Source organism: Lycium barbarum, chromosome 6, assembly GCF_019175385.1.
Source record: "Lycium barbarum isolate Lr01 chromosome 6, ASM1917538v2, whole genome shotgun sequence".
NCBI lineage: Eukaryota > Viridiplantae > Streptophyta > Magnoliopsida > Solanales > Solanaceae > Lycium > Lycium barbarum.
This window is the reverse complement of record NC_083342.1, coordinates 31,152,632-31,296,810: the sequence shown is the minus strand read 5'-3', so window position 1 is coordinate 31,296,810 and position 144,179 is coordinate 31,152,632. Positions and strand designations below refer to the sequence as shown.

Sequence of the window (144,179 nt, the reverse complement as noted above, 5' to 3'; positions counted from 1 at the left end):
TGACTCTGTGCGAGAATATGCCAGGATATCGTCGATAAACACTATCACAAAAAGATCCAAGAACGGCCTGAACACATTATTCATTAAATTCATGAACACCGCCGGGGCGTTTGTCAACCCAAACGACATCACTCGGAACTCGTAATGGCCGTACCTCGTTCTGAAGGTTGTCTTGGGAATGTCTTCTTCTCTGATCCTCACTTGATGATAACCCGATCTAAGGTCTATCTTAGAAAACCACTTAGCACCTTGTAATTGGTCGAACAAGTCGTCGATTCTTGGAAGGGGATATCTGTTCTTCACAGTCACCCTGTTCAACTGTCTATAATCGATACACATTCGTAGCGACCCATCTTTCTTTCGCACTAACAAGACCGGTGCTCCCCATGGTGATGAACTGGGTCTAATAAAACCCTTCTCGAGTAAGTCTTTCAGCTGTGCCGTTAGCTCTTTCAACTCTGCTGGAGCCATTCGATAGGGAGGAATAGAAATAGGCTCGGTGTTGGGTACTACATCAATAGCAAAATCGATTTCCCTTTCTGGAGGAAGGCCTGGTAACTCGTCGGGAAACACATCTGGGAATTCATTCACTACCGGGATAGACTGGAAAGTTGGCACTTCCGTTTCCGTGTCATGAACCCGAACTAGATGACAAATATAACCCTTGGGTATCATCTTTCTCGCCTTAAGGTAGGAAATAAACCTACCCTTTGGGGAAACTGTATTACCCTTCCACTCGAGTATGGGCTCTCCCGGAAAATTGAATCGAACTACCTTTGTCCGGCAACAAACATTAGCATAGCATGACGCCAACCAGTCCATACCCATAATTACATCAAAATCTATCATCTCAAGTTCAATCAAATCAGCCTTTGTCTGACGATCACGTATAATGACTACACAGTTCTTATATACTTGCCTCGCTATTACAGGATCACCAACCGGAGTGAATACTTCGAAAGGTTTAATTGGCTCGTGTCTCACCCCAACACAATCAGCGATATACGGAGTAACATATGAGAAGGTAGAACCTGGATCAATCAGAGCATATACATCACGGGAAAATATAGTCAGGGTACCTGTGACAACATCTGGGGAAGACTCGAGATCCTGTCGCCCAGCTAAAGCATACACACGGGGCTGAACAGCACCTGAAGTAGATGCCCCCCCTCTACCTCTGCCTCTACCTGCTGTAGTCTGAGGAGTCTGTGTTGTCGGGCGTGCTGAAGAAGAACCCGCTGCTGAACCTGTAGGCTGAGTCCCAGCTCTATCTCTCGCTGAGGGGCAATCTCTCATCATGTGACCAACTTGCCCGCAAGCATAACAAGCATTCGAACCCTGACGACACCGTCCGGAATGTAATTTGCCACACTGGCTACACCGCGGTACTGGAGGTGTCCTCTGACTAAAATCTCCCTGATACTGAGAACTTGGGGCCCTCGAACTCTGACCCTGCCCTGACTGAAAAGAGCGATCGAACCTCCTGTCTGAGAATTTGGGAGGCGCACTAGTCGCGGACTGACCTGAGGGCCTGGGATGTGTCTGTCTCGGTCCCTCTCTATACTCACTGCTATCTCCCATAGATCTAGCCCTCTTACCTTATTTTCTGTCACCATCACAATCACTTTTTTGCTGTCGTTGTCGTTCCTCGAGATTCTGAGCATGGGCCTGTATCCGGGAAATATCCATCACGTCTTGCAAGGAGGCCGTCAAACAATCTCTGTACAAATGTGGCTCCAGACCACTCACAAATCTATAGATTCTGTCTACCATATCGGCCACCATAGTCGGAGCATATCGGGCCAATGAGTTGAATTGCATGCTATACTCTCGGGCACTCATACCCCTTTGCTTTAAATTCAGGAACTTGTCCACTCTAGCTCGGCGGACTTTGGATGGCAAGTAGTGATGAATAAAGGCATCTACAAACTCTTGCCACACGGGAGGTGGAACATTTTCTCCTTTTGTTATCACCCTATTCTTATACCATAACACCGCCACATCGCGGAGTCTATAAGAAGCCAACAGCACGGATTCGGTCTCGGAAGCATGGATAATCTCTAAAGTCCTCAACATCTCATCAATAAAATTTTGCGGATCTTCATCTGGTTTTGACCCAAAGAATTCCGGAGGATTTAAGGCCATAGAGTCACGGGCTCTCGTACTAGCTGAACAATCCCTTGGACCCGCATCCTGTCGCTGTACCTGAGCGGCAACCAATTGTGTCAATAAATGGATGGCCTCGGACACTTGTTGACCCGAAGCACCCGGTGGAGGAATCAGAGTTGAGGCTCCTCCCTGCTCTTCTACATTGGGCGCGGCCTCACTTTGCGATTCGCTTTCCTCTACATTTGCCGGAGGCTCTCTTTCCGCCTGCCTCTTTGTCGTAGCTTTGCCCTTCTGGGCAGCTGTAGCTTTTCCTTTTGGCGGCATTTTCTGAAACCATAACGCACTTTTAGGAATAACATAATCCTAAGCATGGCTCTATCTCACGATTTCATGAGAAGAAGGATGGTCATTTTCCTAAATGCCCTGTAGCCTCTTGTTTATTAGTGTGGCGCGCAACACACCATAAACAAGACTCTACTAGACACGGCTCGTAGACACTTCCTAGGACGAACTTCTTTGATACCACTTCTGTCACGACCCAGCTAGGGGCCGCGACGGGTACCCGGAGCTAGTTACCGAGCACCGCTCACTCTACTACTTATCTTGCTCATTTAATATTTTTTTATCAATTTACATACCAGTTGTAGGAAAATCATAATTAAACAAGCATAAATACTTTATATACAATTGCCTTTCGGCCATCAAAATAATATACACGCATATGAAAACGTCTTGTGAGACCATCTAACCCACACTGCGTATCTACGAGCCTCTACTAACATACTGTATATACATGGACGAAACAAGACTCCGTCGTGCCCAAAATATGCATATATATATATATACCAAAAGGATAATCATAAGCACCTCCGGACGATGGAGTGCTTTCAACCAGCTGACTCCTACTGAGGATCTGGGCCAAGCTCTCCTCTCTGTCTACCTGTGGGCATGAACACAGCGTCTGAAGAAAGGACGTCAGTACGAATGTTGTACTGAGTATGAGAAGCATAAACAATGAAAGAAAACATCAGCAATATAGTGATAACATCAACATGAAATGTTATAGCCCGTATATTGAACGTTTGGAAATTCCAAAGCCGTCGTGGAAAGTTAGGGGCGAAATCATTTTCAAAAAAATTATTTCAATATACGAGTGGTTGAAAATATTATTTATGATTATTATTAGTATGGAAATGATGAGAAAGGTTAAGGGCAAAAGGAGAAATTCGTGAAATGATCAATGGGAATAATGTGAAAGCTTAAGGGCAAAATGGTAATTTTGAAGAAAGTCGAGGGGCGAAATGGGAATTTTATACAAGTCTTGAAAATTCCCTAAAAATGGCCAAGTGGCCGAAAAAAAAGGAGAAAAGAAAAGAAAAAGAATAAAATAAAAGGATGACAAAATAAGTCATCTTAATTCAAGAAAATTCTAGAAAAATAAAAGGGAAAAAGGAAAGAAAAATCTAGAGAGGGGAGGCATGTGCCCCTCACATGATTGTATATATATATATATATATATATATATATATATATATATATATATAGGAAGGGTGGTGAATTATTCATCACCACAAATAAAGAGAGCAAGAAAGAGAAAAAAAAATGAGAGAGAGGGGGGTTCGGCCAAGGGGCTGGCCGAAACCTGCCCTTAAAAATTGATCATGGAGAATTATTTTTCTTCTAGTTTTCTACTCTTTGGAAGGCCCTCGTTAACGTGGAGTAGTTGTTGGAACAAGAAGATCGTTCGTTGTTGCCATATGTACTTCTAGCCGAGAAGATGAAGTGGAGAAAAAGGGTAAGGTCCAATCTTCTTTGTATATATATTATGGATGTTTTGAGCATGTTGACATGTGAAGAAATGAATGAAATACATGAAATTACCTATGTTGAAGTGTAGCCGTGTGTGTGTTATGTAGCCGTATATGTTGTAACATTTGAAAAGATTATGTCAATTTTATGTAGCATGTGGATGGTTATAATGCATGGAAAAGAATGGAAATTCATGGAATTGTGCATGTAGTGTGTGGGTATGGTGTTGGCCGTATGGCCCCTGGTGTAGTTGAGAATGAATAAATCGTCGTTAGTATTTTGGTTGTCGTCGTTGTAAGTTCTATGATGGAAAATAAAGTTTTAATAACTCAAGTTAAGATTATAATTGTGTGGGCTGATTTGGAGGCTAATATGACTGTAATGTAGTCTTGATGTGGTTTCTTGAATTTATGAAATGAAGTTGTAAATGAATGTATTGTGACATAATGTGTGAACTTGGAAGGAGAGAATGTGTGGTGTTGTTCTCGGGTTTGGAGGTGAATTCGGGTATATTGGAGTGTTGGTTGGGTTGTTTGAAATATTGTGTGAATTGTCTAAAGGGTTTTGAATATTGTTTTGAATGGTTTCGGATTGGTGATTGGATGTATGAACGTTGATGTTGGTTTGAATGTAAGTAGTTGACTTGAATATGAGCTATGTTGTTAAATTGTGTAGGAACGCTTAATGATAGAATGTTTGTTGTCGTTGCTATTGACATTGTGGCCGGGTTAAATTCCCGGATTGTTATTGTTGTTGATTTGGAGCCGAGCCGTATTCTCGGGGTTGGTATATTTACAGGGGAGATGCTGCCGAAATTTCGGCAGAATATAAATGAATGCATTAAAAGGTCGAGGCAAGTACTTGACGAAGGAACTAACGAATGGATGAACTCTCTTGCATGTAGGCAAACAAGTTGGATGCACAAGCGTAACTAGTTGGTCGCGACACAGGTATGTAAGGCTTACCCTTTCTTTTTTTGGCATGTCCTAGAGCCAAGTAAGGTATAATGTGATATGCTGCCTTGGGGTAACTCTGTTCTGTGATGCTGAGTCTGATTATGATTCTAATTCACTTCGTGACCTGAGTTTGTGATCCTAGTTCATCCCTTGATATAAGTATTTGATATAAGTATTTTGATATAAGTATTTTAGTACAAGTATTCTGATATACGTATTTTGATATAGGTATTCTGATATAAGTATTTTGATATAAGTGTCTTGATATAAGCATTTTGATATCAGTCTTCTGATATAAGTGTGTCGATATGAGTATTTTGATATAAGTATTCTGATGTAAGTATGCTGATATAAGTATTCCGATATAAGTATCCTGATATGAGAATTCCGAAATCAGTATCCTGATAAGAGCATTCTGATATGTTTATTCTGGTTCAAGAACTTCTGTAAGATTTAATGTCCCTAACTTCCGTATACGATCTCGGATTGCTCTGAAACGTTCGAAGAGGTTTCTGTATCAAGACGTCTATAATTTTCTTATACGTAAGTATGGTTCCAAAATCTCTATTTGATCTGATTCGTAAGGACATCTGAAGGTGTCTGATATGACTATGATTCTGATTCCCCGAAAAAGGCTTCTGAAACGCTTATAAAGCGTTCTGTACTTCGAACGCTCGTAACTTTCTCATACTACGCCGGATTGACCTGAAATCTGTTACGAGCCTCCAGGTATCGGTAAGTACACTGGTCTATCGAGTCTTGATTTCTATGCATGTGGTTTCTCACTATTCTACTCGTGCATATGTTATGATTTCCTTCACCGAGTCCCGGGCCGGTATGTATCGTGCGGATGGTTCGCCGAGTCCTCTGTTGAGGGCCGGGTTCCATATATGAATTCTGAATTATGATGTGTCCGGTTCCGGGGTACTGTGTTATATGTCCGTCCCCGGTTACCGAGGATATATTATGAAATATGATGTGTCCGGGCTCGGGGAGCCGTGTTATCTGTCCGCTCCCGGGTACCTTGGTTATGTTATGATGTGTGACTGAGATCGGAGCAAATTTTCTGAAATATGATGTGCTGTGGCGCCAAAGGTAGGAGTGGCGACCACGTTCCTATGTTATCGTGCGCATCCCTTGGCATTGTTCACCGGTTCCTCGGCGTGTTACTTGTCCCCGAGGTTACCGTATGTATGATATGGTAATTGTCCCGGCATGGTATATGTCCCCGGGGTTACCGCGTATGTGATATGATATCCGATCCCGATATGCATGACTCGTGTTGGAGAGTAAGTATTCTGACCTTCCGTATATTCTGTATTCCGTTTGCTATATGACATCATCTGAGCAATCGGTACGTTCTGTACTCCGTCTGACGTATGACATTATCTGTGCGTTCTGTACGTGCCACACTCCTTGTGATATCTGATAACGGTATGTACGATCTGTGCCTGGAAAGTGAGTATGTCAGCATTCCATACGCTCTGTATGATCTGTATTGGTCTGTACGATCTGTGTCGACCTGTATGATCTGTATTGGTCTTTATGATCTGTGTCTGAGAAGTAAGTAATTCGGCAATCTGGATAATATGCTTACCCTTTGTACTATTTGTTTCGATTATGGTTCTGCTTTCTGTATTTCATGCCTTACATACTCAGTACATATTCCGTACTGACCCCGTGTTCTTCGGGGGCTGCGTTTCATGCCGCGCAGGTACTCCCAGATGAGTTGAAGACATTATAGAAGATGTTCCAGCGAAGATGGCAAACTCCATTTGCTCCTGGAGTGCTGCCGAGTCAGAGTATGTGTGCTGTGATGTCTGATATATGTTAGAGACTTTGCAGACAGTGTCGAGGGTATAGTATGCCAGTCTGTAAGCGGCTCCGCCGGCCGATAAGTCGGTCTGTGTTATGTATTGAATTTTGTATGACTATAGATTTGTTCGTTTGGAAGCTTCGAGAAAGAATATTTCTGAAAGAAAGAAAGAAAAATTTACTATATATTTTATCTGATCTGATTTAAAAGTTTGACGTAATTTTATGTGCGGCAAGAGTCTGAGGGTTCGCTCGGCCCTAATTAAGGGTCGGGTGCCCATCACACCCTAGTAAGGTCGGGGTGTGACAAAGTGGTATCATAGCAGGTCGGTCTAAGGGTTGTCTGCAAAGTCGTGCCCGGTAGAGTCTTGTTTATGGGTGTGTAGCGCGCCACACTTATAAACAGGAGGCTACGGGGTATCTAGGAATTGTTGACCTTCTTTGTGCCATAGATCGTGCGATAGAGCCCAGACATAGGGAAACGAGACCCCAAATGTAAGCCTTACATACGTTGGGGAAAAGGTGAATAATGATACGGAAGGCCGCGGAGGTAAGTTTTGACATGTTCTGTTACACCCCGCGTTTTTAGAGCAGGAGTATGACATTTACCTCACCGTAGTAAGGGAGTGTCGGAGACGTCCCATAATGTTTTGAAAAGCACAAGCCATGGAAAGTACGTAACAACGAAGAAAGAGGGTGAATTATGATCTCGTAAGTCGTAATCGGGAAAGAGTATTTTGAAACACGAGAACATGATCATTATTAGTATTATAAGTGATAAATATCATGTATGGAGAGTTTCGGAATATTTTGAGATCGAGCAAATTGAAGAAAATAAGTTCGATGAAAATTTGAGAAATGCTGGAAAGATTTTTAGTCAAATTTGGAGGGGTATATCTCCATGTATATTTGGAGTTTTAAGGCGTTTCAAAAGCCTAAAATGAAGTTCGTCGAGTCTAGTTTGTAATGCAACAAACCGCTCGTCGATAGGGCGTCGGAGTAGAGAATTATAGACGTTACAAACTGAACTGTCGTGCAGGAACAGAGCTGCTACAGCACTGCTACAGTACCGCTACAGTACTGCAGCAGTACTGTAGCTACAGTACCCCCATTTTGATCACAAACAAAATGCTACAAAGTTCCAGAAAATTCAGCCATTAAAAGGCTCTTAATCTCACATAAAAGTGAAGATTTTGGGCGAAATTTCAAGCTACGAAGTACTAATCGAAGTCCGGGCAACGCATAGTCACAAATATGATTTCATTTTGGAGTTGGAGTGGCTTGGAAACAAGTAAATGTTGAAGATTTGGCTACCTTCATGAAAAAACAAGGTATGAATTTGTTGAATCTCTTTCTCTATCAATATGAATTAAGAAATAATGGCAAGAACAAGGTGATAGTTTGTTGTATTGATGTTGTTAATTTGTGGGTTGAGATTTGAAGAGAAATTGGATGAAATATACATATATCTATCTTGTAGGATGTTGGGGATGTTATTATTGATGTTGTTAGTACTAATTTCAACTTCTTTACGGAAATAAAGTTATTAAATAGTTGTATCACAAGTGGGTTGGTTGAGAAATTTGGAAAATAGTGTGTGGGTTGTTTTATGGCATATGTTGGTGTTGGAAATGATATTACGACTATTGGTATTGTTGAAGAATAATGAGCAAGTTATATTTAGTGTTTTAGTTGTTGTGTTGTAGATTGCATATAGCAAGTAAAGACTTGATAAGTGTGGTAAAGTATTGGCAATTGGAAGTTTATGTAAATTGAAAATAATGTTTTTGTATGGAAGACATGTAATGGTATTACTATGATGTTGTTGGAATATATGTATTATAAGGTTATTGTTGTTTCATTGGAATTGGAGAGTATTGAAGGAGGTAGAATGTTAATTGAAGTGTTGGAATGCACCTTGAATGGAATATGTGAATTTTTAGTGTGATTGTTGAAGTATGTTAATAGTTTGGCCGGGTTTGAATTCCCGGATTGTGATTGATGAGAATTTGGATATGTTGAATGTTGAGGATGGTATATTTACAGAGGAAGTGCTGCCGAAATTTCGGCAGCCAAGTGGTTCCTTAAGATTCTAACTCTAAGTACCCTAATGAAAGTTTGGGTAAATGTGACCAATTTGCAGATTTTGACGAGATTGCAACGTGAATTCGGAATAGCAAAAGAAGCGGAAAGAGGTATGTAAGGCTTCACCCTTCTTTCTATGGCATGTCTTAGTTGAAATAAGTTGGGTACGAGCCTCGGGGACAACTCGGTTCCCCGGGATCCGCACCTAAAGTTTTCTCCTTTTTGTTCAATAGAATTGAATTAGAAAGTGTGCCAATTGTGGGAAAAAAACCTCCTACACCCTTAGAACTTGTATAAATGGGACCCGATTACCCTAAGACCCTCACAAGTAACGCTATGACACGTAACATACGTAAATCGTATACGCTACCTCATCCGGCCCGAGGTGGGCCCGCTACTCTCGGATTTTTCCTTACAGTCTGTATGATCTGTATTGGTCTGTACGATCTGTGTCGACCTATATGATCTGTATTGGTCTTTATGATCTGTGTCTGAGAAGTAAGTAATTCGGCAATCTGGATAATATGCTTACCCTTTGTACTATTTGTTTCGATTATGGTTCTGCTTTCTGTATTTCATGCCTTACATACTCAGTACATATTCCGTACTGACCCCCTGTTCTTCGGGGGCTGCGTTTCATGTCCCGCAGGTACTCCCAGATGAGTTGAAGACATTATAGAAGATGTTCCAGCGAAGATGGCAAACTCCATTTGCTCCTGGAGTGCTGCCGAGTCAGAGTATGTGTGCTGTGATGTCTGATATATGTTAGAGACTTTGCAGACAGTGTCGTGGGTATAGTATGTCAGTCTGTAAGCGGCTCCGTCGGCCGATATGTCGGTCTGTGTTATGTATTGAATTTTGTATGACTATAGATTTGTTCGTTTGGAAGCTTCGAGAAAGAACATTTCTGAAAGAAAGAAAGAAAAATTTACTATATATTTTATCTGATCTGATTTAAAAGTTTGACGTAATTTTATGTGCGGCAAGAGTCTGAGGGTTCGCTCGGCCCTAATTAAGGGTCGGGTGCCCATCACACCCTAGTAAGGTCGGGGTGTGACAAAGTATCTGGATCTGTCTGATAATCATAAAGGAAATCATGCGTGCCATCTTACTCATACTCATCCTAATAACATATATGCATCATATGCAAGCTGCCCGTCCATGTCGGAACGGTGTGATAATCAATAATATTAGCCCGCGTCCGGGGTACCATCTCATGCCGCCCACTAGTGGTGTCTGCCCATGCCCGAAGTTCATGCTGTATCCGTATAGCTGCCCGCCTTGGCGGTGACTGCCCGGCCAACTAGGCACGGTGTGAAATGCTCATGTCATGCTTATCATAAAATGCTCATAATAATAATATACTCATCATAAAATACTTATCTCATTGTAATACATGCATAAGGCTCAAGATCAACTTTACTCTATCGGGGTGACGTAAGGTCGTGATCCCCCGATTCCATTATGGAACAACTATTGATACTCTGCCTCACCTTGAAGGAACTAGTACATAAGGTGAGTGTAAGCGATAATTAACATCATCATTATACTAGCATCATCATATCGTATTCCTCATCTTATATAGACATTAAGGAGTTAGACTCTTAGCCTTTCGGACTATAAGAACTCATGAAGAGAATAGGAATTTCGTGCTACAAGATTCATGCCATTAGAAGACGGGACTAGCCTCACATACCTTGGTCGTTTAGCTAAGATATCGCTCACTCGTTCTCCTTCAATATCGCGTCGTTACCTTCATAAAGAATTCATATCAACATTAGCATACTAACTACAAGAACGCGTCGCTAATTCTAAGAGAAGTCGGACAGCGCTTCTCTTGTTTATACTATTTTCCCCATGTTTTATATTAACTCCCAACATTCATAGCATTACTCACAATATAGAAATCAACAATCGTCATTTACGTACATTTAGCAAAATCCACCATTTTCCTCCAATTTCCCTCATAATTAGCCTTATGACTCGTCCTTGCATTTTCATGCGTTTAACGCTTGTTTCATGATATAAACATCATTTATAACGTATTTGTACTCACAACACTCCAATATTCGTAGTTCAATTCCACTATCATTCGTTCATGTCACTATTCACTTAATAATGACTCATTTCTATGTTCTTCTACATTTCAAGTGTCTAAGCCTTTCAATGCCTTGAACAACGTGAATATATCATGGAACTTACCTTGGATGTTGGTTGAACAAGTCTTGAGTTGCAATACTTCACTTTGGACAAAACCCTAGTTTCACCTTCATGGGAATTACTTGACTTATATGATCCCTTGATGTGTTCTTGCTCTTGATTTCATAGGTTTTGTGTTGTTGATCTTTAGCTTTCCCTTGATTCTCTTGGATTCTTGTGGAGGAAGTATTTGGAGAGTTCTAGAGTGTTCTTGAGTTGTATTAATGAAGAATGAAATAAAATGAGGCCTAAGTTCCTTTTAATAACTCAAAAGCTGATGTTTAATGAATTTTTGTCGGGATGAACAGTGGTCGTAAACTGCAGTTTACGGACCGTATTTTGATTTACGGGTCGTCCACTGTGGTCGTATTTAAGCATTCCAAAAACAGAGAGTTTGGCTGGTGGACATGGCAGTTTACGACCTGGTTTACGGTCCGTAAACTAGTTTACGGGCCGTATTCTGGGTCGTTTTTAACCATTTCAACACTTAACAGAAACTTGAGATTTTTGACGCAATGAAAGACGATTGCACTATACGGTCCGTAAATCACTTTACGGGCCGTATAGTGCCATATACGACCACTGGGTGAAAAAATTTTCTGCAACTTTATTATTTCCAAAAATGCAAAATTAGCCATTCCCGACCCAGTAAAACACCATACACTCAAGTCCTTCATTGTTCTACTCATCTCACAAGTACGGAAAAATTTCTGAGGTGTAACCGCTCTAACTCCTCATAATACTCTTCCACACTCTTGCCTTCTTGTTCAAGATTTTAAAGCTTCTTAAGTGTATCTTGTTAATAATTTTGGCCCACAAACCTTTCTCTCATACGTCTTTTCATATCACCCAACTTGTGACAAAATTTCTATTCATCAAAGCATCTCTTTCAATTTTGTCCCACCATGTAGAAGAAAAACCCTCAAGGTTACTTATCGCATAATTCATTTATTTTAACATCACTCATATTGTTGAGAGTATATTTCCTCTCAAGCTTCACTATCCAATCAAGGTATTCATTCAGGTCACTACTTCCTTTGAAGAATGAAAGTGTAACCTTGATGTTGTTGAATCCTCGATCTTCATCATTATTTCTTCTATTGTATTTCCTACCATCAACCGGTTGCCAACCTCCGTTTCCTCCTCTTCTTCCTATTCCACCAAACCTCTCTTGTTGAGCTAAATCTTCTACCCCATAGTCATAATTATCACCATCAAAAGAATCATGTTCTTCAAGGTTTTGTTGTTGATGTTGGGCTCTCACTTGAGGTCTAGTGGAATGTTGTGGAAGATTTGCTTGTGGACCTCCTCCTTATAAAAGTGTAGCTCGATTGCGAACTCGCGTTAGTAAAGTAACATTAGGGGAGAGGGTATCTTGCACAACCAAGTGTGATGGAATTGCATCAAGAAGAGTCTTACTCGATCGCTCGTCATTTTGTCCAATGGGATTGAAGATCTCAAGTGGTTGCTTTGCTATTTATTGATTTCTCACCCTTTTATCCACATCTTTCAATTTTCCCTTCATATCTTTCATTTCTTCCAATAATTTTGAAGCATCACTTCCGTTTTGCTAGAGGGTTCTCCCTCCGATTGAGTCATTGTACCTACAAAACAAACAAAGAGTTAGTAGAAAAAGTCTTCACCACTCACTCAGTTAATGTATCTCTAACTTTGTCACTCACACTCGAGTATCACTCCAAGGCCAAGGCTTTTGAGGCCACTGTCGAATGAATTCACTTCACTCTTGCCTTTTACCACTCTTGGATGACCCAAGGTTAAAAATCAACACCGCCCAAATAATTCACAAGTGGTACTACTTCTTTGGGATGGAGTGGAGTTTATGTAATTCAAAAACGACAATTAAAACGAAGGACAAGGAAAAATAAATAAACAACAATGAAACAAAAGAAAAAAAAACACGAAATAATTACGAACTAGTTTGACATTACCGTTTGGCCATAAGAATTATTCACTTTTTTCCGGATGTTTTTTCACTTTTTTCAAAAATTAGTGTTTGGTCATGAAAATTTCAAATTGGAATTTGAAAAACAACCAAAACTTGTTTTTCACTTTTTTCACAACCAAAACCTTATTGAAAAAGTACATTTGAACAACAAAATACTATTTGCAAAAACTATGGCCAAACACAACTCTAACTCCAACTCCAACTCCAAATCCAAAATTCCAAAAAAAGTGAAAAAGTTTTTGATTTCTATGGCCAATCGCCTACGTATGAACTAATACTAAAAGTAAACTAGCTAGACATAACAAGAAGAGATGAGGAAGTAAAGTTAAAAAGGCTATAATTTAAATGGGCAGAAAATGGTTACTCAAGAAAAGTGTAGATTTGACTATTTTTACAAATGTGATTGAAAATAGGCTGGCAATTCGCAGAATTGCCCTTCTTTTGGGGTGGTCTTTAACTTTTGTCCCTCAAATTGGTGATCTTTAATTTTTGCCCTTTGCCTAAAACTCATGGGTTTCGGGTTCGAATCCCCGCTCAGTCAAAAAATTTTAAAAAAATCGCAAGGCGAAGTTTGAATTTCGCTCTGCCCCCTCCAGCATACCTTTAGTTATGCTTAACTAAAAGTCTGCCGGAGGGGGCACACTTTGTCTTAAGGCATATATTTTATTTTTTTAATTTTTCAAAGTAAACTTTTAGTTATGTCTTAAGGAAAAGTTCCACCTTATGGGACATACTTTTAGTTATACCTTAACTAAAAGTGTGCCCCATAAGACATAACGAAAGGTATGCCCCATAAGGCGAAACTTTTCCTTAAGGCATAACTAAAAGCTTGTCTTATAAGGCAAAGTCCATGCCTTAAAGAAAAGTTCTGCCTTATGGGGCATATTTTTTGTTATGCCTTTACAAAAAGTCTACCCCATAAGGCATAACTAAAATATGCCTTAAGGAAAGGTTCTGTCTTATGGGGCAGACTTTTAGTTATGCCGGATTCGGCATAACATTAGTTTTTCCTTAAGGCGTGTATGTCGGATCCAGCATACAAGCCCCCCAGCCCTGCCTTGCGAAATTATTTTTTATTTTATGTCTGAGCGGGGGTTCAAACCCAGGACCTCTGTATTTCATGCTTTATATACTCAGTACATATTCCGTACTGACCCCCTTTCTTCGGGGGGCTGCGTTTCATGCCCGCAGGTACAGACGCTAGATTCGGTGATCCCCAGCTTAGGATTTCCAGTCAGCTGTCTTGGAGAGCTCCATTGTTCAGGAGCCTAGACTTTTGGTACAGATCTTCTGATGTATATATATATATATATATATATATATATATATATATATATATATATATATATATATATATATATATATATGTTTGTCCAGGGGTACGACGGGGCCCTGTCCCGTCATATTTCACTGTTAGTACTCTTAGAGGTCTGTAGACATATGTGTGGGTTGTGTATAAGTTTTGTTCAGCGGTGTCTATACGATGTGCTATAGGTATGTTCGTATGTAGTGGCAGCCTTGTCGGCTTGCGTATCATTTTATGATTTGATTAGTTGAGACTCCTCAGGAGACAGTTTATCTAGATATATACATATGATGACGTTATGAACCTTCAGAGTTCTTTTGCAAGTTTCCATATTGTTCATGGATTCAGTTTGACTATATCTAGTAGATATGTATATGAGTGTCCAGCTCGAGCACTAGTCATGGCCCATGGGGTTGGGTCGTGACAAAAGTGGTATCAGAGCAGTTCATCCTCGGAGTGTCTACAGACTGTGTCTATTAGAGTCTTGTTTATCAGTGTGTTGTGCACCACATCTATAAACAGGATGCTACAGGACATTTAGGATGTTACCTTTCTTTCATATCTAAGATCGTGCGATATAGCCCAGCCATAGGAAATGAAATTCCTTATACTGACCCTTGATTTTAGCTGAAGAACGGCATCGACAGAAGAAAGTGACTGATGATATTGGAAGTTACAAAGTACACAGGTAAGCAACAGTGCGAAAGATGCATGTCGGATAAGGTAAGAATATTGAAGTATGATTGAAATGTAAAGTTGAAGAATGAAAGGGAAGGTAGATAGGAAGGTATAACAGGACAGATCGTTAACGGATCAGGTACGTCTCGAGGTGTGATATGTGAGGTAAGTTTCGACATCTTTATACTTTTACTTGAAATTGGGAGCCCTGTGTGGCTATGATATGATATGATATGATATATACGTATATATGTTGGCCCTGTGAGGCATTGTTGGTATTTACTGCGTGCAGGGTTTTGGGATAGTAAGAAGTACAGAGGAAACTCTGCCAAAATTTTCCCAGAAATAGAAAAAAAAGAATGAGATATAAGTTCATAATATGTCTTGAAAGTCGATATCGATAGGGTGAATTTATTATGTTGGATTAAAGCTTTAAGAGATACCCTCCATGTCATCCGTAAGAGGCATCATTTTTATTTGGGAAATTTTATTTCGAAGAAGCATATATGAGTAGCAAAGTTTGGAATTCATTTGAATGGACCAGAATACTTTCCAGCCACATTTTACCGTAGAAGAGGCTCATGTTGAATAGCAAAAACGTCCAAAATTAAGTTTCACTTTTATTTGAAGAGTACAAAGCATACAGCAAGTAGTTTATGAACTAAATAACTCGTTCATGACCCAAGAACAAATCTGAAGGTAAACTATGTGAATCAAGCATGAGAAGTCCCATGGTGCTTGTCGGATTCTAGTTCTTCTTCTTGTGGTGGTTTTGGAGGATACTTCAGGTAACGTAATCTGGGAGTTGGAGCGTTCTTGTGTTCTTGAGGTAACATTTCATCATATCTTTATGTCCTTGAGTTCATTAGTTCTTAATCAACTAATTGGAGATGGAATTTGTAGAAGGAAAACTCAAACTTGTGGGCTGTCGTAGATCATGTGTTTCATGTGTTGTTGATGAGATGCTAGGATAATTTGGAAAGTGCTTGTGACACTAAGGGATGATTTAGGAAAAGGTGGAAAATCTTAATAGAACGTTTTATTGAGGTATCGAGTGAACTGATAAGTAGGGATAAATTACGATGAGTTTACGGCTAAAAGGAGTAATAGTATGATTGAGATAAAAATACGGAGGAGGAAGAATTATGACAAATACGAATGTATTGATAAGACAGCTTGTGAGATATTAAAGATAAGATTGACCAAAGGTTAAGTACGCCTACTCCACAGAGTGTAATTAAACCATAGTAAGAATCGTGAATAAGGTTAAGAAGTGTTACACTATAGGATTGATTACGAACAGGATATTACGTGAATATATTAAGGATTGTTATAAAAATGAGTAAAGCCTAGCGAGGAAGTGACTAAAAGATATGATGTGATCAGTGTGAAACGAAAAAGCAAATATAGAACGAATAAGAAAGACTTACAAGGTCCTATAGGGAAAGTTCAGAATAGAGATCAAGTGGAAAGTTCAGAATAGAGATCAAGTGGTAACGAAAGTGAAAGCGAGCACAGGAAGAGAAGGAGTTAAGTGAAAGAAGAAAATAAGAAGAAAACGAGTGGGATTATAGTGTAGCGATGTGTTATGACATGTATAGCTAAGAAAACGGGTAATATAAGCGACAGAATTGTGAAAGACCAAACTAAAGAAAGATGAGCAACGAGACAAAATAAGTGCCAAGAAATGACTGGTACGATAAGAACAAACAAGGATGAACAGAATATGTTTTGAAAATGAGAAAGGGGTTATGTAGAAGTAATGTTTTCCGAAGGATACAGGAGTAGCATGAGATTCCCCGTGCACAAAATAAAAGATGGACATAGACTGGAGAAATGAAAGGAATACTAAAGGAAGCACCCAAGACAGACGTAATTAATTGAGTATGAGTATAGGATAAAAGGGAAATATATAGCTACGAACTTAAGGTGTAGTACAACGAGAAGGTGATAAGACAAGACCACTATTAAGACGAATTTGATATGATTTTGAGTAAGTTAGGAGTTTGCGTTGGGTATACAACAAGGGTGAAAGAGCATGAGGCATAAAGGAGTACTGCGTGTATGTGACTTCGCCTCGGAAATAGTGAAATCCTTAAAGGACAAGGATTGTGGATTTGTGAAACAACTGATGTATTGTGAATTTATTAGAAGAAACAAATGATATCCGTTGGGATAAAGATAGTGTTATAAGAAAGCTTGGGACACTTATCATCAGAATATAAGTGTTATCTAATTGAGAATTTGAAACGACTATAAGCACTAGCTAATTACTGACCGGAATAAATGGAATGTGGCTTTGGATAAATTGCTACAATAATTACATTACTCGAGTACCAACCATCAGATAAGATTTTGTATTATATATCGAGAGTTCTCATCGCTTTGTGATTTGGTCGAGGTTTCGTATGTGGGGAATCAAAGTTATAAATGATAAAGAAAAGGCATGGATATGGTATAAGTACAACCCCAAAGGGGGGAAGCAGGTGAAAGCAAAGTAAGTACAAATGGAAACAATTGACACTATAATATATCCAATATGGATACTCAAACCTCAAGTGAGATCCCATGCGGAAACAAGTTGGTAAGATCTGAAAGCCAGCGATAAACTAATAGTAGTCAGGATGGTATTTGAGACAAGACTGAGGATCATTTGTAAAGATTTTGTATTATATGACATTAGAAAGTGGATGCCTATAAAAAGGAAGAATACGATAAGAAAATGGTAATGAGTAACTTAAGAGATATTATAAAGGATAGCAATGCTATACTGGATTGGAGGTTAAGACGTTGGCAACGGGGTTGATTGCTAATGATATTATGACTTATAAGTAGCAAAGAAGAAGAGATAGGGAATCTCCTATAGTAGAATATGAGAAAATTGAATGGTAAGTAAAGGAAGGGAAAGGAGTACGACAAGATAGACAGCAAGTGAGTTTTAGTACAAATAAGATATGTAAAGCAGAATAAACCAGGAGAAGGAAAGACTATGAATATGATTAGATGTACTTTGTACAAGCTATACAAGAATGGTTATGCAATATACGCATATTTGTATGTTAAGAATGAGACCAAGTAAGTACTTGATAAGAAGAGTAAGGATTTAGTAACAACAATGTGGGTGTGACATTCTGGACACATTACGGAAAGGTGAAAAATGGTTTTAGCCAAATTACCGGGACCGAATTAGTACTGAGGACAGATAGGACATAGCCATAGTTGAGCCTTGATATCAATAAAAAGATATAAGAAGAATATAGGGTCTGCATAAAGACTAGTGAGGCGACGCTAAGGTATTTCCCGGGCTGATTTGAGCACCTACACATACTCTTGTAAAGATTGCAATATGATGTGTGATAGGAGAACTAAGAGCAAATTTAAGTAAAGGGGCAATAAAAGAGTTTGAAGTAAAGATAAAGAAACGACCCGAGATAAGGGGAGTTACAAGTTGGATTAAGGGAAGTTATGAAATGGTTTAACCGAGACAATCAGAACAAGCGGGTCACTGGTTACTGGATGACAGTGAAGTTATAATATGAGGGAACCCTAGCGCTATTTGATCAACCCTAAGGATCGAGATCAAGAACTAAAAGCAAAGTGACAATTAAAAACCTTTAAAAAAAGAAAGTCAAAAAGTGACACATGATGCTGAAGCTTCCTTACGGGCTGTAATAACAGGACAAAGCAAGGTTATCGGAGTAAAATAATATTATACCCTGGGAAAGGTCATTTTAGCCGCAGAGTCTGTGAAGGGTCTATAAGCACCGGAGGTATGAAATACTCCAAAAATTGTAAAGTCTAATAAATTGATGAGGGATGTCTGCACGTTTACAAGATCTTATTTAAAGATTAGAAGGTAAAGTGAAGTGAACGATGTATCATCTTAAGGGAGTAACTATAGAAAAGGAAAGAGTCGAGTTATAACTAAGTGCACCATGAATACAAGTCTGAATCAATCAGTGACAGTATGCAGACAAGAGAAAGAGTAACACTTCAGCAGAAGAGCTCGCAATAAAACTGACAACCAACTGCGAAATAGAGAGGAAAGTAAAGAGAACGACGTGAAATAATTACCTTCAGAAGCAACAGAAGGAGGAAATATTACGGGAATGACTATGTAGAGACCTGGAACGCGTTATAGTGAATTATAGCGAATCGACCAATGAAAGAGGCATGTGAGGGGCATAATTAAATAAGAGAACATTTGGGCAAGTATTGGGAGTTCAGGACCAGTTTAACATTCGAGGACGAATGTTCTAAATGGGGGAAGGATGTTATACCCCGTATTTTTGCAAGTCGGATTATTTGAAAGCCAGTCGACGTAAGTTTAAGGACGAGATTATTCTTGGGATATGAGACAAGGGCTTTTAAATCCCCGATTTTTAATGAGTGCGCGATTGCTTGTAAATTTAATTGGTGTAGAAATATTATTGGAGATTAGGGACTAATTAATTATGATTAGATTATTAAGTAGGTATTAGTGATTATTAAAATTGATTAGGTTAATTACATCTTGTGGGACCCACCCATTTTTAATAAAAAAATATAATAATAAAAATAATATAATGGATGATTCATTAGGTGGGCACGTGTAAGGCCAAGGGGATTCATATAAAAATCACAAATATGACTCATTGATCATAATTTCCAAATTCCAATTGAACTAAAAGAGAGAGATGGAGATGAGAGAGGAGGAGCTCTCGGCCATGGCTACCTTGGCCGAGACTAAGCTCTAGTGAAGGGAGCTTGGATTTCTAAGGAGTTCTAAGTGTTCAAGGGGAATTGCAACGTGAATTGAATCGTTGGGGGAGGAAACGTTAAGGAACCAATATTTTTAAGGTAAGATTTAATCCCTTTTTACATGTTTTGGAGGTGGTTTAGACTTGTATAATTTGGTAGATGTGTATGGGATATAAGGAATTATGTATGTTGATGTTGAGGTGTTAATTGAGCCGTGTAGAGGGGCTGTTTTAATTAGGAATGGTGAATTAATTTTAAGTAGCATTGTGATTGTTGTTGTCATGGATTATATGGTGAGAATGAAGGAATTAAATGGTTAAAGTTGAAGTTGTATTTGTTTTGTGGACATGTTGTTATCCTTGTTGAATTGAAAGGATTAAAGGTATGATTATGTTCATATGTTGTTGTTGATATTGTTGTAATGACAGGAGATTAATTGGAAGTTCGGGTTAGGCGAGTATATAGGGGAAATGCTGCCTGATTTGCGTTAAATTCTTAACTAATGAAAACTCTAATCAAAGAAGGTATGAATTAAAGAATGAGTCCTATAAGTGATTGGTTACAAATTTATAAGCTAGGAAGTACAGTTTACTAATGATAGCATTACTTTCATATTAAATAGGCTAAAGAGGTGACGAAGCGAACTTGATTACGATTAACCTTTAGCAGGTATGTAAAGCTAATCCTTCTTTCTTTTTGGCATGATCTTTATGAAACAAACAGATGACCTATATATATGACTCCAAAGAAGCTCCTATTCTTAGAGCCACTAGGATGGATAATTTTCTTGACTTCCATAAGCTATTTCATTATGTCTTGAAACGTATCTATGATTTCTGAAGTTTTATTTTAGTATAATCCGTAGTGACATTCGAAGGATACTTGATATGAATATTGTCTTGATTTTCAAATGATGGTTCATTTTGATTATTCTATTGAGTCTCAGATATGATTTAATTTGCATATGGTTGCTCACTACTCTACTCGTGCATGCCTCAATATATCTTTCACTCTGTCCCGGGCCAGGATACGTTCTCGTGCACAGTTTCTTTGCATTGTTCACCGAGTCCCTCACTAGAGGGCCAGGATACGTTATATATATATATATATATATATATATGATGTGATGATGTGATGGTGTGATGATGTGATGATGTGATGGCGTGATGATGTGATTATGGCGCCAAGGATGGTATGTGGCGACCTTATTCACCGAGTCCCATAATGGGCCGGATATGATATACGATATTGATATGCATGATTTTCATTTCATAAGGCAAGTGTATGATATTTTAGAAGTCATTCTTGTTTCTGGTAATCTCTATTTCAGTTTTGATCCTCTTTATTCATGCTTTATATACTCAGTACATATTCCGTACTAACCCCTTTCTTCGGGGGGCTGCATTTCATGCCCGCAGGTATAGACGCTCGATTCAGTGATCCCCCAGCTTAGGATTTCCAGTCAGCTGTCTTGGAGAGCTCCGTTGTTCCGGAGCCTAGACTTTTGGTACAGATCTTCTGATGTATATATATATATATATATATATATATATATATATATATATATATATATATATATATATATATATATATATATATATATATATATATATATATATGTTTGTCCAGGGGTACGACGGGGCCCTGTCCCATCATATTTCACTGTTAGTACTCTTAGAGGTCTATAGACATATGTGTGGGTTGTGTATAAGTTTTGTTCAGCGGTGTCTATACGATGTGCTATGGGTATGTTCCTATGTAGTGGCAGCCTTGTCGGCTTGCGTATCAATTTATGATTTTATTAGTTGAGACTCCTCAGGAGACAGTTTATCTGGATATATACATATGATGACGTTATGAACCTTCAGAGTTCTTTTGCAAGTTTCCATATTGTTCATAGATTCAGTTTGACTATATCTAGTAGATATGTATATGAGTGTCCAGCTCGGGCACTAGTCATGGCCCATGGGGTTGGGTCATGACAGGTATTGTCATGCTTGTAACGTATCTCTTTTCTTTATCTAGTATGAAGCTCTTTATACTCGTAGACTCATAATTTCCTATATGTAGGAAAATCATGGAAAGATAGGAGGACTCATGCCATAAGAGTCATGCCTTAGAAAGAAAAGGTCTAGCCTTACATATCTCTTTCGTTTAACAATTCCATCACTTGATTGTTCTCCTTCAATGCCCACGTTTCTACCTTCAAGAGAATTCGCATTCACATTAGCTAATCGATTATATGAACGTGCTTACTAAAGCTAGAGAAAATTGGGCAGTATTTCCTTTGTTTATACAACCTTCCCCATATTGTACATCAACTCCCAAACATTTATAATAATGTTCACAATATCATAACCAACAATCTCCATTCATCTACATTACCCTCATTTCACAATTCCACTTCAATTCATCCATAATCATGGTCATAGTATACTAGTACGTTTTCTCACATATAATGCTTATCCCATGTCCTTAATATCATTTATAGTATAACCATATCACAACACATTAAGAATCATGACTCAATTCAAGCTATTATTCAAAATGACACTATTCCCACATTCATGACCCATTTTTCTATATTCTTCTACAATCCAAGTGTTTCAACTTTCAAATACCTTAAACAATATGGAAATACCATAAAACTTACCTTAGATAGTGTAGGAGCAAGTTTTGATGAGAATCTTTCACTTGAAGAAAAACCTAGCTTCAATCCAAAGAGTTTTCTTGACTCCAAGCAATCCTAGAGAGCTTCTTGCATTTGATTTCCTTGGTTTGATCAAGTTTTATCACAAACCTCTCTTGAGTTCTTGGGGATGAAGAGTGGAGAGATCTCTAGAATGTTCTTGAAGTGTGGAGAGGAGAAAATGAAATGAAATAATGAGATTGAGGTCCTTTATATCAACTTAAAAATCTGCCCGACTCGGTTATACGGACCAACATACGGTCCGTATAAATTATATGGACCGTATGTCTGGCCGTATATTTGGTCCAGTGGAACTGCCATTCTGGGCAGGATATACGGCCATACTTACGGCCCATATCTTTTGTACGGTCCGTATAGTGGACCGTACAATCCACAGTTTTCCGACACTCGTTCTCGTCGACTCATTTAATCTCAAATCCTTATGGAACCTTCTTAACACTTGTTTAACACCTCATCAACAATCTAAGGGACGTGATAACTCTTCTCCAAAGCATCACTAAATCATCATTAACTCGTTACTCATAAATCCTTTCTGATACATCTCGTATGCCTTGCCTCCTCTTGGCAAACTTTCTTCTCTTACTTCGAATGTCTTTGAAATCTCATTTAGAATCATCAAATGTTATTTCTTACTTTATCAAAACATCGTATACGTCGCGCCCTTCGTCATTCTATTCACTGTGCATGAACGGAAAAATTTTCGAAGTGTAACATTCTTCCCCCCTTGGGAACATTCCTCCTCGAATGTTAAACTATCCGGGATTCTACGAAATTTCACCATATATTTTCCTTCAACTGACCCCGAGTATCATGACCACACTATTCTTTTTTACCTCTTACTCCCCTTTTTAAGCACCCACTTGGTTTCATTGGCGACGCATAAATACTTGCAAGTTACATAATCGTTCTTGCGTGATTCGTGTACATACACATCTATACATATACATGTATCCATATCCGTATACACATTCGTGTCCATATTCATATCCGTACTCATTTACATTTCGTATCCATTGTCGTATTCATATCATATACATAGCATACCCGACCACGAAGGTTCAGTGTTTCGCGTACCCGACCATGGCTAGGCTTGGTGACTATATATACCAAAACTCTTTTGTCTATCTATAGTAACTTACCTCGTCATGCTCTCTTCCTTCCTTTATTTTTCCCTTGATTATCATATCTTATGTTCTACTTTAGAAAATCTTAGGTCCCTTCTTAATTGTCGCTTATAAGTCGCAATACCATTAACAACGACTTTACCGTTACTGCCTTTGCCTCCATTCTAGCATAGCATCGCTATCTTTTACAATATCCCTTGAGTTATTTTCTCTCAATGTCATGAGGTTCAAGGCCTTCGCGAATGATTTCCAGTACAATCTCAAATGCCTGTTCAATTTATGTTCGTTTATTTACTAGTCAGTAGACTCATTTCTGCGCAACTCTCACTCTTTGTTTTAGAGTCTATATCTGTCACATCTTAGGATCCATTGTTTCAAATCTCTACACTTTTATTCCCTTTACTCGCTTCCCCCCTTTAAGGGTTTTACTTGTACCATTCTTAAATTCGTTGCCTCTCCTTCAAATTTTGAATTCATATATTCCTTACTATACTACATCTCATTCATGTCGTTTCCCATAATTTATAGCTACGATAATTCATGTGTGAAGTCTTAACATACTTATCTTGCAGTTTTGTAATCAAGTAATACAACTGACATAGCAATCCGAACAAGGATGTATTTTACTTAGCTCATCTAATAGTTCTGAGTCAATGTCTAAATTTGCTCCAATTAACAACTTTTTTCCCCATAGGGATGCTCACAATATTAGTATGCCTAGTTATCCATACCATCCATGTAATGTCATTTGCTCTCTTCTTCGGTGCTCAAAATTTCACTTGTAATGTCATCTTTATTTTCCAGGGCCTAAGTCTCATGCACGACTATTACCCCTTATGCCTCATACTCTGTTACTCTTGTGTTACATTCAACATTGATTTCAAAACCCATCATAATCATATTGTATGGGTCGTTGATGATAGCTTTGCTCTATCGCTTTATCGTCATACGGTAAACTCATAACTCATGGCCACCTTTTTCCTTTCAACTCATTACTTCATATACTTTACTCGTTCTAACTTGGTATAGAATATTCGTAGGAGATGCATCTTCCTTTAATCATAACACGACTACTTCTTAAATGTGCGTACTTTGCGGCGCATGTCCTTCTCTTTCTATTCCCATTCTTATTCCGTTACATTCCTTCCTCCTCAATTTATCTTATTTCCTCCCGTTTTATAATCAATCCTTTATTCCTCGCACAAGGAATCCTATTCATAACTTAGTACCGCTTTGTCTTTTATAATATACTACCTTTGTTCAATCCATTCTTCGCATCAAAACTTATTCTGTTCATTCTGATCATTCCCTCTCATCCTTATTGTGTTGATCCTTTTCTTAACAATCGTCCTATTTCGTTATTCATCTTTCTGTAGTCTTGGTCCTAAAGATATCACTCATGCTCTCGATTATACAAATCACAAACTACTACTACTTTTCGATATCACATTTCTCTGATTCCTTTTTCAGCTTACTTGCAATCATTTCTGTCATTACGAAACCTCTATGCTGGATTTTTCTAACAAGGTCTTATAAGCTTTCTCATCTACTGCCCCATGGCTCGCTTGTTGGTTTCACACTTGCACTCACTCTTTACTCATATAGAACATGTCACATCTTTGGTCGTTTCCTCGCTATACTTTGTATTACAATTCTTGTTACGTTCTCATTATACCATGATCATAATCAACTCTATAGAGTTACACTTCTTGATCTCATTTGCAATCCCACTTATGAAATAGAATAAACCTCATGAAGTAAGAATACTTAACCTGTTACTCTTTCTGATCAGCCCTATTACACTTACCACGTAAGTTATATTATCAAGGTATCTTCATTCGTTATACCCCTTTGTACTTCACACCCCTGTCTCAATCATGTTGTTACTCTATATTGCCAATAAACATGTCATATTTTACTTGTACTTATCCATCCAAACAATACATCAGTATCACACTCTATTGGAGTTACCCTTTCTCTTCTATGTCATATTTTAGTACTACCAAGCATTTCTCTTTACCGTATCAATGTCGATCTTATAACTACTGTTACTGTCAATTCAATAGTATTTAACTTATCACTTGTAGTTGCCAACGATACTCCTAACTTTATCTCGTCCTGTCATTTCTTTTTGCACAACATCTTTTCCTGTTGAGACATATTACAAGCTTATATCTTATCTCCTTTAGATTCTAGGAAAATTTCGGCAGAGTTTCCTCTATATTTCTTACTATCCCAAAACCTGCACGCAGCAAATACCAGCAATGCCTCACAGGGCCAATATATATTTACAACATATCTCAGCCAAGCAGGGCTCCCACTTTCAAGTAAAAGCACAAAGATGTCGAAACTTACCTCATATATCACGCTTCGAGATGTACCTGATCCTTTAGCGATCTGCCCTGCTATCTCTTCCTATTTACTTTCTCTTTCGTCCTTCAGCTTTACACTTCAATCGTATCTCAATATTCTTACTTTATTCGACGCACATCTTTCGTACCATCGCTTACCTTTGTTCTGATTCATTCAATTTGCTTAGTTTTCAACTTATAACCTGATAACGTGGTCTCAACGAAGTGACTTAGCTCTGTAACTTCAATATCATCAATCCCTTTTTTCTGTCAATACCGTTCTTGTTACACCTCGGGAAATTTTTCGTTCATGGACAGTGAATAGACTGACGAAGGGCACGAGGTATACGACGTTTCGATAAGTAAGAAGTAGTATTTGATGCTCCTAATCGAGATTTCAAAGACATTCGAAGTAAGAAAAGAAAGTTTGCCAAGAGGAGGCAAGGCATATGAGATGCATCGGAAAGGATTTACGAGTAACGAGTTAATGATGATTTAATGATGCTTTGGAGAAGAGTTATAATTTCCCTTAGATTGTTAATGAGGTGATAAACAAGTGCTAAGGAGGTTCCATGAGGATTGGAGATCAAACGAGTTGACGAGAACGAACTTCGAAAAAACTGGCCATTATACGGCCAAACATACTGGCCGTACAAAACATACGGGTCGTATGTTCAACCGTATAGTCAGCCCAGATTAGCATGCCTCTCTGGACCAAATCTACGGCCAGACATACGGTCAGTATAATTTATACGGACCGTATGATGGTCCGTAGAAACTGGTCGGGTCAGATTTTGTGTATTAATAAGGGATCCAAGTTCATTTCATTTCATTTCCCCTTCTCTCTAAAACATCTCTCTACACTTCTCCCACAATAATTCAAGGGATATTAGTGATCAACTTCATCAAACCAAGTGAATCAAGTGTAAGAAACCCATTAAAGTTCATCCAAGGCAAGGAATCCAAGTGAAGGTGAAACTAGGGTTTTGCTCAAGTGAGGAGTTTCCACCCAATGTTCATTCCTACACCATATAAGGTAATATTTATGGTATTTTCCATGTTGTTTAAGGTATTTGAAAGTTGAAACACTTGGATTGTAAAAGAATATAGAAAAATGGGTCACGAAAGTGAGAATAGTGTCATTTTGAGTGATAGCTTGAATGGAGTCATGATTCTTGATGTGTTGTGATATGGTTATGTTATAAATAATATTAAGGACATGGCGTAAGCATTATATGTGAGAAAACGTACTAGTATACTATGACCATGATTATGGATGAATTGAATTGGAATTGTGAAATGAGGGTAATGTAGATGAATGACGATTGTTGGTTATGATATTGTGAACGTTATTATAAATGTTTGGAAGTTTATATACAATATGGGGAAGGTTGTATAAACAAAGGAAAGTTTGCCCAATTTTCTCTAGCTTTAGTAAGCACGTTCATATAATCGATTAGCTAATGTGAATGCCAATTCTCTTGAAGGTAGAAACGTGAGCATTGAAGGAGAACAATCAAGCGATGGAAATTGTTAAATGAATGAGGTATGTAAGGCTAGTCTTTTATTTCTAAGGCATGACTCTTATGGTATGAATCTTCCTATCTCTCCATGCTTTTCCTACATATCGGGAATTATGAATCTACGAGTATAAAGAGCTTCATACGAAATAAATAAAAGAGATATGTTACGAGCATGACAATACCGATGATGAAACTAAGTCTAGAAATCCTAAAGCTCATGATACGATATTCCTACGAAGCTAATGACCCTTATATGATTCCTATGATATTATTTCCCTACCTCTCCATGACTATCTTACATTCCGGGAACTATGAGACAATATTGATAAAGAGCTTCTTATGAGATAAAGATGAGAAATATTTCATGAATACGATAATAATGATGGTAAGTTTAAGCCTAGAGATTCTAAAGAAAGGTATGTCTATGAAGTTAAAGATCCTACATACAATCCCTCGATGTTGTTCATGGTGTACACTCACCTTAAAATGTTAGTTCCTTCAAGGTGAGATATAATGAATGTGATTACTCGATAATGTAATCGGGGGTTCTCGACCATACGTCACCCCGACATCGTTATAGATTGCCTATAAGCTCTTATGCATGACCTTTGACTAATGTTCCGAAAAGTCGCGAATCTATGTTCATAGGGGGTTCCATATGGGATAAAGTTAAGAGATATGCCATAGATAGGATGATGGTAATGATGAGCCTATGTTTAGAGATTATAAAGTCTATCATGCGATATTTTTACGAAGTTCATGCTACGAATGTGATATGATTTTCATAGATTGTCTTTAAATTCAAATGCATTCCTTATGAAAGGTTATGATAAGCTTATGAGATATATGTGATGATAACGATGACGATGTTGATAGTAATGATGATAATGATGATGATGATGATAATAGTAATGACGCTAAAGATGTTCATGGGCTTTTATGTATATGTGCCTATGTGTGGCTATTATGAAACCTAGAGCTTATATGGCCGGGTAGAATATATATATATATATATATATATATATATATATATATATATATATATATATATGATGCGCGCGCACCACTGTAGTTGGGTACGGATACCACTGATCCTTGGTAGGGCCGGGTACGGATATCACTAAGCCTTGGTAGGGCCAGGCACGGACAACACTGAGCCTTGGTAGGGCCAGGCACGTATAACACCAAGCATTATTATAGCTGGGTACGTAAGACACCGATCCTATATAGTCGGGTACGATATTACTATGTATTCAAATGTATAAAAAGCCCGAAAGACATGTATGTGATATTGTCGAGCCACTACGTGGCCGAATACGGATATTGTCGAGCCATTACGTGGCTGAATACGGATAATGTTTAATGTGTATGAGCAGATACGGTACTATGATATATATATGTATATGATATGATGAGGTATGCGCTATGATGATACATGTACTATGATTATATGTGATATAGGCATGAAAGGTATCCACCCTTAAGAGTTACGCAGGTTATATCTTCACCTTATGTATTACGATTTCTCTATTATGTTCATTTCATTCATTCCTTACATACTCAGTACAACATTCGTACTAACGTCCGTTTTCTTTGGACGTTGTGTTCATGCCCACAGGTAGACAGGGAGGTGACCCAGATTTATAGAGGCCGATAAGCAAACGTTTGAGAGCACTCCATTATTCCGGAGGTGCTATTGATTTGTTGTTTAGTGTGCATATATGTTTTGGGCACGACGGGGTCCTGTCCCATCCATATGTCTAGCATTCTAGTAGAGGCTCAGAGATAAGCATGTGTGGGTAGTATGGTCTCACGGTTTCTCCTCGTGTGTATATATATTATTTTGATAGCCGGAGGGCTTACGTATATAAGGTAAGTATGATTTCAAATGAAAAATGGTTTTCCTATGATTTGAGTATTATATTAATGAATGTTCCCTTAATGAGTATGATAAGCAATAGAATGAGTGGTGCTCGGTGGTTAGCCCCGGGTACCCGTCATGGCCCCTAGACAGGTCGTGACAGTTCTTCTGCTGCAATCAAGGGTTAGTATAAGGAATCTCATTTCCTATGGCTTAGCTCTATCGCACGATCTTTGAGATGAAAGAAGAGCAACCATCCTAAATGCCCTGTAGCCTCCTATTTATAGGTGTGCCACGCAACACACCATAAATAAGACTCCAGTAGACATGGATCGTAGACACTTCCTAGGACTGAACTGCTCTGATACCACTTTTGTCACGACCCGTCTAGGGGCCATGACGAGTACCCGGGGCTAACCACCGAGCACCACTCATTCCATTACTCATCATACTCAATCATAGGAAAATCATTTTTCATTTGGAAACATAATTACTTTTATATACATAAGCCCTTTAGCTATCCACATAATACATATATACACATGGAAATTCGTGAGATCATACTACCCACACATGCATATCTACGAGCCTCTACTGGAGTACTAGACATATGGACGGGCCAGGACCCCGTCGTGCCCAAAACATATATATACATAACATAGTAAATCGATGGCACCTCCGGAATAATGGAGTGCTCTCAAAAGTCTGCTTATCGGCTTCTATAAATCTGAGTCGCCTCCCTGTCTTCCTGTGGTCATGAACACAGCATCCAAAGAAAACGAACATCAGTACGAATATGGTACTGAGTATGTATGGCATGAATGAAATGAACATACTAGAAAAGTCATAAGATGTAGATATAACCTGCGTAACTTTTATGGGTGGATACCTTTCATGCCTATATCATATATAATCATCGTACATGTATCATCATAGCGCATACATCATCGTATCATATCTATATATCATAGCACCGTATTTGCTCATACATATTAAACATTATCCGTATTCGGCCACGTAGTGGCTCGACAATATCGCACACATGTCTTTCGGGCTTTTCATACATTTGAATACATAGTAATATTATGCCCGACCATATAGGTTCGGTGTTTTTTGTACCCAGCTAAAATAAAGCTTGGTGTTATGCGTACCTGGCCCTACCAAGGCTCAGTATTGTCCGTACCTGGACCTACCAAGGCTCAGTGATATCTGTACCTGGCTCTACCAAGGCTCAGTGGTATCCGTACCTGGCCCTACCAAGGCTCAGTGGTATCCGTACCTGGCCCTACCAAGGCTCACTGGTATCCGCACCCAACTGCAGTGGTGCGCGCGCATTATATATATATATATATATATATATATATATTCTACCCGGCCATATAAGCTCGAGGTTTCATAGTAGCCATACACAGGCACATATACATAAAAGCCCATAAACATTTTAGCGTCATCACCATTATCATCGTCATCATTATCATTATCACTATTAACATCATCATCGTTATCACTATCACTGTTATCATCGTCGTCATTATCATCACATACATCTCATAAGCTTATCATAACTCTTCATAAAGTATGCATTTGAATTTAAAGACAATCTATGAAAATCATATCATATCCGTAGCATGTACTTCGTAAAAATATCGTATGATAGACTTTATAATCTCTAACTTAGGCTCATCATTACCATCATCGTATCTATGGCATATCTCTTACCTTTATCTCATATGAAATCCTCTATGAATGTAGACTCGTAATTTTCGGGACTCTGGTCATAGGACATGCATTAGAGCTTATAGACAATCTACAACAATATCGGGGTGACATAAGGTCGAGAACCCCCGATTTCATTATGGAGTATTCATAAGCATTATGCCTCACCTTGAAGGAATTAGCACATAAGGTGAGTGTATTCAATGAACAACATCAATGGATCATAATAAGGATCATTTACTTCATAGACATCATATCTTGCTTTAAAAATTTCCAGGCTTAAACTTATCATCATTATTATCATATTCATGACCTATTTCTCATCTTTATCTCATTAGAAGCTCTTTATCAATATTGACTCATAGTTCCCGGAATGTAAGAAAGTCATGGAGAGGTAGGGAAGTAATATCATAGGAATCATATAAGGATCATTAGCTTCGTAGGAATATCATATCATGAGCTTTAGGACTTCTAGACTTAGATTCATCATCGGTATTGTCATGCTCGTAATGTATCTCTTTTCTTTATCTAGTATGAAGCTCTTTATACTCGTAGACTCATAATTTCCGATATGTAGGAAAATCATGGAAAGATAGGAGGACTCATGCCTTAGAAATAAAGGGATAGACTTACATACCTCTTTCGTTTAACAATTCCATCACTTGATTGTTCTCCTTCAATGCTCACGTTTCTACCTTCAAGAGAATTCGCATTCACATTAGCTAATCGATTATATGAACGTGCTTACTAAAGCCATAGAAAATTGGGCAGCATTTCCTTTGTTTATACAACCTTTCCCATAATTTATATCAACTCCCAAACATTTATAATAACGTTCACAATATCATAACCAATAATCTTCATTCATCTACATTACCCTCATTTCACAATTCCACTTCAATTCATCCATAATCATGGTCATAGTATACTAGTATATATTTTCACATATAATGCTTATCCCATGTCCTTAATATCATTTATAGTATAACCATATCACAACACATCAAGAATCATGACTCAATTCAAGCTATTACTCAAAATGACACTATTCCCACATTCATGACCCATTTTTCTATATTCTTCTACAATCCAAGTGTTTCAACTTTCAAATACCTTAAACAACATGGAAATACCATAAAACCTACCTTAGATAGTGTAGGAGCAAGTTTTGATGATAATCTTTCACTTGAAGAAAAACCCTAGTTTTCTTGACTCCAAGCAATCCTAGAGAGCTTCTTGCATTTGATTTCCTTGGTTTGATCAAGTTTGATCACAAATTTCTCTTGAGTTCTTGTGGATGAAGAGTGGAGAGCTCTCTAGAATGTTCTTGAAGTGTGGAAAGGAGAAAATGAAATGAAATAATGAGATTGAGGTCCCTTATATCAACATAAAAATCTGCCCGACTCGGTTATACGGACCAACATACGGTCCGTACAAATTATATGGACCGTATGTCGGGTCGTATATTTGGTCCAGTGGAACTGCCATTCTAGGCAGGATATATGGCCATACTTACGGCCCGTATCTTTTGTACGGTCCGTATAGTGGACCGTACAATCCACAGTTTTCCGACACTCGTTCTCGTCGACTCGTTTGATCTCAAATCCTTATGGAACCTTCTTAACACTTGTTTAACACCTCATTAACAATCTAAGGGAAGTTATAACTCTTCTCCAAAGCATCACTAAATCATCATTAACTCGTTACTCGTAAATCCTTTCCGATACATCCTGTATGCCTTGCTTCCTCTTGGCAAACTTTCTTCTCTTACTTCGAATGTCTTCGAAATCTCGTTTAGAATCATCAAATGTTATTTCTTACTTAATCAAAACATCATATACGTCGCGCCCTTCGTCAGTCTATTCACTATGCATGAACGGAAAATTTTTCGAAGTGTTACATCCTTCCTTCTTTTGGCATGATCCAAGTAAATGAGACGTTAACGAAATGTTATTCTATAAATTGGATCTACTCTTGAAAGCTAAACATGTCCATGCTATTCATTCCTTTGAAATGTATTTCAAAGCATGTCTAAATATGTTCCTGAGTCCCTATTGAGGCATATGATAAAGATGTTAATGTTCATAACGTAATCGTAGGGTGAACGACTATAGGTCACTCCGAAAGATGCTCTAATGATCCTAAAAGGCTCTTCATGCATTTTATGCATATATGTAAATGAGTAATGGCGTTATATACGCATATACAGTATCTATAAGGGCATGGCTATGGCATTACTACTTTACCACTGAGCCAAGGCTGGTTGGGCAGTTATATATATTCATATTTACCACCGAGTTGCGGCTGATAGGGCAGTTATGTATTTACCACCGAGCTGCGGCCGTTCGGGCAATTATTTATTTACCACCGATCTCGGCTGGTCGGGCAGTTACCATCGAGCTATAGTTGGCCGAGCAGTTATGTATTTACCACCAAGCTATGGCCAGTCGGGCAGTTAAGTATTTACCACCGAGTTACGGCCGGTCGGGCAGTTATGTATTTACCATCGAGCTACGGTCGGTCGTACGGTTATGTATTTACCACCGAGCTATGGCCAGTTGGGCAGTTATGTATTACCACCGAGCTACGGTTGATCGGGCAGTTATGTATTTACTACCGAGCTACAGCCGGTCGGGCATTTACCACTGATCAGTTGGGAAGTTGAGTAGTTAGAGTTACAACATGGATATAGTCTCATAGAGTGACATTATAGATAAGTATGATCATTATGCATATCATGGCCCTCAGTGGAACTTCAGAGGTTCAGGTTGGCTCGTATCTCTCTCCTTTATGATTTCTTACTATTACATTTCATTTTCACTTTACATACTTGGTACATTATCTGTACTGACGTCCCTTTGCCTGGCGACGCTGTGTTTAATGCCACGCATGTTCAGACAGACTAGTAGAAAACCCTCCACGGTGGCCTGCCTCCAAATTTCAGTTTTTGATAGTGAGTGTCACGACCCAACCCTGTAGCCCGTGACTAGTGTCCGAATTGGACACTCATATCACCTGTTAACTATATTCTTTTATAACCAGCATATTATGAACTTATTTGTATAAAAAAAACAGGACGTTATTATAAAGCTGTCACAATTCTGTATGTCGTAGGCACCTGTCTCCTGAGGAGTTACGATCTTTAACAACAACATATATATATATTTACGCAAGCCGACAAGGCTGCCACTACACGCAACATCCCAAACATATATATATATATATATGCAAGCCGACAAGGCTGCCATTACGAATGGGTACGCCCCAAACATAAGTCATATTCATACAACGCAACAACAACGATATACAGTCCCACACATGTGTCCACAGACCTCTAAGAGTAATGACAGTATCATATGACGGGACAGGGCCACGCCGTACCCCAAATAACCATATACATATACAACAAAAGGGATTTATACCACAAGTTAGGCTCTGGAACAAAGGAGCACTCCAAAGTAGCTGAATAGATATCCTAGGCTGGCGGATCTCCGAAACGAGCGTCTGTACCTGCGGGCATGAACGCAGCCCCCCGAAGAAAAGGGGGTCAGTACGGAATATGTACTGAGCATGTAAAGCATGAAATATAGTAATAGACTCATACTGAGACAAGGTGTGTAGGACCCAATGCAACAAACAGAATTTCATAAAACTTGCCTTTGAACATATTTCATCTGTATCGTTCTCATATCAATATTAATATAGAGTTCTGTAACCAAGGCTGAATAATCATTCTGTATATAACATATATAACGTGTCCCGGCCCTTTAGTGAGGGACTCGGTAATTATAATCATAGCATCATAACATAAACAAAACGTGTCCCGGCCCTCTAGTGAGGGACTCGGTAATAAGGAATATATGCCCTCCTGGCCGCCATCTCCATATCATCATGTCATCATATCATCATATCATCATCATATCATCATATCATCATATATATATATAACGTGTCCCGGCCCTCTAGCGAGGGGCTCGGTGAGTAATATAGTAAATATGCGCACGAAAACGTGTCCTGGCCCGGGACTCAGTGAAGGATATAGCGGTAAGCACGAGCAGAATAATAAGCAACCACATATATGCAATTCATCTTTTGAGACTCAATGGATAAGTAACTAACCAGCTCTAAAGTGTCAGGATAATAATCATATTCAGTTCTTTTTAAATCTCATTACAAGTTATAGCAAGGAACGTTTCATATTTCATGTACATGTATCAATTTGACAAGGTGTAACTTTTGATAGTCAAGTATGCCTTTAATTATGCAATTCTTTAAAAGTAGGAACTTCTATACATCATTCATTAGTCAATCATATAGTAGGCTCGTGACCATAACATTATGGAATGAATAGAATCATAAGTCAAGCTTGGAACTAGAGAGTAGAATTTACCCCAAGGTTCATATCATTTCTTACTTACGTCTAGGACATGCCAAAAGAAAGAAGGAATAGGCTTTACATACCTTTAGCGTTTAGTCGTATTATAACTTGTACTTGCTGCCCAATAGCACTTATCCTATATCAAGATATCAAGAGCTACAATTAGTCTACGAGGGAATTCAATACGTATTTTAACGTTAATAATCCTTTTATAACATTTAGACGACGTTTCGTTCGCATTCAAACCAACTAGTGCTACAAGCTGATATTGTTAGTCATTCTTTCATGTATCAATCCGAACTTATTTAAACATGACTTAAGGGAACTTTGGACAGCTTGTACATCATTCAAAACTGTCCCATACTCACGGTCAAACAGCACACACCACACTACCATTTCTATTTCGCAGTTTTCCAACTTCAACTACAACGACAACAACACGTTTACAACATTACTTATACGATTATTGGAATTGTTTTAGCATCATATTACTCTTACAACAGCCCACAAACCGTTTCAATTTCAACTTGAATCATTAAACTTCACTTTCACTATGCGTTCATAACAATAATCAACATTCAACATACACTAATTCACTTCTAACATTAAAACAGTCCACGGTTTGGACTGTTTTCCCCCTTCAACATGATTCATTTCTTTAACACCTCAATTCACATATTCATAATGCATATAATACACCACAATGTCCATAACAACAACAATCAAAACATGACACAAAACAGTCCATAAATTCCTCTAAAGCAGTCCCCTACACGGCTTCAACACAACTACAACAACTTCATGATTTTCATCCAATTATCCATACTACAACACGTTCAATTCATTCCCGATACATGTACAAGGAGATTAAGCATCATTTCACCTAAGTCTACATCACACGGCCCACTTCAACTTCAAGAAAATTAGTCCAATGCCAACATGCAACATCATAAACATTCAATTCACCACTAGACATATGAAAAGGGATCAACTTCTTACCTTATCACCCAATGCTTCAATCGGCTAAGCCTTCAAATCCATTTCTTGAAATTTAACACTTGTTCTTGCTATACCAATGAATGCTACACGTTATTATACCTCTATAACGGAGTTAAATTGCTTGAAAAACTTATTTTTGGATCAACTTTGGGGCACCTCTCTCTCGGCCAGCTCTAGCCGAGAGACCCTCTCTCTCTACCTCTATATTTCTTGCTTTTTGAATGTTGAAATGAGTTGCTTAGTGATGTATGAATCAGAATTTTGCCTTATATATTCCTTCCATGAATTGGACATGTGTCCCACTCAAATTTTTGGGTCCAAAACCATTGACCACATCACTAACCTACACGGCCAACTATGGCTTATAATAATGGACTGATTTTTTGTTTCCCAATCCCACTTAATAATCCAATCATGGTTAATTAAATCCCAATTTTCCATTAATGCTTCTATACCAAACGAAATTTGTAGGTAACTTGTGACTTGAAGCGAAACCGGAAGTTAAAGTCTCTACTTCGTATCTTAAAATAGTCTTGTCTTTAACTTGTCGCGTTTAGTTTAAAACGTCCCAATGTATGAAAATATAGGGTATAACAGTGAGCTCCATTTTCTCCCGAAGTATTACTGAGTAAGGGTTATGTACATGTTATTTTGTTGCCTTTCCCGACTTATGTATGACGACTATGTTTCCTTAGAGGCTTTGCAGACTGTGTCCTATGTGTAGTTACGGTTATGTCGGTCTTGTAGGCCTTATGACGTGTCGGTCTATTATGACAACCTTTTTGACCCGCATGTATGTATATATATATATACTTTTTGGATTGTCTTTCATAAGTTAAGCTTCCATTACCTTTTTTCGGAGGCATACTAATGTAACCTGAACAGCATATGACAAGTATAATGATAAATGGATAGTAAATTATGATGGCGCTCGGTTGAGTAAGGCACTGGGTGCCGGTTGTGACCTTCCGGTTTGGGTCACGACACGTTTAACCTCTAATTCTTACGACACTACCCTGACATCATCTTAACTCACCAATATGCTTATCAATTACCTTGACGTAAAGGTACTTGGTGTTACATCTTTCGAGAGTTGGAAATCTTTTAGCATCGTTGCAAGGATTAATCATTCTTTCTCTTACTTCACATTCCTTGTCGTGGTCACTATCCTTTTTGCCCCACTTATCGAATTAGGTCCTCGAACCCCACCATTCCTCTTTTGTTCCATACTACCACACTTTATCCCTTTCACATGATTACCTTCGAATTTTTACCCAAATAGTCTCGTTCTTTGCCCATCGTCTCTCTTAGAGGCTCCACTCACTCATATTTCTTACTTTTGACATTTTGATCTCCTAACCTTCCATATATTCACTTTCTCTCCTTTCCAGATGTCGTCGCATTAGAACTTTCCAAGCCTAACCTGTAGTGAAAGGTGAAATTAAGAAAACCAGGCATAAGATCTGTCCCTCATAGATGGTTGGAAATGTTGAAGATTCTGGAGAATTATGTACCAAAGCTTCAAATTACAAAAGTCATGTGGACTTTACCTGCTGTAGGAATTTGGAAGTGCAATACTAATGGGGCTACTCGAGGGAATCCTGGCAGGAGTGCCTATGCATTTTGTATAAGAAACTCTGATGGTGACTTGGTTTATGCAAGTGCCAAGGAAATGGAGGAAACCACTAACACAGTATCTGAAGCAATGGCTTTGCTTGGTGCTGCAAGATTTTGTTTGACAAAGCATGTGTATTCCTTTATTCTTGAAACTGATTCTTTACCGATGAAAAAGATTCTGGATAGAGAATGGAAGCCTCCATGGAATATTATTCATCCAGTAAAGGAGATCTGGGATATAATGCACAATGCTGATGTTCAAGTACTTCACATAATGAGGGAAGAAAACCAATTAGCAGATCATTTATCTAATTATGCACTGGATCATGGAGAAGTGAATGTAGCATCTTTTGTAGAACTTGACTCAATAGGAAGGAAGATTCTCAATAGTGACAAACTGCAATGTCCCTATCTGAGGATCAGAACTGTCAAATGGATGAGGAGATTGAAGATCTGAGTTGGTGCTGTTGCTATGCAGATAATTTACACTCATCATGTTCAAGGACTTCTGGAGGAGAACATGATGAGGCTTTATACACTAACACTATTTTCTATTTTGCTGGCACACATTATGCATGGAGACAGGAAGATTACAAGCTTTCTGGAATTTCTACTGAGCATTGTATCATGGATCCTATTAAATTAGGAAAGGATATAATGCATGCTGGGTGGAATTCCAACTCTCCCCAAGTTATTCAAATACTTGGTACCATTGATCCTACTCACAGAGGAGATGACATGGTCCGTCTGCTAGATTACACACACCAGAAGATCAACTTGCTGAGGGTAACTTGGAATTCTGAGCATAAATTTCAAGTTCTAGACAAAGCTGATCACATGTTTTGTCCTATTGATCCTACTCACATAGGACATGATATGGGAATCTCAGGACTTGATTGGATGGTAGTACTGGACTCATACAACAAAGGTACAACAAGAAGTAAGATGGTCATGAAGTTGTACAATCATTTGAGGATGACAATTTTTCAGGAATTTCTACAACTGCTGTCATGGGACTTAAGGCAAATCCTTACAGTTGCAATCAGTTCTTATATGATGACAAATCTTTATCAAGTGGTATTAGCACTTTGTGCTCAACCTGCAAAGGAGATGTCATTATATGGAGACTGGTTTGGCTGCTTTAAGGAACATATGTGCATCAGACATACTACCTTTAAATTACAGAATGCTTCAAGCATAAGAGGAACAACTTCAGTATTAAGGTCACCCAGATTTTCATGCACCAAGATAGGATCATGCATGCAATATCTCAGGCAGATAGTGTACAGTAGTATATCATATGTATATTGCAGTATACTACCTGAGTTTTGGAGGATAACGCTTCTGTTACTGGTAGACAAAGGACATACAGGTGCATTCATGAGGTATTACAGGATTGTAGGCACTGCTATGCACAAGTACATTGCTGATATACACAGATATACAGCTGATATACATGGAGTGTTGGCCAACTTGTGCATCAAGGGATCAAACTTGGGACATATCTTGGCTGACAAGAGGAAGAACAACGTTCACAAATGCATAATAAATGGGATTAGCAGTTCATTTACACAAGTTTTAATCTTTTACCACTTTCTTATTTTAGCAATTTGTAGTGCCATTTTAAGTCATCATATAAGACTTAGGTTGGTCCTTAGTTTAATTCTTGCATTTTTAATAGCCATTTTGGCAATCTCTGTAAAGACTTATTAATTGTTGTTTTGAGAAAATTTATAAAATCAGCCCTAGGCTTACAAGCCTAGTGGAATTTATAAAAAAAAAAAAAAGTAACATCATCTTATCTGGTAACGTTCTTCCGTTACTTGCACTTTATTACCCTGTTCGATCAATGCCTTCAATATACCACAACGTCGGTTGCTGGGATACACCTACCCATTGATACAGCCGTTTACGGGATATCATACGCATTCATATATATATTTTTTCTAACGTCTCACTTACAAGGTATTTCCAAATGCTACTTAACCTCATCCTAGTTCTAGAGCTGTGATGCACCTTCTTTCTCTTCACCGGTCTAGTCTGCCTCGTCGTACGCGACCTCTTAAGGTTTCTAACCACTTCGCACACTCTAATTTCCCTTAGGTTACTATAGCTTCTCATTCGTCTCTTATGTTTGAATTTATAGGACTTTTAGTACACTTCCCAGGGGATCACCCATCCTATTATTTCTCTCACCCCAGCACACTTAACCTTGAAATTCTGATGAAATCTGGGGCGTTAATGCTGGTATGATCGCATCCACCTCACCGCATGACCTTCATCACATAATCTGGAGCAAGTTGAAATCTTAACAGATTCCAAAACATTCTCGTAACACATCTCCCTCCGAATTAGAAAGGGTCTTTTACTCTTCTGACTATACAATTACTATTTTAGCCTTTTCAATCCTCAATATTCACCTTTCACCTATGTGTATGACTACCTTTCATCCTAGATTTCTAGATTCCCATTGGTGACGAAAACACCTGGATCGCCATTACTTATAAATACTTAGTTATCGGCCCTTGGATTTCCGCTCGCCGCTATTAAGTAATAATCTTACACCAAATACACATACATAGAAAATTCAAATAAAGGCTCATATACCTATAGCCGATCGGTCTCTAGTCAGATCTGGCGGACTATAAGGTGAAGTGTGTTCCTCATCATCATCTACCCACCATCTACTCGTCTGGCCTTCGTCATCTCTCTCATCTGACTCTGCGGGATATACATAACCGGGTAAATCTTGGTTTACCGACGGCCAAGATAGGGGCTGGAGTAATCCGTAACACTCACCGGGGAGGCTGGTCTGATGTAGTGCTCTACCATAGCAGCAGCTGGTACGGACTCGGGAATCTCCTCCTCCGGTGTCCTGGACGAATACTCGGACAGATCTGTGTCATAACTGCCCTTAGGGGTGTCCTCTTCCCTGGAAATCAAAAACTCTGGAGGAATCGTCGCTGGGTCCCCTGAAGGATCAGTCTCAATAGAATAACTGAGACTCCTCCTGCTCGGTCCTGGAGCCTGGGGTCCTGGAGATACTCTAGGGGCCTTCTTAGCACCCCCACTATCTGAAGCTGATCTCTTCATCTCTCGTCAGTCTGTTCTTACCTGCAGGAAAAAGGATCAGAAGCGATCTTTCCTAGATTCTGGCTCTATCGCACAATCTAAGATAGAAGGAAAGGTCAAGGATTCCTAAATGCCACGCAGCCTCCGGTTTATAAGTATGGCCGTTTTCACACCCATAAACAGGACTCTACCGGACACGGTCTGTACATAATCCCTAGGATGAACTACTCTGATACCACTTTTGTCATGACCCTAACCGATGATCCGTGACAAGTACCTGACCACTACTGGCCAAATACTCCTATGCTTGCATTTACTTCTCACTGACTATCCTGGGCCCATACACAATCTGTAACTGAGCTGAACTGTCTCCCGAACAATCAACATAAGAGACACCGTATCGGAAATTCACGGCCACTATATACACATAAACACAAATGCTGAGAGTAACGGCGCAAGCCGATTTGGCCGTTACATATCTACCGTACAACAAAATAAGTGCCGACGAGGCTGCATAACAACACGACTACGTATCACTGTCTATAGACCTCTATAGAATACAAACTGTAGAAAGGACAGGACAAAGCCCTGCCGTACCCATATATGTACGTAACAAGATGGCATACCAAATGGATTGAAGCTCCGGATCAATGGAGCGTACCGACTGCCGCTGAGGGGAGGTCCTACTGCTGTAAATCATCCGACTGGCTACCTGATCCTGCGGGCATGAATGCAGTGTCCACAAGAAGGGACGTCAGTATGAGTAATGTACCGAGTATGTAAGGCATGAACGATAATATAATAAGGGATACAAGTATGGATAATAACAGAATGAAAATATAGAGCATATCGTAAGATAAAAGAGTAACCTGTAAATATGAGTGCCTCTTAGGGCGGATGCCATGCATGCATAAATTTCTTTGAAAAACATTTCTTGTTCATGTATACATAAAATAGAACATATCATGTTGCCGAGGCATCGGCTCCGATCCAATTAGCCATATATGTCCCGCGTCCGGGCATCCCGCGTCCGGGATGATATCATGTCATATAATACCAACTGATCAGGTGGATACGCGTCTATAGCGCTCTGGCCCTCTTTCCCATATTCATATACATGTATCATGTTCATGTATCATGTAAATATATCATGTTCATGTATCATATACATATATCATATAAGCAGCATGCAGGAGAGCCCAAGGAAAGTTATGCCTCTATCAGAGTGATGTAAGGTCGGTAACCTCCGATTATCTTATGGAATAATCATCATCGCTTTGTCTCACCTTGAAGGAAAAATTATTATAAGGTGAGACTATCAATGAAGAATAACATCAAGAGAAAACATAGAATAAGATCATAAATCTCATAAGGCATCAATTCATATACTTTGGAATCTTTAAAAAAATGGAGTCATTCAATGAATAAAATCAAGGGTCAAGAAATGGTTCATCATTCTCATATTCACATAGAAACCAAGGGCTTGGAACACTTAAACATCAAATCATCGTTATCAGTGTATTCATAAAATCATCATCATCATAACATGATAGAAAATGGTCCCATCTTTGATATCACCATCATCGTTATGAAAACATGTTCATCGTTGTTATCGTAAGAGCTCACATAATCATAGACCTTTGGTTTGGAAAATACGGGCAGTTTGGAAAGACATTTATGGACCACCAGGAAAGGAGTCATGTCTTTGGAATCAGAAGCTTTTAACTTTAGAATACAAGATGTTATGGAAGCATTTAAGGAAATGTAACACAGGATTCATGCCTTTGAAAGAAAGGGGCAAGCCTTAACATACCTATTCAACCTCTTATTGGCTACGCTTATGCGTCCGAGCTCGTAAGTATACATTTAACAGGATTTACACTAACGTTAGCCTCTTTATCGCACACTTATTCCAAGTTTCAAATCAAACTATTATATATTCTACCGAAAATCGGGCAGCATCTCTCCTGTTTATATGCCTAGCCCGAATTCTCAATTCAAAAACCAACAACAATCACAACAATACCAACATTAACCATAATATTTCCAACTCCAGAATACTTCATAAACATCCCATATGGTGGTTGTCCCATATTTCCGTCACAGAATCATTTTATAAGAATTTTACAGCTCCTTCTTTGTAAATATACCAAGATTAACGTTAATAGCAAGAGATTCATACCTTTCTTTCGATAAGAATGCTATATCTTCACTCCCCTACCTTTATCTTAAGCCACAACACGCTAATACACAATTTTGTAGTTGCAACTATACGCCGTCTGGACCGGGATTTGGGAATTATACCTGGTTTCAGGCTAAAAGGTTGATGATAGAAAGTTGGGGAATATTCTGGAAGATTAGAGATAGTTCGGGGTGGGTTGGGACGAAAATGAGGGGGTCTCCCCCTTTAAATAACGGTCCAGGTTCTGCCTGAACCGACTTAATTTTCCTTCAGCGCGTTCGCGCCCCCTTTGGGCGCGTTCGCGCAGCCTTAGTTTTTCTGCCTGCTCCTTCCTCCAGTAAAACGGTCATAACTCTTGATCTCGATATCGTGTGAGGGCCCATGATGTATGGTTGGATAGATGTTTCAATTATCTAAAACTTTCATTCTTGGTATGTTTCCAAATTCCTAACTTATAATATAAGTTTGTCCCCTCCAAGTCAGATCATCCGAAAATGTTTCCTTAAATCGTCCTTTTGGTGGGCTTATGCCCATTTTTGGCTTAAGGGTACTTCTTAGGACTTGCTCAACTTTCCATGTACTACTCATAAATTTCTTCATATGTCCTTTATAAAACTCGAGCGTGTGGACCCCACTTAGCTTACAGCAACGAGGCTTTTCGTCAGGTGACATATGAACCAATTCACACCATATGGTCTCCAAATGTCATATATATATTATTATTACACTCTTGTAATATAACCTTCGTCCCTAACTGGGGCCTCAAAATTGCTCAGCGCGTTCGCGCTGTATTGTCCCTCGGCCTTCTGTGCGTTCACACCACTCCCTGGCGCGTTCGCGCAGACCATTTTCCTGATCTACCAGCCCGACTTGTAACGTCCATATCTCCTTATCCCGATGTTCTATTGAGGAGCGGTTTGTTGCGTTGGAAACTAGACTTCCCAAACTTCACTTTAGACTTTTGTTTCACTTCAAAACTCTTAATATACTAAAGCATATTCTTTCTTCCAGTTAGACCAAAATTTCCGTACCAAACCTTGCCCAACTTTCCTTCAAAGCCTCGGAAGCTTAATCTCCTTAGTTCACTGGTTTTCCAATCCTCCTATAACCTGTTACGCGAACTCGGACTCTTATAATCTTAAAACTAGCACCTATGATCTTGCATCTTCTCGACAATAACTCCGTTGTCTGCAATTGAATAGCTAATACCTAACGAATCTCAACGTACAGAAACTACGAGGTGTAACAATTACCATTATCGTTTTTGTTACGTCTATCCTTGGAGGGTCAGCTATCATACAAAGGATGCAATGGAAATCATTGAAGTATCGTGGATCGTGAGCTTTAGTAGTTTTAGGGATAGAATCATTTGGAGGACATTATAGAACTCATGAAAGGATATATATATATATATATAGCTAACGAACCATGCCTTATTGAAAGAAGGGTTAGCCTTACATACCTCTTTGCCTTCTCAACTATCTAACGTTCACCATTGAAGCTTGAATAATCTACATTTTGAAGGATTCACGCCATGGTTAAGCCTTAACGATACTTTCAAATTCAAACTAGAATAATTCATAGTCCAATGAAAATTGGGCAGCATTTCCCCTATTTCGTCAACTTCCACCATATCACAAAACAACTCCCAGCAACCACAATAACATCCATAATACACTCATAATATCCAATTCAAGTAATCCCATTACACTAAGCCTTCAATATTCACCCCCATGTTCAACTCATGCTAGCAACTTCATACCCATTTTAGCACATTTTCATATAACGATTATTCATCACCATTATTACCTTCCATAACATGGTTATATCCATATCATACTAATAATCATGACTCCATATATATTACTACTCATAAACATCATAAAAGCTACATTTAGACTTCATTTTCTACTTTCTTCTTCTACCCAAGTCTTTCAACCTCTCCCTAGTCTAAATAACATGAAATGATCATAAAACTTACATTTGATTGAGTATGAATAACCTTTGGATGGGAGTACTTCACTTGAAGAAAAACCCTAGCGTCAATCCATAAAGTTTTCTTAACTCTAGCATCCCCTAAAAGCTCATTTATACTTGATTCCCTTGGATTAATGATATGAGCCTTTGATTTCCCTTGGATTCTTGTATATGAAATGTATGGAATGTTCTAGAGCCTTGGAGAGAAGTGGAGAAGTGTGTAAAATGGAAATAATGAAGTGAGATCACATTTATATACTTGAAAAATAACTCAACCCGTCGGGTGTTATACGGACACTTATACGGTCCGTATAACATTATGCGGTCTGTATAAGTGACTGTGGTTTACCATCATGGAAAACATCTTCCTGTTGGGTGTTCTACGGACCGTATAATGTTATACGGACCATATAATCGGTCGTATAACCCCACCTCACGAAAATTGTTTCCATCGTTCGTTCGATCTCCAATCCTTATGGATCCTTCTTGACACTTGTTTAACACTTCATTACAAATCTAAGGAGAGTTACAACTCTCCTTTAAGACATCATTAAGTCAACATTAGCTCGGTACTTTACGGAATTTGTTTCCAAAACACAACATATACTTTGCCCTTCTTAAGGAACTTTCTCCTCTTACTTCCAACATCTTTGAAACTTTAACTAGGATCGTTAAATAACCTTTCTTACTTATAGAAACATCGTACTCGTCTCACCCTGCATTAGGATATCTATCATATGACGACATGAAATTTTTCCGAGGTGTAACATTCTTCCCCCCTTAAGAACATTCGCCCTCGAATGTTAGGTTCTCGGGGATTCTATAAAAATTTCGCCAGAGTTTTCCCTATAATATGGCACTACCATCCTGCACAGCAACCCAAAATACACCACCCCACAGGGCTACAACAACAACGACAAATACCATGGCCACACACGACCAAGAACATCAAGAAAAGCATTACATACCTAAGGATAATGGCGTCTCTACCTAAGTCTCCTCTAAGGGTGAAAATAAATGTGGGTACCGGAATTTCATGTCTTCTTCGGCTTCCCAAGTCATTTCCTCTCTATTATTATTCTTCCATAAAACTTTAACTGAAGCTACCTCTTTGGTTCTGAGCTTTTGTACTTGCCTATCTAAAATGGAAATGGGGACTTTCTCATAAGACAATTGTTTGGTGACTTGGACATCATCTATTGGCACAATTCTAGAAGGATCTTCGATGCACTTACGAAGCATCGATACATGAAAAACTGGGTGAACTGACTCCAAATCAGGAGGTAGATCTAATTTGTAAGCCACTTTTCCTACCTTGCGTATAATCTAATAAGGTCCAATGTACCGGGGATTAAGCCTCCCCTTTTTGCCAAATCTCATTACGTCCTTCATCGGCGACACCTTTAAGAATACCCAATCTTTCACTTGGAACTCTAGGTCCCTTCGACGATTATCCGCATAGGACTTTTGATGACTCTGAGCTGTTAATAATCGATCCTGTATGAGCTTAACTTTCTCTATAGCTTGCTGGACCAGGTCTGGCCCTATCAATTTAGTCTCTCCCACCTCAAACCACCCAATTGGGGATCTGCACTTTCGCCCATATAAAGCCTCATATGGTGACATTTGGATGCTAGAATGATAACTATTATTATAAGAAAATTCAATAAGTGGTACGTTCGGCTTGTCTATCCGTCTGCCGGTGAAAAGCCGTGCTAAGACTCACCTGAGTCCCCAAACCTTCTTGGAAAGATTTCCAAAAATTAGCTGTAAACTGAGTCCCTCTATGGGAGATAATAGATACTGGAACACCGTGAAGCCGCACTATCTCCTTGACATAAAGCTTTGCATAATCTTCTGCTACATATGTAGTTCTGACTGGTAAGAAATGAGCTGACTTCGTAAGTCTATCCACAATCACCCATATAGAATCATACTTACGTCGGGAACAAGGTAAGCCTGTAATGAAGTCCATATTAATTACATCCCATTTCCAAGTTGGAATTTCTATAGCTTGCAACAATCCGCCCAGCTTTTGGTGCTCGATTTTCACTTGCTGATAGTTGGGACATTAAGCTACAAATTCCGTTATATCTTTCTTCATCCCATTCCACCAATATATAGATTTAAGATCATGATACATTTTCATTGCTCTGGGGTGGACAGAATAACGGGAACAATGGGCTTCTTCCAATATTTGGCAGCGTAGTCCTGTAACATCGGGAACACACAACCTGCCTCGGCATCGGAGAACTCCATCTCAAGAAATCTCAAATGATGACTTCTCCTTCTGAGGGAGTGCATTTTTGTAATGAATTAGCATCGGATCTTCGTATTGTCGCTCTTTCACTTCCACTACTAACGACGAAACCGGTGAATTTTGAATGACAGCTCCCATACTACCTGAGTCCACTACTCGAACTCCTAGGCTAGCTAGCTGCTAGAGTTTACGAGCGATCTCTCTTTTCTCTAGCTGCACATCACATAAACTTCCCATGGATCTACGGTTAAGAGCATCACCACAATATCTGCTTTTCCGGGATGACACAGGATGTCAACATCATAGTCTTTCAATAATTCCAACCACCGCCGCTGTCGAAATTCAATTCTTTCTACTTGAAGATATACTGAAGGCTTAAATATGCACTTGGACACCATACAAATAATGTCTCCACATCTTTAATGCATGAATCACTGCAGCCAATTCAAGATCATGGGCTGGATAATTCTTCGCATGTTTCCGTAACTGTCTTGAAGCATACGTAATCACCTTACCATGTTACATCAACACACAGCCTAGCCCAACGCCTGAAGCATCACAATAAACAACATTACCTTCCAATCCCTCGGGAAGTTTCAGGACTGGGGAAGAAATTAATCTATCCTTTAGTTCTTGGAAACTACGTTTACAAGCATCTGTCCATTGAAATTTGCGGGATTTCTGGGTTAACTTCGTGAGTGGTGCAGAAATAAAAGAAAAGCCTTCTACGAATCTCCTATAATAACCTGCTAAGCCCAAAACACTACGAACCTCCGTAGGAGTTATGGGCCTTGGCCAAGTCTTCACGGCCTCAATCTTCTGGGTATCTACCCGAACACCATCGACCGAAATGATATTCCCCAGAAAGGTCACCGAGTTCAACCAAAACTCACACTTAGAAAATTTTGCAAATAATTCTCGAGTTTGAAGAACTCTAAGAACAGTACGCAAATGATCTGTATGCTCTACCTCGGACCTAAAATACACCAAGATATTGTCGATGAATACAATCACAAATAAATCTAGGAACGGCCCGAACACATTGTTCATTAAATCCATAAATACTGCCGGCGCATTAGTGTCACGACCCAACTCCGTAGGCCGCAACTAGTGTCCGTGCTGGACACTCAAACGTACCCAATAACCCAAATTAGCAAACGACAGAATATTTTCAAATATAGAAGTCGCTTGGCGTTAATAAAAACCATAAATGAACCGACACCGTACATGGAAGCCGATGAGGCTGTCACAGATCATATCATACCCAAACATATACAGAACTCACACAAGTATGTCTACAGACCTCTATAGATCATAACAAAATCATAAGACGGGACAGGGCCCCGTCATACCCCTGAATCGCATACATATATATAATATAGCGGCAGATTGTACCAATATACAGGCTCTGAACAAAAGAGCGCTCCCAATATAGCAGAATAGATGTCCTAGGCAGGCGATCAGCAAATCTGTCTTCTATACCTGCGCGGCATGAAAACGCAGCCCCCGAAGAAAGGGGGTCACTACGAAATATGTACTGAGTATGTAAAGCACGGAACGTAGTAAACAAAGTCATAATCAAAGTAGAAGGTACAGAAAATGGACAAAATGTACAGATTAGCAAAATGCTGATCATAAAGTATAAATAGTATTTGTTGAAAACATATGTCGTACCTGGTCCCAATACAGAACAAGATCATAACCGAAACAGAACTTACAGAGAAGTGAGTGTGACATCCGAAGTATCAAATGCATATTTTCAAAACATGAGGAGTGTGTTCAGAAACATATACCATATCATGTCCGGCCCCTGCCAAGGGCTCGGCGAAACAGAACGTGGCCACCCCCCGACGCTGGTGCCACCATACATAAGGAACAGAGTAGGGGATAACCCCGTAACATAACATATCATATCATATCAGATGGCCATATCAGATCATATCATATCAGAATGTGTGTACATGGCACAGCATACTCCAAAACCCATGTACATATATACCTGCCCCCTCACATCGAGGCACGGCGAACAATGCATTGGAATACGCTTGACAACATATCCTGGCCCGGGCTCAGTGTGGGAAACATTGGGGCATCCACGAATGGAGTAGTGAGAGACTAAATGCAACAAAAAAAATATCACAGATTTCCAGAGACTCAATGAGGCATATCGAAATGACAAATCAAATCAATGAAGTCGGACAGAATCATAGTAGGTGTATGTCGTATGTCATAATGAGTTACGGAAGAATAATCCTTCTGGGGTGATTCTCATATTCCAAAATAGTTTACCAGACTCGAGGGAATCATTAAAACAATTTTCCTTAGTAGTTAAAAGGATAGTTAAAACGTTTCATTTTATATTGTTCGAAAATAAGGCAATAGTACAATAAGAGAGCAAAGCGGGAATAGTGGAACTAAATGCAATACAAAATATCGTACCTTTACAGAGACTCAATATAGTACCCCGAATAAGCATCATTAGTAGTTGGAAAAGTAGATAAGACGTTTCCTTAAAAATTTCTTGACATCAAGTTACAAAGGACCATAAGGGTAAAATCGGAAATAACGGGCCCACCTCGGGACAACCAAAGCGGCGGGCTCAAATTACGTGTATTAAGCTTATGGGGTCACCTACAGAGGTCCTAGGGCATTCCATAACTTCCTAAGTGATTTGGAGAAATTTTGCATAATTTTTCATTAAAGCATACTAAAAGGGTTCAATTCTATTGAACGAAAATGTGACAATTTCAGACACGGATTCCGATGAGCAGAATATGCTCCGAGGCGTGAATCCGATCCTAGTACATCTAGGACATGCCAAAAGAAGAATCGGGGTGGCTTTACATACCTTTTATGCACTTTACGCCTTTACAAGTTCACTTCCCGTTTCGTCCAAAATCTGCAAATGGTCACATTTACCAAATGTTAACCATAAGGCTTTAGGCTTAAATCTAAAGTTAACACTTTTCTACAAAAATTTGGGCAGCATCTCCCCTATACATATAACATCCCCGAGAATTCAACTCGGCCAAAACAATCAACAACAACCCAACAACACCACCACCAACAACAACAATCACTATAAAACACTCAATATGGCACAACTAGTTCCCTTTCCAACATAGTGCAATATCTTCCATTTCAACTTCAAATTTCCAAACCAAGCTCGATGGTTTCACATTCATCATTAATCTAGATCATCACAATATAATTTGGAAGCATTTCATATCATTTCCACAAAATATTCACAAGATATACAAAATATACAAACTCTCCACCAAAGTCATAATTCATCCAAAACTTCTAATCTTTAACATACTTATTCATAACATGTTTCCATCTTCCTATTACATCAACAATCATCATTATTTGCACTTTAACAACTTCATTTCCATAATGTCATAAAATCATACTAAAATGACACAAACTTCTACATTCCATTACAATGCAAACTTATATCATTTTACCTTCATTTACATTGCAAGGATCACCACAACACAACTAACATATTAAACAAAATTAATTCATTCCCATTCCAATTTCAATATACCACTCGGCCAATACATATAATTCCAACTTCAACCAAATTCAATCAACTTTCATTTCCAATATGAATTTCACCATAACCACAACTAGAATACAACATAAAATTAACTCATCTTTGACTACACAACCACACATGTACACGGCTACATTCATACATATATATATTCATGCAACTTCCATATTTTCATGAATTTTAACCCTTTCTACTTCCCACAACATAAACCAAACCTTCATAACACATAAAAAGGAATTAAATCTTACCCTTTCTCTTCAACTTCCTCACTTGGCCAAAGTGCGGAAACAATGAAACGGATGACTTATCTTCCGAAACAATTATACTATGTTGTAGAGGACCCTTGAATTAGTGGAAATACTACAAGAAAATAATTTTTGGAACAAAATTTAAAGCACCTAATTTCCATGGTCTTGGCCGAAATGGCCCCTTTCTCTTGCTCTTCATCTTTTGTCTTCTCCTTATCTAATTTTTCTTGAAGCTTCAAAAGGATAAAGACCCCTTTTTAATATAATTGTCACATGACTAATCACATGACAATTTCATATTGTGGGTTTGGGCCAAGGCTTGGCCGGCCTCCCTTCAAACTTGGGCCTAAATTTTTTTTCTTTTCATTTTTTTGGGCCAATTCGGTTGGACCCGAGTTGGGCCTAGCCCACTGACCTTCGACCTTAAAACGTCCATATCTCCTTGTACCAACGTCACCTAGTAACTCACGGCCTATGGTTGGAAAGCTAATTCAATTATCTATAACTTCTATCTCTTGGTATTTTTCCAAATTCCAAACTTATAATACCGTTTTTCCCCTCCAAGGCAGGTCACCCGGAAACGTTTTCTTAAAAATATTCGTTTGGAGGGCTTCCACTTTGATTTGGCCCAAGGGTCCTTCATGAGTTGTGTTTAACTTTACATATGTGATTCATATAGCTTGTCACATGTTCCAAAAAAAAAATCTTGATGTGTGGGCCCCATCTCAGCTTACAAATAATCCGACGTTCAAAAATACGGGATATAACATCCTCTCTCCCTTTAGAACATTCGTCCTCGAATGTTAGATTAGTCTTATAGGGTCTGTAAGTACTTCGGGGGAGTTTCTTTTTATGGTCGGCTCATATGATACACATTCATTATTGAATATAACCAAGTAAGGATATTTCTTCTTCATTTCCTCTTCAGTTTCCCAGGTCATCTCTTCCCTGTTATCGTTTTGCCACAGCACCTTAACGGAAGCTACATCTTTATTCCGCAATCTCCTTACCTGGCAATCCAGAATGGCTACAGGCTGCTCTTCGTACGATAGTTCCTCCGTCACCCGAATATTATTTGATGGAAATAATCTAGGAGGACTACCGACACATTGGCGGAGCATAGATACATGAAATGCCGGATGTACCGCTTCCAAATCAGATGGTAAATCTAACTCGTAGGCGACATTCCCAATCTTTCAAATAATCTGATAGGGTCCGATATATTGCGGACTGAGCTTACTCTTTTTGCCGAATCGCATTACGCCTCTCATAGGCGATACTTTCAAAAATACCCAATCCCCGACCTGGAACTCTAAGGGTCGACGTCGTTTGTCAGCATACGATCTCTGTCGACTCTGGGCTGCTAATTGTCTTTCTCGGATGAGTTTCACCTTATCAACGGCCTGCTGGATCATATCGGGACCGATTAACTCTGTTTCGCCAATATCGAACCAGCCGATCGGTGACCTGCATTTTCTGCCATACAAAGCCTCGTATTAAGCTAGAATCGTAGCTGTCATTATAAGAAAACTTGATCAACGGCAGATGATCGTCCCGGCTACCTCTGAATTCAATAATACAGGCCCGTAACATATCTTCTAGTGTCTGTATAGTGTACTCGGCCTGTCCGTCGCTCTGAAGATGGAATACTGTGCTCAGACTTACCTGATCCCCTAATCCTTCCTGAAAACAAATCTCCAGAATTTACTCATAAACTGAGTACCTCTGTCAGTGACAATAGATATAGGAACTCCGTGGAGTCTCGCTATTCCTTTAATACATATAGTCTGGCATAATCCTCAGCTAAATAAGTGTTTCTGACGGGAAGAAAGTGGACTGATTTTTGTTAGCCTTTCCACAATAATCCATATGGAATCATACTTCCGTGGAGTGCGAGACAATCCTGTAATGGAATCCATATTAATTATCTCCCACTTCCAAATCAGAATTTCCATTCCCTGGAATAGTCCATCAGGCTTCTGGTGTTCAATTTTTAATCTGCTGGCAATTCGGGCACTGGGCAACGGCCTTGCGATGTCGGGCACACATAATCTGCCTCGGTATAACAATACTCATCCGGTACAACTTCGAGCTGAATCTCTTCCTTATCAAAGGCCGTCTCCCTACCATACCAGAATAGACTCCTCAAACTGATGCTGTTTTACCTCTTCCATAATCGATGATTCTACAGCTTCTCGGACAAAAATTTCAATATCTTCAGAACCGACCAAACGGACTCCAAGACTAGCTGACTGATGAGTTTTACAGACCAATTCTTTGTTTCTGACTGTACGCCGGTCAAGCCGTCCATAGATTCACGACTAAGTGCGTCTGCCACAACGTTAGCTTTTCTAGGGTGGCACAAAATATTAACATCATAATCTTTCAATAATTCGAACCATCTTCTCTGCCGCGAATTCAACTCCTATGGCTTAGAATATACTGGAGGCTCTTATGGTCCGTATAAATATAAACGTGGACCCCATGTAAGTGATGCCGCCATATCTTTAAAACATGAATCTCTGTGGCTAATTCCAGATCATGAGCGAAATAATTTCCCTCGTGCGGTTTGAGCTGCCGGGGAAACATAGGCTATAATCCGACCATTCTCAGAGAACTACGTATTTCAGTCGATGTCGAAGACCTAGGTCAATTCTTTATCGCTTCAATCTTCTATGTGCCAATTGTTTCTACTTATACTTACTTTACTTTACTTTCATTCACTCCCCCTCTTTGGGGTTATACTTATACCATATCCATATCTTTTCTTTCTAACCTACAACTTGATTTTCTCTGTACGAGACCTTAACAGAATCACAATCATATAGTACACAATCTTATCCGATAGCTGGCACTCAAGTAATTTAATTAACGCAGCAGTTTATCCTTTAGTAACCACGTTCTTCCTCCATACCCATTCCTTATCTGTCGTTCTATTTTCTCGATAATCGAATTATTCGATATGCACATGATTCATCATTTCATGCCTTAAGTTTTCCTTCGCCCTGTACTATTCCATTTTTGTTTGCTTTCACAATTGACGTCGTACTTTGCCCGTCGACTCTTTCAGAGGCTCTGCTTAATTACGTTTCTTACGGTTCATTTTTTTTTTTGACATTTTGATCTCCTTACCTTCCACTCAATTATTCTCTTTTCTTTCCAAACATCTTTGTATTAGAATCTTCCAATCTCAACCAGTAGCAAAATCAATATCAGTCTACTTCGTAACATCTATACCATACCTTTCCCCTTTTCTCGTAAATTCTGTCCAGTCAATGTTTTCCCTATATTACAACACTGGCTATTAGGGTTCGCCAATCAATCGACATAGTCATAAATGGGGGCCGTACACATACGTATATATATATCACTGCCATTTCCTTTTACAATACATCTTCAATCACTTGTTCAAATTTACTCTAGTTCCTGAGCTACGCTGCTTTTTCTTCCTTTTTGGCAATCTAATCCGTCTCAACTCGTGTGACCCCTATAAAGTTTCTAACCATTCCACATATCCTAATTCCCTTTAGGTTACCCCGAATTTTCTATTCGTCTCTTATACCTATGTTTGCAAAAACTTTTGCACATTTCCCAGGGGGTCACCCATCCCAGAATTGCTCTGGCCCTGGCACGCTTAACCTTACAACTTTAATGAATTTAGACACGTTAAGGCCGGTATAATTACACCAATTGCCCCGCACGTCTTTTGTCACGTAATTTAAGACAAGTCGGGGTCTTGACAGCTTTTCAGAACGTTCTCGTAGCGGGTCCCACCCCGACCTCGCGAGAATTCTTTTATTTTTCTGACTATATCGTCTTCAATACTTACCTCCATGTATATATATTATATATATATATGAGTCGTGAGCGAACCACTCAATTCCCGACTGCTTGTCATACGTTTTGTATTCTTCCAATTATAGGAAACTTGCTCGTCGGACATTTTTGCCCTTCCGCATATTTTGCCCTTCACATGGGCTATGCTAAAACAAAATGGGGTTAGAACATATTTCTGGTCCCTCCAAATAAATTGTGAATTCGCTACTCGTATATGCTTTCTCGAGATAAAATTTTCCATATGAGGATAACGCTTCTTACGAATGACATGGAGGGTATCTCTTAAACTTTTAACCCAACATAAGAGATTTACCCTATCGGTATCGACTTTCAAGGCATATTAAGAATTTATATCTTATTTTCCTGTTTATATTTCTGGAAAAATTTGGGCAGAGGTTCCTCTCTATTTCTTACTATCCCAAAACCTGTACACAGGAAATACCAACCATGCCTCACAGGGCCAACACATATACGTATATACATATCATATCATATCGCATCATAGCCACACGGGGCTAACAATTTCAATTAAAAGTATCAGAATTCCGAGGCTTACCTCACATGCCCAACTCGAACTGCACCTGCTACACTTTCCATGTTTGTTTCTCTTTTTAATGTTCGACTTTATGTTTTAATCGTACTTAAGGATACCTTACCCAGCATACATCTCTCATACCATTTCTTACCGGAGTACTGTGTAGCTTCCAATATCAGCAGGCGCTGTCTTACGTCGATACCGTTCACCAGCTGCAATTAAGGGTTAGTAAAGAAAGGAATTCATTTCCTACAGCTGGCTCTATCGCACGATCTAAGAATCAAAGAAAGGTAACACCTAAATGCCCTGTAGCCTCCTGTTTATAGATGTGGTGCACAACACACCGATAAACAGGACTCTACTAGACACGGTCTGTAGACACTCCGAGGACGAACCACTCTGATACCACTTTTGTCACGACCCAACTCCGTAGGCCGCAACTAGTGTCCGTGCTGGACACTCAAACGTACCCAATAACCCAAATTAGCAAACGACAGAATATTTTCAAATATAGAAGTCGCTTGGCGTTAATAAAAACCATAAATGAACCGACACCGTACATGGAAGCCGATGAGGCTGTCACAGATCATATCATACCCAAACATATACAGAACCCACACAAGTATGTCTACAGACCTCTATAGATCATAACAAAATCATAAGACGGGACAGGGCCCCGTCATACCCTTGAATCGCATACATATATATAATATAGCGGCAGACTGTACCAATATACAGGCTCTGAACAAAAGAGCGCTCCCAATATAGCAGAATAGATGTCCTAGGCAGGCGATCAGCAAATCTGTCTTCTATACCTGCGCGGCATGAAAACGCAGCCCCCGAAGAAAGGGGGTCAGTACGAAATATGTACTGAGTATGTAAAGCACGGAACGTAGTAAACAAAGTCATAATCAAAGTAGAAGGTACAGAAAATGGACAAAATGTACAGATTAGCAAAATGCTGATCATAAAGTATAAATAGTATTTGTTGAAAACATATGTCGTACCTGGTCCCAATACAGAACAAGATCATAACCGAAACAGAACTTACAGAGAAGTGAGTGTGACATCCGAAGTATCAAATGCATATTTTCAAAACATGAGGAGTGTGTTCAGAAACATATACCATATCATGTCCGGCCCCTGCCAAGGGCTCGGCGAAACAGAACGTGGCCACCCCCCGACGCTGGTGCCACCATACATAAGGAACAGAGTAGGGCATAACCCCGTAACATAACATATCATATCATATCAGATGGCCATATCAGATCATATCATATCAGAATGTGTGTACATGGCACAGCATACTCCAAAACCCATGTACATATATACCTGTCCCCTCACATCGAGGCACGGCGAACAATGCATTGGAATACGCTTGACAACATATCCTGGCCCGGGCTCAGTGTGGGAAACATTGGGGCATCCACGAATGGAGTAGTGAGAGACTAAATGCAACAAAAAAAATATCACAGATTTCCAGAGACTCAATGAGGCATATCGAAATGACAAATCAAATCAATGAAGTCGGACAGAATCATAGTAGGTGTATGTCGTATGTCATAATGAGTTACGGAAGAATAATCCTTCTGGAGTGATTCTCATATTCCAAAATAGTTTACCAGACTCGAGGGAATCATTAAAACAATTTTCCTTAGTAGTTAAAAGGATAGTTAAAACGTTTCATTTTATATTGTTCGAAAATAAGGCAATAGTACAATAAGAGAGCAAAGCGGGAATAGTGGAACTAAATGCAATACAAAATATCGTACCTTTACAGAGACTCAATATAGTACCCCGAATAAGCATCATTAGTAGTTGGAAAAGTAGATAAGACGTTTCCTTAAAAATTTCTTGACATCAAGTTACAAAGGACCATAAGGGTAAAATCGGAAATAGCGGGCCCACCTCGGGACAACCAAAGCGGCGGGCTCAAATTACGTGTATTAAGCTTATGGGGTCACCTACAGAGGTCCTAGGGCATTCCATAACTTCCTAAGTGATTTGGAGAAATTTTGCATAATTTTTCATTAAAGCATACTAAAAGGGTTCAATTCTATTGAACGAAAATGTGACAATTTCAGACGCGGATTCCGATGAGCAGAATATGCTCCGAGGCGTGAATCCGATCCTAGTACATCTAGGACATGCCAAAAGAAGAATCGGGGTGGCTTTACATACCTTTTATGCACTTTACGCCTTTCCAAGTTCACTTCCCGTTTCGTCCAAAATCTGCAAATGGTCACATTTACCAAATGTTAACCATAAGGCTTTAGGCTTAAATCTAAAGTTAACACTTTTCTACAAAATTTGGGCAGCATCTCCCCTATACATATAGCATCCCCGAGAATTCAACTCGGCCAAAACAATCAACAACAACCCAACAACACCACCACCAACAACAACAATCACTATAAAACACTCAATATGGCACAACTAGTTCCCTTTCCAACATAGTGCAATATCTTCCATTTCAACTTCAAATTTCTAAACCAAGCTCGATGGTTTCACATTCATCATTAATCTAGATCATCACAATATAATTTGGAAGCATTTCATATCATTTCCACAAAATATTCACAAGATATACAAAATATACAAACTCTCCACCAAAGTCATTATTCATCCAAAACTTCTAATCTTTAACATACTTATTCATAACATGTTTCCATCTTCCTATTACATCAACAATCATCATTATTTGCACTTTAACAACTTCATTTCCATAATGTCATAAAATCATACTAAAATGACACAAACTTCTACATTCCATTACAATGCAAACTTATATCATTTTACCTTCATTTACATTGCAAGGATCACCACAACACAACTAACATATTAAACAAAATTTATTCATTCCCATTCCAATTTCAATATACCACTCGGCCAATACATATAATTCCAACTTCAACCAAATTCAATCAACTTTCATTTCCAATATGAATTTCACCATAACCACAACTAGAATACAACATAAAATTAACTCATCTTTGACTACACAACCACACATGTACACGGCTACATTCATACATATATATATTCATGCAACTTCCATATTTTCATGAATTTTAACCCTTTCTACTTCCCACAACATAAACCAAACCTTCATAACACATAAAAAGGAATTAAATCTTACCCTTTCTCTTCAACTTCCTCACTTGGCCAAATTTAAAGCACCTAATTTCCATGGTCTTGGCCGAAATGGCCCCTTTCTCTTGCTCTTCATCTTTTGTCTTCTCCTTATCTAATTTTTCTTGACGCTTCAAAAGGATAAAGACCCCTTTTTAATATAATTGTCACATGACTAATCACATGACAATTTCATATTGTGGGTTTGGGCCAAGGCTTGGCCGGCCTCCCTTCAAACTTGGGCCTAAATTTTTTTTCTTTTCATTTTTTTGGGCCAATTCGGTTGGGCCCGAGTTGGGCCTAGCCCACTGACCTTCGACCTTAAAACGTCCATATCTCCTTGTACCAACGTCACCTAGTAACCCACGACCTATGGTTGGAAAGCTAATTCAATTATCTATAACTTCTATCTCTTGGTATTTTTCCAAATTCCAAACTTATAATACCGTCTTTTCCCCTCCAAGTCAGGTCACCCGGAAACGTTTTCTTAAAAATATTCGTTTGGAGGGCTTCCACTTTGATTTGGCCCAAGGGTCCTTCATGAGTTGTGTTTAACTTTACATATGTGATTCATATAGCTTGTCACATGTTCCAAAAAAAATATCTTGATGTGTGGGCCCCACCTCAGCTTACAAATAATCCGACGTTCAAAAATACGGGATATAACAATTAGTTAGCCCAAACGACATTACGCGAAATTTAAATTGGTCGTATTTTGTTCTGAAGTCTGTCTTAGGAATATCTTTCTCCCTAACTCGCACCTGATGATACCCGGATCTCAAATCTATCTTTGAAAACCATGTGGCGCCTTGTAATTGATCAAATAAATCATCAATCCTCAGAAGAGGATATTTGTTCTTGATCGTCACCTTATTCAGTTGCTGATAGTCAATACACATTCGCAAGGAGCCATCTTTCTTTCGCACAAACAACACGGGTGCTCCCCACGGGGATGAACTAGGCCTAATATAGCCTTTCTCGAGCAAGTCCTTCAATTTCTCCTTCAACTCTTTCAACTCTGCAGGAGCTATTCTGTAAGGAGGGATAGATATGGGTCTAGTATCCGGCAGCACATCTATAGCAAAATCAATCTCCCGCTCTGGAGGGAGGCCTGGAAGCTCTTCCAGGAACACATCCGGGAACTCATTCACTATGGGGACAGACTGAAGAGTTTGCGGTTCAGCTTCTACATCTTGAACCTGAACTAGATGGTAAATACAACCTTTTGTGATCATTTTCCTTGCCTTAAGATAGGAAATAAACCTACCTTTTGGTTACGCAGTATTTCCTTTCCATTCTAAAACTGGTTCTCCCAGAAATTGGAAGTGAACCATTTTCATTCTACAATCAACATTAGCATAGCAAGAAGCCAGCCAATCCATGCCCATGATAACATCAAAATCCACCATTTTTAGCTCATGTAGGTCGACCATAGTACGATGGTCACAAATCACAACTACACAATTTATATATACTCGACTAGCTATTATCGGCTCACCAACGGGTGTAGATACCTCAAAGGGTTTGATCGACTCCGGTTTGATCCCAAACCGACCCGTAATGTATGGAGTAACATATGACAATGTGGAGCCCAGATCTATCAAAGCATATACATCATGAGAAATTACCGATAATATACTTGTGACAACATCAGGAGAAGACTCAAGATCTTGGGGTCCAGCTGAAGCATAAATACGGTGCTGAGGACCGCTAGAACTGGGAACTCTCCCTCTGCCTCTACCATGACTGACTGTCGCATGTGAACCTGGCCCCATAGGGCGTATGGATAATGAAGACCCGACTATCGATCCTGAAGGCTGGGTCCTACCCCTACCACCAACCGAGGGGCAATCGCGCATAATATGGCCTGGCCGACATCAAGCATAGCAAACCTCTGAACCTAGTTGACATTGGTCCCAATGTAACTTCCCACAATGGGAACATTATGACACGAGTGGCCCTGCCTGACCCGAATCACCCCTGAACTGATAACCTGAAGCCCTGAAACTCTAACTCGGCTCGGAATAAGTAGATCTATCAAATCTCTGGCCTGTAAACCGTGGAGGCGCACTAGTCATCGCATGGCCTGAATGCCTAGAAAACTGTTGTCTCGACCCGCCTCTATACTCACTCGTCAGACCTAAAGATCTAGCCCTCTTGTTATACCCTCTATCATGCTCACGCTCACTTCTTTGCTATTGTTGGCTTTCATCCAAATTCTGGGCATGGGCTTGAATGCGTGAAATATCCATATTGTCCTGAAGGGACGCAGTCAAGCACCTATCCATCAAATGTGGCCCTAGGCCTCTCACAAATCGGTGCACTCGGTCACACATATCTGCTACCATGGCCGAAGCATACCTAGCCAAAGAATTGAAGCGGAGACTATACTCTAAAGCACTCATACTCCCTTGCCTAAGATTCAGGAATTTATCGGCTCTAGCTCGCCGAACCTCTGGAGGCAAGTAATGTCAGAGGAAGGCATCCACAAATTCTTGTCATACCGGGGGAGGTGCATTGGCTCCCCGTGAAGCCATCAAAACTGTATACCAATGAACCGTGGCATCCCTCAATCTATAGGATGCTAACTCCACCGATTCAACAACTGAAGCATACATCAACTGAAGTGTCCTCAACATCCGATCAATAAAATTCTGAGGGTCCTCTTCCGACTTTGACCCAAAAAGTTTCGGAGGGTTCAAGCTAATAAAATCACGGGCCCTTGCACTAAACGCCCTGTCACCTTGCCCCGTACCTTGCCGCTGAGTCTAGGTGGCAACCAACTGAGTAAGTAAATGAATAGCCTCTTTCACATCTTGGCCCGAAGCATCCGGTGGAGAAGCTGGAGGTTTTAGAGCTGGGGCTGAGGCTCCCTCATGCTCCTAATAAATAGGCATCTAATGGGAGGACTGAGATTGAGCCGCATTCTGGGACTCACCCTCCTCAATATCCGATGGCGGTGCTCTTTCAGCCCGCTTTTCTGTCATTGTCTTGCCCTTTTGGGCTGCCGTAGCCTTTCTCTTTACAGGAATTTCTGAAATACATAACACACGGTTAAGGAAAGAGAAGTCCTTATATCATAGCTCTATCGCACGATGTTTTGAAGAAAGAAGGTCATTCATTCCTAATGTTACACTTCAGAAAATTTCGCGTTACTAAGGCTGCAGACGGCTTAATGTGAGCTCAAGGAGGAGCAAATATTACAAGTATAAAAGATGAAATTCTACTGTATTAGAATGAGGATAGCATGAGTATGATATTTGAAATTCGTACAATATGATTGGAATGATACGTTAAAAGATATATAGCCCTCGTAACCGTAAGCTAAGGTGAGGCCCGCATGATGGGTTTTTATAAAGGACCTATGACAAGATATATGGATAATATACGTGAAGTTAAACACAACTCAAGAAGGACCCTTGAGCCAAATCCAAGTGTAGGCCTTCCAAAAAGATGTTTTTAAGCTACGTTTTCGGGTGATCTGACTTCGGGAGGCCATAACCCCAGCATTATTTGGGAATTTGGGAAAACTCCGAAAATGCAAGTTGTATATAATTGAAATACCTTTCCAACCATAGGTTGTGGGCCTTCATGCGACATAGTTATAAAAATTTATGGACGTTTTAAAGCGGAAAGGTCAAACTGGGCAGTGGGCTCGGCCCAACCCGACTCCAAGTCGGGTCAGGCCCACTTCCTTTGCTATTTAAGGAAAATTTTCACCCTTATCTGCCTCATTTTCATACCAAAAGATCCAAAATATTTTAGAGAGAGGGAAGAGAGCCCTTAGAGAGAGAAACCAAGTTTTGATCAAGTTCGAGGTCCCGAATTCCGAGGCTCGTGAAGAGTAAAGTGTAGTACAAGTTGTTGCCATCATTTTAAGCTAAAATTTGAACTTGGGGATGTTGTTTTCGTGGTGGCTGCTCATATAAGGTATTTTTAAAATTTTAATAATGTTCTTACCATGATCATTGATAAATTTGACGGATTGCAATAGAGAAAATGACGTTGAAAGTTCGGTTATCATTTTTGGATATCAAATAAATTGGGGGCTGTTTTGGTATGATTAAATGGATAGAATTAGTTGGATATTGATATAAAATGATTGTTGATATTGTTGTTGATGTTGTTGATAAGTTGATGTTCTTGAATTTGGGAGAATAAAGTGTATGAAGATATCGTATACAAAGCGTATATCGGGCTGTTTTTGTTTATATCTTTGGAAGTTGATGCTTTGAGTTTAAAGAGTATTATATGAGATGGTTCTTGTTGTTGTTGGTTGCTGATTGTGTTGTTAAATTGAATTGGAATTAGAGGGAAGCAAAGATTACAGGGAAAATGCTGCCCAAATTAACGGAAGTTAATTACGAGCTTAGAGAAGTATATGAACCTCTTTCAAGTTGTCTATGGTTTCCTTTACCTTGATTGTAGATTGGCCAGTGTTTGGAAGCATAAGTTAAGCTAATCACATAAGCGACAAGGTATGTAAGGCAAACCTTTCTTCCTTTGGCATGATTCTTGTTGTTATTCATCTTATATGTACTCCCTATGATTCCATTCTTAGACGAGTAAGGTCTAATTGTTTCTTGTGATGGCTTATAGATATTGTACTTCTATTCTGTTCTGAATAAAACACCCATAAGGTGCCAAGTTGAGTTGTGTATATGGTTTTAATAGTGATTTCGAGGAAATGAGTTTTATGCTAAAGGAAACATAAAGTTTGATTTTTCAAAACCACTCTGAAGGGGGTGCGAGATTTTACTACTTCATTTCATTTACGATTTATGTTTACATTCCATAATATCATCCCTTTGTATTGATATGATCATTTATTCTTTGGGTAGGGCAATAAGATGAAATTGAGTAGAATATAAGTAGTACGAATTTCATAACAATTCTACCCTCAAACCTGAAAGTATGTTCTGCTAAGTCTAGTGAGATACAAATTTGATAACTTCTTATGAAAGACTAAGGCTAATAACTGGATTGTGATGTATTGATTAGTGACTTATGATATGAATTGAAATTGATATTTGTGGATTGAGTTAGTGTTGATATGATGGTGATATTAAGCCGGAAGCGGCTGCCCGAAGGGGCCATCATTATTATGCTGGAAGCGGCCGTCCGAAGGGACTATTGTGATACCAGCCGGAAGCGGCTGTCCGAAGGGACCATTCTGTTAACATGTCGGAAGTGGCAAGTGTGTTGGATTGCATTATTTACTTAAAGATTGTTTTGAGACTGCGTGTGCACATTTATATTTCTTCCAGCGAAGGCTGCAGGTATTGAGTTAAATTGTGATTTCTCCGCTCCTGAGTCAAATTATGATTATGATTTGTTACCACCTTACATACTCAGTACATTGTCCGTACTGACGTCCTTTTGCCTGGAGACGTTGCGTTCATGCCCGCAGCCCTGGATTGTTTGGCAGGTTAAGTGTATAGCTAGGATGCGTGGACGTCAGCTGAGATTGGCAAGTTTCACCTCATTCTGGAGCTGTGTTGAGTCATGTATAGATATGTATGATCATTGGTATGTCAAGGTCCCTGTCCTGACTCATAATGTTCAGTTTACTTTTTAGAGGCTTCTGCAGACAGTGTCTTGTGGTATGTTTGTCGAGATGTCGACAAAATGATATCAGTTGAGTCATTTGTGGATTTTAAAAGAGTATGTATTTTAGATGATTTCCGTTGGTTTAAAATACTTATTTGATTGATAGTTTTCAAAATGGTTATACAGATAATGGTTTCTATTTGGAAAAGTTTTATATTCTTAAAAGTTTTTGAAATGACAGGTTTTGATAAAGCGAATGCATGAGGGTTCGCTCGACTCTGATGAGAGTCGGGTGCCCGTCATGCCCTACCATTGTTAGGGTGTGACACCTAAAATGCCCGCAGTTTCCTGTTTATAAGTGTGGCGCGCAACACACCCATAAACAAGACTCTACTGGACACGGGTCGTAGACACACCCTAGGATAGAACTGCTCTGATACCACTTTTGTCACCACCCAACCGGAGGGCCATGACGGGCACCCGGTGCTAACTCACCCGAGTACCTCTTATCGTACATGTGTATTCACATCTAGGTGGACCAAACAAATTACTCATGAATGCTATACATCAATGATGTTGAACTCATTGGGCTACCCCACATTTATACTAACATTAACAACCATGCCCATATCAATATACATAAGCCGACGAGGCCATCAAAATGATGTACAAAATATAAGGCGACAAGGCTAAAGACATCTAATCATACACAACTGTCTACGAGCCTCTAAGAAGAGTAGGTAACATCACATAGGCGGGACAGGACCCCGCCGTGCCCATGTATGTACACAAAAGAATAATACCAAAAGTTGTAGCTCTGGATGAAATGGAGCTCCTCTATGTAGTCCCTGAATAAGAAATGCTATGGATCAAGCCTGTCTCCCTGGACACCTGCGGGCATGACGCAGTGTCCACAACAAAAGGACGGCAGTACGAATAATGTACTCAGTATGTAAAGCATAATCAACATCATAATAGGGGCATAAGAGACAGCATAAGATGGGAGAATCGGGAGATAGTAGAGCCATCCGCATAATTACTTACTTGTCTTTCATAGGGACCATCCATTTCTAATGTGTTCTCGTGTACACACATATAAACATATACATATATCTACATCCGTATCCATATTCATATACATATTCATACCCGACCATGGAGGTTCGGTGGTTTCACATACTCGGCTATGACAAGACTCGGTGATTATACATACCTGGCCCTACTAAGGCTCAGTGTCATCCGTACCCAACTGCAGTGGTGTGCGCGCAATAGATATCATACCCGACCATATAAGCTTAGCGTTACATAATAGTCATACATACTTAGACACGTATACTTAAGAGTCCATAAGTATCATCAACATCATTACCATCATCGTTTTTGTTACGCCTATCCTTGGAGGGTCAGCTATCATACAAAGGATGCAATGGAAATCATGGAAGTATCGTGGATCGTGAGCTTTAGTAGCTTTAGGGATAGAATCATTTGGAGGACATTATAGAACTCATAAAATTTAGTATCTTTAGGGATATTGTGAGTGTATTATGGTTGTTTGGGAGTTATTTTGTAATATGGTGGAAGTTGACGAAATAGGGGAAATGCTGCCCAATTTTCATTAGATCATGAATTGTTCTAGTTTGAAGTTAAGAGTATCATTAAGGCCTAACTATGGTATGAATCCTTCTAAATGTAGATTATTCAAGTTTCGACGGTGAATGTTAAATAGTTAAGAAGACAAAGAGGTATGTAAGGCTAACCCTTCTTTCCATAAGGCATGGTTCCTTGGCTATATGTATACATATCCTTTCATGAGTTCTATAATGTCCTCCAAATGATTTTATCTCTAAAGCTACTAAAGCTCACGATCCTCGATACTTTCATGATTCCATTGCACCCCTTATATGATAGTTGATCCTCCAAGGATAGACGTAACAAAAACGATGATGGTAACGATGTTGATGATACTTATGGGCTTTCATGTATACGTGTCTAAATATGTATGACTATTATGTAACACCGAGCTTATTTGGCCGGGTATGATACCTATTTACGAGTAACAAGTTAATGATGATTTAATGATGCTTTGGAGAAGAATTATAATGTCCCTTAGATTGTTAATGAGGTGATAAACAAGTGTCAAGAAGGTTCCATAAGGATTGGAGATCAAACGAGTCGACGAGAATGAGTTCGGAAGAACTGGGCATTATACGGCCCAACATACTGGTCGTATCAATTATACTGGCCGTATGTTTGGCCGTATAATCAGCCCATATTAGCACCCCTCACTGGACCAAAAGTACGACCAAACATACGGTCAGTATAATTTATACGGACCATATGTTGGCCCGTGAAATCCAAGCGGTCAGATTTTGTATTATTAATAAAGGGTCCAAGTTTATTTCATTTCATTTCCCCTTCACTCCCCTTCTCTCTAGAACATTTCTCTACACTTCTCCCACAAGAATTCAAGGGATATTGTGAACAACTACATCAAACCAAGAGAATCAAGTGTAAGAAACCTATTAAAGTTCATCCAAGACAAGGAATCCAAGTGAAGGTGAAACTAGGGTTTTGCTCAAGTGAAGTGTTTCCACCCAAGGTTCATTCCTACACCATCTAAGGTAATTTTTATGGTATTTCCATGTTTTTTAAGGTATTGAGAAGTTGAAACACTTGGATTGTAGAAGGATATAGAAAATGGGTCATGAATGTGGGAATAGTGTCATTTTTGAGTAATAGCTTGGATTGAGTCATGATTCTTGATATGTTGTGATTATGGCTATGTTATAAATGATGTTAAGAACATGGGATAGACATTGTATATGAATGAATGTAATCGTGTTCTATGACCATGGATATGGATGATTGAGTGAATTGAGAAGTAAGGATAATGTATGTGAATAAAGAGTATTGTTATGATATTGTGAATGTTATTATTGATGTTTGGGAGTTGATATATAATATGGAGGAAGTCGTATAAATAAAGGAGATGTTGTCCAATTTTCTCTAGCTTTAGTCATGTATGTTAAGCTATCAATTTTCTAATGATAGTATAACTCTAATGAAGGTAGAAACGTGAGCATTGAAGGAGAACGTGCAAGTGATAGAATAATTGAACGGAAAGGTATGTAAGGCTAACCATTCTTTCATAAGGCATGGTTCTTTGACCAAATATCTAATCTTCTATGAGCTTATGATGTCCTCCAAATGATGCTATCTTCAAAAGCTACTAAGCTCATGATTCTCGATATGTTACGATTGTACTAAATTCCTTATATGATGAGTAATCCTCTAAGGATAGATGTAATGAACGACGATAGTAATGATGCTAAAGATGCTTATGAGCTTTTATGTATATGCGTCTATGTATGACTATTATGAAACCCCGAGCTTATATGACCGGGTAGCATATATATATATATATATATATATATATATATATATATATATATATATTGTGCGCGCACCACTGTAGTTGGGTACGGATAACCCTGAGCCTTGGTAGGGCCAGGTATGTATACTCACCGAGCCTTTCCATGGCCGGGTATGCGAAACACCGACCTTCATGGTCGGGTATGCTATGTACATGATATCGATATAAATATGAGTATAAATACGAATATGCTATGTAAATGAGTACGGATATGAATACGGATACGGATATGGATGTATGTACACACTCATGCATTAGAAATGGAAAGTCCCTATGAAAAGCAGGTAAGTGTTTATGACGATAATACTACTATCTCCCATCCTATGCTATTTCTTATGTTGTCTACTATGCTTTCATAATGCTGTTGATCATGCTTTACATACTCAGTACATTCTTCGTACTGACGTCCTTTTGTTTGTGGACGCTGCGTCATGCCCGCAGGTGGCCAGGGAGACAGGCTTGATCCATAGCTTTATTACTCAGGGACTACATAGCGGAGCTCCATTTCATTCGGAGCTACAGCTTTTGGTATTTATTCTTTTGTGTACTTATTTATGGGCATAGCGGGATCCTGTCCCGCCTATATGATATGACATACTCTCCTTAGAGGCTCGTAGAGATGTGTATATGGTTAGATGTATTTGGCCTTGTCGGCCTATATTTTGGATATCATTTTGTTAGCCTCGTCGGCTTATGTACATTGATATGGGCATAGTTGTTAATGATGATATAAATGTATTGTTGCCCAATGGGATTAGTATGATTGATGGATAGAAAGTATGATTTAGCTATGTGGCTCACCTAGATGTAAATGTGAAAGTATGATAAGAGGTGCCCGGGTGGGTTAGCACCGGGTGCCCGTCGCGGCCCTCTGGTTGGGTCATGACAACAGTTGTGTATGGTTAGATGTCTTATAGCCTTATCGGCTCATAATTTGTGTATCATTTTGATAGCCTCGTCGGCTTGTGTATATGGATATGGGCATTGTTATTGACGATGATATAAATGCGTTTTGCCCAACGAGATTAGCACTATTGATGTATGTAAATTATGAGTAAGCCATGTGGCTCGCCTAGATGTGAATATGAGAGTACGATAAGGGGTGCCCGGGTGGGTTAGCACCGAGTGCCCGTCATGGCCCTTCGGTTAGGTCGTGACAAAAGTGGTATCAGAGCAGTTCTGTCTTAGGGTGTGTCTATGAGCCGTGTCCAGTAGAGTCTTGTTTATGGGTGTGTTGCGCACCACACTTATAAATAGGAGGCTGCGGGAATTTTAGGAATGAATGACCTTCTTTCTTTATAAGATCGAGCGACAGAGCCATGATAAAGGATTTCTCTTTCCTTACCTGTGTGTTATGTGTTTTAGAAATGCTTGTAAAGAGAAAGGCTACGGCTGCCCAAAAAGGCAAGATTGTGGCAGAAAAGCGGGCTGAAAGAGTACCGCCAACGGTTGTAGAGGAGGGTGAGTCCCAGAATGCGGCTCAATCTCAGTCCTCCCACTCAGTGCCTATTTCTGAGGAGCATGAGGAAGCCTCAGCCCTAGCTCCAACACCTCCAGCTCCTCCACCGGATGCTTCAGGCCAAGATGTAAAAGAGGCCATTCATTTACTTACTCAGTTGGTTGCCGCCCAGACTCAACGGAAAGGTACAGGGCAAGGTGATAGGGCTGTTAGTGCAAGGGCCCGTGATTATTAGCTTGAACCCTTCGAAATTCTTCGGGTCAAAGCCGGATGAGGACCCTCAGAATTTTATTGATGGGATATTGAGGACACTTCGATTAATGCATGCTTCAGACGTTGAATCAGTGGAGTTAGCATCCTATAGACTCCGGGATGTCGCGGTTCATTGGTATACGGTTTGGATGGCTTCACGGGGAGTCAATGCACCTCCCCCGGTATGGCAAGAATTTGTGGATGCCTTCCTCCGACATTACTTGCCTCCAGAAGTTCGGCAGGCTAGAGCCGATAATTTCTTGAATCTTAGGCAAGGAAGTATAAGTGTCTTAGAGTATAGTCTCTGCTTCAATTCTTTGGCGAGGTATGCTCCGGCTATGGTAGCGGATATGGGTGACCGAGTGCACCGATTTGTGAGAGGCCTAGGGCCACACTTGATGGATAGGTGCTTGATTGCGTCCCTTTAGAATAACATGGATATTTCACGCATTCAGGCCCATGCCCAAAATTTGGAGGAAAGCCAACAACAGCAAAAAAGTGAGCGTGAGCATGATAGAGGGTATAGCAAGAGGGCTAGATCTTCGGGTCCGACGAGTGAGTTTAGAGGCGGGCCAAGACATCAGTTTTCTAGGCATTCAGGCCATTCTATGACTAGTGTGCCTCCACGGTTTACAGGCCAGAGATTTGATAGATCTACTCATTCCGAGCCGAATCGGTGTTTCAGGGCTTCAGGTTCTCAGTTCAGGGGTGATTCAGGTCAGGCAAGGCCACCCGTGCCAAGATGTCCCCAGTGCGGGAAGTTACATTGGGGCCAGTGTCGACTAGGCTCAGAGGTTTGTTATACATGCGGCCGGCCAGGCCATATCATGCGTGATTGCCCCTCGGTTGGTAGCAGGGGTAGGGCCCAGCCTTCATGGTCGGCAACTGGGTCTTCATCATCCATACGCCCTATGGGGCCAGGTTCACATGCGCCAGTCAGCCATGGTAGAGGCAGAGGGAGAGCCCCCAATTCTAGTGGTCCTCAGCACCGTATTTATGCATTGGTGGGACGCTAGGATCTTGAGTCTTCTCCCGATGTCGTTACAGGTATATTGTCGGTATTCTCTCATGATGTATATGCTTTGATAGATCCGGGCTCCACATTTTCATATGTTACTCCGTATATTGCGGGTCGGTTTGGAGTCAAACCGGAGTCGATCAAACTTTTTGAGGTATCTACACCCGTTGGTGACTCGGTAATAGCTAATTGAGTATACAGAAATTGTGTAATTTTGATTTGTGACCCGATATGGTTGATTTACATGAGTTAAAAATGGTGGACTTTGACGTTATCAGGGGCATGGATTAGTTAGCTTCTTGCTATGCCAATGTTGATTGTAGAATAAAAATGGTTCGCTTCCAGTTTCTGGGAGAACCAGTTTTAGAATGGAAAGGAAATACTGCGTCACCAAAAGGTAGGTTTATTTCCTATATAAAGGAAAGAAAAATGATCACAAAAGGTTGTATTTACCATCTAGTTCGGGTTCAATATGTAGAAGCTGAACCGCCAACTCTTCAGTCTGTCGCCGTGGTGAGTAAGTTCCCGGAAGAGCTTCCATGCCTCCCTCCAGAGCGGGAGATTGATTTTGCTATAGATGTGCTACTAGATACAAAACCCATATCCATTCCTCCTTACAGAATGGCTCCGCAGAGTTGAAAGAGTTGAAGGAGCAATTGAAGGACTTGCTCGAGAAAGGCTTTATTAGGCCTAGTTCTTCCCCGTGGGGAGCACCCGTGTTGTTTGTCCGGAAGAAAGATAGCGCCTTGCTAATGTGCATTGACTATCAGCAGTTGAATAAGGTGACAATCAAGAAAAAATATCCTCTTCCAAGGATTGATGACTTATTTGACCAATTACAAGGCGCCAAGTGGTTTTCAAAGATAGATTTGAGGTTCGGGTATCATCAGGTGCGAGTTAGGGAGAAAAATATTCCTAAGACAACCTTCAGAACCAGATACGACCATTTTGAATTTCGGGTAATGTCATTTGGGCTAACTAATGCACCGGCAGTATTTATGGATTTGATGAACAATGTGTTCAAGCCCTTCCTAGATTTATTTGTGATTATCTTCATCGACGATATCCTGGTATATTTTAAGTCCGAGGCTGAACATGCAGATCATTTGCATACTGTTCTTAGAGTTCTTCAAACTCGGGAGTTATTCGCCAAATTTTCTAAGTGTGAGTTTTGGTTAAACTTAGTGACCTTTTTGGGGCATATTATTTCAGCCGATGGTAGTCGGGTAGATGCCCAAAAGATTGAGGCCGTGAAGACTTGGCCAAGGCCCACAACTCCTATGGAAGTTCGTAGCTTCCTGGACTTAGCAGGTTATTACAGGAGATTTGTAGAAGTTTTTTCTCCATTTCAATGAATAGATTCTTGTGAACGAAGTTTCCAAGAGCTAAAGGATATATTAACTTCTACCCCAGTCCAGACACTTCCAGAGGGATCGGAAGTTTATGTTGTCTATTGTGATGCTTCAGGCGTTGGGCTAGGCTGTGTGTTGATGCAACATGGTAAGGTGATTGCATACGCTTCAAGGCAATTACGGAAACATAAGACGAATTACCCGACCCATGATCTTAAATTGGCTGCAGTGATTCATGCATTGAAGATGTGGAGACATTATTTGAATGGCGTCCATGTTGATATTTATATAGATCATAAGAGCTTTCAGTATATCTTCAAGCATAAAGAATTGAATTTATGGCAACGGCAGTGGTTGGAATTGTTGAAAGACTATGATGTTGATATCTTGTATCATCCCAGGAAAGCAAATGTGGTGGTTGATGCTCTTAGTCGTAGATCTATGGGAAGTTTATGCGATGTTCAGCTAGAGAAAAGAGAGATAGCTCATGAGCTCCAGCAGTTAGCTAGCCTAGGAGTTCGAGTAGTGGACTCAGGCAATATGGGAGCTACCATTCAAAATTCAGCGGTCTCATCACTAGTAGTGGAAGTGAAAGAGTGTCAATATGAAGATCTCATGCTAATTCATTATAGAAATACCGTCCCTCAAAAGGAGAAGTCACCATTTGAGATTTCTGGAGATGGAGTTCTCCGACACCGAGGCAGGTTATGTGTTCCCAATGTTGCAGGGTTACGTCAGCAGATTTTAAAAGAAGCCCATTGTTCCCGTTATTCTGTCCACCCCGGAGCAACGAAGATGTATCATGGTCTTAAATCTATATCTTGGTGGAGTGGAATGAAGAAAGATATAGCGGAATACGTAGCTCAATGTCCCAACTGTCAGCTAGTGAAAATTGAGCAACAAAAGCCGGGCAGATTGTTGCAAGCTATAGAAATTCCAACTTGGCAATGGGAAGTAATTAACATGGACTTCATTACAGGCTTACCCCGTTCTCGACGTAAGTAAGATTTTATATGGGTGATTGTGGATAGACTCACGAAGTAAGATTTTATATGGGTGATTGTGGATAGGCTCACGAAGTCAGCTCATTTCTTACCAGTCAGAACTACATATGTAGCAAAATATTATGCAAAGCTTTATGTCAAAGAGATAGTGCGGCTTCACAGTGTTCCAGTATCTACTATCTCCGATAGAGGGACTCAGTTTACAGCCAATTTTTGGAAATCTTTCCAAGAAGGTTTGGGAACTCAAGTGAGTCTTAGCACGGCATTTCACCCACAGACTGATGGACAAGCTGAACGTACCATTCAGACCCTTGAGGATATGCTACGGGCGTGTATATTGGATTTTGGAGGTGGTTGGGATGATTACTTACCACTTATTGAATTTGCTTCTAACAATAGTTATCATTCTAGCATCCAAATGGCACCGTATGAGGCTTTATATGGACGAAAGTGTAAATCTCTAATTGAATGGTTCGAAGTAGGACAGACCAAATTGATAGGGCCAGACTTGGTCCAACAAGCTATAGAGAAAGTCAAGCTTATACAGGATCGATTATTAACAGCTTAGAGTCGACAAAAATCCTATGCAGATAATCGTCGAAGGGACTTAGAGTTCCAAGTGAAAGATTGGGTGTTTTTTAAGGTGTCGCCAATGAAGGGCGTCATGAGATTCAGCAAGAAGGGAAAGCTTAGCCCCCGGTACATTGGACCTTATGAGATTGTACGCAAGGTAGGCCGAGTGGCTTATGAATTAGATCTACCTCTGAATTTGGAGTTAGTTCACCCAGTTTTTCATGTATCGATGCTTCGTAAGTGCATTGGAGATCCTTCTAGAATTGTACCAATAGATGATGTCCAAGTTACCAAACAATTATCTTATGAAGAAGTTCCCATTGCCATTTTAGATAGGCAAGTACGGAAGCTCAGAACCAAAGAGGTAGCTTCGGTTAAAGTTTTATGGAAGAATAATAATAGAGAAGAAATGACTTCGGAAACCGAAGAAGACATGAAGTTCAGGTACCCGCATTTATTTTCACCTTCAGAGGAGACTCAGGCAGAGACGCCACTATCCTCAGATATGTAGTGTTTTTCCTTGATGTTTTCCTGGTCGTGTGTGACCATGGTTATTGATGTTGTTGTTGTAGCCCTGTGAGGCGATGTATTTTGGGTTGCTGTTGCAGGATGGTAGTGTCATATTATAAGGGAAACTCTGGCGAAATTTTTGTAGAATCCCCAGGAACCTAACATTCAAGGATGAATGTTCCTAAGGGAGGGAGAATGCTACACTTCAGAATTTCCGGATATGTTGCCTTGTGGATAGGCTAGTGTGAGATTAGGATGATTATGAAACCCTTATGAGAATAAGGGAAGTATTAGATAGCTTAAGGTGCATAATATAAGATTTAGAGTCATACGAATATGTGAAGTTTAGTTGTTGAAGGAAGTGAAATGTAAGTAGTGTTTGGAAGGTTTCCGATATAATCGAGCTAATATTTATTTAGAAATATCTTGAGGGGCTACTATAGGGCCTATTATATGGTTAATGAAGTGTTATATAAGTGCCAAGAAGGTTCTACGAGGATTAAAAGTCAAACGAGTCGACGAGAATGGAATTCGGAAATTCCCAGCTGTACGGCCATTTGTACGGACTGTATAAATTATACGGCCCGTATAATAGGCCGTATAATCGGGTCGGGTCAGATTTTATTTTATAAGGAGGGACGACCCTTGCTCATTTTTTTCATTTCCCACATTTCTTCCAAACTCTCTAAAGCTCCAAAACCCTTCTCCAAACATATTTTACTCAACCCCAAGGGATTACAAAGATCAAATAGCAAGAATCAAGTGTTCATGTGTTAGAAGGCTTTCTAGGGTTGGTGGATTTCAGGAAATACTTGGGCATTGTAGCTAGGGTTTTTGCAAAATTTGATGGCTGCTCCAAAACTTGTTCCTATGAGATAAAAAGGTTAGTTTCCATGCTTATTCCATGTTATTGAGAATGCTTGGTTGTAGCAAAACTTGGGTAGAAGAAGAAAGTGGAAAATGAAGTCTAAATGTAGTTTTTATGATGTTTTTTAGTAGTAAGCTATATTGAGTCATGATTCTTAGTATGATATGGATAATCCTGTTATAGAAGATAGTAATAGTCGTAAGGAAGCATTGTATGAAAATGTGCTAAAAGGGGTGTGGAGTTGTTGGTATAAGTTGAACACAAGGATAGATGTTAGAGGTTAAATGGAATATGATTGCTTGGTTATGATATTGTGAGTGTATTATGGATGTTTGAGAGTTATTTTGTAATATGGTGGAAGTTGACGAAATAGGGGAAAATGCTGCCCAATTTTCATTAGATCATGAATTGTTCTAGTTTGAAGTTAAGAGTATCATTAAGGCCTAACTATGGTATGAATCCTTCTAAATGTAGATTATTCAAGCTTCGACGGTGAACGTTAAATAGTTAAGAAGACAAAAAGGTATGTAAGGCTAACCCTTCTTTCAATAAGGCATGGTTCCTTGGCTATATGTATACACATCCTTTCATAAGTTCTATAGTGTCCTCCAAATGATTCTATCTCTAAATCTACTAAAGTTCACGATCCTCGATACTTTCATGATTCCATTGCACCCCTTATATGATAGTTGATCCTCCAAGGATAGACGTAATGAAAATGATGATGGTAACGATGTTGATGATACTTGTGGGCTTTTATGTATACGTGTCTAAGTATGTATGACTATTATGTAATACCGAGCTTATATGGTTGGGTATGATACTTATTGCGCACGCACCACTGCAGTTGGGTACGGACAACACTGAGCCTTAGTAGGGCCAGGTATGTATACTCATCGAGCCTTGTTATGCCGGGTATATGAACCACCGAACCTTTATGGTCGGGTATGATATGTATATGATATGGATACGAGTATGAATATGAATATGAATATGAATATGAATACGAATACGAATATATATATGTATGTATGTACATGAGTAAGCATTAGAAATGGAAGGTCCCTATGAAAGGCAAGTAAGTAGATATGATGAAGGCCATTAGAGGTACAAATGACTGTATTACCTCCTGATTATCCCATCTTATGTTAATTCTTGTGTTGTCTATTATGCTTCTACTATGATGTTGATTATGCTTTACATACTCAGTACATTATTCGTACTGACGTCCTTTTGTTGTGGATGATGCGTCATGCCCGTAGGTGGACAGGGGGACGGCTTGATCCATAGATTTCCTATTCAGTGACTGCATAGAGGAGCTCCATTTCATCCGGAGCTACAGCTTTTGGTATTATTCTTTTGTGTACATACACATGGGCATGGCGGGGTCCTGTCCCGCCTATATGATGTTACCTACTCTTCTTAGAGGCTCGTAGACAGTTGTGTATGGTTAGATGTCTTATAGCCTTGTCGGCTCATATTTTGTGTATCATTTTGAAAGCCTCGTCGACTTGTGTATATGGATATGGGCATTGTTATTGATGATGATATAAATGCGTTGTTGCCCAACGAGATTAGCACTATTGATGTATGTAAATTATGAGTAAGTCATGTCGCTCACCTAGATGTGAATATGAGAGTACGATAAGAGGTTCCCGGGTGGGTTAGCACCGGGTGCCTGTCATGACCCTCCGGTTAGGTCGTGACACCAACAACACAACACAGACAAAATTCAACAACTATTTCATAACTTCTACCACATCTCGTATTTTCTCAACAATCAACCACACCTAGGACTCCAATTAGTCCATACACATGAAGAAGATAGAGACTCTAACCTTTAACCTCAAGATTCAGCCCTTAGCAAGCTTTTTCTTAGTTTGAAACAAGCTATAACTCGGCTACGCCGTGGGGAAACCGGCCTCTTTCAAGCACTACGATCTTTCTGAAGGGAGATTTGGGTTAGAACCCTTTAGATCTTGCTTGGGAATGTTTAGGGACTCTTATGGAGCTCTTAGAGTTGTTGGGGATCTGTTCTGGCCGTGAAATATGAAATGAGAAGGGTGCCACCGCTTTAAATAGAGAGAGAGAAATTTCCACCGCCTTAGGTTTACGCCTAGATCTGTGTCGCACATGCCAACGCATCCTGAGGCAGAGATTTCCCAAATTTCTCAGCTCAAATGCGTCTAGGAATGCGGGGCATTCTGCCATCCGCAACGGAAACCACCTCCAAAACTCGACAAATTTCGTCAAAACTTGTTTTCTTCGATTCGTAAAACCTCTAATCCTTACGACACTACCCTGACATTATCTTAACTCGCCAATATGATAATGAATGACCTTGACGTAAAGGTATAGGTTGTTACATGTCAATAACAAAAAAGGAGGTAGGGGAAACTCTAGAGAAACTTCAGGCCTCAAACAAAGACCTGGAAAAGATTCTAGTAAAAATGGAGGTTCCAACATCTAGAGCAATTCTGATGCAGAGCATGCACAGGGAAGAATTCAAAGAGCCATACAGTGAAGTGCTTATTGCTCTATTCCCAAGAAATCTGTTCAGAGTCAGGTTAGGTCTAGAGTCGGCCTGACCACAAAACTCAAACATCTCAGCTGTGACCATAAATCCAACTCTGAGAACAGTGGAGAGCATACAAATGCAGAAAGAGAATCCCCAAGGCCAAAAGAGAAAGGGAAAAGGGGTGAAGAAAGGGAGACAAGCTCAAAAGTTGTTGATGAATGTCATGATTTGGAATTCTAAGGGACCAACCCAGACTTTAAAAGGCATTGTGTGAACATGGTTGGATTCAACAAGCCAATCATGTTAGTGCTTTTAGAAACTAAGGTAAGTGACCATCAGCATATGGTTAAAGCTGAGATTCAATGCCCGTGCCCAATCTCCTGCTGGAGGGCTATCAGGTGGCATAGTTGTTATGTGGAAGGATGATTTCCTCATGCTGGAAGAAGTCTCAATCACTGACCAGATGTCCATGTCACTGTCAAGGTACTTTCTACTCAAGTATCTTGGCTATTTTTTGCTATTTATGCTAGTAGTATCTATGCTGATAGGATTAAGCTTTGGAATAGTTTAGTAGATATTGCCAATAATAATCAGGGCAGTTGGCTGATAGGGGGAGACTTCAATGAAGTTCTAAGGGCTAGTGAGAAATTTGGTGGAAATAATATTAACAACTTTAAAGCCAATAAGTTTTGGAAATGCATCAACTAGTGCAAGTTCATTGACCTAGGGTAATACATGGTCAAATAAGAGATACGTTAATAGGCAAGATCTTATCATGGAAATAATTGATAGGTGCCTAGCTACTGATGAATGGATTAAAATTGTACCCTGACACCACTGTGACCCATCTTCCTACGATCCATTCTGATCACTGTCCTCTCATTTTATCCACTGCCTTGCCCTTTGGGGCTTAGAATGATAGGCCTTTAAGATTTGAGACCATGTCACTGAGTGTTTTCTGGGAGTGAGAACCTTATAAGAGCTATCACTAAGTTTCAGAATAAATGCAGAATTTGGAAAAAGGAATTTTATGGTAACATTTTCCACCAGAAATAGCATCTCCTAGCTAGATTAGCATGAATTCAAAGATCCCCCAACTTCCTTTAAGCACCTTCCTCCAAAATCTAGAAATAGAGCTGACTGAAAAGCTATCAGCTATTCTTAAGAATGAGGAAGAGTTTTGGAAACTCAAATCTAGAATAAATTGGCTCACCAATGGGGACAGAAACACTAGATTTTTCCACACTTCCACTTTGACCATGAGGAGAAGGAACAGGATCCTTAGCCTGCAGGATGATGTAGGCAACTGGATCAATGACCTTGAGGACATAAAACACACAATCCTTTCCTTCAACAATAGGCTCTTCACCATTGAACATGACTACTCCAGCTCCACCACTATTATTCCCTCGAGCACTGAACATACTCTCAGTCCGAAGTTCAACAACTTTTGGACTCTTCTCCCATTAAGTCCTTCAAGCCCCTTAAAGCATCAGGCCTGATGGGCTTCAGCCCTTTTTCTACCAATAATTATGGCAGGACTTAGAACCCAAGGTCAGTGCTATCTTTCGCTGCACCTTCAACACCCAGAGAATGGACCCTGAGATCAACAAAACCTTCTTATGTCTCATTCCAAAATGTGCAAATGCTACTATCCTAAAGAATTATAGACCCATTGGGTTATGTAATACCCTTACAAGATAGTAACAAAAATCATTGTCAACAGAATCAAGCCTCACTTTCCCACCATCATTGGTCCCACTCAAGCTAGTTTTCTTTCCAATAGGAAAACTACTAACAATGCCATCATTGTGCAAGAGTTTATCTCCCATTTCAAAAGGATGAAAGGCAAGAATGGGAATTTCATCATAAAGATTGACCTTGAGAAAGCTTTTGATAGACTAGAGTGGTCTTTCATTAGAACCACCCTTATCTATTTCAAGTTTCCTCTAGGATTAGTCAATCTTATCCTTTCCTGTTTCTCCTCTTCTAGTATCTCTGTTTTAGTTAATGTTAGTAAAATTGAATACGTCCAGCCCAGCAGAGGTATTAGACAAGGAGATACCATGTCCCCTTATCTATTCATCCTATGCATGGAACTGCTTTCCAGAAGGATTGACCAACATGTGCGCATTCAAAACTCTGGACCCCCATCAACATTAGCCACAATGGTCCAAAAATCTCCCATCTTTTTTTTTTCTGATGACTTAACTCTCTTTACAAGGGCAAATCCACAAAGCTGTCACACCATCACCAATACTTTTAGGGAATTCAGTGTATTTTTAGGACAAAATAAATCACTCTAAGAGCAAAGCTATTTTCAACTTTAACTGCCCTGACAACATCATTCAAGAATGCACTAATATACTGTGTATCAACAACAGCAATGATTTTGGGAAATACCTTGGGTTCCCCTTTCATTCCAGACCCACCCACAGTGACTTCCAGTACATTATTGACAATGTGAATAATAGATTTGCTGGCTGGAAACCAAATTCCTCAACATGATTGCATTAGCTAAAGATAACTTAAGCAGTGTCCCTAACCATGTTATGCAGTACATCCAATTGCCAAAGCACACCACCAACATTGTCAATAGACTGCAGAGAAACTTTGTATGGGGTACCACCTCTGGAAAGAGGAAGCTTCACCTCCTGAGTGGGATAACATTTCTAGACCAAAAGAGAGGGGCCTAGGGTTACAGAAGGCTGAGCATAAAAACATTGTCATTCTTGCTAACCTCTCCTGGAGAACGTACTCAAATCCTCCCACTCTTTGGGCAAGAACTCTACTTTCTAAACACTACAGCCCCAATACCAGTAGGAAAAGCCCTATATATAGAACTTGGAAGTGTGTCCCCAATGGCTAGAAAGTATGCTATGAGGGTAATAGATAGGTAGTGTACAGGGTGAATTTCTTGGCTGACAATTGGATTAATAGGCGCCAACCCATCTTCAAAACCCTCCAAGGACCTTAGCCTTAAAGTGTTCTGAACTCCAAAGTTAGCAGCTACCACCATATTAGTATCTGGCACTTAGAAGGCTTCCCTTATGACATTCTGAGAAACATCCAAAGGGCCTTTAGTGGAACCTTCTTTACTGCAAATGTTGTCAAGGAAGACCATGGTCTGGGATATACGCCAGCTGATCAGGTGGCAATGCGTCTATAGCGCAACATATGTCCCTTCCCCTCCATATCTCCCTCCCTCCCCCCATGTACATATACATATACATATATAACATGCATGAGAGCCCAAAGAAAATCATGTATCCATCGGAGTGACGTAAGGTCGGTAACCTCCGATTATATTATGGAATAGCCATGGGCGCCGTGTCCCACCTTGAAGGAACTAGTATTATAAGGCGAGACTATCAATGAAGAGTGTCATCATTAGAAAACATAAGACAGGATCATAAGGCATTGTTTCATATACTTGGAACCTTTAAAGTAGTCATTATCCATAATAGAGTTGAGATATCAAGAAATAGTTTAACATTTTCATATTGTCATATTCATGGTAGGAACATATCGTCAATATATCTATCATAGACATTTTCTCATATTTGACTTCATCGTTGTCATTATAAGATCATATTCATCATCTTAGTCATAAGAGCTTCCTATCTCTTAAAACTTGGTTTCGAAAATATGGACATTTTGAAAAAAAACAATTATGAACTATTAGGAAAAGACTTATACCTTGGAGTCATAGACTTATAGCTTTTGCAAGTAAAGAAGATATATAAAAAAAACATTTGAGACATTACGACTTGGGGATCATGCCTTTGGAAGAAAAGGGACGAGCCTTACATACATGTGCCGCGCCTTACTAGCTACGCTCATTCGTCCAACTTGTTAGTCTACATTTAAGAAAATCGACACTATCGTTAGATTCATCTTGTCTTAACCTTTCAAGTTCATTCACTTATGGTCTGCCGAAATTCGGCAGCATCTACCCTGTAAATATATCATCCCCGAGAATACAACTCGGCCAATTTTAATCAACAACAATCCGGGAATTCAACCCGGCCAAACTATCAATCAACAATACCAACAATTATTCTAGCAACACTTCGACATTCAATTCAATTCAATTCAGTTCAATTTCATTCATACACTATTCCATTTCTAACCATATTAAGTCCTTATTTTTCATCATGGAATCCTTAACGACATGAATTAGAATATCAAATGAAATCGATTTATCATAGCTTACCAAAACATCACCATTCTCGGCCACAACACTACACATATTTCCATGAACTTTCATTCATTCCTATACATTACAACAACACCCAACATACTACATAAAATTAATCCATTCTTACTATATAACATTACATATGCACGGCCAACAACACACCCCACACGGCTCAACACCTCAACACACAAAATTCATGGTTTTTATTCATTTCTCATTATGGATTTCACAACACAACAGTCAAACTACCAAAATAAAATCAATTCATCACACCTCCACAACACTACTTCTATTCGGCCACCACCCCACACATACATATTTCATGAATTCCATCCTTTTCCACATACAACAACATGCATAATCATCCATACATGTAAAAGGAGGTTGAGCCTTACCTTGTTTCCACTTATCTTCTCCACTCTCGGCTAGGACTTGAGCTTGCACAAACGGGTGGTTCTCTTGCTTCAACAACTACTCCATGTCAACGAAGACGTCCCAATTGGTCGGAATACTTGAATAAATAATTTTTCCTTGATTAATTTTCCATGGCCAAATTTTTGGGGCCATGGCCGAAACCCCTTTGCTCTCCTCTCTCTTCATCTTTCTTTTTTTTTTTTGTTCAATTTCTTGAATTAATATGACAACCTCTCTCATATATATATAGGCTTTACAAGCATGTGAGGGGCACATGCCCCTCCTTTCTTTTTTTTCTCTAGACTTTTCTTCCTTTTTCTTGAATTTTCCTAAAGTGGTCAAAGAAAGGAAGCTTTGGCCCATGTAGTTTTATTATTCATAATTAGCCCCCCATTTAATAAAAATTGAGGACATATACCATCCATGCCACACGGCCATCTTAGAGATTTCAAGAATTTTCTTAAATATTTGTGAAATTATCATTTTGCCCCTAGGCTCCCACAATATTACCATGAACCATTTTGCGAATTTCCCTTTTTGCCCTTAGTCTCTTCTCAACATTTTCATACTACCAATGTTCGTAAATAATATTTATAACCAACTTGTACATTGAAATACATTTGGAAGATGGTCATTCCCTTAACTTTGCCACGACTACCTTGGAATATCCGAACGTATAAAATACGGAATATAACATCCTTATAGTCAAACACTAAATTTTTTCAAACAAAACTTACTTCAGGCACCTTTTCAACCCCTAAAATGACGATCCGAACGTCTACGTATCCTTGATGTATTGAACCTACATTATTGTACACAGAAAAAAATATCAAGTTCTATATAAAATATTGACGTTTCGGAATCTTCACACACGATTAATCATTGATCAAAGTATAAAAAAACACACTAAGTGTTGCAAAAAAAAAACAAGTTTACCAAAAAAAAAAATTTAGTGCTCGCCGTAGCGCAGCATTTTCCTGCACTATGCAAAAAAAAAATCTTTAACGCAGTATTTTACTGTGCTAAAGGTATTTTTGTAATATTTTTTTTTGTTAGGATATTTTGGTTCAAAATGGTTTTTTTGGGAGGCATTTTGGTTCCGGACTCCTTGAACTACACCATTTTAAAGTACTTGTCACTGTTTGGTTACAAAACACTAGAACGAAAGCAAAGGTCAGTGTTCTCCAAAATAAGAGCAGACTATACAGAACTACAATCTCATTGTCAAAGCCACAAATCCAGTCCCCTCTCCCTATGAAGTTTGTAGGCAAATGGCGACTATATAAAATAGAGCGGCCAGCTACACTTGCTATTATCAAAACAAAACAAAACAAAATTATTAGCTGCAGCCTGCGGAAGATGGCTTCTCATTATTCCTTGCATAGCTTCTAAATCATTCTATATAAACAATAGAAATAAAGAATATTGGGGAGAGCGAAACAATTGGCATACATCTTCATTGTGGCAGAAAAAATATATAGTGGCTCGGGTAAGGTTCCAAATGCCTAGCAACCCAAAGCATTTGATAAATCTCCTACATATCTATTGTTGGATAAAGACCAAGAAGAGAATTACGCCCACCGCCATTTGAATCTGCACCAGCATACATTGGCGATTGTAGCTCACCAGAATGGGATGATTTGCGTGATCTTGGGTTTTTAGGAGAAGCAGTGTATGAATCAGTTGAGCCACTGCTTGTCGTATTATACAAGGATGATGTTGGAAGACCATGAATCTTTGGTAGGCCTGTTGGGTCGGTACCTATGCTGTAACCTCTTTCAACTGTCTCAGCTTCAAGTGGCAACTCATCCAATGTCTGCAAACCAAAAGACATTAATTCCAACGTCTACAACCCAATCATTTATAAGGGTTTGGTAACCAGTTATTTTTCATTTTCTGAAAATGTTTGATTTGATTTCTAAGTTTGATTTGATTTCTAAGGTGTCTCGATAAATAGTGGTCTTGGTTTTTTGCTTTTGTTTTAGTTTTGATTTTTGGACATCGGGAATTGGTCTTTATTTTATTTATACAAAGTTCTTACTTTCAAGAAGGTTGAATACCTTGAACTTGCCCAAATTTTTATTTAGACACCAGAACTCACCCTTGTTCCTAATGAACACCCGGACACCCAGTCCAAGTGTGCCTATCAGATACGTATGGCACAGTTTTAAAAACAGATTAAGCATATGTTGCCAAGCAGCTCTAACGTGGCCAAAAAACAAATCAATATGCAACACATTGTTAAAAAAAATCAAAAAAATGGAGGAGAAAACCTTTCTTTACATTATTTTCCAGCCCCAAAGTGTGCACCCTTTTGTGATTCTTCTATTCTATTAGATTTTAATGATTACCGAAATCTCTTCATTTCTTTGCAAAATAATAAAAAGGTTCATTTATTTATCCTTAAGAGCAAGACAGAAATACAGAAAAAGGAATAATGCAAAAAGGTAATAAAAACGTATTAAACACATATTATTTTATCCTCAATCATTAATTAACATTCTTAATTGAACACACTAAATATCTTTGAATATATAAATATATGACTATAGAAGTTTAATTTCCCCCTTAATGTTCACACTATTCATAGAATAATTAATTCACCTTTGGGTAAATTCTTAGGTTCCAAAGACAGTAAAGGACAGCCCGGTGCACTAAGCTCCCGCTATGCGCGGGGTCCGGAGAAGGACCGGACCACAAGGATCTATTGTACGCAGTCTTACCTTGCATTTCTACAAGAGCTTGTTTCCACGGCTTGAACCCATGACCTCCAGGTCATATGGCAGCAACTTTACCAGTTACGCCAAAGCTCCCCTTCTAAGGACAATGAACACCAATTTATGCATTTATCATGATAATTTTTTTTTATCCAAACATTTATCATGATATTAGACATCTCACTAGTATCAAGGATAAATGACAATTTATGCATGTGTCTATCATGACATACTAGTTTTGCCACTTTGGTAACTAACTAACAAACTACAACAACAACAACAAGCCCAGTAGAATCCCACCATGTGGGGTCTAGGGAGGATAGAGTGTACGCAGACCTAACCCCAACCTTGAAAGGTAGGGCGGTTATTTCCGAAAGACCCTCGGCTCAAAAGAGGAAAACAAGACAAAAGGTCAAATAAATAACAAAAGCGAGAAAGTCATGATAGAGCAGTCCGGAAAGAAAGGAGCAATAACTACTAAAGATAAATAAGATAATCAAAGTACAAAGGCCCAACAACTATAGGCAGGAATCCAATGGCTATAAACGAATGAGCAAAACTACAACTACTATGGTGAAAGGATAAGCAACCTAACCTTCTATCCTAATCTGAGTCCTCCACAACCTCCTATCTAAGATCATGTCCTCGGTAAGCTGAAACTCTGTCATATCCTGTCTAATCACCTCTCCCCAATACTTCTTCGACCTCCCTTTACCTCTACTAAAACCGTCCATAGCCAACCTCTCACACCTCCGCACTGGAGCATCTGTGTCTCTCCTCTTCACATGCCCAAACCATCTCAACCTCGCTTCCCGCATCTTGTCCTCCACCGATGTCACTCCCACCTTGTCCCGAATATCTTCATTCCTAATTCTATCCCTCCTAGTGTGCCCACACATCCATCTCAGCATTCGCATTTCCGCGACTTTCATCTTCTGAACGTGAAAGTTCTTGACTGGCCAACACTCCGCCCCGTACAATAAAGTCGGTCTAACCACCACTTTGTAGAACTTGCCTTTAAGTTTTGGTGGCACTTTCTTATCACACAGCACTCCGGAGGCGAGCCTCCATTTCATCCACCCTGCACCAATACGATGTGAAACACCATCGTCGATATCCCAATCTCCCTGTATAATAGACTCAAGATACTTGAAACTTCCTTTCTTTTGAATGGCCTGGGTACCAAGCCTCACTTCCTCGTCAACCTCATGCGGTACGCCACTGAACCTGCACTCCAAGTATTCTGTCTTGGTCCTACTCAATTTAAATCCTTTAGACTCCAACGTCTGTCTCCAGCCCTCCAGCTTATCGTCAACCCCGTTGCGAGTCTCGTCAATCAGGACTATGTCATCCGCGAACAACATACACCAAGGCACCTCACCTTGTATTTGTCGCGTCAATTCATCCATCACCAAGGCGAATAGAAACGGGCTAAGAGCTGATCCCTGATGCAACCCCATCAGAACAGGGAAGTGCTCCGAGTCTCCTCCCACCGTCCTTACCCTGGTCTTAGCTCTTTCATACATGTCCTTTATCGCTCTAATGTACACCACAGGTACACCTTTAGCCTCCAAGCATCTCCATAGGACCTCTCTTGGTACTTTGTCGTAGGCCTTTTCTAGGTCAATGAATACCATGTGCAAGTCCCTCTTCCGCTCCCTATACTGCTCCATCAATCTCTTTATAATATGAATGGCTTCTATAGTCGAGCACCCCGGCATGAATCCAAACTGGTTCTCTGAAATAGACATACCTCTCCTCACCCTCATTTCCACCACCCTTTCCCACACTTTCATAGTGTGACTTACCAGCTTGATACCTCTATAGTTGTTACAGCTTTGAATGTCGCCCTTGTTCTTGTACACTGGAATCATTGAACTAACTAACAAACTAGATGGACGTAAATACATACATGAAATAAACGTTAGGTAACTTTGTGCATGTGTATATTTTCAACATTGTAGTTTGACCACTGTGAATAACAGACTAAAAAAACATTAATACATGCATATTATCCATGTATGGACACCCCATCTCAGCTAGGATTACTATAAATTTTGATATTATGAGTTCATTCAATGACCTTATTATTGTTTTCCAATTAAATAATTATTTTAAAATATTTCACAAAGGGCAGAGGAAAAGAAAACGTCCTCCTTGCTCTTAGTTAGATGAAGAGATATCTTATCATTTTCCAACTTTCAAAAGAGATGCAAGGTATATTGACGGTGCTCAACTTTAACCTCTGAGGGAAGAGGATAAGAAAAGGGCCGAAGAAAGCACTGTAGAAGGGAGAGATGAATAGGAATTGACGAGGCAGAAAGGAATAGATAAGAAATGAAACACGACAACCCTAAAAAATTTCTTTCTCCCATTTCTTTTTGCACCATGTTTTTTCTTATTTGTATTTTCCAGATTGGCCTTCGAGATAATTCAAGTGAAGTGTTTTATGGTTTTGTATGGAAATAAAGAGACTGGGGTGTAAATCATTAAAAATTGTAGGATAGGATAGGGTGCAAATCACAAAAGAGAGTGCAAAATGCAAGTAAACCAACATAAAATCTAGTGAGAGAAGGTCAGCTAAATTGTTATGGAGTTTCTGAAACCAATAAAACATGAAAACTCGAAGAAGGAGATGCTGAATGAAAGACAGCGCGGATTGCAAACACTGTTTTTTTTTTTTTGTGGTCAAAAACTTTCCCTTTTTTTTTTTTTAATAGATGGAGAAGAGGGAAGGGTGGCAGGAGGATGTGGCAGCAGGCAGAGAGTGAGGAAGAAGGAGAAATTTGAAAGGAACCAAAAAACCAGAAATAAAAATGAATTAGCCATTTTAACGCGCTTAAAAGGAGTAGGAAGTAGGCACTTAGCCACAACAGCACGTGGTGTCTAATAGACACAGTTTGGCTCAAGTTCAAGTGTTCAATAGGTACAACCTTTAGTTTAGGTGTCGAAATGAAAAATCCGGGCAAGTTTAAGGAGCCGCATATGTATCCCCCTTTCAGAAACTTGCATATGAGTTAAATTAAAAGACAACATAACTAACTATTCATCTTAATTGTTGTTTGGGGCCCGGGGGGCGGGGCGATTTGTTTGGGAAAAGGTCGACTAGAATGAAAGCTGGAAATGAGCTATCACTACTCTACTTGGGGGGCGCCTGAATATGGTTAAACTTTTAGGAAAACCCAACGCCGACTAGCATAAGATTTCAGGTTTCTTTTTATGTACTAAAAAGTATTTTATTAATCTTTGGTATAATGTTGAATGATTCTGAATCCATTAGTGATGAAGTTGGAACTGTTATCTCCCATCTATATCGTGCTCCCCCAAATTTTAAAAACTTTTGGGTCTTTGTGTGGTTTGTCCATGTTTTTGTTCAATCTGGTACTAGTTTCATATCTCAATTACTTGGATTCAATTAAGAGCCCATTTGGATTGGCTTAAGTGGTCAAACCAGCTTATAAGCTGTTTTTTGGTTTTTTAAGTGTTTGGCAAACCAGCTTATAAGCTAAAAAAGTGCTTAGAATAAGCCAAAAAAATAAGTTGGGGTGGCCCAACTTTTTTTTTTTTTTTTTGGCTTATAAGCCACTTTTTTAAGCTAAACAAAACGGGCTCTAAGAGCGTAAGTAAATCATAGAGACCACCATCCACCCATGCATACCTGCTCATAAGAAATTTTTTGAAACCCAAAGATTTACACTACAGGCATTAACTACCAAACTACAAGAAACCACATAGACCTGCTAAAACTAATAGCTTATCAATACGCAATTAACATTTCTCTGAAAAACTCAGTAGATAATCTACATTCTGAATAAACGAGAACCAAGATCTGACCTTGAAAGCTTGCTGAAGAACACGAAGTGTCTCACGAGTGCGCTTTCTCTTCAAGGCTATCTCATCAGGTTCCTGCAACATCTCTTCGAGGAGGTTGTCTCTGTGACATGTTGTAAGAACAATAAGAATCGCAACTAAACCATATGTTACATAACATTTTTGAGTTAGCTAAGCAGTTGAGCAAAGAAAAATATTGTAACATTTTTGAGTTAGCTAAGCAGTTAAGCAAATAAAAATATTGTACTATCAGCATAGAGAGTAATAGCATCATAGAAGTGTGATCCAAATCACTAGCTGAGTGAGAAGCATTTTATTCAGCAAAGAAGCCTAGTGAAAGATAAATAAGCAGATCTCTGTAATAAGTTTGGGCTTCATAAGTTTGGGCTTCAAATAAACTTGGATTTCTTACTCTCATACAATACCTGTAAAGTTTCTTGATAAATACATTGTGGAGTTCTCGTTTTGTGTGGTTGACCTGAACAAAAAAAGACAACGTTCTTATCAAACAAGGGAGAACATGAATTATACATACATGTGTGTGTGTGTATACATATAATTAATATATATATATATATATATATATATATATATATATATATATATATATATATATATATATATTGTCACTGGTGCAACAACATCGTATAAATAAAAGAAGAGAACACTTCCTTGCGCAGATGTTAGCCTCTGAAATTTTGGCAGAAAAACCAAGAAAACCTTCAAACTTAAAGAAGATTATTTACTCATTCCTATTTGTTTCCCAGTTTATCTGGATTATCACACATATACAACATAGCCTACAGCAGAGTCTTAACGGTACTTAAATTTCCACCTGAAAGAGACGAATCTCCTGCCTAAGGAGATAAAGAGACGAATCTCCTGCCTAAGGAGATAAAGAGGATCTACAAGTGGATACACCAGATTATGGGAAGAGTTGCACAATCAAATCAGAAAAAGTAACACATCCAAGCACCGAAGGGTGTGGCCTACTGGTCAATGAAGTTGTGCAAACCTTAGAGACCAGGATTCAAATCCTAGTAGAGACCCAAAAAAAACACTGGGTGATTTCTTCCTATCTGCCTAAGCCTTGGTGAGCAAAATTACTTGGTACTTGTTTTAGAGAGATGTAGCAGGTACCCGGTGGAACAACCGAGGTGCGCAAGCTGGCACAAACTCCATCATTGTTTAAAAAAAAAAAAAAAAACCTAGTACGGAGTACTCATCTAAATTACTTAAGATCTGCAATAAATGGAACTAGAAAATCCTCCCTATCACAAGCACAAGTCCAGTGAAAGCCTACTTGAGTAGATGCCAAAACATCAAAGCAAGAGATCATTAAGACACAAGATTGTGATATCATTTTACCAGAAAGTGCATGATAGCTTTAGGTACTGAGTCCTCGATGTTTTTTCTGACAATGTCATAATATGACCTCAATAACAGTTTCGTGACAGCAATTTCAATAGTCTCCTGATCCGAATGAGTTTCTGACGGCCTCAGCACACTTGGCGGCTTCAAAATGGTGAGATTCACAAGTAAGATTATCATCAAATTGACTATCTAGTAATTATAAAGTACCGTAGCCTTCAAACACATACCTCTCTCAAGTGGATGAAAGTATGATTCATGCTCTGGACAGGTTCACTGAATGGCTTACTAATGGAATTGTCTTTGACAGATGTACGACTGTCTGATCCACCAAATATTGATGATATCCCCCAGCTTGAACTAACATTTGATCCTGATTGTGAAGAACCAAGATTAAGACATCACCAATAAAACCATGCAATATTGGATCTGAAACGGGGAGTCCATGTAAAGGAAATGGATACTAAAAAGCAGAAAAAATCATATGATGTGGCATTCACACTAAAGTGTAACAAACATAACTTGCATACTGCAATACATGTTGAGAGCACATGTGTTACCAGAAGGACATATACCTGATGTTGTCGTTTTCTCTTCTGCAGCAGGCCGAACAACCTGCTTTTCGGACCAGGTATTAGAATAATCAGGCCAATCTTAATGCTTTCAATTCGTCTTCAGGAAAATTAATAAAACACCAAAGTAATTCCCCAGCAAGAGGGCAAGGAAGAGAAGCAAGCTTGCAGATGCTGGTGCAGAGAAGTCGTACCTGATCAGGAACAATTCCATTGGCATGTCTAGCAAGAATAGCGCGCGACTTCAGACTTCTTTCAGATGCTGGCGCTTTCTCTAAATCCACTCCATCCTGAGAAGTGACATAAAAGCAGTAATTTGCGACTAGTTAGTTGAGATCTGAGAAAAAGATCCGCTGAAGTCTGTAAACAGCATATCAAGTACTTACTTTCTGCCTCGGAACAGGTGCAGTAATCCTGTTGGACTTGACCTGCTGCATTGCCATCTCCACAGCTTTGCTCCCCCCAACGAAATTCGGATGTGAAGTGTTTATGTAATCCATCTAGAACAAAATATTATTATGTTTAAGAAATTTCAACTTTCTATAGCAATGGATGCAGTGATGATTAAGTAAATCCACTGATGCACTTCCAGATGTTAACAGCTATTACTGTTTTTTGTTTCAATTACATTAGCTACTTTTTATTTAAGTTAACCATACAGTCTGTGATAGTAAAACTCAGGTGTCTCCTAAGATACTGACAGTATAGCAATTCGAAATAGATCATGATCTTTAAGAAAAGACGATTTCAAGAATAGCTAGGATCCCAAAATTGGTTAGGCCTATATTAAGCAAATTCACTTCATAGTACACAGAAATACAGAAGAGTATATATGTGTACACACACATACGAGTTATACACAAGTCCATGTATGTACAAAGAGTGAAACAGAAGAGTATCTATGTGCACACACACACATACGATTTATACACAAGTCCATGTATGTACAAGGAGTAAGTATACAATAGGAGAGATTCAATATACCTCCATCTCAATAATGTGTCCAATCATAGTCTCTGAAGGTTCCAGGCCTTCCCGCAAAAAGTATCCTATAACTTCATCCATCCGTTTTCTCAAAATAGGAAATCGTTGCAATTCATTGACCATGCACCGATGGCTCATCTGTGAATAAATAATACAAGTTGAACACTAGATACAAGCACGTAGCACCCAAAAATCAAAGGCAGTTCTCAACAAAAGGGCATACTTTTATAAGCTCATCGTAAATAAATCTTGCACACTGAAGACTTGGATCTAATAGACGAGCTATTTGTCTTCGGATAAGAACTTCAAATGGAACCTACATATAAAAATGTTGATTAAAGTGCAAGACCAACCAAATGGAATAAATTTTATATGAAACTACTGGAGAAAGCACTCCACCACTGGCACAAAATAAAAGCAATTCTACAAGCAAGTAAAGGTTCACGTCAAGAACCTACTTCCGGCACAAATAAAGCAGATTTAGGACCAGTTGCATTTTGAATGGCAGTTCGGATGTCGTCATCAGTTAAATCTTCACAAGGATCTACCTCCTGCAAAAGATGGACGAGTTGGATGATATTTGATGAATTTTGGAATACCATTCAAATAAACATTAACAAAGACACTATACTGATGCGAAGAAGCTGAAGTTTCTTTAAGTTTTCTCAATCATTCACACGTTGGACTATACCCCGAATTTAAGAGTCCAAAGTTCAGCTGTAGGGGACAACATAGATAAGTTTTTGGGGGTTATAGACAAAAAGAGTGCTAAAGCAAGTAATTCAAAATGGGAGGCAGATGCTTCCTGCTACAACTTTCGTGGATATAAGACACATTGTGGATGAATGATAAGATCTTTTGTAGCTAGCATATGGTTACTATGCACTTGGGAAACAATTCATTATTATTATTGCTATCATTGTTACTATTGCTTACACTAATAAAAGATAAGCAGAACCTCCCAGGAGCAGCATAATAGAAGGACTGGCTATCCCGCATACATATACTTTGAAACACAAATACTATTAAACATCAGTTAGATGCATACTGTCAGGTAAACAGAAAATTTTCTGCATGCTAGAAAAGAATATAGATTGGCATTCTCAAGTTGATATGAAAGATGTGCACCTCCAAACTCTTCACAAATATGCTCTGGAAGATGTAATGAATTCTTGCTCCCCCAGACAGCTCAGATGTTGACATTTCTTCATTTTTTCCTTCAATCATTGAAGAGAATGCTGTTCTCGAACCCCAAAAGAGAGAGAGACAGAGATAAGAATCTGTACTTCAATGAGATTCGACAAAGCTCAACAGCATTTATTAAAAAGTAGCATTGGCGGAATAAAATCATAAATACTACTGACAAACTAGCAGTCTCAGAAATTTGAGGCCACATTACCTTCACTGTACTTGGAAAGAATGTTCAGTAGAAGTGCTCCCATACCAGCCTAGATTGAGGAGGGGATAATGTCAACATACAATAAGGGAAAACTAGTGAATAAGAAACAGAATCTCTACCATGAAAAAAAACCCAATATCAACGGTCTGTTGTCATATCACAACAAACTAGCAATAGGTCAGGTATATGCATGGTAAAGTTAAGCAAGATGACAAAAGATACCTTGGACTCTGTGATCTCCCCATAGCTGGCATGCTCCTTTGCAACAGACACCAATGCAGCACTAATGCGTGATTTCAATCCTGGAAGAACTGTCTTGATGTGTTGCACTAGAATCTGCGTAAAACAAGAAGTTGCATTATGGAATATTGTTATGAAACCACCTAGTTTTGGTGGATGTCAGGAACCACATTGGTGATCACCAAAGTAAGTTATCTTTTAGTTGGTGAAACCAAATGTAAGTTATCTTTTAGTTGGTGAAACCAAAGGTATTACTAAATTATTTTTCCTATAAATAGGACCACTCACGTCCTATTGAACATACACAGAAGTGAAAGAAATCATATCAATCTTCAAGTCACTTTCATAAATATGTTCTCTTGCATTTTAGTTTATTATTTCACAACACGTTATCAGCACGAGGCTCTGCTTTTTACCCTTAAGTTACGTTTCACAGAATATGGAAATTCCCCAATCATCAATTGGACCCAAGATCAATTACGATGATATATGTCTTATAGATAGTGCTACAACACACACTATTTTAAGAGATAAGAAATACTTCTCTTACTTGGTGATGAAAGAAGCCAATGTTAATACAATATCTGGAAGTACAAGATTAATTGAAGGCTCCGGAAAAGCTAATTTATTATTATCCGGAGGAACAAATTTGGCAATTAATAAAGCATTATATTGTAGTAAGTCCCAAAGAAACCTACTGAGTTTCAAAGACATTCGCCAAAATGGCTATCATATTGAGACTACAAATGATGAAAAGATTGAATATCTTTATATTACTACACTGATGTCGGGTACGAAATATGTGCTCGAAAAAAAAATTACCCGCTCTTTCTTCCGGCTTATACTACACAGGTATTAGCATGGTTGAAACACATGCCATAGTAAACCAGAAGTTTACTAATTCAAATGATTTTATTATTTGGCATGACCGATTGGGCCATCCCGGTTCTAATATGATGCGCAAAATAATTGAGAATTCATACGAGCACTCTTTGAAGAGCCAGAAGATAATTCAATTTAAGGAATTCGCTTGTGCTGCATGTTCTCAAGACAAATTAATTACTAGACCATCAGCAATTACGATGATATATCTACTCGCAATTTGGCATTTGCAAGATTGCTTGCTCAAATAATAAGGATAAGAGCACAATTTCCAGATCATGCAATTAAGATAATTTGTCTCGATAATGCTGGTGAGTTTACATCCCAAGCCTTTAATGATTATTGTATATCAACTGGGATAAAAGTAGAGCATTCGGCTGCTCATGTTCATACTCAAAATGGTCTAGCACAATCACTAATCAAATGCCTCCAATTAATTGCTAGACCAATGCTTATGAGAACAAAACTTCCCATTTCGGTATGGGGTCATGCTATTTTGCATACAGCAACTCTTGTGAGGATCAGGCCCACAAGTTATCATAAAGTCTCCCCATTACAATTGGCTTTTGGTCAGGAGCCGAATATTTCCCATCTTAGAATATTTGGATGTGCGGTATATGTTCCAATTGCTCCACCACAACACACAAAGATGGGTCCCCAAAGAAGGTTGGAGATATATGTTGGGTATGAATCTCCTTCTATTATAAAATATTTGGAACCTATGACTGGAGATTTATTTACAACAAGATTTGCTAATTGCCATTTTGATGAATCAATATACCCAACATTAGGAGAAAATAAGCAGCTGGAAAAAAAAAAAGATAGATTGGAATGCAATATCATGATCTCATTTAAATCCTCGTACAAATCAATGTGAACTTGAAGTTCAAAAGATAATCTATTTGCAAAATATTGCAAATCAACTGCCAGATGCATTCAATGACCTATCAAGGATTACTAAATCTCATATTCCAGCTGCTAATGCTCCAATTCGAGTTGATGTCCCGGTAGGACAATTAATTAAGGCAAATGAGTCTAAACCACACTTAAAACGTGGTAGACCGATCGGTTCCAAAGATAAAAATCCTCGAAAAAGAAAAGGAGCAAATAATCAAAATGAAAATAATATAAAGGCGGTTGCTCAACAAGAGCAAAGAGACTAAACGATTAATAAAACCTCGGAAGAGGTTCAGGTACCTGAAAATAATAAAAATGAAGAGATCTCAATAAGTTATGTCTCCTCAGGAAAAATATGGAACCGAAATGATATAATTGTCGACAATGTTTTTGCCTATAATGTTGCTGTTGAAATAATGCAACAAAGTGAGGAACTTGAACCAAAATCTATCGAGGAATGTAGACAGAGAAATGATTGGCCAAAATGGAAAGATGCAATTCAAGTTGAATTAGCTTCTCTTGAAAAATGCAAAGTTTTCGGACCTATAGTTCGAACACCTGAAGGTGTAAAGCTAGTGGGGTACAAATGGATTTTTGTGCGAAAACGAAATGAAAAAATGAAGTCGTAAGAAATAAAGCACGACTTGTGGCACAAGGATTTTCACAAAGACCTAGCATTGATTATATGGAGACATATTCTCCTATGGTGGATGCAATCACCTTCAGATATCTTATAAATCTTACAGTTCATGAAAAACTTGATATGCATTTGACGGATGTTGTCACAGCCTATTTATATGGTTCACTGGACAATGATATTTTTATGAAAATCCCTGAAGGATTCAAAATGCCTGAAGCATATAAAGATTCCCGGGAAAATTATTCAATAAAGCTTCAAAAATCTTTATACGGATTAAAACAATCAAGGCGCATGTGGTATAATCGCCTTCGCGAATACCTATTGAAAGAAGGGTATAAAAATGACCTAATTTTTCCTTGTGTCTTTATGAAAAGGTCTGGATCAGAATTTGTCATAATAGCTGTATATGTTGATGACTTCAATATTATTGGAACTCCTGAAGAGCTTCCAAAGGCAGTAGAATGTTTGAAAAGGAATTTGAAATGACAATTTGAAATGAAAGACCTTGGAAAGACGAAATTCGTCTTGGTCTACAAATTGAGCATTTTACAAATGGAATATTTGTCCATCAATCAACATATACTGAAAATATTTTAAAGAGATTTTACATGGATAAAGCACATCCATTGAGTACCCCAATGGTTGTAAGATCACTCGATATTAATAAAGATCCATTTCGACCTTATGAAAATGATGAAGCACTTGGTGCTGAAATACCATATCTTAGTGCAATGGGGTATTAATGTATCTTGCCAATAATTCTCGACCAGATATAGCTTTCTCTGTAAGCTTATTAGCAAGATTTAGTTTTTCTCCCACAAGAAGACACTGGAATGGTATTAAGCATATATTCAGATACCTCCAAGGAACCCTTGATATGGGATTGTTTTATTCAAATGAATCCAATTCACAACTAATTGGCTATGCAGATGCAGGATATTTATCCGATCCACATAAAAGTCGATCCCAAACAGGTTATTTATTTACATGTGGAGGTACAACTATATCATGGCGTTCAACAAAACAAACTATGGTTGATACTTCTTCAAATCATGCAGAGATAATAGCCATTCATGAAGAAAGTCGAGAATGCGTTTGGTTGAGAATTGAGATCAATAACTCAACACATCCAAGAAACATGTGGCCTCCTTTTGGAGAGGAATATTCCAACAACATTATACAAAGACAATGTTGCATGCATAGCTCAACTAAGAGGAGGATACATTAAAGGAGACAGAACAAAACATATTTCACCAAAATTCTTTTTCACTCATGATCTTCAAAAGAATGGTGAAATAGATGTTCAACAAATTCGTTCAAGTGATAATTTGGCAGATCTATTCACTAAGGCATTACCAACCTCAACATTTGAGAAACTGATACACAAGATTGGAATGCGATATCTTCAAGATATTAAGTGATGCTTTTATTCGGGGGAGTTAATACGCGCTGCACTCTTTTTTCCTTAACCATAGGTTCTGTCCCATTGGGTTTTCCTGATAAGGTTTTTAATGAGGGAGCTATAATACGTATTATAAAATATCTGTACTTCATCTTCACTAGTACATTTCCCATGGTGTTGTCCATTGGATTTTCCTAATAAGATTTTTAACAAGACACATCTTCTGTTAATGGACATCCAAGGGGGAGTGTTATGAAACCACCTAGTTTTAGTGGATGTCAGGAACCACATTAGTGATCACCAAAGTAAATTATCTTTTAGTTGGGGAAACCAAACGTAAGTTATTTTTTAGTTGATGAAACCAAATGTATTACTAAATTAGTTTTCCTATAAATAGGACCACTCACGTCCTACTGAACATATACAAAAGTGAAAGAAATCATATCAATCTTCAAGTCTCTTTCATATATATGTTCTCTTGCATTTTAGTTTTATTATTTCACAACAATAATTTCATTAATGTAAGGGCAAAGAAAAACACCTATATACAAGAAGTATACTAAAAAGTAGGAAACCTACAAAATGAAAAGGTTTTCTACGAACTACACCCAATCTTCTATAGAAGATGGAATATCATGGGTGCACCAAAAGGAATGAAGGGACAACAGGTTACTCCTTACTTTAACAAAACTCATCTCCACACCCTCAAAAGGTCTCCTATTTCCTCCTCTCCACACGACCCACATAAGTGCAAGCGGCGTCACATTCCACACCATGAGTCTTTTCCCTCTTTTACAAATATTCTAGCTGAACAATACTTCTTTCACAGCACCCGACATCACCCAAGTAACTCCAACCCATCAAAGGATTTCCCACCACAACCTCCGCGCCACTAGACAATTTATGAGAAGATGATCAACTTCTTCACTCGAACACTTGCACATAAAGCAATTGCTGACGTAGGCCATTCCTCCACCTCAAGATCTCAGTTGTCCCCCTCTAGCCGCTAGCCGAGCGACAGAACACACCTTCTTTGGAACTTTAGGAATCCAAATCAAGCTATGTGGGAATGCAACCTCCTCCTTAGACAGAAGCTTAACGTAAAAAGACTTGATAGAGAACATTCCACCATTACCCGCCTCCACCTCCAAACATCGTGACTTTCCTGTGACATTTAGTGGAGCAATTCAATCAAACTTTGGAACTCTGTCATCTCCAAGACCTGCAAATTCCTCCTAAAACTTAGCTGCCAAAACACCAATTTGTTTTTTACGCACTTGTTGAACTGTCGTCTCCCTCTGGCAAGAGATCTTGTACAAGTTTTGCAAAGTAATACTCAAAAGAGCCCATACCACTTGTGCACTCAAAAACTCACCCTTCTTCCATCCCCAACCCTTAAGCCACTACGGCACTGAACTCTTCCCACCCCTTCAAAATATTCCTCCATAATGCACAACCATATGGCATAGAAACATATTTAACCACAATTACCTCCCTCAAAAAAAAATATTCTTCGGGCCCAAATATCCATAACTATTTTTCTAATAGAGCCTTATCAAACACCCTAAGATCTTTGACTCCCAATACTTAGGGCTCATTACAGTCTACCACCGCACCAAGTGAAACTTCCTTGCCCAGTCAATCGATCCGCATAAGAAGTCTCTGATGTATTTTAAATTTTCAAACTGGAGCATGGAACAATGACATAAAATATGTGGGACCCAATAAAGTGCTCTGAATAAGTAATTGTTTCCACATTTAGAGAAATACCTTCTCTGTAACCTGCAAGTCTCTTCTCAACCCTCTATATTACCGGATTACTTGAATCACCTAGCGACAACCCAAGATAGGTAGTGGGAAGAGCCCCTATCTTGCAGCTCATAGCCTGAGCTAACATGGCAATGTCTTCCACCTCCCCCACCGGTATTATTTCACACTTCCTCAGGTTGATCATTAGCCTTGACACCATGTTAACATATGAGCTAAATGTTCCAACAGAGATCGGTCAGCATCACAAAATACCAATGTGTCATTTGCAGTAAAAGATGTGAAACCTTCATAATACTACGTCCCCCCAACTGCAGCAGTAAATCCCTTTAAATAACCACCCGCCACAGCTCTATCCATCATCTTGCTCAGCACCTCCATAACCAAGATGAACAACATGGGAGATAGTAGATCTGCTTGTGACCCTCTCGAACTGCCAAAGAAACAACAAGGGCTACCATTAATAGACCGAGTACCTAACATTAGAAATACAATGTTTGATCCATTTTCTCCATCAATCACCAAAAACCGTCTTCAGCATAATGAAGTGTCCAGGAACTCCCACTTAACATGATCATAAGCCTTTTCAAGGTCCAACTTGCATAAGTTGCCAGCACTCCCTACTTTCTTCAGGAATCAACAACTTCATTGGCCACCAAAGTTGCATTAAGAATCTGTATACCTTCCACGAAAGCATTTTGCAAAGGAGAAACAGTCTCGAACAAAATCCTCTTAAGTCGCACGGAAAGAACCTTAGAGATGATCTTATACATGTTTCCTACAATTCGCTACTTACCACAGATAATTCCTGAGTGGTTCTCTCTCATGTCCTCCAGAACAAACACACCATTCCTATGTCCAAGAATTTTGTATTGCTATAATCACAGGGAAAGCGTATCTCAAGTGCTTTAAGTTAAAGATGTTTCAAAACACAAATTTCTTTCTTCTCAGTTCAAATGTCCAATTCTAGTTTTAACAATGAAATGAAGTAGAAGATAAAAATCTATATGCTTTTTATTTTTAAGAGACAAGATAGAAATGTTAACTAAACTATATATATATGCCATGAACTTGCTTTCGTTTCCGACAGTTCAAGGAAATTGAATGCTACAAAGAACTTTTTTGCATATATGACAAATCGATAATTAATTTATTGCATATAGAAACTACTACTCTGATTCTTGGACTAATTACCTGGTTCAACTTTTTTGCCAATTGAGGAACACCACAACGATCTGCAAGTTCGCTATATACCTACACCAAAGAAGAGATCAAGACGTATAAATCATAGCGACCTAAAATTAACTAATAACAAAATATGGTACCAACATACTGGACGACTTCGGAAGAACTTTTCCTCAGCTATAAGTGCATCCTTGATACTCCGATTCATCCTTATATCCTGTATAAATGCTTCAGTCAAGCAATTAAGAAGATTATAGGCCTATATCCTATATAAATGCTTCAGTCAAGCAATTGAGAAGATTTATAGGCCTAAAAACCACTAATGTGTTTGTTTATTTGAAGTGTGTGCTTATGTCTTGTACACACCCCACTCAAGTACATATATGCACACTAGTTTCTGATCATATGCGTTGCACGTGCATTCCATATTAATCAATATAAAGTATAAACATTTTAAAATGATATGAACAATATTAGAATATGCGTGCAATGAGTTCCACAAAATTTGAAGGGAAAAATGCAAGCTCAAATTGATGAATAGTAAGAGAGTGACTAATTACTTTTAGCAATTTTCCCTAGGCACATTCTTTTAGTATTTAAACACACCATGGCTCTATGAGAGAAGTAATTGATCGATCTTCCATTCCACTACGACACTACTGGCTTCCTCCATTAAATTAGCATTCCTATGTGTTTGGCTTCTTCACATGTATTTCTCCATATAATCACTGTACACTTGATATCATATGCATTTGTCTTATTCAAAGAAAGCTTATATAATCAGAAGGATAGCCAATTACATCAAGGGATGCCAGAAAAAGAACAAGGATTTCAATTTTTTTAGCTAATTACGTCTTGGTCTACCAGGAGCGTCTAGAGACTTGAGAGCCTGCACGCATTTGATTCTTAAACCATCAGTTTATTCGTAGAGTTCATAATATTTAAAACTAAATTAATTACCACAGACGAGCTAGCAAAAGAAAATCAAAGACAAACCGAAAAAAGAAAATCAAAGACAAAGTACTGGAAGAATATTACATTTTTGGATTTCAAAACGCTGATCGAAATGTTACAATATACTATTTCTAAATACAAAGGAGGAAAAGAAAGGGCAAATTACCTCGAAAGCACAGTTCAAAAATCGCAACGATCTATACTTTATTATGGCAGAAGACACAAGTCCTCAACTAGGATTCAATCTGATTGCACTACATATTTTTTGGTTGTGTTCCCGTAGTGAAAATATATGTTTTGGTCTCTTTGATCCATTTGTCACAAATCTCACACCCAAATATGTTGTTAGCAAGTGGAGTTCTTGGTGATAAATCTATATATCACCTCCGTTGCTAAATAATAATTAACATATTAACGTTGCAGGATCCAAAAGTCACCAAATTGAGTAGCTGCCGTTGTTTCTTTATCTCTTGTGTTCAAAGGGATAGATAAAACAGTTTTATCTTTTTCATATTCATCATATTAATTAGAATAATAACTAAGAGTTGTTAATTAGTTTTTGAATTCTTGTAGGAAGTGACATAAATTCAAATGATAAAAAAGACATTTTAACTTTATATGGACATTTTAATCAATCAACTTTTCACTTTAATCTTCCCACCTTTAGAATAGTAATAGATAATACATGCATGGACATGACGGACTGTGAATATGTACATATATATACTAGTTTCTCAACACATGTGTTGCAAGTGTATTCCTAGTCAATTTATACAAATGTTGAAATCACACACACATTTATAAGTGTGAGTTATAATTCAAGAATTTGAACTAAAATTCTTAGATGTCATATGACCATGTGAAGAAGAATAACTACATCTTCTTGGTTGGCTGCTACATAGAGCCAACTATATATCTATATATATATTTCTTCCCTTTACGTACAACGAAAGGCGAGCAGAAGGGATCAAACAGCTGGCATAGTTGCTACTAGACCCCAAGTGGGTATGTCCTAGCAGTCAATGAATTCGGTGAAGACCTCGACCAAAGTTCAATGAGTTAGCAGGTGCTTGTTCTGGTGAAAAATAGCAAATATCCAATGGAACAGTCGAGGTGTGTCCAAGCTGGCTCGAACACCACAATCATCCAAACGAAAAGGTCTCTCATTTTTACCCTAACAAAAGAGCCTTATTGTTAGGCATTTTATACATCCTTCTAAACTTCATTGTCTTTCATTCCATTTGTTACTTTGTTCTACCACTAAAATAGTGTGTTTAATCATATTTCCCAAAAAAAAAAATCTATATGCCATGATCAAATAATAAAGAACAAGCAAATAAAATGCTAGAGGCCAAACACCAGGTTACTACTACATGAGAATAAGACCTTAATTGTGACGGATCTTCAGACTGATTGGAAGTATGCAATTAAAAGTATTTGACACATATTATATTGCCGACATTACAGAATATTGTCAGCCAAGATAGCAAAATTCGCTGCATAGGTTTTTTCTAATGGATAGCTGCAGGTTTTATACTCATATAAAAAAAAATCAGTTTCAAAAAACAATAAAAAAAATTAGGTTAGTATCATGTTGAAGAGGTTAATAGGAGGCAAGATTTGAAGCACCAAACTTTTAAAGCTAGCATCTCTTCACCTAAAGTTTAAACTACAGTAACGCAGAGGAGACCTAGAAAACAGGTCAAGGCACCAAGTAGTCCAAAAGATATCAGTTAAAATATAACAAGAGTGAACACGTGCACTATCAAGAAAGAAACCACAGCCCTAAAGAAGAATTGCTAATGAATGAAAGCACAAATGTGCTAGTTAGAGAGCATGGACTGGAAATGCCACTACAAAAACAAAATAGAAACCTGTCAAATGCCTGGAAAATAGAAGTCGTGAAAGTAAAAGGTACAAAAATGAAGCGAAACTCCAAAACATAAACATGAAATCTCCAGGAGAGCTCAAATCGAGAAACTCTTCACAATGGAAATGATATCATAGCTTATGGAGAGAAGTTAAATGGCCCATTTGCAAATAAAATCACGCTAACAAGTTTCACTATTTTCCATCATGTCAAGTTGAAACATTACCTCCTGACTGCGATTCACAACGCCAACATAACCAAGGCGAAGGGGAATCACTTTTCCAAGTAAAAAATTACGAGCATCAGTGCCCCTATCCATGATGTCCAACTAAGGAAAGAAAGAAAATTCAATCAATGAAAACCAACTATGAATACAGAAACATAATAAACAAAAAGAAAGAATTTCATTTTCAATCAATCTGACCTTTGTGATTACTCCAATGGTCCGATAACCTGCAAGAAGAAACCATTGGATAAGAGTCTTAGAGGCAACTAAACTCACCTAGCGAAATCATATCTTGGGACATACCATCCGGGTCAGCATTTCCAGCAATCTGAAGAGCATCTGAGTTTGCTAGGTCAGCATTAGCAGGTGTTACAGCCAGTATTAAGCAGCTTGGAAGTTTAATATAAGACATTATCATAGTTCTGATCCGGGCTTCAATATCAGAAGGCTGATCACCAACAGGGACCTTTGTTATGCCCGGCAAATCCACAAGAGTAATATCAAGAACATTCGGTGAGAAAATCTTCAAACGTATCTGCTTATCTGAAACACCTTTATTCACTCCCGCTTCCCGCTCTGTCTCCGCCTAAAGCCAATCATAAGGAATTAGAAGTTGGGAAGTGAAGAAATTACTTAACTGTTACCAGTCTCAGAAGAAAAAAGGAAAACATTACTTACGTGCATGAGAAAACAAAAACATACATACAACAAACTGAGATGTCTCCTTTTGAGTGTCCCACTCACGCAATACTTGCTACAAGATGTTATTGTTACCAAAAACCACAATGCAAACAGTGAATACTAAAATGCAGATATTTTTTGATAATGAATTAAAATGCAGATATTTCCACAGAAAACTCACATAGAGTCCTTCAAAACCGATTTCTGTAACCTTATCGTGTCGAACTCAATGGTGTCAGTTATAGCGATCCTACTACTATAAAAGTACATATGCAAAAAATAGTAAATTGAGTGAAATTTCTGAATTAGATTGTGCATTAGAGAGCAGATAAAATATCCTCTGTATTCTCTATTTCATGGAGATGCTACCTCAATTCTACAATTAAACACATTGACCTATTGACTGTTGTAACTTGTAATTGGAGTATACCATTGTCCCCCCTCAAGGTAATCTCCACTTTTCAACTTCATTATCTGATGACTGAAGTGAACTCCATGCAAGAGTAATGGTATATAATAACTAAAATAATGAGCATAATCTATAAAGAACGACATAGACACACCACAGTGTATTATAACAAGTGTGTCGCCTTAAAAATCACAAAATAGTACTTTTCAATCATAATACATAAAGTTATTGGCTAAAAAAACCCTACACTATCATGTTTTTGCTAATTTCGTACCTAAACTATATTTGCTTCCGTTACTCCCTGAACTATAACTTTCAAGGGTTAAAAACCCCCCGACTGAATATTTGTTAGTGTGTGTACTCCACGCTCCTAATCCAATTAAAAAATGTCCCAAGGCTATATTTGAATATTCAATGTAGCCTTATTGGAAGTTTACAGAAGGGGCAGACTATACCTGAATCTCGGAACGAATTTCATTGAAATCAAAGAATCGTTTGCCAGGAAGGTGCAAGAACTCTCCCCATTCATCTTCATTACGTTTGGTCTGTATAAGCTGTAGAACAAGGGGGCGGCGAGTACAGATATCAGAACCCCTAGGCAAGAAATCACGACCAACAAGGGCTTCGAGAACACTGGATTTGCCACTACTCTGACTACCGACAACAGCAACCTGAGGCAGCTCAATGGTAGACTGACTTCCAAGCTGTGCGAATATGTCTTGGAGTTTGTTCACTATTGGTATCACTGACTGACCCAACGCCCCCGTATTCGAGGACGATGCAACTACGGGAGCTGGAACTGAATCATCTGCCATTGAGTAAGATTGTGATGTTACGATCGGAAACCCTAGAGAGGAGATTTTAGGGGTTTGACAAACGAATTTGAAAATCCTTCTTTCCGACACAGAAGGGGTGGTATATTGTATGTATCCTCTCGTACCCCACAAGCAAAGGGACAGAAAAATAATTTTCGAGGTTTTGTTTTTTTATTTTTGCACTTAACGAACGTCTTAGGGCGTGAGGTAAATATTTTCTCAACAATATTTTTCTATTTGATTGATCAATACTTTTTCTAAAAAATTAAATTCATATTATTATATCATATTATATTTGTCTATCCTCCTCCGCTTCATCTATTTTTGGGTGAGTTTAATATGCTTTTTTTTCTGAGTTTTTTGTTTTTGTCACGGAACTTGGGTTGTATTTTTGTGGTCTTGCAATTTTGACCTAGGGTTCTGAATTGGAGATTAAAATATACATCTTAGAATTTTCTATGCATTTAGAACTCGCGAGGTGTTCTATTTTTGTCTCTATTTTTCCCCTTCTAAATTCTGGAAGATCTAACAGAGAAGATTCTTAAGAATTTGAGTACTATGATGTTCGTGGTGTTAGTTTTTCAGCATCTATAGAGCAAGTGATACGTAGGCCCATAGTTTCAAGGTATCGAATTTCCTTCTTTAAGTTTTACTTTCTAAATTTGAATTTATCAGTTTTTCTGAGTGATTTTATATCGTTAAGTGTATCCAATTAAAAAAAATTGGGCTATTTACCTTAGAAATTAAGGTGTATTTAACCCTAAGAGGCGGAGGATTAGTCAGGTCGTTTTCTGTTCCTTCACCTTCTTAAATTTTTTCTTAGCTTTTCCCATTGCTCTGTCTTTTTTGCTTTCTTATGCTAATTTTTTTTTCATTTACTACTGAATTCAAATATACGACAGTTATAATTTTAGGTTTGTTGTCTCAGATTTTTGGGTTTCTCCCTTCGTATTTGCAGTAGCCAAATTGGCTTGCTTGATTGAGTCCGCGGAAGCCACCATGGAGAGCCACCGGTGATGTATATGAAAATGAGGGAAGTCAACAAGAAAATCCAAAACTTCGTCATGTCGTTTTAATAATTTGTTCGGTTTAACTTCCAGTATTTTCTTCGCAATTGAATGTTATATCTTCTCTTTGTCATATCTTGATAATCTGTACACTCGAAAAATTGTTAAGAATAAGCAAGGATTCAGTAGGATGTATATCTCTAAAACAAGATCACAAGTAATCTAAAATTTGAGACCAATTATTATGCAACTGAAAATTCAACTTCACGAACGTCTTGAACCGACGACCTTTTATGCCTTTGACCAATAGGATATTAACATAAGTTTACGTGTGCTGAACAAAGGTGCTTGCAAAGCACAATGATCCTTGAATCAGAGTCGTTATTGAGGACGACACAGTTTTGTGTACATTTATCCAAGGTTGGATCAACGTAGTGGGTTGTGCATAATCTTCTGTACTTTGGACCTACACATTTAGCGTATCTAATGCTTTGGGTTTTTATATCGGATTAACTATCTGCTTGGTCATATGACCAAGAAGGAACCCAGTTGTTATCATTTAGTGAAAATACTATAAACAATGATGTTTTTTATGTGGAGTTCTAAATAATTGTGATTAAGGCATTTCATTTGTTCTTCACACTGGAAAATACTGCCAAATTATTTAATCAAAAGTGTTGCATGAGTTTGCAGAAGATACATTTAATTCAAGCTTCTCAAACAAATGTAGTATTGTATTTAACATGTGCGATGGGGATAATGTACTTTAAAAGGGAGAAGTTGGAATTTTACCATGGTAATATTTGTATTTCATTTTGAGAAACTTCTGCTCAATCAACCCTTTCCTTTTTAGGATTTTAAATTTGGCGGAGCTTCATTTCAAAGGTGGACCAAACAATGAAAAAGTCTCCAAATGCATATAGGGTTTTTTGTTGGAGTTGATTGGAAGGACGGCTGAAGAAGTTGCTAATTCTGATATGTGAGTTCATACTAAGAGGTAAGAGTATTTCAAAAAAAAATTATAGGATTTTTGTTGTGATTAATTCAATTTATCATATCTTTGGTCATAATATGTCACTAATTGTGATTTCAATGTTTGCTATTTTAATTATTCTCCTTTTTTTTCCTGTTGTCAGCTTTTAATTCTGCAACTTCTTTAAATTGGGATGTATATAATTATGCATTTCCTCCTCTTCCTCTTAGATTATATTCACCCTTATAATACTATTTCCCTTTTCATTGTCTCATTGTGCGATAGTGTGTGTTGATTTGTGGTGAGCTTCAACCTTTTTTGGTTCCCTGTTTTGTGGATAATTCCTTTATGTCTTTTTCGGGTACATGCCGGTTCTTTGAACTCCTATTAAGAAAAATTGTGCTTATGCCTTTTTTTTTTTTGGCACAACTTAGAGTTACAACAATTTGTTGTTTTATGGCCTTTCTATTAACTCTACGACACTTAACTACTCCTAACTTGCAATGCATGTGTCCTCTTAATACTCAAGTTTCATATAGCTAAATCTCTTGCAGTGCAACTTTCTTACTTTGGCTAATATGTGTGAGCATAAAGAAAATGTAGATATGGTAATTATTTTTCCTATATGATTTGATTGTTAAAGAATCGTAATTAAGAATATGGTTGTAAATTGAACAATTTTATCAAAATGCCAATAGTTTGCTCCCATTCCTTCTCTAAGTTATTGGTTTTTATTTAGTAGACTTGATTATTGGCTGGAGTTGGGTGTAATAATGTGCATTAGTAGACTTATTAACGATTTTTGTTGATCCAGTGAAAGACGTATTACTCTAAATGACTGCTCAGAAGTAACAATTATGAAAATGAAATTGAGTTTATGCCTTCATACGTGTTTGTCTTTAATGTTGGAAAATATTAACTATTTGCTTCACTGTGAGAAGTTTCAGTCCATAATGGAAAATTAACAATGAGGGAGATATAGTATGATCCGTGTTTCCAGTATTACATAGGATGTTTAACTTGTGGTCTTTAGTTATGGGATTTTCTTATAGTTATTGTCGACTTTCATCAAATGCATATACACATTATGAAATGCAATTTATAAATATTCCATTCACATGACCTATGTAAGATCCTTAAGTTTTTTTTTTTCATTACTTTTTTTGTTATGGAACTTATTTGTATACAGCTATAACAAAAATCACGTGAAAATCGAACAGTTTTTTGATCAATCTAATCTAATTTGGATGATATATCAACTGTTGAAGCTATTAAAGGAAGAAATCTGAAATTTGTTGTTCTTTGTTTTTAAACAAAATTCTATTTCCATGATATATGTTGTTATTTTCGATTACAGGCAAGCACAAGAAGGAAATTAAGAAGTTAAGCTGGACAACCATAAAGGTTTTGGATAGGTTTAATTGCATACACCAGGAAAATGCTCCTCAGCCATCCCATTCAACAAATAATTTCGTTGATTTTTAGGTAATATTATGCTCCTCTTTTCCTTCATATAATATAATGCTTTCTTCCATGGTAACTATGTCTTATCTATATTCTGATCTTGAGTGTCACAATAAAGAATTTTCTTTAATTTTTAATGAGTTTGATTGATTGACAAAGTGATCAAGATTCTGAGAATTTACTCGACTTCTCTGGGATTGCAGTAGATAATTGTAACTCTTGAATACAGGAAATATTGTTGTAGGGTCAAGACAATAGAGACTTGTTGCTTTACATAGCCAGTTTCTAGAGAACTGAATACATAGTTAACGGAAGTTTCTCTAGCTATAACAAAATAAGAAATATTTCAGATGATAATTTTACAACTTGAAAGGGTATCATAAAAGAAATTTCTTTACACCGGACATCTCAAAGTTATTAAATTTTTCAATTTGTTCTCTAACAAAAGATATCTTCGAGTCCAAACATCATTGATAGATAGTTTATGAAACACAATCAAGATAGCAAACTAAGTCAAGAAATCAATAAATCTAGTACTGGCTTCCTTCTTTTAAGGAAGTTGGATCACTTAACCAAATCAGTCATTAAACAGAAGGCTATCTTATTCTATTCTCTATTTTAGTAAATAAACAAAAACACAGGAAATAATGGAATTTTGCATAAAAATTATTTCTGTTGAATGTAATTGAAAAGAAAATGACACATTATAGAGCCTAGTAATCTTACAAATATTATAAGACATTTTTCTACAAATATTACACTATGCACTAACCTAGGCAGCAGGCATAATTACAGGTAAAGCATGCAGCTTATTTTGACACAGAGTAGCCTTTATAGCACGCTGCATCTGTAAATGATGTATCGTCAAGGGCCGCAAATACTTTTTTCTTCATAAGACATGTCCTTTATTTATAGGAAAAATTTAAGGCAGGTTCATTTTAGAGTTCACAACAAAATTACAGTCAAATTTGTATAAATCAAAACATTCATAATTTGGGTAAATAACGATGAGATATGTACTGCAAGCATATGACATAAGGCAGCGAAATGTTTGAAAATTCAAAATTCGGACCGAGTCAATAAAATGATACATTCTTTTTAAAAGAATATATAAAAGGACCACTAATTATACTAACGCAATATCTCAACTTTCAAATATATTGACAAGTAATGAAAAAGGGCAATCCTTTCTTCATGAAGTGTAGATCTATAAATGTGTTACTGTAGAGAAGTCGAAGCCTATACTCTTCTATATATCAGACAGTCTGAAATTAGTTAATAAAATTTAAAAAAAAAATGCAAATGAATGGCATTATAAGATGATATGTTACTATTTGAATGTGAATATGATAAGACGATTTTTGAAAGAGTCTTCATTTTATGTGTTTGGATGAGAATATACATATTTCTTTCCTTCTATTTGGAAACTGGATGCAATATGTTAAAGTTTGGTCTGATTTAATTATAAAGCTTTGTTCTTCTTGTCACTTGAAAACTCAGCAGCTTTTAGGATTTGAGTGGAAATTACATGAATTTAATGGTTCTACTTTATTTATTTAAAACTTTTTGTGTTAGAGGACCCTTAATATTTTAAAAGGAACTTGAATAATGTGTGATTGACCACTTAAAAGGACGACATTCTGTTAAGTCCAAAAGAATCCAGCTACAGTTTGTGGCACTGTAAAGCTGTATTCCATCCCCAAATGACAAGAACCTTACTTTTGGTTTGTTTTGCCCACCTAGGAGATTTCCACTACTTCCAAGGAGATAGTGGATGTCGGAATATACATATCAATATGATAGTTATTAGAAAGGAAAGAAAAAAACAACAGGACATGTACGGTTAAATTAGTGTTATAGTAATATTTTCTGTTTCATTTTATTCATGAGCATATTCACTATATTTAATTGTCCGCTGTTCCTATTGTCAGTAGGTGACTGCTTCATTGTGATGAATGCATATGCCAAGTTTGGAAGATAGGGTAGACTTAGTGGAGATCGTTGGAGTTCTATGTTAGGAGATATATGTCACGACCCGAATAGGGGGCCGCGACGAACACCCGGTGCTAGCCCACCCGGGCACCCCTTAGCTTACTTTATTACTTACATCTAGGTGAGCCACATAATTAGACATACATTCCTTTCGTTTATCGAACTAGTCCCATTGGACAAACACCTCTTCATATCATCATAGGCATTTATGCCACATCGATGTACGTGGGCCAACATGGCCGACAAAATGATATACAAAACATGGGCAACAAGGCCAGACATATCTAACCACAACACGTGACTACGAGCCTCTAAGGAGAGTATGACAAAACATATGAGCGGGATAGGACCCCGCTATTCCCATAATCATATACACAAAAGAATAAGTACCCAAAAGCTATGGCTCTGGAAGAAAAGAAGCTCTGCTATGCAGTCTCTGAATAAGCAGCTATGGATTAAGTCTATCTCCCAGTGCACCTGCGGGCATGGCGCAGCGTCCACAAATAAAAGGACGTCAGTACGAAGAATGTACTGAGTATGTAAAGCATGATCAACATCGATATATGTATAAGCATAGTAAACAACATGTGAAGTATCATAGGAGGGGAGATAATAATATCATCGTCATAGCACTTACTTGCATTTCATAGGACTTTCCATTTCTCATACGCACTTATACACATACATCGTCATCCGTATTTCATAATAGTACTCGTACCATACTTGTGCTCATATTCGTATACATGTCCTTATTCGTATTCATATACATAGTCTTATCACATTCGTATTCATATTATATACATAGTCATTTTATATACATAGTATTTACATAACATACCCGACCTCGTAGGATCGCTGTTTCATATACATACTTGGCCAACCAAGGCTCAAGGTTGCTCATACCTGGCCCTACCAAGGCTTCAGGGTTATCCGTACCATCTGCAGAGGTGTGCGCGCGTTTCGTAATCGTATACATACTTTATACATATTCATATACATATATTCTACCCGGCGTTATAAGCTCGGGGTTTCATTATAGCCCTTCATAGGCACATATAAGTATAATAGCCCGTAGGCACCTTTAGCATCATTATTATTATTATTATCATCGTCATCACTATTATCATCATTATCGCTACATCTATGTCCTAGGCTTACTCGTCATATGAAGTGCGTAGTACAATCGTAGTACATATCAAGGATCGTGAGCTTATGAGCTCGGAATATCAATCATTTGAAGACAACATACTCATATAGAGGATTTTAGGAAATTGGCCAAGAACCATGCCTTATGAAAGAAGGGTTAGCCTTACATACCTTTTCATCGGATTATTCTACCCTTGCGCATTCCCTTCCAATGTTAGCGTTTTTACCTTCATCAATATCATAACAATGGCCATTAGTCATTCACATTATCCACATTCCTCAATTTACTCCTAATTCACCCATATTCATGGTCATAACACCCAGCCAAAGCATAGATACGGTGCTGAGGACCGCTAGAACTGGGAGCTCTGCCTCTACCCCTACCAGGGCCAACTGGCGCATGTGAACCTGGCCCCGTAGGGCGTACAGATGTCGAAGACCCGGCTACCGACCCTGATGGCTGGGTCCTACCTCTACCATGCACTGAGGAGCAATCACGCATAATATGGCCTGGTCGACCGCATGAATAGCAAACATCTGAACCCAATCGGCACTGACCCCAATGCAACTTCCCACACTGGGAACATCGTGGCACAGATGGCTTTGACTGGCCTGAATCATCTCTAAACTCAGGTCCTGAGTAACTCGGACTCGGCCCTGAACGAGCAGACCTATCAAATCTCTGGCCTGAAAACCGTGGAGGTGCACTGGTCATAGAATAGCCCGAATGTCTAGGGAACTGCTGCCTGTGTCCGCCTCTGGACTCACTCATTGGGCCTGAAGATCTGGCCCTTTTGCTGTGACCCCCATCCTGTTCGCGTTCACTTCTCTGCTGCTGTAGTCTTTTCTCTATGTTCTGAGCATGTGCCTGGATGCGTGCAATATCCATACCGTCCTGAAGGGACGCAGTCAAGCATTTATCCATCAAATGTGGCCCTAGGCCCTTTACGAATCGGTGTACCCTGTCGCCCATATCTGCTACCATGGCCGAATCATACCTAGCCAAGGAGTTAAAACGGAGGCTATACTCTAGGGCACTCATACTACCTTGCCTCAAGTTCAAGAATTTATCGGCCCTAGCTCGCCGAACTTCTGGAGGCATGTAATGACGGAGAAAATCATCAACAAATTCTTGCCATACCAGGGGAGGTGCATTGGCTCCCCGTGAAGCCATCCATACCGTATACCACTGGATCGAGACATCTCTCAATCTATATGACGCTAGCTCTACCGACTCGGTGTCCGAAGCATGTATCAATCGGAGCGTCCTTAGCATACCATCAATAAAATCCTGGGGATCCTCTTCCGGCTTTGACCAAGAGAATTCCGGAGGGTTTAAAGTAATAAAGTCACGGGCCCTTGCATTAACAGCCCTATCACCGTACCCTGAACTGTGCCTCTGAGCCTGGGCCGCAACCAATTGAGTCAACAAGGTAATGGCCTCTTTCACATCCTGGCCCGAAGCATTTGGTGGAGGAGCTAGAGGTGCTGGAGCGGGGGCTGAGGCTCCCTCATGCTCCTCAGAAACGGGCACTGTCTGGGAGGACTGATATTGAGCCGCACTCTGGGACTCACTTTCCTCTACTACCGGTGGCGGTGCTCTTTTAGCCCGCTTCTCTGCCACCGTCTTGCCCTTTTGGGCTGCTGTAGCCTTTTTCTTTACAGACATTTCTGAAATACACAATACACAATACACGATTAAGGAACAAGAATTTCTTACATCATAGCTCTATCGCACGATTCTTATGAAGAAAGAAGGTCATTTATTCCTAAAATGTCCGCAGCTTCTTGTTTATAAGTGTGGCGTGCAACACACCCATAACCAAGACTCTACTAGACACGGCTCGTAGACACACCCTAGGACTGAACTGCTCTGATACCACTTTTGTCACGACCCGACTAGGGGGCCGCGACGAGCACCCGGTGCTAGCCCACCCGGGCACCCCTTAGCTTACTTTATTACTTACATCTAGGTGAGCCACATAATTAGACATACATTCCTTTCGTTTATCGAACTAGTCCCATTGGACAAACACCTCTTCATATCATCATAGGCATTTATGCCACATCGATGTACGTGGGCCAACATGGCCGACAAAATGATATCCAAAACATGGGCCAACAAGGCCAAACATATCTAACCACAACACGTGACTACGAGCCTCTAAGGAGAATATGACAAAACATATGAGCGGGATAGGACCCCGCTATTCCCATAATCATATACACAAAAGAATAAGTACCCAAAAGCTATGGCTCTGGAAGAAAAGAAGCTCTGCTATGCAGTCTCTGAATAAGCAGCTATGGATTAAGTCTATCTCCCAGTGCACCTGCGGGCATGGCGCAGCGTCCACAAATAAAAGGACGTCAGTACGAAGAATGTACTGAGTATGTAAAGCATGATCAACATCGATATATGTATAAGCATAGTAAACAACATGTGAAGTATCATAGGAGGGGAGATAATAATATCATCGTCATAGCACTTACTTGCATTTCATAGGACTTTCCATTTCTCATACGCACTTATACACATACATCGTCATCCGTATTTCATAATAGTACTCGTACCATACTTGTGCTCATATTCGTATACATGTCCTTATTCGTATTCATATACATAGTCTTATCACATTCGTATTCATATTATATACATAGTCATTTTATATACATAGTATTTACATAACATACCCGACCTCGTAGGATCGGTGTTTCATATACATACTTGGCCAACCAAGGCTCAAGGTTGCTCATACCTGGCCCTACCAAGGCTTCAGGGTTATCCGTACCATCTGCAGAGGTGTGCGCGCGTTTCGTAATCGTATACATACTTTATACATATTCATATACATATATTCTACCCGGCGTTATAAGCTCGGGGTTTCATTATAGCCCTTCATAGGCACATATAAGTATAATAGCCCGTAGGCACCTTTAGCATCATTATTATTATTATTATCATCGTCATCACTATTATCATCATTATCGCTACATCTATGTCCTAGGCTTACTCGTCATATGAAGTGCGTAGTACAATCGTAGTACATATCAAGGATCGTGAGCTTATGAGCTCGGAATATCAATCATTTGAAGACAACGTACTCATATAGAGGAGTTTAGGAAATTGGCCAAGAACCATGCCTTATGAAAGAAGGGTTAGCCTTACATACCTTTTCATCGGATTATTCTACCCTTGCGCATTCCCTTCCAATGTTAGCGTTTTTACCTTCATCAATATCATAACAATGGCCATTAGTCATTCACATTATCCACATTCCTCAATTTACTCCTAATTCACCCATATTCATGGTCATAACACCCAACTTCGTCCATTCGTCTAAAGTGTCTAGTTCATGATCTTAACACCATTTATATAACATTCATATCTCAACACACAACATTCATAATTCCATTCAAACTATTTCTCAAAATGTCACTATTCATCATTCATGACCTACTTGACCATATTTTTCTACAATCCATGTATTTGAACTCTCCAATACCTTAAACATCATGTAAAAATCATGAATCTTACCTTAGAAGTTGTAGGAAAAAGCTTTGGTTGATAATACTCCACTTTGAGCAAAACCCAAGTTTTTCTCCATTTGGTTCTTGACTTGGATGATCTGTGATGATGTTCTTACTCTTAATTCACTTGCTTTATGTTGTTGATCCTCAAATATCCTTGAAAACTTGTATAATAATAGTAGAGAGAAGTTGTAGAGAGAGAGGGTGTAATGTTGTAATGAAATGAAACAAGTGTTGGTCTCTTTATTTAATGAATTACAAATCTGTGTTGAAGTGAATAGTGGTCGTAAACTGAGTTTACGACCCGTCCTTCAGTTACGGACCGTCCATCATGGGCGTATTTAACCATTTCCAGAACCAGAAACTTGGACTGCTTGTATGGTGATTTACGACCATGGTTCCAGGTCGTATTATACCATTTCCTCGACTGGCAGAAACTTGAAGTCTTGCATGCCAATTTACGACTGCCAGTTTACGGACCGTATACCATTTTACGGTCCGTCCTAGTACTTTACGACCACTGGGCAGTTGCAAATCTGCAACTTCTCATATTTCTTAGACTTCTCATTCTAATCACCCACATCCATTTGCATGCATTGCTCACCTTGTATCTCGTCTTAACTTAGCCAACTTTCTCATCTCACATCGGATACCTTTGAAATCTCGCCTAAGGTCATCAAACGTCGTTTCTTACTCATGGACATCATACACTCATACTCATCACTAGTTCATTCACTTTCATACCAACGGAAAATTTTCCGAGGTGTAACACTATATCTGTTCTTTAAGCAAGCACTATTCGTTTCCTTGCTATCTTAGGTGTTGTGGTATGTTTTCCTTTTCATACAATCTGAAATTATATCTACTTTAAGTTTCTGGTGCCTGTCACGTGAACTTCAGAATTTTAGGCTGAGGGTGTAGTAACATTTTTGGTCCTATTATTCTCCAGGTGGACATTAATGAAAAATGTTATTTCTCCAGTTGTTGGTGTGATGCAAGCAGTGTCAGCTTCCATATGCTCTTCGATGCCACATAACATTATAAAAAAGAATGGCACCAAGTGCACTGCATAAAGATTAGAGTAAGCTTTTCCCTTTGTCGCTGTGATTAAGATTCTCATGTTATTAGATTCTGTTGCTATTGCAGGTGGTTGTTTAAACTGAAAAGCTGAATAACGTGATTTTGGTTGCAGAGCTGGGATGCCTTGGGTGGCAGTGCAATGACTACAGATTAAGAATTCTTCAAGCTAAAAAGTAACAACTTACTGCTCTACTACTTTGAACATGGAAGAACAATAACGGCTTGCGGTGGATAAAGTTGGTCGACAAACTCAGAGACGGGAGCGCTTTGCTGCAAGCTCTCATGTTGACAAATGTCTATGTTGTGCACTTTATATGTAACCGAGGAAAATTGTAAGAAAGTAGTATATTGTTCAGTTCATGGAATTCTAACGACTATACATGTATTAGGAAACTTATGCTACTTCTATGCCATTATATTTAATGCATAATCATTTTATAAGAATTAATGTTTGCAGTTTGTTGGGTACACTTAGCTAGAGAGAAAAGATTCTCAATTCTGACATTTGCTACAACATTAACCATTTGTGCTCATATTGCTGCTGCTAGCGTCAATCGTCTATGTATGTAAGCTTATTTCTTTTTAATTCTTTACAACCACTGAATAAGTTAAAATGTTGGAGCACGGGGCATCCCCATCTAGTTATAAATATAAGACAAATGACTTCACCAATGAAAATATGTAAGTTCCACAAGTGGCATTATCTATTGATGGTCACTTCCTCTTCCAACACACTCCAAGCCCAACCCCATAACCTGTAACCCAACCATACTGTTTGACTAGATTAGATACAAATATTTTTGGACAACGTTTTCAACTTGTGTACCAAACACAAAAAAAAATGAGTAAGAAAATTACTTATTTGTTCGTGGAAAACATTCTTCTTCATACCTAACACTTATTCAAATCTCAATCATTAAGTTTGTTCCTTTTTATGTCTGAATCTTAATTATTCAACTAGTGAATTTGTCCGCGTTTAGCACACTACATTAATAAATTTAGAATTATATTTTTATAAATCAAGTTAAGATAGAGAGATTATCTTTTATTTACTTAAAGTTGAAGACTTCTTTTCCCCTACTAACAAATGGTACAACAAAAGAAATAGATTCTTTACAATAAGTGTAACTACTCGTTAGGTCGTTTTGATTGTTTTGCTATCTTACCTATTTTACCCCCGTGGACCCTCCCCCTAGCTTCTCTAGAGTGTATTTGACTTATGGGGATGGGTGGCGCAACTCCCGAGGCATTCAAATGTTTTTGGAGTGAGAAAATAAAGTTTTTGAGAATTCTTAAGTGTTGGTGTTAGACCCCGTATTTTACACGTCGAGTTATTCGCGAAGGAATTGACATGAGATAGAAACCTCGGATTTTTAATTTCTAAACTAGAACTAATCGGTTATAAATTTTACTTAGTATAAAAATGTTATTGGAGATTAGAAACTACTTAATTGTGGTGTTAAGTAAAAATTAGTGGCAACAATGAGCCAAAATGCACCATAACATGCCATGTCCAAAAGATGACTCAAGGTCATCTAAAATAAGGCTATTATGGAAGACAAACAAATATGCATTTAAACATTAATTCATCCACTACACTTACATTGTATTGTGGACAACTAAATTGAAGGAAAATTCCATGTGAGGTTCGGCCAAGATGGCTGAAAATAGGGGAGAAAAAGTTGAGGCATGCATTTGAATATTGAAGGTGTCCATTATTTTATGAAGGCATGCATTATTTTATGAAGACATACAAGTTGGATGAGTCATAGCACATTTAAATATTGACCATTCATCCTTGTATGATTGCAAGGGACAAAGGTTAGTGTATGATTCATTCACTACACATGCAATTGTCTTGTAAACAATTAAAAGTAAAGGAAAAAGGAGAGACAAGGGGGGGCTCGGCCAAACACTTAGCCGAAAGTCAGGGAGAAAGAAATGAAATTTAATGCAAAGTTAATTGAGTGCTCAAGGTCATGAGTGGAGCATGTGTTGTGTCCAACTTGTAGGCATATTAGTTTAATAAAATGGAAGACTAAGATAGATCATCTTCTCATTTCAACTTCACAACACAAAAATAAAAAACTTGAAGCCTAGAGAGAGAAGCTCTCGGCCAAGAGGGCTGAAATTGAGCTCTTTGAGTGTTGATCAAAAAATAATTTCTTCAAGCATTTCAACCCTTTAGAAGGTCCCTAAAAACGTGAAGATAGTCATTGGAGCAACAAGAACCATTATCATTTCAATTCACAAACTCTAGCCAAGTTGAGAAGTCGAATTGTCAAGGTAAGATCTAACTTTCTTTTACATGTGTTAAGGGTGATATAGATGTGTGAATATAAGTTTCATGCATGAAATGATGTGTGTTGATGTTGGAACATGATAGTAGACATGAAATTATATATGTTGATGTTGAAGTATGGTTGTAACTTGATGAACATGAATTGCATGCATAAGATCATGAATGTTGGTGTTGGAATGTTAATGTGGCCATAGGGACTGTTTTAGTGGCCATGGTGGACTGATTTTCTTTAGTAATTATGGTTGATGCTATCTTATATTTCATGGTAAAAAGAATAAAAAGAATTGGAAGGTTAAAGGTGAAGTTATGTTAGTATGAATATAAATTGAATCCATGAGATTTCGTGTGTGATGTGGAAGCATGTTGAAACCGTGTAGGGACTGTTTTGTGTGGAAGATAATGAACTGATTTTACTTGATATTTTGATTGTTGTTGTCATGAATTTTATGATGGAAATGAAGGTGTTTGATGGTTGGAGTTGAAACTAAAATCATTTGTGAGTTGTTGTAAGGATTATAGTGATGACAAGGTAGCTTAGTTGCGTATGAAGTGATGATGTACATGTCGTGTGGTTGCTGGTCATAACTTACTGAAATTATATGAAAAGAAGACATGAAATAAGGTGTAAGAATCGTATGTAGTTCGCTTAATATGTTGTAAACGTTTGCAAAAATTCCGAGCATCTTTATGTTGTTGGTTAAGGATTGTTTTGGACGTGTTGTTGTTTTTGTTAAGTTGGAAAAACTAATTATAATTAAGAATATACATCATGTTGTCATAGTAATTGGGCTGTTATAGAATCATTATGATGAAGTATTACGCCTATAGACTAATGAGAATAAAATAGAGGTGTCATAACCGCATGTAAACTATTATCGAATGTTGTAAGGTATGGATTGATTTGAAATCGCATACGGACTGTTTTGACACGTTGTTGTTGTTCTTATTGAACTTGGAAGATTAATGATAATTAAGATTATGCATTGTGTTGTATGTTGGATGGGCTGTTATAAAGTTATTACATGCAAACGTTAAGGCTACAAACTATTACGAATAACTTGAGAATGTAGTAGCCGTATGTGAATCGCTATTGAATGTTGTGAATGCGGACTGTTTGGAGTGTTGTGTGGGCTGTCCGGATTTGTATTGAATGTATAATTATTGATGTGGGATTGGTTGTATGTAGTTGGTTTGACTACAAGAGAAAACGTTGTCTAAACATCTAGAAAGGAGTTACTAACGTAAGAATGCGTTTTGAATCTCCCCGTAGCTTAACCGTAGTTGTTGGCGTCTTAGTATAGGTTGAAGTATTATTGGGCAGCGTATACATATTGTGTGACGAATAAGCGCTAAAGGTATGTGAAGCTAACTCTTCTTTCTTTTTGGCATGATCGTTGTGAAATGAATATACGATATATATACGATTCCAAAGGAATTCCTATTCCTAGAGCCACTAGGATGGCTATTGATCTTGATTCCCATAACTTATATTTTTTTTATATATATTGAGATATGCACATGATTTCTAAGTTCCATTTTGATATATATTACACGGGGACATCCGAAAGATATATGACATGACTATTATTTGAATTTGCGAACGATGATTCGTGTTGACTATCCTATTGAGTCTTTAAAAATGTTTTGAATTGCATATAGTTTCTCATTACTCTGCTCGTGCATACCTCAATATGTCTTTCACCGAGTCCCGGGCCGGGAATGTTATCGTGCACAGTTTCACTGCATTGTTCACCGAGTCCCTCATTAAAGGGCCGGGTACGGTATATATATATATGATGATATGATGATGTGATGATATGATGATATGATGACATGTCATGGCGGCCAGGAGGGCATATGATGATCTTATTCACCGAGTCCCTCATTAAAGGGACGGGTACGATATATATACATGCATACGATATATGATATTGTCAAGTATGATTATGTTACAAAGGCAAGTGTTTTGGTATTCTGAATATTGTACACATTTACTGTACTCCATATTTCAGTTATGATCCTTTTACTGTAATTCACGCTTTACATGCTCAGTACATATTCCGTACTGACCCCCTTTCTTCGGGGGGCTGCGTTTCATGCCCGCAGGTACAGATACGCGTTTTGGTGAACCGCCAGCTTAAGACTTCCCTTCTGCTATCTTGGAGAGTTCCGTTGTTCCGGAGCCCAGACTTTGGTATAGATCCTTTTTGATCTAAATATATGCATATGTTGTTCGAGGGTACGACGGGCCCTGTCCCGTCATATTTCACTGTTGAAACTCTTAGAGGTCTGTGGACATATGTGTGGGTTGTGTATGAGTTTTGTTCAGCTGTGTCTATACGATGTGCTGTGGTATGATGCTCGTCTATAGTGGCAGCCTTGTCGGCTTGCATATGATATTGTTATATATGGTGTGTTATATCCCGAAATTTTGTACATTTGGCAAATAAAAAAAAATTGTGACTAATAAGAAATAAGGTAATATTTTGATTTTATTTAATATATATGTTGTTCATGAAAAATATTGACGCGGAAATATGGAGGAAGGCCAAGGGCGAAATTGGAATTTCGGAAATTAATTTCGTGAATTACAAAATATGATCCATAACAAATTGGGCTAAAAAAAAAAGAAATAGAGGCCCAAAACCAAGAAGTGGCCGGCCAAGGGAACAAAAAAAAGGCCCAAGTCCATGTTCCAATTTAATTGATCAATAAATAGATAAAAAGGCCACCATATTTCTTCATTTTAGAAGTTTCAAGAACAAAAAAAGTTGAGAGCACAAAGATAAGGGGCCATTCGGCCAACACAAAGAAAACAAAAGAGAATTTTTTTAGCCCATCAATCTTGAGTCCAAAAATTGTAATTTTCTTGTATTCCTACTAAGCTGAAGACCCTCTTCAACGTGGTATAATTATTTTGGCAAGAAAATCACTTTGGTGGCAAGTGGAGAATTTGAAGAAAAGGTAAATTTTTTATTCTTTTGTGTTATGGAAAACTTATATATATGTTGTAGCATGTGAAAATGAATAAAAGTATGAAATTGGTGTGTCATGGGTATGTATGTGTGTGGCCGTGTGTTGTTGATTGATGAAGAAGGATGAACAAATTTTATTTATTATGTTAATTGTGTTGTTGTAGCTTTGTGGTGTAAATGGAAGGATACTAGCCCAAATTGGCATGAAAATTTGCTGTTAAGTTGTTGTAGGAAGTTTTGTGATTTTATTGTAAATTTATGTAATTATGGAAATGAAAGTGTTAGGGTGCAAATTGTGATTGTTGTTAATGAAATTGGAAGATAAAAATATGTTGTGAATATTTATGTCGAAGGTTGGAGGTTTCAGGTGAATTATGGTTTCGGTGGAATTTTTGTATATTTGGTAGAATGATATGAAATGCTTTCGGATTGCATTTGAATGATCTTGAGTTAGTAAATGAATATGAAAACGTTGATATTGGTTTGAAAGTGTGAAGTTGGAGTAGAAGTTGTTGCATTATGTAGAAAGGAAGACTATTTATGTTAGAATGTGTTTTGTAATGATTGTTGATGTTGTTGGTATTGCTGTGGGTGTTGTTGTTGACATTTTGGCCGAGTTAAATTCTCGGGGATGTTGAATTTATAGGGGAGGTGCTGCCCAAATTTCCGTAGACAAGTATGGATTTAAGATTAAATTTCTAAAGGCTTATAATTTATATTTGGTAATTGTGACCAATTATAGATTTTGGAGGAAACGGGATTTGAGTTTGGACAAGCGAAAAAGGGAAATAAGGTATGTAAAGCTTTACCTTTCCTTCTTTTGGCATGTCTTAGACATTATAGGTTTGGATACAAGCCTCGGGGATAACTCTATTTCTAGAAATCCGAGTTTGAATTTGACCCTTTTTCATTCAATAGAATTGAATCAAGTACTTCGTGCCTTGTTGAGACAACTGCCTAAACATCTATAATTTACCCAAATGGAACCGGATTACACTAAAACTTTCATAAGTGGCTCCATAAAGCTTTATGTTCGTAATTTGAGCACGCCACCTCGATTCGACCCGAGGTGGGCCCATAATTCCCGAGACCGTCTGGTATTGTTCTATTTGACTTATTTTCGCACGACAATTAAGGGAAACTTTTGGCTATTGTTCCGACTACTAAGCGATGGTTGTTTTAACTATTCCGTAACATCCGAAAAGTACGTACTATGACTATTGTTTGGTTCTTTCTCTAAATGATTTACCGTTTGGATTATTTTATCGAATCCTTGCAAATATTTTATGATGTATATGGTTTCGCACTACTCTGCTCGTGCGTACCCCTATTATGTCGTTTGCCAAGTCCCGGCCGTATGTTATTATTCGTACTATGTTAAATTTGGTCATAATATGTATGTCATGAATATGATATGAATATTATATGTTATATATTATATTATGGATCGGGCCGAACGTTCCTCGACAGTATATATTATATTATGGATCGGGCCGAACGTTCCTCGGCAGTATATATTATATTATGGATCGGGCCGAACGTTCCTCGGCAGTATATATTATATTATGGATCGGGCCGAACGTTCCTCGGCAGTATATATTATATTATGGATCGGGCCGTACGTTCCTCGGCACTACTATGTTAAATATGGATCGGTTATATGTATATGTGTATGGTGACATATGATGTCAGCACGTATGATCTGCGTTTCGAAAGTAAGTATTTTGGCATTCCAGATGATTCACTCATTTTTGATACTTTATTTGACACATGGCATCGGTAAGCATGATTCGAGTATTGTAATAAGCACCTTGGTATTTCGACTAATGTACTTACTTCCTTGTACCGTTGTTCCGATTATGTTTCTATTTTCTATATTTCATGCCTTACATACTCAGTACATATTCCGTACTGACCCCCTCTTCTTCGGGGGATGCGTTTCATGCCCGCAGGTGCAGACGCTTGTGTGAGAGACCCGATGGCTTAGGTCATCTGTTCTGCTGCTCTGGAGTGCTCCCTTGTTCTGGAGCCCATCTTTTGGTACATACTCTTCCGTTATGTATATGTATGTGTATATTCAGGGGTACGGCGGGGCCCTGTCCCGTCATATGATTTTGTTATATCTGTTAGATGCCTGTAGACATATTTGTGGGTCGTGAGTCGTGTTTGTTTGGTTTTGTCCGTGATCTGTGCCTTAAGCGGCCCTGTTTGCTATTATGGCCGAAATGGCCCATATGTTTGCATATGTATGTATATTCAGGCGATGTGTATTCCGCCAGCCTACGGGCTTTGGTATGATATTTCTGATCTACGTGGCTGCTTAAGACGACATCTGTTCTTAGTATCTGTGTAAATTAACGTATGCTAAAATATGAATAAGTCTTTGATATGTCGATTTGGTATGTGAATGTGTATGAGTGTCTAACTAGGGCACCAATCACGGTCCACGGGGTTGGGTCGTGACATGGTGGCAGCCTTGTCGGCTTGCATTTGATATTGTTATATGATGGCAGCCTTGTCGGCTTGCGTATTACTTCATGATAAGATCGGTTGTGACTCCTCAGGGGACAGATCGCCGAACACATATATATATACATTTATGCGACAGTTCTGAGACTATGATTTAGTCGTTATAAGTTCCATACGGTGTTGTTGTGAACTGAACACATAGCTAAAGAGTGTGAATACGAGTGTCCAAGTTGGGCACTAGTCACGGCCTACGGGATTGGGTCGTGACAGTTGGGTTGACCGAAGCCAACATCGGGGGTAAATGAGACTTGTTGGGGATTTCGTCGATTTCATTAGGTTCGGAATTTCGATTATAGCTTGGTAGAGTAGTTAGTTCGGTTCTCGAGGGACTCAGGGGCATTTTGGTCTTTTGGTTGGAAAGTTGGTTTTTTGACGTTCGGGGTTGACCAGGTCAAGATGACCTCTTTTTAAAATTCTGAGGGCGCGGATGAGTTCGTAGCATGTTTTTAGAATGGTTTGCATACCTAATTTATATCCGGGAGGTTCCGGATGAGTCTTGGGATTTCGAAGCGAATGAGTGAAACACCATATTTTTGCTAGTGTCTGATGTGTAGTCGCTTCTGCGGTGTTTGGTCCGCATCTGCGAACTTGGGGGAGTGAATGAGGTTCCGCAGATGTGAGGAAAAGGGCGCAGGTGTGAGGCCGCATTTGCGAGATCGCTGGGCAGAAATAGATATTTAATTCTAACTTTGAATCTTAGGCTTTTCATTCACATATTTGGAGTTTGAGAGCTTAGCTAAGGGGGATTTTGGAGAGTTTAGCAAGGATCATCAAGTGGGTAAGTTTCTAATCTTCATCCTATGATTATATCATTGATTATTAAGGAATCTAAGGGTATGAATCATGATTTAAGATAGAATTGGGGGTTTATGAACCCTAAGCTATAAATAAGGATTTTTCTTCCATTGATCATGAAATTGATGTGGGATTGAGTTGATTTTTGGTATCTAGATGCTATAGATCATGGGTAGACCAATTTTAGACTAAATTTCCCATTTTGCCCTCTTTACTCGGAATCTTATTTTGGGCATCGTTTTGGGTCCGAGTTTATTCTATGTCAATATGGGTACCGATAGACTCGTGTTCTAATTTATAGTCCATATTTGACTAGATTGGGACCATTCAGAGGCCGTACAAAAGGGAAAGCCGATTTTGTGATTCGGACTCCTAATTCCAATTCCAGGCAAGTTCAAACTTTGTACCTTATATAGAGCATTGTGGTTGGTCTAAATGAACCTAATTAAGAGGGATAATTGGATTACTAAGGGGGTCCCGATACTCGTGAGGTGACGAGCACTTGCATTGGGTACTGGTGTCATGATGCAGTTAATTGTGTACTTAAATTGTATAGTCGGTCTGAATGCCATGCTTTGGGCACTAACTGGTAGATAGTACGATCCTGTGGATCTGTGATTGGGTCTGAAGCCCGTACTTTCTGTCTTTGATTATATGCCTATCTTATTTGATATGTGTGTATACGGTAAAAACCGGTGTAAAGTGCCACAAGAGGTCGGAGTAAAATATAAACCTTGACAGATGTGACGTTGGATTTAGTTTGGTGGTTCGGATGAATTAATGTCCGAGGAGTCGTTTGCCGATTAAACCGAAGACACTAGAAGCTGAAGTGACACCGGAGACCGAAAAGACGCCAGTCAATGCACGCCAGGAATCCGTTATGGGCCGGATTTCTCGCCGCCCGTTACGCCGTCCGTTACACGGACAGTTGCGGATGCGCCATCTTTAGTTAGGGTTTTATTGGGCTTTTAGGATTTAAGGAGAGGCCCATTCTTGTAACTATAAAAAGGGTGAAACCCTCATATTGTAGCGCTCTGAGTTTTTATTCTTAACACATATTTACTCTGTAACATCTCTCATAAGAAAGCTCAAGCTCTCTTCTCATTGGATCGGGTTCGCAGTTCTAAGCTCGGGGCCAGACCAGTTTTCCAGTGGAAATATACCCGATACAGACTATTACTTTCTTTAATTGCTGTGTTCAATTGATTGTTATTGCTTGCTTCATTACGTTAACCACTAATCAAACCACGTATCCTTTAAACCGCGTATAAATTCAATTGTTACATTTTTAGAGGTCAACAGTTTGGCGCCTATCGTGGGGCTAAGGATAATACTGGTGATTAGTTTACAACCCTACTCTTACTTGTTCTCTTGAAGTTTGCGATTTCAGGTTAACCTCAAAATGTCAAACAACAGCCAATCAATTCACTTGAACAATAATGGTGAACCAGGTCACCACGGCGAAAACAATAACAACGAGGTGCCAGTCGACGAGTTTCCCCAAGATCCAAATGGCGTTCTCGCCATTGATCTAAATGTTGTCAATTCGAATGACGTTGTCAACCTGAATGTCAATGGCATTCAACCCGATGATATGTTCAACAACAATAACCCCGTGATTTCATCGCCGGCTTCTGTACGAAAGACATCGGGTGATACGGGAGAAGAAATTTACTGAGAAGAAATTAACTTACGCTGAATTTTTGATATGTTGCAGGAACAACGGGTGGCTATAGCTCAACTCCAAAAGAAGAACAGCGGCGCAAGTGCAAAAGGATCGAGCCAAATCGGCTAGCAGGAATGATCAAGTCGCTGACTACGGTAACGGATCGGGCTCCAATGGGTCGTCTGAAGTCCTGAAAATGCTTAAAGCACTGGCCAAATGGATTGACACCAATGAGAAAAAGGTGGAAACTTATAATTTACGAGTTGACCAGATCCTTGGGGCCCCATCGATCTTAAGAGGGCCGGATTCCAAACGGTACCATCAAAGGTGCTACCCTCCGAGTGCGGCCCCGAAGTTGATCCCGAAGAGGTTTAAGATGCTGGACATTCCTAAGTATGACGGAACGATGGATTTACAGGAACACGTTACTTCCTACACTTGTGCCATAAAAGGCAACGATCTTGAAGAGGACAAGATCGAGTCGGTGCTGCTAAAGAAGTTCGGCGAGACATTGTCCAAATGGGCAATGAAATGGTATTCTATGCTTCCTGAACATTCTTGTTACACCCCAGAAAAATTTCACGTTACCAAAACTGTAGACGGCTTCGTATGGGCCAAAGGGCCAATACAGCGCGAACGCGCCCCCACGTGGCGCGAACGCGCTGAACAAAAATTGAAAATCAAGTTTGGAATGAAGGTTGTGTTATAAGAAGGTAATAATAGCATATATATGACATTCGGGAGCCACATGGTGTAAATTAGTTCATATGTTAATTGACGAAAAGCCCTCGCTGCCGCGAGCTAAGTGGGACCCACATGTCGGAGTTTTATGAAAGACGTGAGAAGGGACATGTGAGTATTATATGGAAAGTTGAGTAAGTCTTAAGAAGGATCCATAAGCCAAAAATGAGATACATGGCCGTATGTTCTGTGAGGTGCTATTGATATTTGCTGTGTACAGATTCTGAAAAGACAGAATGGTATAAGGTGAATCAGGTCTGTTGAAGGGTTCCAGGAAAGTTGACAAGCAGTTTGCTGTAAATTATTATGTACGAACGGTAAGTAAAAATCCAAACAGGCCGGTAACCGAGTATGTATAAGTAATGGCGATGAAGGTACGTTTGCTACCATCGGGAATCTGGAAGCCCATGACAGGCAATAATCATACCCACAAGTGAAAAGTAAACATCGGGAATTGAAAAAGGGTAAAACAGTAATTGTACAAGGAAGGTCGTGTTGCGAACATGCCCCGGAATCTGTAAAATTTTTGACTTGCTTCAGAGTATGTAATAAAGGCCATACGAGGAAGTGGACGTGATTATATCAGCATTAAGGCACCGAATCCCACTAAAGTTTCGAGGTTAAGCGTGCTAAGGTGAGAGAAATCTTAGGATGGGTGACCCCCTGGGAAGTGCACTAAATTCTGTAAATTCAGATACAAGAGATAAGTGAAGGTTAGAGTAGCCTAAGGGAAACTAAAATATATGGGAAGGTTGGAGACCCTAAGAGGTCGCGTAAGACGAGGCAGACTAGACTGGTGAAGAGACAGAAAGTGCGTCACAGCTCTGGAGTTAAGATAGGCTTGAATAGCGTTTGGAAGTATTTTGTGAGCTAGTTGATAGTAATTATATATGTATGAATGCGTATGATATTTCATATGTGATGGTATCGGTGGACATGTGTGTCCCAGCAACCGGTGCTACCGTATGGAAGGCATCAATCGAGTAAGGGTGCCGAAGTTCAAGTGACAACAAAAATAAATGGCGCAGTGTTACAAGGTAAGCTACTATTATTTTCACTACAGGTTAAGATTGGAAAGTTCTAACACCACGACATTTGGAAAAGAAAGAGAATGAGTAAATGGAAGGCAAGGAGATCAAAATGTCAGAAAAAGGTGAATAGTAAGAAACCTCAGTGAGTGAAGTCTCCGAGAGAAATTACCGGCAAAGCGCGAGACTACTTGGGTAGAAATCCAAAGATAGGCACGTTAAAAGGATAAAGTGTGGTAATATGGAACAAAGAGGAATGTGTGGGGTTCGAGAACCCATTTCAATGAGTGGGGCTGAAGGGCGGTAGATAATTGCCGAAGACGATGGACATTTGGAGGCTATTGGTGTATTAGGACCTCCTTAATAAGGGGGGAAGAACGTATTGGACTTGAAAGGAATTATGATTGTCGTTGAAATCAATGCTGAGCACAACGCAAGAATAAAATATTATGACGTACAAGGGGTGCATGAATTCAAGATTGGAGGTCAGGCAATGGATTTGCGAATAATATAAGTAAGACCCTAAAAGGGGGGAAGCAAGTAAGGAAAGCGTAAGTGAAGAGATTGAAGTGACGAATTCCAAGATGTGACAAGTATAAGCCCTAAAACAAAAGTGGAATTTATACAGAAATAATACAGCCGTTATCGTTATACATTTTATTAGGGACATTAAGGGAACCGATGAAAGGAACGTATTAAGCTTAAAATTTAAAGTAAGGGTTGAAGATCGAAGTGTGGATTTGTCTTGAGGGCACCGTAAAGTAAGACTCATCAGGAGAAAGCAAGTGAATAGAGCACAAAGATTCTAAATGCACTCAGATATGACAAATAGATGTAGTTCGAAGCGAGAATTTTTGTAGAAACGAGTTCAATAAGATCCAGGGGTTAGTCAGCAAAGAAGTAGAGTGATTGAAGGGTATCTTTTAAGATCGGACTAAAAAAAATAAAAAATTGTGAGAAATAAAAGAATTGAGCGATATTCCAATGGATGGGGCAAATATTAACAAGATATTAGAGTAACAAACATACTTGTTATGGTATAACCGCATTAAAGGAAGAATGATCCGATAACGGGATGTACCCGAGAATAGGATTATGGACAGACTACAAGACTAGTATGAACATTCGAGGACGAATGTTCCTAAGGGGGGAAGGATGTTACACCCCGGAAAAATTTCACGTTACCAAAACTGTAGACGGCTTCGTATGGGCCAAATGGCCAATACAGCGCGAACGCGCCCCCACGTGGCGCGAACGCGCTGAACAAAAATTGAAAATCAAGTTTGGAATGAAGGTTGTGTTATAAGAAGGTAATAATAGCATATATATGACATTCAGGAGCCACATGGTGTAAATTAGTTCATATGTTAATTGACGAAAAGCCCTCGCTGCCGCGAGCTAAGTGGGACCCATATGTCGGAGTTTTATGAAAGACGTGAGAAGGGACATGTGAGTATTATATGGAAAGTTGAGTAAGTCTTAAGAAGGATCCATAAGCCAAAAATGAGTATAGACCCTCCAAAGGGACGATTCAAGAAAACGTTTTTGGGTGATCTGACTTGGAGGGGCAAAAACGACATTATAAGTTTGGAATTTGGAAAAACCTCGAGAAATAAAAGTTGTAGATAATTGAATTATCTTTCCAACCATAGGTCGTGGGCCCTCATACGATATCGGGATCAAGAGTTATGACCTTTTTACTGAACGAACGTCCAGTCAGGAAATTAACTCTGCGCGAACGCGCAGAAGCATTTTATGTCGGTTCTGGGCCGAACCCAGAACCTTATAAAAAGGGGTAAACCCCCATTGTTTTTTCAGAAAATACACTCAAAAACCTCCCAAATTTTCTGGAAAATTCCCCAACATTTCCACGCCCACTTTTTAGCCCAAACCAGGTATAATTTCCCAATTCCGGTCCGGATAGCGTATAGTTTTGGCTGCAAAATCGTATGGCGGTGCGTTGTGGCATAAAACTAAGGTGAAAAAGGGAAGATACAACAATATTAAAGGGAGAAAGGTATGAATCTCTTTCTACTTGTATTAATATTGGATTATTTACGAAAAAAGCGCGATTAAATGATTGTATACTGAGTTAATTAGTTGTAAAAGTTGGAAAACAGCGTGTGGGCTGTTTTATGAGATATTTTGGAATTGGAAACATTATAATTGATGTTGGAATTGTTGTTGTTGCTGTTGGTTGCTGGATTGAGAATTTGGGATAGGCATATAAACAGGGGAGATGCTGCCCGATTTTCGGCAGAATATAAAATAGTATAATTGGAAGTATGGTACAAATGTACGATGAAAAGGCTAACATTAGTGTGAATCATCTTAAATGTAGACTTACGAGCTCGGACAAATAAGCGTACCTAGTTGGTCGTGGCACAGGTATATAAGGCTTACCCTTTCTTCCTTTGGCATGTCCTAGAGCCAAGTAAGGTATGATGCGATATGCTCTTTGGTGTAAATCTGTTCTGTGATTCCGAATTTGATTATGATCCTAATCCCTTTCTTGATATAAGTTCATGATTCTTATTCACTTATTGATGTAAGTATTCTGATATAAGTATTTGATACAAGTATTTAGATATAAGTATTTTGATATAAGTATTTTTGATATAAGTGTTCGGATATAAATATTCCGATAAAAGTATTCTGATATGCGTATTCTGATATGAATATTCTGGTATAAGTAATTCATGTGAGCTTTAATGTCTCTAACTTCCGTATACGATCTCGGATTGCCTTGAAATGTCCAAAGAGGTTTCGGTACTAAGATGTCCATGACCTTCCTATACATACATATGATTCTGAAAGTTATATTTGATTTGATCCATATGATATTCGGAAGAGATTTGTTTCTGAAGTCCTATTGAATATGTTTCCGAGTCTGCCTACGATTCTGATTGGATTCTGATTTGTTTCTGATATAAGTATGCCTGATATGATCCAGTTTGTTATACGATTGAGTAACGAGATAAGTATAAAGAGTTTTGTTTCTGAAAGAATTTTGTAGGTCATAATGTTCCTAACCTTCGGAAAAGATCTCAGAATTGCTCTAAAATGCTTATAGAATGTTCTGTACCTTAAACGTTTGTAACTTTCTCATACGACGTCGGATTGACCCGAAACTTGTTTCTGAGCCGTCAGATGTCGGTAAGTGTATGTATTTATCGGGTCTTGATTTGTGTGCATATAGTTTCGCACTACTCTGTTCGTGCAAGCTTCAGTTTGGATTTCACTGAGCCCGGGCCAGGACATGTTCTCGTGCGTACTCCACTGCATTGTTCACCTAGTCCCTCTCACTTGCGGGCCGGGACACGTTATATGTATATGATGTTATGATGATATGGGGATGGTGGCCAGAATGACATATGATGATTTATTCACCGAGACCCGCAAGGGAGGGCCGGGACACATTGTATGTATGCACCGAGTCCCTCAATAGAGGGCCGGGACACGTTATATGTATACATGATATATGACTTTGACATACATGATCTATTCTACCGAGTCCCTCGAAAAAGGGCCGGGACACGTTATGTGCACGCATGCTATATGATCCACCGAGTCCCTCGAAAAAGGGCCGGGACACGTTATATGCACGTATGAGATGTGATTCTGACATGCATGATCTATGTTTGGAAAGTAAGCGTTTTGGCAGTCTGTACGTTCTGAGTCCCTTCCGATATATGATACCATATGTGTTTGGAAAGTAAGCCTTCTGGGTATTCTGTACTTTCTGTATTCCTTCTGACAGGTGACATCGGTATATATGATTTGTGTCTGGAAAGTAAGCATTTTGATATTCTAGTTAACATACTCAATTTCTTTGTACTGTCTGTTCCGGTTATGGTTCTGTTTTCTGTGATTCATGCCTTACATACTCAGTACATATTCCGTACTGACCCCCTTTCTTCGGGGGCTGCGTTTCATGCCGCGCAGGTACACCCAGATGAGTAGAAGTTATTATAGAAGATGTTCCAGCGGAGTGGCGAGCTCCATATGTTCTGGAGTGTCGCCGGGTCAGAGTACTATGCTATGATGTTTTGTTCGAAGTTAGAGACTTTGCAGGCAGAGTCATGGGTATAGAGTGTTGGTATTGTAAGCGGCTCCATCAGCCGATATGTTATTATGTTTCATGTCATGAGTTTCATGTGATAATAGATTTTACTTGAATTGAGTACAATGAAAAAAAAAAAAAATTCTGAAAACTTTATTATGTTCTTCATTTCTTATTGATGTAAGAGTCTACAGAGATTAAGTATGTAATAAGAGTCAGTGGGTTCGCTCGGCTCCGGGTATGGGGTTGGGTGCCCATCACACCCTAGTAAGATCGGGGTGTGACAATTCTATTAACTCATTTGAAATGTTTGCAGATACTTTTATAAAGGCTCATGCTGGAGCTCGGAATGTTTAAGCAAAGAAGGCTGATATATTCAGGATCGCCTAAAAGGACAATGAATTACTACGAGAGTTCGTATCGAGATTCCAAAAGGAATGGATGCTTTTGCCCCCGGTTCCAGAGGAATGGGCAGTGCAAGCTTTCACCAAGGGGCTAAACCCTCGGAGTTTCCCCGCCTCATTTAAACTGAAGGAGAACTTGTTAGAGTGTGAGGCGGTGATATGAGCCGACGTCCACAACATGTATGAGTCTAAAATTTGGGTGGTAGATGATCAACTCAAACTCCCACCAGGTTCGGCAACCCGAAGCAGAAATGCAGATAGACCAAAAAGGGTGGTCGAAATAGCGGCAAAGCCATCAAAGGATAGGTACTTGCCGTACGGTCAGTCGAAAAGGTCCAACTTTGGGGCGGACAGAGGAAGAAGCGGCCACAATCATCACTTAGTTAGGAATAATAAGCGAAATGATCAAAGTTTGGGTAACCGAGGTTTGCAATTTAGGAGCGATATCGGTAGGTCGTCTAGTAGTGGTGAGAGTCTGAGGTTGTCCGAGTACAATTTTAATGTTGATGCTGCGAGTCTCGTTTAAGCTATTGGACATATTAAGGACACGAGATGGCCAAGGCCACTTTGGTCTGATCCTACTCAAAGAGATCCGAATATGGTGTGCGAGTACCACGGTACTCATGGTCATCGAACTGAGGACTGTCGGGAACTAAGGGATGAAGTAGCCCGACTGGTGAAGAACGGACACTTGTGTGAATTCCTGAGTGTCTGGGCAAAAGGAAATTATAAAAAACAGGGAAGCAAATAAACAGGTCGAACTGGTGGAACCTCAACATGTGATCAATATGATTATCGGCGGGGCAGAAATTCCCCAAGGTTCGATGATGAAGGGGACAAAGGTCTTGATCACACAGGAAAAAATAACCAGGGATTACGTACCGGAGGGTGTCATTTCCTTCAGTGATGAAGATACGGAGAGCATCATTCAACCCCACAATGATGATTTGGATAAATCTCAAGTTAAACATCTTTTGATTGATCCAGGTAGTTCGGCCAATATTATCCATTAGAAAGTGGTAGAGCAGCTGGGCCTGTTGGACCAAATTGTTCCGGCAGCTCAGGTTTTCAACGGGTTCAACATGGCAAGACAAACTATGAAGGGGGAAATCACTCTGCCAGTGAATACCGCCGGGATGGTTTGGTAAATAAAGTTTTACGTCATTGAGGGAGAAATGAGATACAATGCATTGCTTGGCAGACCATGGGTCCATGACATGAGGGCAGTACCTTCGATGTTACACCAAATGTTGAAGATTCCAACCCCGGAGGGGGTGAATACGGTTCATAGGGAGCAGTCGGCGGCAAGGGATATATTTGCAGTTAAAGAAGAAGCTCTGATACCGAAGGCACTACTCTCAAAGACCGTAAAAGAGCTAGCCGAAGGCAAAGATGCTAAATATCAATCACATGACTCGAGCCCAGGTAGCCCAAAGATAAAGGAAGGTATGACAAACTACGAGGAAGATAACTTCGGTATTCCCAGGTCGTTCGTGCTGCTGGATGATTCGGATGCCACTAAAGCGACTATGAAGGAGTTGGAACAAATCATCTTGTTCGTACCTTTGCCGAACAGAAGTTAAGCATAACATAGTAGTTGTGCCTAAGAAAAGTAATAAATTTAGAATGTGTGTAGATTATAAAGATTTATATAAAGCATACCCGAAGGATTCGTTTCCTTTGCCCCACATTGATCGAATGATTGATGCGGTGGCAGGGCACGAAATGCTATGTTTTCTTGATGCTTACTTCGGGTACAACCAGATTCGGATGGACCCGGAGGACCAAGAGAAAACTTCTTTTATAACTAGATATGGGACATATTGTTACAATGTAATGTCATTCGGACTAAAAACGCTGGAGTGACCTATCAACGCCTTGGTAACCGGATGTTCGAAAAACAAATAGGGAAAACAATGGAAGTTTATATTGATGACATGCTAGTTAAGTTCTTGGAAACAGAAGACAATTTAAAGAATTTGCAGGAAACCTTTGATATACTTCGTAAATACAACATGAAGTTGAATCCAGAGAAGTGCGCCTTCGGAGTAGGCTCTGGCAAGTTCTTGGGTTTCATGGTGTCAAATCAAGGGATAGAAATAAACTTGGATAAATCAAGGTCATCGAGGACATCAAAGTGGTTGATAATGTAAAAGCGGTGCAAAGGTTCACTGGGAGTATCGTATCTTTGAGAAAATTCATCTCTCGGTCTTTGGACAAAAGTCATCGGTTCTTTTCCCTGCTAAAAAAGAAGAATGACTGAAGGCAATATTTGTCGAGCCCACTTTTGCTACACAGACTGAAGGCAAACGCACAGTTATTTTGTGCCTGGCAGTATACGAGGTTTCGGTAAGTGGTATTTTGGTTTGAAAAGAAGAAGGTACGCAATTCTCAATTTACTATATAAGCAGAACCTTAGGGGATGCAGAAACTCGATACCATCATTTAGAAAAAATGGCTTTAGCTTTGATAAATGCGTCTAGAAAGATGAAACCTTATTTTCAATATCATCCTATATGTGTAGTAACCACATGCCCGTTAAAAAATGTCATGCATAAACCAGAACTATCTGGTAAGTTAGCAAAATAGGTGGTAGAAATTAGTGGTTATGACATTGATTATAAGCCTAGAACGGCTATAAAGTCTCAGATTTTAGCAGACTTCGTAGCAGAATTTACGCCCGCGATGGTTCCCGAGGTGGAAAAAGAACTTCTATTAACCTCGGGGAAAACTTCAGGGGTCTGGACCTTATACACAGACGTAGCATCGAACGTGAGGGGGTCCGAACTGGGAATCGTACTTAAGGCTCCAACAGGCGATATTATTCGGCAATGAATAAGAACTTTAAATTGCAAGGAGTTTGCAAAGAGTTTGAGAGCTGAAGTCATCAAAGCGTAATACGACTCACTCCTTGTCGTGAACCAGGTCAATGGGGTTTTCGAAGTATAAGACGAAAGGATGCAAAGGTACTTGGAAAACATCCAAGTGATTTTGCACTGATTCAAGGAATGGACCATGCAGCATGTACCTAGAGAACAGAATAGTGAGGCGGATGCATTGGCCAACTTGGGTTCGTCAGTAGGAGGGGAGGAATTTAATTCTGGGACGGTCGTTCAATCGAGCCGAGGTAAACACAGCAAGTCTGACTTGGGACTAGTGCAACAAGTATATAAACTATCTTTAAAATGGGAAGCTGCCATCGGATCCTAAGGAGTCCAGAGCTTTTTGGACCAAAGCGGCGAGATTTTGCTTGATCAACGGACAATTTTACTGTCGATCTTTCTACGGTCCTTTGGCTAGATGTTTGGGGCCAGGAGAAACATATTATATGATGCGCAAAGTCTACGAGGGGACATATGGCAATCATCCAGGAGCAGAGTCGCTGGTCCGGAAGCTGATCAGGGCCGGTTATTATTGGAATCATATGGAAGAAGATACAAATAATTTCATCTAGAAGTGCGACGAGTGCCAGCGGCACGCAACAATGATACACCAACCGGGGGGAACTTATGCACCCAGTCCTGTCCCCGTGGCCATTCATGAAATGGGGAATGGATATTGTCGGACCTTTGCCTTGGGCTTCTGGTAAGGTACGGTTCATTTTGTTTATGACTGACTGTTTTTCTAAATGGGTTGAAGCACAGGCCTTTAAGAAAGTTAGAGAAAAGGAGGTCATCGACTTCATTTGGGATCACATCATCTGTCGATTCGGTATCCCCCCCCTCCCCCCGAGATCACATATGATAAAAGTTGTCAGTTTATTAGCAGCAAAGTCAATAATTTCCTCGAAGGTTTGAAGATTAAAAAGATTTTATCGACCCCGTACCACCCAAGTGCGAACGGACAAGCGGAGTCGACAAACAAAACCATTATTCAGAATCTAAGGAAGCGCTTGGAGGAGTCAAAGCACAAATGGAAAGAAGTTTTGTCGGAGTTACTTTGGGCATATAGAACGACCTGAAAGTCGAGCACTAGAGAAACACCATTTTCTCTAGTATATGGTGCGGAGGCCTTAATTCCTGTAGAAGTTGGACAACTAAGCTTAAGATTCTAGTACGCCACAGATGAATCAAATGAGGAGGCTATGGCTGTAAAGCTTGATTTTACGGATGAACTTCGCGAAAATGCGCTGGTTCGTTTAGCAGCACAAAAACAACCGATGGGAAGATATTACAATCGAAGAACGAATCTTCGACACTTCCAAGTTGGGGAGTTAGTTCTACGAAAAAGTACCCTTCACACTAAAAATCCCAACGATGGGAAGTTGGGTCCGAATTGGGAAGCACCGTACAGAGTAACCAGAATAACTGGTAGAGGCTCATACCAACTGGAATCTAAAGATGGCCAAAAGTTGCAAACAAATTGGAACATAACACACTTGAAGATATATTATTGCTAAGGTATGGATCGCTAACCCTTTGTAAATTTCTTAAGTTGTTTGTTAATTGACCCTTATAGGTATAGACAGGAACAAAGCTCAAACAGTTAGAATCAGGTCTGAAAACACGTGTTGCACTCTTTTTCACTTAGCTCGGTTTTGTCCCGAAGTGAGTTTTCCGGCAAGGTTTTTAATGAGGCAACAATGTACAATGTGTTACTTTTCACATCGAAGACCAACTAAGTGCTGGGGATTGCCCAGCGTCAACTTTTATAGTGTTCGACTTCTCATACTGTGAGCACAAACACTAGGGGACTGCCATACCTTCGACGAGTTCGAGGTCGCTCAAATAAGCCCGATATTTGTTTGCATTTTTTGCACCTTCTACACTAGGATTTTTGTAAGGGCCAAACGATTGAATGAATCGTACCCGGCTAGTTTACTTGCTATGGCAAAGGCAGAAAAAATCAAATGAATCGTCCCAGTTGTTTATACGAGACAAATGTTTGAAATGAGAATAGCACTTCGATTAAAATTTGTGTCAACTGCAGTCTTGCATAAATATTCATTTAATATTCTCGAGCAATTAATCTTTGAAGCCCATGAGCTACCCTCGACTGGGGACTGTCATCACAAAGTAGACATGACAAATCGAAGGCACTAAATTCATAGTGAACTCAGCCTAATTTGTAAAGACTTCAAATAATCTAAAAAGGTTAGAAGCAATTAAAACTTATATGCCCGAAGTAAATTGGACACGTCTGAATTCACAAGCATAAAAGAAAGGCCCTTACATAAAAGCCTTCGAAAGATAATCACCGGCAGAAAAAACACGGTATAAAACGAGCCTAAAACTTTTAAATTAAGTTGGTTCGAATTTTCTTTGAAACGAAAATTGTTAAGATTTCCTCAAGGTCGAGCCTAGTTCGTACTTAGACAAGGTAACACCATTAATGTTATCCATTTCGAAACTTTAAATTACATCTTATTCAGATAAGTATTGAAAGCAGAAGAATTCTCGAAAAGCAAATAAAGATGGAATAAATTTGAACCAAAGTTTTCATTTTATGTAAACAGAAGGCCGAAGACCAACCTTGAGGAACTTATAAAGAAATCAAAAGAAAATACATGGCTAAGCCTACCTAATCCTCCGAAGAGGAATCCAAGCCATCAGAGTCGGAGCCTTTGGGGTCATTCTTCGAGCTATCCTCGAGGAGTGCTTTCTGAGCTTTGCTCTCTACTACCCTAACCTCCTCGATTTTTGCAGCAATGTTCTCGATGATACCCCGAGATTCTTCCAAAGTGGCCCTTCGAGATTTTCATCTCTTATGCTCAACCTTTAATACGGATCGAGCCCTGGCCGCCTCGGCATCATCACGGGCATGGTTCCTTTCGTCCAAGGCTTGCTGCAGTTGGGCCATTAGCTCGGCATTCTTTTGACTCAAGGTGTGAAGGGCCTGGGTAAAAGTTTCGAGCTCATCTCTGAGGTTTTCGATGGCTGTGGCCCGGCTTTCAGCCTTTTCCTGGGCAACCCTCAAGATTTCCTTCTTGGAGGCCCTCTTGGCCTCAATCTGGGCAAAGCTCTCCCCCATGCTGATAGCCTCGGCCTTGAGAGAGTCCAGCTCTTGCCTCAGTTGAACGATGATTGCCTGGCATTCCTCGGTCTGCTTGGCGGAGACGGAGGCATCCTCAACGAATTTCCTTATGTCCGCCTGAAGGATCTTATTTTTGTTGATCATGTTCTCGAGATCGTTCTTTGGTCGAAGGTTTCCTCTTTAGTTTCGAGTAGCTTGGCTTTGAGGGCTGAAGGGTCACCGACCTGACGCAGTGGGTCTTCTTTTTGTTGCAGGAGAAGCTTGAACTTCTCAGTTTCTCGACCTTGGGCATCCAATTGGCCCCGCAGATCGTCCATCTCCCACATGGCTCGAAAGAAACCTTCATTCTCGAGCACGATAGACTGCAAAAGAGAACAAAGTTAAAAATCAGCAGGCTATGAGAGTTACTCGAAACAAATAAAACTTCCTTGGAAGGATGAAATGCTTACCCGATTGGCTGCATGCATGCTCTCGTTAAAAAGACATTGCCACAAGACTCACCTGATCTTTTTCTTATCGGATTCAGACACGAGGGGGTAGAGATAACTAGCTACCCCGCTAGGGCAGGATAAGAAGTTGGTGTCCTCAAGAATAGTAATGGTGACCGACCTCGTTCTTTTTTGGTCGACACTCAGATCCGGGAAGACATCCATGAGCTTCAATCGCAAGCTAGATTCTGATATCCTGGGGGAATACTCCATCGATCCTTGTAAAATAGCGAGGTGACTGAACCCCGAGGCATCCTCCACCACAGCGGATGTGGTAGCAACCCCGCCATCAGGGAACATATGGTCAAAACCTTCCTGCCCAAAGGAATGGGCAGAAGGTAGAGAGAAAGTTGACTTGGCTTGCCTGGCCTTCTTGGCTGCAGGTTCTACATCCGGGGACATGTCATCCTCAACCACGACAGTCTCCACCTCGGGCAAGACGACCTTCAACGGGGTCTGTGATTGAACAACTTTGACGGTGGGGACTGAATGGTTTTCATCCGCACCTTCTATCGCAAGATTGGTTGAACCGACGGTAATGTTTTCCTCCGGAACATCTACCGGAGTGGGTTTCGTCTCGGCGGCAGCAGTTGTGGCGGAGCCGGGGCTGACTCTCGCTATAGTAATATCATCGTCCGAGAAGTCCCTCAAACCCTGAACTCCTGAAGCACCGCCAACACCCTTGGAGATCGTTATTTTTACCCACCGAAGATGACTTCGGGGCCCTGGAGGACTTGGCCTTCTTTTTCTTCTCCTCTGCCTCGACAATGAGCCGCGCTGTGCCTGACGGATCAAACTCCAAACTTGGCGCGGGAGGGGCATCAGTTGATTCAGGCCTCGGGATTATGAACCCCTCCGGCAAGCCTGAGAAAGATGTCAAAGTTTGAGAAAGGGATGAATGAAGGGAAGACACAAAGCAAAAAAGAAAAAAAAGATACACTTACCATGATTTTTTGCTACCCACTTCTTGTCGGATATCTCTTTCCACGTGTCACACCCCGACCTTACTAGGGTGTGATGGGCACCCGACCCTTACTTAGGGCCGAGCGGACCCTCAGACTCTTGCCGCACATAAAATTACGTCAAACTTTTAAATCAAATCAGGCAAAATACGCAGTAATTTTTTTTTTTTTTTGAAATATTCTTTTCAGAAATATTCCTTCTCGAATATTCCAAGTGAACAAATCTGTAGTCATACACAATTCAATACACAACACAGACCAACATATCGGCTGACGGAGCCGCTTACAGACTGACACACCATACCCACGACGCTGTCTGCAAAGTCTCTACCATATATCAGACATCACAGCACACATACTCTGACTCGGCAGCACTCCAGGAGAAAATGGAGTTTGCCATCTTCGCTGGAACATCTTCTATAATATCTTCAACTCATCTGGGAGTACCTGCGCGGCATGAAACGCATCCCCCGAAGAACAGAGGGTCAGTACGGAATATGTACTGAGTATGTAAGGCATGAAATACAGAAAGCAGAACCATAATCTTAACAAATAGTACAAAGGGTAAGCATATTATCCAGATTGCCGAATTACTTACTTCTCAGACACAGATCATACAGACCAATACAGATCATACAGGCCGACACAGATCGTACAGACCAATACAGATTATACAGACCGTACAAATCATACAGAGCATATAGAATGCTGACATACTCACTTTCCAGACACAGATCGTACATACCGTTGTCAGATATCAGAAGGAGTGTGGCACGTACAGAACGCACAGATAATGTCATACGTCGGACGGAGTTCAGAACGTACCGATTGCTCCGATGATGTCATATATCGGACAGAATACAAAACGTACAGTATACTCGGATAATGCCATATATCGGACGGGATTCAGAACGTACAGATTACTCAGAGGATGTCATATAGCAAACGGAATACAGGATATACGGAAGGTCAGAATGCTTACTCCCCAACACAAGTCATGCATATCGGAATCGGATATCATATCACATACGCGGTAACCCCGGGGACATATACCACGCCGGGACAAATACCATATCATACATACGGTAACCTCGGGGACAAATAACACGCCGAGGGACCGGTCACATCCTATCATATACATGGTAACCTCGGGGACAGGTAACACGCCGAGGAACCGGTGAACAATGCCAAGGGATGCGCACGATAACATAGGAACGTGGTCGCCACTCCTACCTTTGGCGCCACAACACATCATATTTCAAAAAATTTGCTCCGATCTCCGTCACACATCATAACATAACCACGGTACCCGGGGGCGGACAGATAACACGACACCCCGAGCCCGGACACATCGTACTTCATAATATATCCTCGGTAACCGGGGATGGACATATAACACAGTACCCCGGAACCGGACTCATCACACTTCGGAATTCGTATATGGAACCCGACCCTCAACAGAGGACTCGGCGAACCATCCGCACGATACATACCGGCCCGGGACTCGGTGAAGGAAATCATAACATATGCACGAGCAGAATAGTGAAAAACCACATGCATAGAAATCAAGACTCGACAGACCAGTGTACTTACCGATACCTGGAGGCTCGGAACAGATTTCAGGTCAATCCGGCGTAGTATGAGAAAGTTACAAGCGTTCAAAGTACAGAACGCTTTATAAGCATTTTAGAAGCCTTTTTCGGGAAATCAGAATCATAGTCATATCATACACCTTCAGATGTCCTTACGAATCAGATCAAATAGAGATTTTGGAACCATACTTACGTATAAGAAAATTATAGACGTCTTGATACAGAAACCTCTTCGAACATTTCAGAGCAATCCGAGATCGTATACGGAAGTTAGGGACATTAAATCTTACAGAAGTTCTCGAACCAGAATAAACATATCAGAATGCTCTTATCAGGATACTGATTTCGGAATTCTCATATCAGGATACTTATATCGGAATACTTATATCAGCATACTTACATCAGAATACTTATATCAAAATACTCATATCGACACACTTATATCAGAAGACTGATATCAAAAATGCTTATATCAAGACACTTATATCAAAATACTTCTATCAGAATACCTATATCAAAATACGTATATCAGAATACTTGTACCAAAATACTTATATCAAAATACTTATATCAAGGGATGAACTAGGATCACAAACTCAGGTCAAGAAGTGAATTAGAATCATAATCAGACTCAGCATCACAGAACAGAGTTACCCCAAGGCAGCATATCACATTATACCTTACTTGGCTCTAGGACATGCCAAAGAAAGAAAGGGTAAGCCTTACATACCTGCGCCGTGACCAACTAGTTACGCTTGTGCCTCCAACTTGTTAATCTACATTCAAGAGGATTCATCCATTCATTATATTCGTTGTCACATACTTGCCCTAATCTTTCAAACACATTCTCTTATATTCTGCCGGAATTTCGGCAGCATCTCCCCTGTAAATGTACCAACCCCGAGAATATGGCTCGGCCCAATTCAACAACAACCCAACCAACAACCAAGCTATGGCATCAATAATCAATTCAAGAATACATTCTAACATTAGTAACTCTTTTCTACATAGTTCATCAACATACCATTCACTAGATGTCTCAAGCTAATTCCAATGCTCATACATTCATTACTAACTCAAGATCAACCAAACACCATTCAAAAGCATTTTATACCATTCTACAACATATACAAATTTTCCACCAAGACCACAATCCATCCGAAACCTCCAAATTTTTAGCATATACTTTCACAACACATTTTCATCTTCCAAATTCATAAACCACATTAGCAACTAGCATGTTAACTACATCATTTGCACAAATACAAGAAATGACACTATAATCTCATTAGCTTCCAAATCAGTCCATAATCATTCCAACATCAATTTAAACTACCAAGTTCCATTCCCATCATAGAATACATATCAACAACAATCAAATTGCTACATAGAAATTTATTCATTTTTCCTACACAACACACATACCACACGGCCAAGACTCCAACACCTATAACCTAATGAGTTTCATCCACTTTCATTGTCAACATAGAACTTACAACAACTAAAACACCAAACAAAATAATTACACCATTATTCCTACATACCACATGCATGCACGGCCAACACCCAATTTCCATGCTTTCATGAATTTCATCCATTCCTATATACAACAACATACACAAGCCTCCTATAACATACAAAAAAACATGAATTCTTACCTTTTCCTCCCAACTTCTTTACTCAACCAAAGTGCGGAAAACAATGAAACGGATGGCCTATCTTCCGAAACAATTACACCACGTTGTAGAGGGCCCTTGAATTAGTAGGAATACATGAAGAAAATAATTTTTGGAATTAAAATTGAAGACTTGGATTTCCATGGTCATGGCCGAAACCATGGCCTTCTTGCTCTCTTATTTCTTTCTTGAATTGTCTAGAATGCAAGTGATAGATTTTTGTCTTCTTTTTCAAGACTTTAGTCCTATATATACATATAGTTTTAGTGGCATGTGAGGGGCACATGCCCGTCTCTAGAGTTTTCTTGAAATTCCATAAAAAGAAGACTAATTTGTCATCCTTTTTAATTCTTTTTCTTTTTCATTTCATATATATATTTTTTGTCACATGGCCAATATGGCCCTTTTTAAATTCTCATGAACCTCTTGGTGAAATTCCCGTTTTGCCCCTATTCTTTCCGCAATATTTCCATAAGCCATTTTGCGAATTTCTCTTCTTGCCCTTAGCCTCTTACCATATTTCCATACTAATAATAGTCACAAATAATATTCATGACAACTTGTGCATTAATATAACTTTTGAAAATGGTTTAGCCCTTAACTTTCCACGACGACTTTAGAATTTCCAAACGTACAATATACGGGCTATAACATCCTCCCCCCCTTTAGAACATTCGTCTTCGAATGTTCAACTGACCTCTTGGGGACTCGTAGCACTGCGGGAGGGGGTTTCTTTTATAGTTGCCCGTTTCTCCATGCCCATTTCATATAATCGAGTCTCTCCATCCTTGTAGGTCCTTATTCCGTGCCTTAAGTTTTCTAATACGCTGGGCCGACATATCTTCCTTGTCCGTCTCAGGTCATCTCCTTTCTGTTACTGTTTCGTGATCGTATCTTAACAAAAGTCACACTCTTAGATTCTTACTACAACTCTTCTTTAGTCCCTTTTTGTATTTCTCGATACAGGCATACTTGTCTTTGACTTCATATGGGGGTGCCCATTTCGTTCATCATTATTCCTCGTAAGCCTAATATGGCCTCCCCCCCTTTAAGGGGC

At 39.1% G+C, this 144,179-nt stretch overlaps 1 protein-coding gene and 1 long non-coding RNA gene across 5 annotated transcripts; one reads left to right on the top strand and one right to left on the bottom strand.

Moving 5' to 3' along the window:
- Positions 1-56,406: 56,406 nt before the first annotated feature.
- LOC132643694 (dynamin-related protein 3A-like) lies at positions 56,407-104,888 on the bottom strand. 4 transcript variants are annotated; one of them, XR_009583708.1, is made up of 21 exons: positions 104,379-104,888; positions 103,137-103,419; positions 103,032-103,060; positions 102,834-102,935; positions 99,932-100,000; positions 99,793-99,852; positions 92,993-93,106; positions 92,771-92,819; positions 92,500-92,609; positions 91,830-91,922; positions 91,595-91,687; positions 91,372-91,509; positions 90,774-90,887; positions 90,582-90,677; positions 90,391-90,430; positions 90,046-90,188; positions 89,813-89,959; positions 88,870-88,922; positions 88,448-88,547; positions 84,620-84,713; positions 83,582-83,712 (listed from the first exon to the last, which is right to left on the bottom strand). XR_009583708.1 is itself a non-coding variant. In XM_060360217.1 (20 exons), exons 1-20 carry the CDS (start codon positions 104,736-104,738, stop codon positions 56,422-56,424), a joined length of 2,199 nt encoding a protein of 732 aa, XP_060216200.1. In that variant the 5' UTR covers positions 104,739-104,887; the 3' UTR covers positions 56,407-56,421. The 4 variants fall into 4 exon arrangements, 3 of the variants coding, with proteins under 3 accessions (XP_060216200.1, XP_060216199.1, XP_060216198.1); XM_060360217.1 differs by lacking the exons at positions 83,582-83,712; positions 84,620-84,713 and adding an exon at positions 56,407-56,427 and having other exon boundaries at positions 104,379-104,887; XM_060360216.1 differs by lacking the exons at positions 83,582-83,712; positions 84,620-84,713 and adding an exon at positions 82,474-82,698.
- Positions 104,889-104,891: 3 nt separating this feature from the next.
- Positions 104,892-116,366, top strand: LOC132643696 (uncharacterized). Its single transcript, XR_009583709.1, has 5 exons — positions 104,892-105,363; positions 105,697-106,742; positions 108,076-108,203; positions 115,798-115,929; positions 116,041-116,366. It is a non-coding gene; the product is annotated as an uncharacterized LOC132643696 (long non-coding RNA).
- Positions 116,367-144,179: the final 27,813 nt, after the last annotated feature.

Coding starts and splice junctions, on each gene's coding strand:
- LOC132643694 (XM_060360215.1), bottom strand. CDS start 104,738: ATGGCAGATGATTCAGTTCCAGCTCCCGTAGTTGCATCGTCCTCGAAT. Junction 91,923..92,499: donor TATTTGTGAAGAGTTTGGAG/GTGCACATCTTT, acceptor CATCTTTTGCAG/GAGGTAGATCCTTGTGAAGA. Junction 90,189..90,390: donor AGAGAAAACGACAACATCAG/GTATATGTCCTT, acceptor CTTCACAATCAG/GATCAAATGTTAGTTCAAGC.